The sequence below is a fragment of the Amphibalanus amphitrite genome, unplaced genomic scaffold (assembly GCF_019059575.1).
Source record: "Amphibalanus amphitrite isolate SeventyFive unplaced genomic scaffold, NRLGWU_Aamphi_draft 000108F_arrow, whole genome shotgun sequence".
Taxonomy (NCBI): Eukaryota; Metazoa; Arthropoda; class Thecostraca; order Balanomorpha; family Balanidae; genus Amphibalanus; species Amphibalanus amphitrite.
Genome location: NW_024881603.1, coordinates 429,998 through 545,908, shown reverse-complemented (window position 1 = coordinate 545,908; position 115,911 = coordinate 429,998). Strand labels below are relative to the sequence as shown.

General features: G+C 49.8%; 7 protein-coding genes across 13 annotated transcripts in view; 3 read left to right on the top strand and 4 right to left on the bottom strand.

Annotated features, from left to right (window-relative positions):
- Window positions 1-3,043: 3,043 nt before the first annotated feature.
- Window positions 3,044-11,667, bottom strand: LOC122380851 (tudor domain-containing protein 5-like). Of its 2 annotated transcripts, none has more exons than XM_043364366.1 (12): window positions 11,370-11,667; window positions 10,899-11,070; window positions 10,458-10,532; window positions 8,052-8,149; window positions 7,605-7,821; window positions 7,083-7,240; window positions 6,391-6,597; window positions 6,074-6,172; window positions 5,023-5,142; window positions 4,407-4,660; window positions 4,047-4,118; window positions 3,044-3,795 (listed from the first exon to the last, which is right to left on the bottom strand). In XM_043364366.1, the coding sequence occupies exons 1-12, from the start codon at window positions 11,541-11,543 to the stop codon at window positions 3,789-3,791; spliced, it is 1,653 nt and encodes a 550-aa protein (XP_043220301.1). In that variant the 5' UTR covers window positions 11,544-11,667; the 3' UTR covers window positions 3,044-3,788. The 2 variants fall into 2 exon arrangements, with proteins under 2 accessions (XP_043220301.1, XP_043220300.1); XM_043364365.1 differs by having other exon boundaries at window positions 3,044-3,767.
- A 9,133-nt stretch (window positions 11,668-20,800) lies between these two features.
- On the bottom strand, window positions 20,801-26,684 carry LOC122380836. The gene is made up of 5 exons (XM_043364333.1): window positions 26,652-26,684; window positions 25,360-26,175; window positions 24,027-25,064; window positions 22,993-23,903; window positions 20,801-20,822 (listed from the first exon to the last, which is right to left on the bottom strand). Exons 1-5 carry the CDS (start codon window positions 26,682-26,684, stop codon window positions 20,801-20,803), a joined length of 2,820 nt encoding a protein of 939 aa, XP_043220268.1.
- Window positions 26,685-34,956: 8,272 nt separating this feature from the next.
- LOC122380850 (tudor domain-containing protein 5-like) lies at window positions 34,957-64,784 on the bottom strand. Of its 2 annotated transcripts, none has more exons than XM_043364363.1 (14): window positions 64,491-64,784; window positions 48,630-48,746; window positions 47,694-48,027; window positions 47,223-47,394; window positions 46,305-46,379; window positions 45,764-45,861; window positions 45,316-45,532; window positions 44,786-44,943; window positions 38,027-38,233; window positions 37,721-37,819; window positions 36,816-36,935; window positions 36,097-36,350; window positions 35,738-35,809; window positions 34,957-35,462 (listed from the first exon to the last, which is right to left on the bottom strand). In XM_043364363.1, exons 2-14 carry the CDS (start codon window positions 48,737-48,739, stop codon window positions 35,348-35,350), a joined length of 2,031 nt encoding a protein of 676 aa, XP_043220298.1. In that variant the 5' UTR covers window positions 48,740-48,746; window positions 64,491-64,784; the 3' UTR covers window positions 34,957-35,347. The 2 variants fall into 2 exon arrangements, with proteins under 2 accessions (XP_043220298.1, XP_043220299.1); XM_043364364.1 differs by lacking the exon at window positions 64,491-64,784 and adding an exon at window positions 56,713-56,810.
- Window positions 64,785-65,070: 286 nt separating this feature from the next.
- On the top strand, window positions 65,071-75,464 carry LOC122380847 (transmembrane protein 268-like). 4 transcript variants are annotated; one of them, XM_043364357.1, is made up of 8 exons: window positions 65,071-65,213; window positions 65,840-66,021; window positions 66,283-66,433; window positions 66,841-66,956; window positions 67,650-67,883; window positions 68,230-68,376; window positions 69,168-69,329; window positions 74,217-75,464. In XM_043364357.1, exons 2-8 carry the CDS (start codon window positions 65,860-65,862, stop codon window positions 74,460-74,462), a joined length of 1,218 nt encoding a protein of 405 aa, XP_043220292.1. In that variant the 5' UTR covers window positions 65,071-65,213; window positions 65,840-65,859; the 3' UTR covers window positions 74,463-75,464. The 4 variants fall into 4 exon arrangements, with proteins under 4 accessions (XP_043220292.1, XP_043220290.1, XP_043220293.1 ...); XM_043364355.1 differs by lacking the exon at window positions 74,217-75,464 and adding an exon at window positions 71,122-72,652; XM_043364358.1 differs by lacking the exon at window positions 65,071-65,213 and adding an exon at window positions 65,562-65,671.
- Window positions 75,436-82,744, bottom strand: LOC122380849. Its single transcript, XM_043364361.1, has 2 exons — window positions 82,288-82,744; window positions 75,436-75,803 (listed from the first exon to the last, which is right to left on the bottom strand). Exons 1-2 carry the CDS (start codon window positions 82,397-82,399, stop codon window positions 75,598-75,600), a joined length of 318 nt encoding a protein of 105 aa, XP_043220296.1. The 5' UTR covers window positions 82,400-82,744; the 3' UTR covers window positions 75,436-75,597.
- Window positions 82,745-82,980: 236 nt separating this feature from the next.
- Window positions 82,981-91,648, top strand: LOC122380848 (iron-sulfur cluster assembly scaffold protein IscU-like). 2 transcript variants are annotated; one of them, XM_043364359.1, is made up of 6 exons: window positions 82,981-83,053; window positions 85,463-85,567; window positions 85,727-85,846; window positions 86,047-86,151; window positions 86,630-86,708; window positions 91,014-91,648. In XM_043364359.1, exons 2-6 carry the CDS (start codon window positions 85,478-85,480, stop codon window positions 91,094-91,096), a joined length of 477 nt encoding a protein of 158 aa, XP_043220294.1. In that variant the 5' UTR covers window positions 82,981-83,053; window positions 85,463-85,477; the 3' UTR covers window positions 91,097-91,648. The 2 variants fall into 2 exon arrangements, with proteins under 2 accessions (XP_043220294.1, XP_043220295.1); XM_043364360.1 differs by lacking the exon at window positions 82,981-83,053 and adding an exon at window positions 85,182-85,200.
- An 18,354-nt stretch (window positions 91,649-110,002) lies between these two features.
- LOC122380846 (beta-hydroxyaspartate dehydratase-like) overlaps window positions 110,003-115,911 on the top strand; it is a 14,669-nt gene continuing 8,760 nt past the window's right edge. The window contains exon 1 of the mRNA XM_043364354.1: window positions 110,003-110,358. Coding sequence (XP_043220289.1) covers window positions 110,179-110,358 — 180 coding nt within the window. The 5' untranslated portion in view covers window positions 110,003-110,178. The remainder of the gene's footprint in view (window positions 110,359-115,911) is intronic.

Below are 115,911 nucleotides of genomic sequence, written 5' to 3'. Positions count from 1 at the left end.
CTAGAGCGATGAAAACACGTCAGATGTATTCAGCTCGACGATACGGATCGGCTGATATGCAAGATGACCTTTTCCGGTCAGGTCATGACCTTGACCTGAGGTCAAATTTTCAAAATGAACTTTCAAGGTCAACAAATAGTTCATTCGACGCGTCTCGACGAGACGAATACGATGCTGTCAAAAGTAATGTCGTGGCTCTCTTGAATCAACAGTTATTGACGAAAAACATTTCCGTCAAAACTGCTATTTTTAGTTTTTGCCCTCTGGAGGCTAAACCGTTGACCTGAGGTCAAATCTGAGAATAATACTCAGAAAGGTCTGTAAAAGGGCTATCGAATGCGCTTTTCCGCGGCGCTGTAGCTCTATTGGTTCCCGAGTTGGCCGTTGGCAGTTTCCAAAATTGTTGAAATGAACTACATTTGACCTTTGATGACCTCTGGCGACCTGACCTTTGACCTGAACCAAAAAATGACCGAAGTGTTTCCGTCATTATTTTTTACGCTCTTTCGAATGCCGCTTACCGCGTGTCACTACGTGGCCCAGGAGCCGAGTTAGATGGGGGGTATTCCCCCCGGCCCGGCGCCCAAAGTCGCGGAGAACCGGCCCGGCGCGGGTTAAAGTGACCATCCCACCTTAACATAAGTTTTGAGTTGATAATAAATAGCCAAAATGGGGTCCCTGGCTTGCACTTACCGGTTTGAGCACTCACAAGATTGAGAGATACCTCAAATCGAAAATATCTCATTTCAAAAATGCAGCACGTCTTGGATTCAGAGGGGCTAACGCATTAGAATGCCCCCTCTGAATGTGTGATGTCAGCGCAGATCTACCGATTTTAAATCTTTAACTAAAACCATCTAAAACGTTTGGTAGCACGCGGTGGTATATGCTGCTTTGCGCGCAACAAGTCCCGCACTTTCAAATAAAGTCGCTAGGAACAGTGGAGATCCCAAAAAGTAAACAAAAATAAAAGTCTAAACTCTAGTATCTTGAAAACCGGTGAATTTTTTCGATGAGATTTGGTAGTCGTTTTCGCTCTTTCTGAACCGAGCGACATCACTTTCATGCCAATTCATTAACCCTCGCCGGCCGAGGGGGGGGGGGCGGGTGCCGCCCCCCATAGGGTTTTTCGCGATAGCTCCGAACACGCTGGCGATAGAGAGCTGAAACTTGGCATACCTGACCTTTGATCCAAGCCGGATCTTTTGACACCAACCGCATTTTTGGGTCAGGTCAGGTCACTGACCTATGACGTCATAAGTGAACCTCTGCACGGTCTTCAGATGTCGCAACTTCGCAACGCCCTCACTGCCAGAGGAGATGTCACAGGGAAATGAAACTTGCAGGATCTAGTATCCATTATAAGTCCCACAACTTGTATATCTCGGATTTTTCCTAAAGGTCATATGAGGTCAGGTCATTTTCGTGACCTCACCATCATAAGTCAATGGGGAAAAATGAAAACTGCTATTCTGGCGCCGGGAACGATCTCCAACTATCTCAAGCACACAGAATCGTGACTTGATGCACTCCTTGCAAGGTTAGATGCGACACTTTGCAATGTTGACCTTGCGTGATGTCATTTATGACGTCATCAAGGTCATTTTAGTTTTTCGTCAATAACTCTTGATCAAATTGAGCTAGCGAGTCGAGAAAGCCACCAATGGACTCAGGAAGGCCTGCCGAATCGAATGGTATGCGACATGACCTCTTTCGACCAACTTCGTGACCTTGGGGTGCTGACCTGACCTTGACCTGAGGTCAACACCCCAAGTTGACCTGACCCGGACAAAAAGTATATCATTCGACGCGCCTGGACGAGGCGAACACGATGCTGCCAAAATCGGCGCTCTGCGGCCATTTTTTTGCGAAGTTATTCACCAAAAACTGAACCGTATCTTGGGGCACTTGACCTGACCTCAGAGGTCACCGGTTGACCTAGGACCTTAAAATCGGGTACCAATCTCTGCGTCTCGTAACGGCGCACACGCTCGTTTTTTCCGCGACGCGCTAGCTCCACCAGGGGCGAAACGGCGAGGGGGGGGGTCGTACCCCCCTCGCCCGGCGCGTATGTAGAAAACCAATAGGTCCGGCGAGGGTTAGCCCTATTAGTGGCAGGCTCCTGGCTACCCCTATTGGTGGCAGGGGGGGGGGGCTGTTTACGACCCCCCCCCTGATATCTCGAGATCTAACGGGCCGATTTTCAAAATTCAAACGGCATTCGATTTCGCTCAACGTGATCTACATCTCTAAAAAATAAAAATTAAGAAATGTCAATAGGGGGGTAGAGGGGGGTAAAAACGGGCAAATTGCAGATACATTTTAGACTGTTTATCACGGCCAGGTTTCTGAACCAAGCTTAACGCAACTTTTGCCGATCGATAGAGAATGAACCAGGAATTCACATGGATCCTAAAAATATGCATTTTCAAAAATCATAGGCGGATACAGATAATTGAGATTGGGGGTACACAAAAAGTATAGTAAATAAGGTTTTTGTTGGTACTGTTTCTAAAAAGGGTGGTAATGGTCTTGTTATGTTACAATTTTCTTATGAGAGAACGACTACAATTGTATTGGTCATGCATAGGCGGTGTCAGGGCACCTATGTTGGGAGGTAAAACAACCCCCCTTTTTGGACGCCTGGATCCGCATATTATAGCAAAAACGTGTCAAAAGAGGATGCACAATAACAGCTTTGTATATGTTATCACATGATACCTTTCATTCACTGTTCGTAAAATTGGTGCATACAGTTATAATACATCAGCATCGTGATCTTCGCCCAAATGACTCGCTTCACGAATAGGACCCCCCAATTCCCAGTGCTCTGGAGCCGCCCCTGGTAAAGTTATGAACTTGAAATTTTCAGGGAATGTGCCCAATTTAGTTTTAGGAAAAGTCAGAAAATTTCAGCATCGTAGCTTCAGCGGTTTCGGAGATATTCCCGAAAAACCTGAGGGGTGGATGAAAACACCACTAATAGGGTTCACTTTTTTGAAGGTGGGAGGGTCCCTTTAATAGGTGAAATGACACAAAAGCAGGCAACTGTGAGAATTAATTTATTACATTTACCTAACACTCTGGACGAGCAGTCACAGCCGCTCCGAATAACGTACTCGGAGGAGTCATGCAAAGCAACACCTATCTGCGCACGCTGCCGGGACCGGGACTGCGCCCCGCTGCCCGGTGCCAGGTACAATGCGAGGTACAGGTACAATAAAGTGAGACCCGCGCCCGCCGCGGGTCTCACTGGGTCTGCGGGACTTATCGCGGGTCTCACTGAGGTCTGCGGGACTTATCGCGGGTCTCACGGAGGTCTGCGGGACTTATCGCATGTCTCACTGAGGTCCGTGGGACTTATCGCGAGCTGAGGTCTGCGGGACTTATCGCGGGCCTCACTGCGGTCTGCGGGACTTATCGCGGGCCTCACTGAGGTCTGCGGGACTTATCGCGGGTCTCACGGAGGTCTGCGGGACTTATCGCATGTCTCACTGAGGTCCGTGGGACTTATCGCGAGCTGAGGTCTGCGGGACGTCTTATCGCGAGCTGAGGTCTGCGAGACTTATCGCGAGCTGAGGTCTGCAGGACTCGTCGCGGGCCTCACTGAGGTCTGCGGGACTTATCGCGGGCCTCACTGCGGTCTGCGGACTTATCGCGATGCCTGCAGCCGCTGCAGCTCGGCCTCCAGGCGCAGGTGGCGCGCTCTGAGCGCCGCCCGCCGCGGACCCGCCGGCGCACCCTCGGACTGCTTGTGGGCGTCGTAACTGGAGCACAGCGCAGTGCCGTCAAACGCTGCAAACACGGGCCATTCTTAGGACAGGACATTCTTAGCCTCACGCCTACAGGCGTTCTGATTCACTTCAACGTGCTTAAGGTAAAAAAAAAAAAAACGAAAAACGGGAAATAAACATCCGAACTGACGATTCATGACTGCTTCTATGACACGACTAGACGCGAACGCTGGCCGACGATCCACCAGTTCTCAGGAGCACTGATTCAGCACCCTCTATTCGTGTGCCATCGAAAAGGTAATGAGCACGTACCACTGGATTTTCAGCGCGTTGATCTGGTCGACCAGGCCGGTGTCGCAGTGACCAGCCTCCGGCAGCTGCCGGCTGCAACACACAGTTTATCCTCTCGTAATTCGACATCCATAATAAATACAAAACTCAGAATACAACAAACCGAAATTCGTACCCAAAATACACAGTGCTTAGGAGGGAAATGACGGTTGAGAAAATGCATCAGAAGTAGCGGTGTGTTTGCCACGACACATTGCAATTATAAGAACTGTGAACATATACTATACTAAATTTGTTCCGCAACTCTATAATATGGGCCGCTGGACGCACCGTGTAATGCCTGCCACGCGGGCAGGCACAGACGGCGGCGGCGCCACTGACCTGGCCGGAGACAGGAGCTCGGCGCCCTCGGGCGGCGTCCGCACCTCCCCGTTGACAGCCGGCCGGCGGTGGTCGTCGGGCGTGCCCAGCGCCGCGTAGAGGTCGCTCAGCAGCCGAGAGTTGGGGGTGCGCAGCGTCGCCGGCGGCCAGTCGTGCTGCGGCTGAACCACCGCCGCGCCGGCCGACACCAGCTCGTCGCCGACGTGGACGTCCGTCTCACCGCGGGTGTCGCACAGCAGCAGCGCGCTGACGTACTGAGTACGGAGCATATGACACAGTTATACACAGCAGCAGCGCGCTGATGTACTGAGACGGAGCATATGACACAATTATACACAGCAGTAGCGCGCTGATATACTGAGTACGGAGCGGACAGAGCCAGTACAGTGACATTACACACTACACAGTACACAGTACACAGCAGCAGCGCGCTGACTTACTGACGGAGCGGACAGAGCCGGTACAGTGACATTACACACTACATAGTACACAGTACAAACGCAATACCCAGTACACATAACACAGTACACAGCAGCAGCGCGCTGACGTACTGAGGAGCGGACAGAACCGACAGGTATAGAGACAGTACTCTGTGGAGTGATCGGCGGCGCCTCACCTGGGACTGCTGCAGGACGGTGGCCATCAGAGGCACGCCGCCGCGCACCAGCTTATCGAAGACGGTCTGCGCCGGCCGCGACCAGATGCCGTGGGGCGGCGCCACCCGCGCCAGAGACCCCTGCCAACGGTGTACGTACATAGAGCAGATTATAACAGACCCAGCGGCGGCGCCACCCGCGCCAGAGACCCCTGCCAACGGTGTACGTACATAGAGCAGACTATAACACACCCAGGGGCGGCGCCACCCGCGCCAGAGACCCCTGCCAACGGCGCAGAGCAGATTATAACAGACCCAGGGGCGGCGCCACCCGCGCCAGAGACCCCTGCCAACGGCGCAGAGCAGATTATAACAGACCCAGCGGCGGCGCCACCCGCGCCAGAGACCCCTGCAAACGGTGTACGTACATAGAGCAGATTATAACAGACCCAGGGGCGGCGCCACCCGCGCCAGAGACCCCTGCCAACGGCGCAGAGCAGATTATAACAGACCCAGCGGCGGCGCCACCCGCGCCAGAGACCCCTGCAAACGGCGCAGAGCAGATTATAACAGACCCAGCGGCGGCGCCACCCGCGCCAGAGACCCCTGCCAACGGTGTACGTACATAGAGCAGACTATAACACACCCAGGGGCGGCGCCACCCGCGCCAGAGACCCCTGCCAACGGCGCAGAGCAGATTATAACAGACCCAGCGGCGGCGCCACCCGCGCCAGAGACCCCTGCAAACGGCGCAGAGCAGATTATAACAGACCCAGGGGCGGCGCCACCCGCGCCAGAGACCCCTGCCAACGGTGTACATAGAGCAGATTATAACAGACCCAGGGGCGGCGCTACCCGCGCCAGAGACCCCTGCCAACGACGCAGAACAACTCATAACAGACCCCTGCCAACCGCGCAAAACAAATAACGGCAGACCCCTGCGAACGGCGCAGAGCAATAGCGTCGCGAGCAGCGACAGACGCAATAGTTTCGGACATTTTACACAGAAGTCCATTCCATTGCACAAACGCATGTTTGCAGTGCAGTTTTTTTTTTGCAGAGGTTCTCTCACCTCGTGCGCCAGCGCCGGCAGTTTCATGAACTGGTCGTCCAGGGGTCGGACGGCTTCCAGCGACAGCAGCAGCCGCGCGCCCGTGTCCACTAGATACACCTGCCAGTGGGAGACGCACAGTGCACTCAGAACCACTGAGTGAACGAACAAAAACACCAACGAAATACGCAGTGCACTCCGTCACTGCAGCTGGATATTACATAGGACGTATGCCACCCATATTTTCTCAGTTCCCTACCCACCCCAATCCTTCCACTTCACCAAACAACCACCAGCCTAGAGCTACCGGCGTTACTGTCCACCGGTCCGCCGCTCACCTTCACTTGTTCGGCAGCGCGGCCGAGCAGGACGGCGCGCCTCCAGCCGGCGTGGGTGCGGGCGGCCAGCGGCCGGCCGGCCGTCCAGTGCCGCATGGCCGGCGCCCGGTGCTGTCCGCCGTACACAGCGGCCAGGGCGGCCTCCAGGCGCACCAGCTCTGCGCCGCTGCTGCCCAGACGGAAGAAAAACTCACCCGGAGAGCGGGCCTGCGCACAAAACGACACTCAAATCAACACCGATCCAAAACAATGATTGGGCAATGATTGCAATACGCACCGATATTCGGAAATACGTAGGTTGAAGATACGTCTCGGCGCACTAAGCGCACATCCAGAGACAGCTTCCAATGAAGCACCAGAATGAAGCAGCCTATATTTTCCATGTATAATGTCTTGCTCGTGTAAAAACACTAAGAAATATATAAACAACCCGAATCTTATAATGCGATGGGAGTACCGGAGATGTAACTCACGTGCGTGACGACCACCTCGAGCAGCGGGTAGCCGGTTTACTATGGTGGGAGTACCGGGGATGTAACTCACGTGCGTGACGACCACCTCGAGCAGCGGGTAGCCGTTCGGTATGGTTTACTATGGTGGGAGTACCAGAGATGTAACTCACGTCCGTGACGACCACCTCGAGCAGCGGGTAGCCGGTCTACTATGGTGGGAGTACCGGGGATGTAACTCACGTGCGTGACGACCACCTCGAGCAGCGGGTAGCCGGTCTCGGTGGCCACCTGGCGGCCCTCCTCCAGCCAGACGAGCTGCTGAATGGCGAACCGCGCAGGCGGTACGGGCGAGCGCGCGGCGTCCCCGCCCGCCGCCGACGGGACGACCCCAGTCGCATCTGAGGCACGGACCAGACAAATGGTGATTTGATGGAACCAAGTGCAGAATGACTGAAGTCAGCTTTCCTGAATAACATTTTAATGCCGTCAAAAAAAGTAAAAAAGTTCGTTCTCCAACAGAACATGAACAGCTAAGAAGCAACTAATCATCAAAATTCCCAACTTTACTAACTGGCTAAAAGTAAAAATTGAAATCAAATGAGACCATTGCGGGTTAGTGAACGTACGCGAGACACAAACAGCTTAATTAGAACTACGCGTTAAACAATGAGGACCACGAATAAAGAGGTCCTCTGAAGCGTCCGGCGACCCTCCAAAGTGTTTGGCCGTGGTGCCCTATCAGCCGCGCCTACGCCGACTGACCTGATTTGGGCGAGTGCAGTCGGCCCGTGTCGCCGGCAGCTGCAGGCCCCTGGGCGCCGCTGGCCGCGCGGGCCCGCCGCCCGCCCGGCCTCCTCACACTGACGTGCCAGTCGTCGTCGCGCTTCTCCAGGTGGAAGGGCGCGCTGAGCGAGGCCAGCGCCTCCAGCAGGCTGGTGAAGCCCTGCTGCTGGTAGTCGAGGCCGCGGCCAAACTCGCGCTGCCGACACACGGGGCGCGCCCCTCCATTCACACCGCAGCCGCAGCTCGTGGAAACCCGAGCTCGCGTATACTACTCACAGGTCAGCGACTGTGGTTCCCGAGTCCCAAGTCCCGAGTTCGACACCATGTCACGACGCGCCAGCGCACATACCTAGGTGCCACGTAGGTGGTAGACGTGAAGCAGGTACATTCTGACATCGGGACATTCACCACACGGCAGGTACTCACGTAGTACAAGTTGGGGACGTCGGACACCTTGACGCACTCGCTCTGCGCGGAAATCACCTTCACCAGCTCCTCCGAGAAGCCGCGAACAGAATCCTCGACTGAAAATTACGACATTCACGTGTCAAGGATCGGGTGGAGCGGGCGTCATGGATTCGTGCTACCGTCTCTGTGATATTACATATTCGCCAAATCAGAGCATATTTCAAAATACTAAATGGATGAAAATGGATCCACAATATCTGTCGCCAAAATTCCATCATTAACGGACAACTTTGCTCCTAGCCAATGATAAGTGTATGAATTGGATCGAACGCGGGTTGTGAGCCGGCGAGCATACGTGCGTGGTACGCGCTGTGTACTGAGCGCACCACGTGAGCACGCGCTGTGTACTGAGGGGCTGAATTGGGCTGCGCCCGCCATTTAACCCGCGCCCTGCTGGGGGGGGGGGGTGTTTGAACACCCCCCCTTGTGGTTTTTCGCGAATATCTCAAAAACGGCGGCGCGGAGCGCCGCCGTTTTTGGTACACCTCATCATACATCAATTCTACACATGTTGTGAAAATTTCAGACCAAGGTCATTCAAGGTCAGGTCACCAGGTCACTTGAAGTGACCTCACCTCATAACAAGTTTCAATGTCTGTCATAGCTACACCGAGTGACCGATCGCTTTGAAACTTTCAGCGATTGCTAAGAGCAATAGCATGTACAAAATGTATCTCTCAGAATTTTGATATCGATGACCTAAGGTCAGGTCAATTTTGCGACCTCCCCATTATAAGTCAATGGGAGAAAATTGAAATGCGCCTCTTTTGGACGAAAGACATTATAAACACTCCCAAACACTGAATTACAAGTGGTTTAGACACACTGAACATGAAAATGGTGTCCGTGACCCCTATTTATGCCCTGATGTCATCTTAGGTCACGAATGGTATCTAACAGTTTTTCACAAATAACTTTTGATAGAGGCATGCTAGAGCGATGAAAACGCCTTAGATGTGTTCAGCTCGACGATACGGATCGACTGATATGCAACATGACCCTTTCCGGTCAGGTCATGACCTTGATCTGAGGTCAAATTTTCAAGTTGACCTTTCAAGGTCAAATTATTGTTCATTCGATGCGTCTTGACGAGAGGAACACGATGCCGGTAAAAGTAAGCTCTTACAAGGCTTGGGTCAAAAGTTATTGCAGAAAAACTGTTTCCGAAAAAAATCGGCTATTTTTGCAGCTTTTGCCCCCTGCAGGCAAAACCGTGGACGTTAGGTCAAATCTGAGAGAATTATTCAGAAAGGGCGTTAATAGGGCTATCGAATGCGCTTTTCCGCGGCGCTGTAGCTCTATTGGTTCCCGAGTTATGCGTTGGCTTCTTGGAAATTGTCGACATTCGACCTGGAAATCGGCGAAATTTTGCCTTCAATGACCTCTGGTGACCTGACCTTTGACCTGACCAAAAAATTGACCGAAGTGATTTCCTCATTATTTTTGACGCTCTTTCGAACGCCGCCTTCCGCGTATCGCTACGTGGCCCAGGAGCCGAGTTAGAAGGGGGGGGTGTTCAAACACCCCCCCCCCCAGCAGGGCGTGGAAATCCAGGACCCCCAGCCGGGCGCGGGTTAAAGCACTGACATGACAAATGTACAGACGGGAGAAAGCAGTATATATGTAGCTTAAAACGCAGTACTGCTTTTCTGCACCTGTCGTGTCGTCCAGACAGGTTCGGACGGCAGAGGTCGAAAAACTGTCCATCCCTCCAACCGGTGTTGGAGCAAATGATTGACCGAATAGCTATGCAAACGGAAAATAATCGATCACCAATGATGAAACACAGAATCTTTTACTATCATGGCCATTCCTTGCATCCATGTGCAATTTCAAGCTTCAGCTAATGACCCACTGTGAGTACTTTGTAACCGACCCACGGCCTGGCTATGCCACCCTTGACTTGCTCCCAGCCCAGTTGCTTCCATCTTACTGAAGCAAATCAGTGTCAAAAAGGCTACTTTTCCCGTAATCGCGAGCGGAATTGCGCCCTTACAGCAGTTGTAGAAAGTAGCGGTTTTTTAGAGCGTGCAGTCCGTGGAATAGATGTCGCTGCGGTCCGGCAGCGACATCCAGCGACATCTACGCGCCGGACAGTAAGAACCAAGATTCTTACAGATAGTAAGAACTTGGAACTACGGGTACGTCATGACCTCTTGCACGGCCCTGTTTCAGCGCATTGTTGAAGCTGTCTGGCGCTAACGGTATTGGTGCTCAGTATTCATGGAAACTGTAGAGGAATTCAAGTTCTTGACCCGGGTTATGCAACAAATCATTTTCTTGTGGAGCAAATTTTAGATCGGTTGGAGAAAGTCGAACTGTTTTTTCGGCCTCTGTCGGACGGGGGAACAGCACTGTACTCACAGGATAGGAAGGCAGTGGCTGGCGACGCGTCCTGGGCTTCAGGTGCGGTGGACGGGGTCGCTGAGGAGCCAGCGCCTGCGAACACAGCAGAGTAGTGGGTCACAGCCCGCCGAAACGGCAGCTCAAACAGCAGTGTTTGAAAAACAGCTGACGTCTCTAAAATAGTGCGACACAATACTAACAGATGCGGTATAAAAAAACAAGTTTTGCCACGATCCCGGAAGTTGGTGTAAGTTTGATAAATAACTATGCACAATCACAGCTACATCCAAACAATGAAGCACATCTATCCCGTGTTACGGTCCTCTTAAAGCGCCTCCATGCGTTCGGTGCAATATGGCCGCAGCAGACAGCGGACTGGGCGTGTGGTCAGTCAGCGGACTGGGTGCTGCGATCAGTCAGCTGCTGTGTCAGTGGGCTGGTCCCGTCACCCGGTCTCACCTGGCGCCGGGATGGGGAACACCTTGTCGCCCGTGGGAGTCTCCTTGAGTCGGACCAGCTCCGGTATCGACTCCATCAGGCCCTTCAGCGACAAGAAGCCCAGGGTGATGTAGGCGATAGCGTGCCCGACCATTGCCAGGTGTTTCTGATTGAATTCGTCCAAGTATATTCCCTGTGCAAATTAACAATGTCATGTCACCGTCACCGCCGTGAACTAACATGCTAAAATCATACTTTCTTCTGAATGACTTTTTGATAAAATCCATCAATGGTGTCCTGAAGCATAGCCTAAATCAAATCAAAGAATCGCTACAATGAAACGAACGAAGACATGTCTCGTCGACAACAGCTACATATCGCCCATACGACAAAGTGCACCATTTGATGGACGTCCGCGCTCCACCGCCCGGCTGCACCTGCCAGCGGCGGCCGGGGGAGGCGGCCCGACCAGTCTCCAGCTGTCGAACTCACCTGTGGGTGCTCGGCCACCAGCCGGAGGATGGACTCGCGCGCCTCGACGGGCACAGAGCCGCCGGCCGGCCGCCACGGCGACTCCGACTCGGGCGGCGGGCCGACCGGCCGCGGCCCGGCCGCGCCGCGCCGCCGACCGCCGCTCGTCTTGGGCCGCCGGCTGCGCTCCACCATTTTGAGCACGTGTTGGGTGGACGAGTCGCTGTCGCCGGCAGAGTCGTGGGTCGGCCGATGCGGGAAACGTTTCAGTCACAATATTGTGTTTGCACCCTAATAATTCAACTTTTTACAAATTTATTTTCGTTTTTTTTTTACCATAAGATTGCCTGTACATTTCTAAGCCTTCACACAAGATTTGACGCGAATCGATCATAATCATCGGTAAGAAACGCAGTGCAAATATGGAACCGTCCCGCGCCGGCACAGTCTACCATTGGCCCGATTTCACCAAGTGAATATATTCCATTACGGCGGCGTACATATTCACTTTTGGCATATTATGACATATTCAGTTTCACCAAACTCCGTACAGGGATACTTATTCAAGACAAAGACAAAGTATGACTGCATAAGTCCGTCGTTATTTGGCATACTATTACATTTGAGGTACCTCTGGTACGCCGATCTGCTTTTTCAACAGCTGTTTGCCGAGTTTGCTGGCATTGAAAGCATGCTACTTTTTGTGGCATACTTTGAGAAACAGCTTGGCATACATCAATTTTTTGTATGATAATGTTACAAATTTAATGACTTCGTCGATGCAACGTATGATAAAAACATGCCACAGGCTACGCAAAAAGTTTTTGGATGTCATAATGGTTATTTCTTGCTGGATATATAGGGTATCGTGTGTCAGGGCTTATATTGAAATAAAACCCCAGAACAGCTATTTTTATAAGGCTTATCTCATCGTGGCATCACTGCGATTAAAATCACCCCATCATGCAGAAATACAACAGGGAATTCCTTTTTTCATTCGCATTCCCGATTACATTGAGTTTTCCACTAAAAAAAGGACAGTTCACATTGTATTTTGATAACACAAAAGGCCAAAAGCGTTTCAAATATTTCTCACTGTGATTATTACACCGTGCTCTTTATACAGCGTTTTACCGAAGAGGAAGTAAATAACTGGCGAGGGCGAGAGGAAGGACTGAAGTCCAGTCCAGCAACGCCTTGATTGACATGCCCAGCATGTTGCATCACAAGTCACAATGCGTTTACATTCGTTTTCATCGCCCACTTTTGCTATTTCTTTGCAGTACCCATATGCTGTCCAATGTCCATATTTTTTTGTGTGTTGTGGCCAAATGATTCAATTTATCACCGGCTTCCCGCTTCCGTTCAGGTTCAGTCTGCCGAATGATTCCGAAATATTCTCCATATTTGAAGTCGTCGGTAGACCCTTCGATAATTTAAAAACTTGATTCAAGTAATATTTCAGATAACTTGTCGGCTAGTCGGCCGTGCTCCTTGCTATCGTCACTCGTCAGTGCCCGGTAGTTAGATATAAGATAGGTGCCTCAAGTAATGCCATTTCTTGTTCGACTTTATTTATATTTGCTTTGAACCACTCCAGAATTGCGTAGAATATGTGAACAAATATTGAAGCAATATCTAATGAGAAGTAACTTGGAAGAAAAAATTAATATCAATTCAAAATCCAATAAAACCCACACACGCCAGTAACGTCAACTGTGCTGCGCGGCTTGCTGCCGATTGTTTACATTTTTGGCTTTGGAATGTCATGCTCCCAGCAAAAATCAAGAGCATTATTAGCAATATTTGTTCAGGTACTTCCTCTTGTATGATCAGCAAATTTAATTCTTACTAGAGGTACAGGTTTACGCGATAACTATATGTTTTGATTTATGTTATGCAGGGTTACTTTTACAGGAAAAGTTGAGAGGGGGAATAAAGTTCGGGGCAAAGGCGGATCCAGGGGCATCTGAAAGGGGGGTGGGCGGCAATACCATTAGGTTTTTCGTTAGGATGGAGCCCGCAGAACCTTACCTACCCCCAAATCCTATTCTTTCCTCGGGTTTCAGCCACTTTATTTTGGAAGGTTGCCAAAAAATAATTTTGCTAAAAAATATACGCACCTACCTTGGCTGTAAGGGGCGGGGGAGGTCCCAACTTGACTGCGCCCTTGCAAATGCCAATCAGTAGTATCAACCTATCAGTGGTATCAATAACTAGTAGGTATACCCCGGCCAAACATTAAGTAACGCCTTTCTAAAGAGAGAGGTTAATCCGCGCCCTGATTGGAGGTCATTTTGGCCCCCATGTGGGTTTTCTTGAAAAGCGAAAAACGGCGGCGCGCAGCGCCGCCAAATTTTTAGTACCTTACCGGGCATCAATTTGAAACCTTCGCACAAAATTTCAAGTCTTAGGTCACCTTAGGTCAGGAGTAATTGATGTCAAACTGTTCGAGCAAAAATGAGCAAAAAACATGAAATTCTTAAACGCTCACAAAAGCTACAGTTAACGAGCAATTCCAAAGTTCTTTGTGTGGTCGTGTATGTAGAGAAACGACGGCGCTACAAAACTGCAACCTCTACAACTACAAGGTGGGCAGTGATATCCGAACAAAAACTAATGAAGCACAAAACTTGAATTATTACTATTAGTATTAGTGAGCAGTGAAAGTTCCATTGGGAAAGCCGGCTGTGATGAGGTACATTTTTTTGCGCCCTGCTCTGCATGCAAAGCAGATGAACGTGAATGCTGCATAAAGAGAAAAGTCATTTATTACTCAAAGCTTTAATGCCTATGGGACAAAAATAACGTTGTTTTTCCTTCAATGATTCCGGTTTGGAGGATGGTTAAACACGGCCATTGTCATATTGGGACAAAAATTTTTACATGTCTGGCCTTGGCGTCGATGAAAAAGTGAAAATAATCGTGAATAAATGGGTCGTTTCTGAGAAAGAACACAGAATATAAAAGGGGGTCCAAAAGGGGGTCACCTTCTTTTTGCGTCAAAGGAGGGGCCATGGCCCATTGCCCCCCTCCCCCTGTATCCACCCTTGGTTCGGAGAGGTAATCCCGTCCCCCGCCGGTTTCTACGCCGACGCCTGTACCGATATGTCAGTGATTGCGAAAAGACGGAAGAGACAAGACAAGAGACGGTCCCACCGACTATCCGATCGGTATCGGGTCAAATCTGGAGTTCCTGCTGCACTGAACGTAAAATGGTTGGATGGAACCGAAAATTGAAAATTAATAATTACTAGATGGCATATTTTGCGCTATAACTGTGCGTTTTGATAGATGCGTTTGATGGGGCATTAGTTTGGGTGTGGGAACTTATGATTTTTATTTGTCTTATTTTGTCGGAGTTGGATATTTGTTTGAACGGCATGGTACGCTGGTGCTGGTTGCGGGGTGTTAGAGCCTTTCTCATGGTTTGCCTTTATCGAACTCAAACCCACCCTACCCCAGCCCCCGTTCACGAGCTTCAGAATTCCTTTACCGTGACGTCATCACGGCGCATGAATTTTCCTTCACCCATAGAAATGCATGCAAAGCATGGTGTGTTTCAGGCGGGCTAAGGAGAAATCTAAGGCCTACATGTGTTCAAAAGACGTACCACTAAGCCAATGGATTCGTCTCATTACGATAAATGGGGTTGAATCGATGGCTATAGAATCTGAATAGCGAATTGATTGAAAATGGGCTCCAAAATAAATTTGAAAGGGGGAAATTCCCCTTTCCCTCCCTAGCCGTTCAGACACGATTTGAAAGGGGGAGCGGAATTTTCGAAGGGGGGAAATTCCCCTCTTCCCCCCCTTTAAAAGTTACCCTGATGTTATGTTACGGGTGCATTTGTTTGGGTGATTGACTTGTATTTTTAGATGTATTATTTGGATAGATTTGGGTAGCTGTTTTTAATTAAACTGTAAGGGTTGGTGATAGGTGCGGGGTGTTCAAGTGTTTTGTATGTTAGGCCCTTTTTGAACTTAACCCTACCCCTACCCTACCCTACACTACCCTACCCCTACCCTACCCTACCCCTACCCTACCCTACCCTACCCCTACACTACCCTACCCTACCCTAACCTACCCTACACTACCCTACCCTACCCTACCCTACCTCTACACTACCCTACCATACCCTTCCCTACCCTACCCCTACACCACCCTACCCTACCCTACCCTAACCTACCCTACACTACCCTACCCTACCCCTATCCCTACACTTCCCTACGCTACCCTACCCTACCCTACCCTAACCTACCCTACACTACCCTACCCTACCCTACCCTACCCTACCCTACCCTACAATCCCCTACCCTACCCTACCCTACAATCCCCTACCCTACCCTACCCTACCCTACCCTACCCTACCCCTACACTACCCTACCCTACCCCTACACTATTCTACCGTACCCCTACCCTACCCTACCCTACTCTACCCTACCCTACGCTACCCTACAATCCCCTACCCTACCCTATCCTACCCTATCCTACCCTACAATCCCCTACCCTACCTTACACTACCCTAACCTACCCTACCCTTCCCTACCCTACCCCTACCCTACCCTACCCCTACCCTACCCTACCCCTACCCTACCCCTACGGCCTACACTACCCTACCCTACCCTACCCTACCCTACCATACACTGCCACCGACAATCCAAGTTTTAGCTAAATCGGCCCAGAAATGGCTGAGATATTGCAAGAACAAATTTATTGTATTTACTGGCGAATCCCCTTGGCGAGCGGTGCCTTGTGTCGGCCTTCGTTGTCAAAGGTCAATGACCTGCCGGCTCTGATGCTTTTCACTCAGTTTTGGAAGCGAACAACTGAGCCTAAAGCACGTGCGTTCTGCTCGGCGCCGGTCGCGGCCGCACCACGTGTACACCGCTGAACCCACACCCTCGAAAATTTAATACGACAATTGAGTGCACGCGTCCGACTTACAGCGAAAATTTCACCCCCGTAGCCCTTACCGTTCCCGAGCAATAGCCTGTTGCCGATTCTAGTGTAAACCCTATGGCACACCACGTGAGCACGCGCCATGGGCGCACCCCCGGCCGCATCGTGCCCAAAATTTAATACGACCTGTTGAATGACGCGACCCACGAGTGGCAAAAATTTCACCCTCCTGCGTCAATCGACGGCGCCGTAATAAGCCATTTTGGGCGTAACCCCGACGGCGGACTTTTTAGGATTTATAATATAGATAGACTAGAGGTACAGGTTTACGCGATAACTGTATGTTTTGATTTATATTATGTTACGGGTGCATTAGTTTGGGTGATTGACTTGTATTTTAAGATGTATTATTTGGATAGATTTGGGTAGCTGTTTTTAATTAAACTGTAGGGGTTGGTGATAGGTGCGGGGTGTTCAAGTGTTTTGTATGGTAGTACCCTACCCTACCCTACCCTACCCTACCCTACCCTACCCCTACCCTACCCTACCCCTACACTACCCTACCCTACCCTACCCTACTCCTACACTACCCTACCCTACCCTTCCCTACCCTACCCTTACACTACCCTACCCTACCCTACCCTACCCTACCCTACCCTTACACTACCCTACCCTACCCTACCCTACCCTACCCCTACCCTACAATCCCCTACCCTACCCTACCCTACCCTACCCGGCTACCCTACAATCCCCTACCCTACCCTACCCTACCCTACCCTACCCCTACACTACCCTACCCCTACACTACCCTACCCTACCCTACCCTACCCCTACCCTACCCTACCCTACCTACGCTAGCCTATAATCCCCTACCTTACCCTATCTTACCCTACAATCCCCTACCCTACCCTACCCTACCCTACCCTACCCTACCCTACCCTACACTTACCCTACCCTACCCTACCCTACCCTACCCTACTCCTACACTACCCTACCCTACCCTACCCTTACACTACACTACCCTACCCTACCCTACCCTACCCTACCCCACCCCCACCCTACCCTTAGTCCCTTACCCTACCCTACCCTACCCTACCCTACCCTACCCTACTCCTACACTACCCTACCCTACCCTTCCCTACCCTACCCTACCTTTACACTACCCTACCCTACCCTACCCCCACCCTACCCTACCCTTACACTACCCTACCCTACCCTACCCTACCCTACCCTTACACTACCCTACCCTACCCTACCCTACCCTACCCTACCCTACCCCTACCCTACAATCCCCTACCCTACCCTACCCTACCCTACCCTACAATCCCCTACCCAACCCTACCCTACCCTACCCTACCCATACCCTACCCTACCCTACCCTACTTTACCCTACCCTACCCTACCCTACTTTACCCTACCCTACCCTACCCTACACCCACTGCCACCGACAATCCAAGTTTCAGCTAAATCGGCCCAGAAACGGCTGAGATATTGCAAACACAAATTTATCGTATTTACTGGCAAATCCCCTTGGCGAGGGGTGCCCGGCGCCGGTATTCGTTGTCAAAGGTCAATGACCTTCCGGCTCTGATTATTTCCAGTCAGTTTTTAAGCGAACAACTGAGCCTAAAGCACGTGCCCTCTGCTCGGCGCCGGTCGCGGCCCCATCACGTGCACACCGCTGAACCCACCCCCTCAAGAATTTAATACGACAAATGAGTGCACGCGATCGACTTACAGCGAAAATTTCACCCCCGTAGCCCTTACCGTTCCCGAGCAATCGCCTGTTTTTGCCGATTCTAATGCTAACCCTATGGCGCACATGAGCACGCGCCACGGGCGCACCCCCGACCGCATCGTGCCCAAAATTTAATACGACCTGTTCATTTACGTGACCCACGAGTGGTAAAAATTTCACCATCCTGCGTCAATCGACGGCGCCGCAATAAGCCTTTTAGGGAGTAACCCCGACGGCGGCGTGGGCGTGGGCGGCGTGGGCGGACTTTTTAAGATTTATAATAGTAGACTAGAGGTACAGGTTTACGCGATAACTGTATGTTTTGATATGTATGATTAACGGATGCATTAGTTTGGGTGTAGAAACTTGCATTTTTATTGGTATGATTTTTGTAGAAGTGGGTAACTGCTTTTAATTGAACTGTCAAGTATGATGGTGATGCATGCGAGTTCTTCGAGCCCTTTGTAAGTTAAGATGTTACTGAACGCAACCCTACCCTACCCTACCCTACCCTACCCTACCCTACCCTACCCTACACTACCCTACCCTACCCTACCCTACCATACCCTACCATACCCTACCCTACCCCTACACTACACTACCCTACCCTACCCTACCCTACCTTACCACTACCCTACCCTACCTACCCTACCCTACCCTACCCTACCCTACCCTACCCTACCCTACCCTACTCCTACCCTACCCTACCCTACCCCACCCTACCTTACCCTACCCTTACCCTACCCTACCCTACCCTACTCCTACCCTACCCTACCCTACCCTACCCTACCCTACCCTACCTTTACACTACCCTACCCTACCCTACCCTACCCTACCCTACCCTTACACTACCCTACCCTACCATACCCTACCCTTACACTACCCTACCCTACCCTACCCTACTCCTACCCTACCCTACTCCTACCCTACCCTACTCCTACCCTACCCTACTCCTACACTAACCTACCCTACCCTACCCTACCATACCCTACCCTATCCTACCCTTACACTACCCTACCCTATCCTACCCTACCCTACCCTACCCTACCCTTACACTACCCTACCCTACCCTACCCTACCCTACCCTACCCTACCTAACTCTACCCTACCTAACTCCACCCTACCCTACCCTACAATCCCCTACAATCCCCTACCCTACCCTACCCTACCCTACAATCCCCTACCCAACCCTACCCTACAATCCCCTACCCTACCCTACCCTACCCTACCCTACCCTACACTACACTACCACCGACAGTCCAAGTTTCAGCTAAATCGGCCCATAAACGGCTGAGATATTGCAAAAACAAATTAATTGTTTTTACTGGCGAATCCCCTTGGCGAGCGGTGCCTGTGTCGGCCTTCGTTGGCTCTGATGCTTTTCACTCAGTTTTCTAAGCGAACAACTGAGCCTAAAGCACGTGCCTTCTGCTCGGCACCGGTCGCGGCCCCACCACGTGCACACCGCTGAACCCACACCGTCGAAAATTTAATACGACAAATGAGTGCACGCGCTCGACTTGGCGTGAAAATTTCACCCCCGTAGCCCTCACCGTTTCCGAGCAATAGCCTGTTTAATAAGTGTTTATGCCGATTCTAATGCTAACCCTATGGCGCACATGAGCACGCGCCACGGGCGCACCCCCGGCCACATCGTGCCCAAAATTTAATACGACCTGTTGAATGACGTGACCCACGAGTCGTGAAAATTTCACCCTCCTGCATGAATCGACGGCGCCGTAATAAGCCTTTTAGGGAGTAACCCCGACGGCGGCGGCGAACTTTTTAAGATTTATAATAGTAGATTAGCGTAGCTAGAATTTTTTTCCATAATATTGTATATCTGAGCATTTAAGCTCGTCGACTTTAAATGCGGAAAAATATAGTGACTGCATGTCCCCGACAAGAAAAGATATATGCATGCGCGCCGGTGGCTCTCAAAGTACGTAAAGCGGGCACGTATTGAATATATTCCTGTGGCGAAACCGAATAGTATTATTGTCGTACTTTATCGGTGTACTTTTCCAAAGTACACCAAGAATATATTCACTTGGTGAAGTGAAATCGGGCCCAGGTGGCGAGTATCGGCCGGCGCCGGCCGCCGCGCCGCCCCGGCAGGATGTTTGATTTTGCACCGCTATTACTAGAAAAGTTGTGGACCGATTTACCTATTGCTTGCACGAGAAGATTTGCAATTCGATTCTAGACAGGCATTGGAAATTTGACGTTAATATAATGAATACGGCGTCAGTTAATGGCGAAAAATAGGTGAAGTTGGCGAAATCCGCCCCCTTCCGCTGCGCGTGTACGTTGCACTTCTTGTTGCTATATCATCCAAAGTTATCGTTGGCCCACTCTAATTTTCTCAGCACGTGTGCCTTACGTGTAGTGGAAGACAATATCTAAATTTGAGCGAAATCGAAGGGTATCCATTTTTCACAAATTATATTTTAAGAAATAAATTCAAAATAAAATATATTCAAAATTTTCAAAATATGTAAAAACTGCCAAATTTTGCTAGTATAACTCCTTATGTATATGTTCCACTTTGTTTGAAATTAATAGCTTCAAAAATGTTGAAGCTATAGATCTTTCAACATTGCACTACACGTCCAATTCTGCTAAAAAGGCATAAGTTTAGCGGCTTGTATCTCTGTAGCCCGAGGGCATATGACAAAATCCTTTCACCCTCAGAGGTTTCACCCAATAGGCAATAAGCATACAAAGTTTGAACAAAATCGCAGAGGTGAGGTGACCGATTTTGGCTGTCCCGGTTGACATGGAATGCCCCAAGGAGGAAGGATGGCGACACTCAGCGGCGGCGACTGCGTCTGCTAGCGGGGAGGAGGGGCGACTGCGTCTGCTAGCGGGGAGGAGGGACCACTGCGTCTGCTAGCGGGGAGGAGGGACCACTGCGACTGCTATCGGGGAGGAGCGGCGCCGGCTGAGCGGCGTACCGCCTGAAACCGCCGAATACCTGTGCGAATCTGCGACCTGTTGTGCCTGATGAAGTCCTACCTGTTCGACAACACTGTGGAGCTCCTGCTTTACCACGTGCGTGCGTGCGTGCGTGCGTGCGTGCGTGTGTGTGTGTGTGTAATATTTATGCCTGATAGGAAACCATTATAAACCATGTCATGACATCGTATGTTCACACAGATCAATGACGTTGGAAGTGCTCATGGTGCCGTGCCAGGATGGTCTGAACGTCTGTTGTCAGCGAAGCGAACCATTGGGCTTATCGAATAAAAGCAATTCAAAACGTCAAATAATGCGAATGAGCCCACTACTCAGTTGCAACAAGACAACCAGATGAGTACTGAATAGGATGACTGCGCTTTTTTCCTAAAACTAGCGTAGAAAATAGGCAGGAAGCCATCCGGCAGCAGGCGACATGTCGGACGCCTCATCCCGCAAACATATACCGAACAGGATATTTGGCGTGGATAACCGGTCGTGCGCCCGGATGAATAATAACCCCGATCCCGGCCGCGGCGCGTGACCGAAGGACCGAGCGATGACAGAGCGCAGTGGCGCAGCCAGGGGAGGGTCAGAGGGTCAGCTGACCCCCCCCCCGAAATTTCTGCCAGGGGCTCGCGAGAGAGAGAGAGAGAGAGAGAGAGAGAGAGAGAGAGAGAGAGAGAGAGAGAGAGAGAGAGAGAGAGAGAGAGCGAGAGCGAGAGAGAGAGCGAGAGAGAGAGCAAGAGAGAGAGAGAGAGAGAGAGCGAGAGAGAGAGAGAGAGAGCGAGAGCGAGAGAGAGAGAGAGAGAGAGAGAGAGAGAGAGAGAGAGAGAGAGAGAGAGAGAGAGAGAGAGAGAGAGAGAGAGAGAGAGAGAGAGAGAGAGAGAGAGAGAGAGAGAGAGAGAGAGAGAGAGAGAGAGAGAGAGAGAGAGAGAGAGAGAGAGAGTTCCGCCCGCCGTTTTTGGTACACCTGTTCATGCATCTCTTCCACACATGTTGTGAAAATTTCAGACCCAGGGCTCTCAAGGTCAGGTCACCAGGTCAGGTCAAGTGACCTCACCTCAGAAAAAAGTTTCAATCCTCGTCAGTCGTCATAGCTACACCGACTGAACGATCGCCTTGAAACTTTCAGCGATTGATAAGGTTAACAGTATGTACAAAATGTCTATCTCGGAATTTTGATATCGATGACCTAACTAAGGTCAGGTCAATTTTGCGACCTCTCCAATATAAGTCAACGGGAGAAAATTGAAATGCGCCTCTTTTGGACGAATGATGTTCAAAACCTCTCAAACATCGGTTCATAGGTAAACATGACACATTGAGTCGGAAAAATGCACCTATGACCCCTCTGTGTTCCTGAGGTCATCTCAGGTCATGAACGGTCACCAGCAGTTTCTTGGCTGTAACTTTTGATAAAGACGTGCTAGAGCGATGAAAACACGTCAGATGTATTCAGCTGTTGTTGTTGTTGTTGTGTGTTCCCTCCAGCCGCGTCACCGCGGTATAGCCGTGCGGCTCTGGAGGTCCCTCACGGCGGCCGCCAGGGCCGCCACCTCTCCGTCGTCGCGGACGTCTTCCGGGTTCGGGAAGATCGTTCCGTACCTCCGGAGACGCCAGCCCATGAGGGCCGGGCACCGGAAGAAGAAGTGCCGGGGCGTGTCGGCCTCCTCCCGGCACACGGTGCACAGGCCCGCCGCACAGTCGGTGTCAGGGCACTGGCGGCAATCATCGGAAGGGTTCCGTCCAATCCGGTGAAGGTATTGGCGGGATCCTGACCAGTGTCCCGCGCGGAGCTGGTGGACGTCGACGGCCGACGATCTGTCCCCCGTCGCGGCCGGCGGCGGCAGCCGGTTCTCCATCAGGGTCCGGTACCAGCCCTCCGGCCAGGCGGCGATGGTGCGGTCGCGGGCCAGTCTGGCGGCCGCGCGGTGGGCGGTAGCGACGTCCACCGGGACCGCCGCCTGGGGGAGCGCGGCCGCCTCCTTGGCGATCTGGTCGGCGCGCTCGTTTCCGTCGACGCCGCAATGGGACGGCACCCACTGTAGGTGGATCCGGCGGGACAGACCGGCCAGGGCCGCTAGTTCGGTCCAGATGGCAGCTCCTAGCAGGGTCTTCTGGGACGCCGGGCCCTCTCTCAGCGTCGCGAGGGCCGACTGCGAGTCCGAGCAGATGGTGATCGGCGCGCTCGGCTGGTGCGGGTGGTCGCACAGGTGGTTCAGGGCCGCGCGGAGTGCGACCATCTCCGCCCTGAAGCTCGAGCAGAGTTGACCGGCCGGGACGCGTAGCTCGTCGGTCGCACCGTCCGGCCACTCCACAAAGGCTCCTCCTCCTCCGCTGCGGACTCCCGCATCCGCCGACCCATCCGTCCAAACCCAGCTGGCTTGCTGGGGGAGGGACGCTAGGTGTCTCTGCGCCGCCTGGTGCAGTTCGTCAGGTGGGGCGTCCCGCCGCAGCGCTCCGATGTCCAGGGAGAATGTGGCGTGTGGGCAGGCGGCCACCTCCCACGGCGGCGCGCGGGCGGGCAGCAGGGTCTCGATCGGCAGCACGATCCCAGCAGCCCGCCAGGTGTCATGCCCCACCCCGCGCCAGCCCGTCACAGTCTTCAGCCGGCTGGGCGGCCCGCCCTCCGCAACAGCCCTGAGGGGGTCGCCCTCGGGGAGCGCGTGCGCCCTGGCGAGAAGTTTCGCCGCCAGGACGTCCCGGCGAGCAGCCACCGGCATCAGCCCGGCCTCCGCCATCACAGCGTGGGCCGGGGTGGACAGCGGGCAGCCGGTGATGGTGCGGGCCGCCGCCCGCATCTCCCTCTCGAGGAGCTCCACGTGGGACTGAGGTGTCGCCGGGAGCCAGGCGGCGGCCGCGTGCAGCAGTGCTCCTCCCACGTAGCCCGACGCCACCGCGCGGAGCTGCCGCTCCTCCAGTCCCCAGCTTCGCCCCGTCAGCTTGCGGAGCTGCTAGGTCCGGGGGCGCACCCGGGAGCGGAGGCTGCGGCAGTGGGCCCCGAAGTGAAGAAGCCGGTCGAGAGTCACTCCGAGAAGCTTAAGACGGTCGGCCGCTGGGACCAGTTTCCCGTCGACTTTTATGGCGCAGTCCGCAGCGTCGGCGGCGCTCTGGGAGAGGACGAGCAGCTGGGTCTTCTCACCCGCCACCAGCATCTTGGACTGTCTTGCCCAGTGCACCAGAGCGTCCGCCGCACGCTGGGCGCGCCGCTTGGCGGTGGTGATGTCGTTTCCTGCGCACAGCGCCGCGGTGTCGTCCGCATACATGAAGGGAGACACTCCAGGGACAGACCTCAGGGAGGCGACGAGAGGCGCCGACCACAACAAGAACAAGGTCGGCGCCAAGACGCTGCCCTGGGGAAGTCCGGCCCGGTAGATGCGCTCGCTGCTGCGCGCGCCGTTGAGCTCCATGCACGCGCGGCGGTCGCGGAGGAACTGCCAGACCCACCGGACGAAGCAGCGAGGCAGACCCTGGTCCAGGAGGCGCGCACGGAGCAGGCGGTGGTCTACCGTATCGTATGCCCCGGAGAAATCGAACGCCAGGAGAACAAACTTCTGGGCAGACTGGCCATCTGGGGTGTGTAACCGGCGGGACCTTGGTCGGTTCCAGCCGTCCAGCACCTCTTGAATCAGGCGTCCAAGGTTGTCCTCGACTGAGCGCTTCTCCCTGAAGCCGACTTGCTCCGGCGGGATGATCTTGAGCTGGTCGGTGATAAAGGTGAGCCCGGCCAGGACGAGGCGCTCCATCAGCTTAGCGATGTGGCTGGTTAGCGCTATTGGGCGGTAACTGGCTATCTTGCGCTTGTCCTTCCCTGACTTGGGAATCGGGACGATTACAGCCCGCCGCCACTCCTGGGGGACCACGCCTTCAAGCCATGACAGGTTGATCAGGCGCAGTAGAGCCCCGCGGGCGATCGGTCCCAGGTGCTTTAGGTGTTCGGCCGACAGCTCGTCTGGTCCAGGAGACTTCCTCAGCTGGCAGCGCCGGAGCTGGGAAACCAGCTCCTCCATCGAGAAGGCGCCGCAGCAGCCCGTGCGGGTGTCTTCGCAGGCTGCGCAGCGACTGTGTTGTCGCGCCGTGCGCTGGGCCGCCCGATCGGGTTTGGGGTCGCTGACCTGCCGGGAGACATGTGCGTAGGTCCGGTTAAAAGCTGAGGCCTTCTGGGCATCCGTCACAAGCAGCCGGTCCCCGTCCTCCATAGCCTCGCCTGGTCGGTGGTCGTCGGGGGCGCCTTCCCACTTCTTCAGGATCTTCGCGACTTTTCCGAGACTAGCTGGCTTGTTCAGGGTGGTGCCAACGAAGTCGCGGAAGTGAGCCTGGGTGACGCGGCGCTCGACTGATGCAGCCCGGCGTTTTGCCTCGACCCAGCGGGCCTTCGAGGGGGTCGTCGCGGCGGAGCAGGCGGCGGGCCTCGCGGCGCTCCGCGATGGCTTCCCTCAGCTCCGGGTCCAGCGCCCAGGGCTTCGGGTCAGCCCGGGCACCACGGGGGATGTGGTGGACGCTGGCTTGGTGGAGGACGTTCACGAACAGGGTGGACAGCTCCTGGGTCGACAGCGAAGGCTCCGCCTCCTCGAAGGCAGCCTCACATTCGGCCTGGAACGCCGCCCAGTCCGCTTTCTTGAAGGACCACCGCGGCTTGCGGATGCAGCGGGAGCCGTGGTTGGACGTGGCGACTTGAGCGACCATTGGCAGGTGATCGCTACCGATATCGGGGCCCAGGTGCCACGTCGCCCGCCTCGCGAGGTCATCGCTGCAGGCGATCAGATCAGGCGCAGTCTGGGAGCCGTTGCGGTAGCTGACGTGGGTCTGGGTGGGTTCGCCGGAGTTCAGCGTGGTCCAGCCTACGGAGCCAAGCCACGCCGCCACTCTCGCGCCGACCGCGTCTGCCGCGTCGCAGCCGTGGTCCCACATGGGGTGGTGAGCGTTGAAGTCCCCCACCAGCAGGGTGTGGTTGTCCGCCGGAAGAGCCGAGGGATAGAAGTTGTCCATCCGTGTGTCGAGATCGGTAGCACGAATCGGAGGTCCGTAGAGGTTGATGATGGTGAGGGGGCGGTCCCCGAGGAGACGCACTCCGCATACCTCTGTAGAGTTGTCGTTAGGGTGAAGTAGGGGGCAGGTCAGGGCGGCGAACTGGAGCCCCGCGCGCAGGTAGAGCGCGACGTCGCCGCCCTTCACCACCCCTCCGCCGGCCGCGCGACCTCTTGTCCGTCGGACGACCACCGGGGGCTGAAAGCCGGGGAGTCTGGATACAGCCTTAGATGAGAATTGAGCTTCTTGAACCGCGACGATGTCCGCGTTGACCGTCGGGAGCCAGCGTTGGAGCTCTTGTAGTTTGGTACGGAGCCCCTCCGCGTTCCAACACACTATGGTGAGGCGGCTACGGCGCGTACGGTTGCGGTGATATCTTCGGTTCTTGATCCGTCTCCGGTCCAGTCCCCCCGGGGCCCGACGAGCGCCCCCTCCGTCGGCGGGGCCGGAGGGGGGCGCGGCCGGTGTACTAATCATTCAGCGGGCCGGGGCCGCGCTGCGCGCGCGGCACCCGGACGAGCCAGCAGGAGCTCTCGAGGACGGAGAGGTGGCGACGGAAGGCCGCCGTGAGGTCCCTCTCGGAGAGGGCGCGATGGAGCCCGTTTGGCGTACCGCGACCGGTTGCAGGCCGGGCGCGGCGGGCCTTGCGGCCCACACCTCCCACCGTGGCGCACAGGCGCCTGAAGGCGGGCTCCTCCAGGAGGCATGTATTCAGCTCGACGAAACGGATCGACTGATATGCAACATGGCCTTTTCCGGTCAGGTCATGACCTTGAACTGAGGTCAAATTTTCAAAATGACCTTTCAAGGTCAACAAATAGTTCATTCGACGCGTCTCGACGAGAGGAACACGATGCTGCCAAAAAATGTCGTGGCTCTCTTGAGTCAAATATCATTGACGAAAAAACATTTTCGTGAAAACTGCTATTTTTAGTTTTTGCCCTCTAGCGGCTAAACCGTCGACCTGAGGTCAAATCTGAGAATAATACTCAGAAAGGTCTGTAAAAGGGCTATCGAATGCGCTTTTCCGCGGCGCTGTAGCTCTATTGGTTCCCGAGTTAGCCGTTGGCAGTTTCCAAAATTGTTGAAATGGACTACACTAGGGTTACCCGCGTGCTCCGCAACGCGAAGAAGGGTTATTTTTGACCCGTGGGTATTGCGTTGGTCTGTGTCGATTTGGTTGGTATCCATTTCGTTCGATTGCTTTTTGACGGCCAAGCATTTTGTAATAAAACCAAAAAAAGATACATCGCATCGAGGTGCCCGTGTCGTATTATCATGCGTTCTACTTTAGAATGATTCGAAAACTGGCGTGAAGTCTTTTGATGGCCATCGATGAATTTCGCTAAAAATGACAATGTAATGGTTTGGAACATTTACATCTTTAGCCCGCGCACCGACGGGGGTCTGCGCTAGTGGTGCCAATTTCATGAAATTTCAATTCCAATTCCGATCCAATTCCAAGAAATTGCCAAGTAAATTTCCAATTTTGTCCAAAGCGGGGGCTATTCCAATTTTTAACGATTTTTGCATTTTTTGCGTAAATTTTAAAAGTGTTTAAAAGCGTTTTAAAGGCCTCCGTTTTAAAATTTTAAATTTTAAAGGCCTTGTGTTCCGATTAATTTCCAAAAAATGTTAAGAATTCCGTCCAAATTCCAAATTGGAATTGGACAAAAATTGGAATTCCAAGAAAAGAAATTCCGATTGGCACCAATAGTCTGCGCCAACTTCGCACCGACGGGGGGGGGCGGATGACCGCCCCCCCCCCCTGAGATCTCGAGAACGAAGCAAGATAGCGACAAGCGGTAAATGGCATCGGATACGCACTGCCAAGATCTACAATTTTTACAAAGGTCATTTTCAGGTCAGGTCAAAGATGACGTCACAGGGGTCGAAAAAGTCAAAATGGCGGCGCTAGATATGGAGAGAGTTTTTCTCGAATAACTTTCGAATAAGTCAAGATAGGAACAAACTAATGGCATCATCGTGATCCTCTCGTCAATCCGCATCGAATGATATATACGTTGACCTCGAAAGGTCAAGGTCAAAGGTTGACCTCAGGTCACGTGACCATCATGTATATCATTCGATGCGTCTTGACGAGCTGAACACAATGAGACCATCCACGCGTCTGTATCTTGTTCCTGTACGGAGTTATTGGCCAAAAACCTTTGGTGACCTTTGATGACGTCACATGACCTCACAGCTGCCCAAAAGCAAAACAGACCTCAAGGTAGTGAAGGTTGATCGTATATGAAGTCATATATGGTATATGGGGCCATTCCGACCCGTTTTAGTGGTAAAAACAGGGACATGGATGAGATAATAATGGATTGGTGTCTTCGCAGTTTTTGGCGACATTGAGCTCAGGCCTGCCATCTAGCGGGAGAATTGTCGTAAGTTAGGAGCAAGCCGAGTGAACGCCGCTGATTAGCATTGTGACACACGGGAGTGTGGTGTAGTAGCAGGCTTGTTGTGCAATTTTTCAAAAGGTTATGTCTTTATATGTCAGTAAAAGTGAAGAAATTAATAGATTTATGTGCAGGGTCAGTAATAAGATAAGCAGTTCCATGATATTTCCTCATTAAATCGTGAAACAGGGAGTTATTGGAGACTTCGCCAGCACGTGTCGTTTTCGCTATTTTTCACATGAGTCTTTACTTGGCCTAAATCAAACAAATTGTCCGATCAAAGAACAAAACGAACGTAAGTAGGTACTATCTATAAGTCTAATGAAAAGTTAAACGGAATTGCTAACGTCATTACCGCTCAATATGTAATTCAAGACGCTCTATGAAAAGGATCCAACCAGCGCTGCGTAGTCGATGAAATTTCAGTGACTTTGGCTCCAACTCCGATTCCGGTATTCAAATATCGACTCCGACTCCTCCGGGCAGAACTGTCGAGTGTCGATTCACAAAGACTCCGACTCTGACTCCGACTCTGCAGCCCTGGTAAGTCTGTGGAGTCGATGACTTTTCGGTGACGTTCGAGTCACACTCCGACTGGCGACTACAGCTTTTAAAAATCAACCGACTCCAAGTCGGAACAGAACCGCTGGCTCTGACTACAACTCCGCAGCCGTGGCCCAAGATAGCCGCCTAAAACAATTTTAATGTGTGATCTTCTTCGTACATACATTGTTTTGTCATTTTAAACAAGGAATGGAAAAGGGAGACGAAGCCTTCACAAACAGGGATCTCCTGTTGCGGATCAATCAGTTGCTGGAACAGAAAGGCATAAACACCACGCATCTCATTTCATCTTTTTCCTAATGACTGCACCAATGTAAGCACTGATCAATGCAGTGCGAGCATCGGTGTGACATTTGTGTACCAAGTTTGAGTGTTATCCGCCCAGCCGTTCTTGAGATGGAAGCGGCACCCCGCACGTGCGCACGTGCAGTAGCACCCCCATAGTGACACATGGAAATGCATTGGCCACTGGATGACTAACTATTGACGAAGTTTTACTGTCATGGGCCCAGCCATTGCGGAGTTACTTTATGTGGAACAATTTCGACACCCCTAAGTTGGCACGTGGCACGTGCTGTAGCATTAACTAAGATGAAGAAAATCGTTCGAAATTCGGAGAAGAAGGAATAAGCCTACCAAATATGTATGACATATTGTCAAACTGCTGTACCATTGTGAGTAAATGACCATATAAAAGGTCGTACAAGCCGATGGGACTGGGCGTTTCAATACACACCGTCTTACGCATTTTATTTTCGCAAGGGCGGATCTAGGGGGTCGTTTTGGGGGGGGTCACCAGTCGGCCGACATACCAGGTCTGGTGAATGAATTCTGACGACCGGGGGGGGGGGGGTAGGGAGCGAGTATGTCGAGATCAAAAAATGACATTTGATCTTCGTCGTTTATAAGATGAAGTTTTATCGTAAGTCACTCGGCTCAGTAGTTTTAGTTAGTGAAACCCACCTATATAGGAGCGTCGCCACGGATTTTTTACTGGGGGGGGGGGGGGAGGCGGGTCGACCGACTTAAAAACCCAGAAGTAGATATAGTTACCTCACTTTTAGCCTAATGCATTAGTAAATAGTAGCATACAGTCACGATCTCTCTTATTGACCTGTGTATGAATCGGCGGCGCGAAGCGCCGCAAAAATTTGCAAAAAAAAAGTTGTCAAAACACAGCTCTAAAACACAAATATTACAACCTTTTTAGCATGCTAGTACAAGCCGGAGTTCCTTCACAGTACACATATGAATTCCGATTCAATTTGACACGGTTGGTGTTATTACAGTCACTGTTATTTCTCTCTTATTGATTGGTGTATAAATCGGCGGCGCGAAGCGCCGAGAAAATTTGCAAAAGAATGTGTCGAAACACAGCTCCAAAACACAAATTTTACCACCCTTTTAGCATTGCAGTACAAGCCGGAGTTCCTTTACAGCACACATATGAATTCTGATTCAATTTGACACGGTTGGTTTATGTAATTACAGTCAAGATTTCGTATTGACCTGTACGTATGTACATAAATCGGCGGCGCGAAGCGCCGCGAAAAATTTGCAAAAACATTTGTCAAAACACAGAGGGGGCCTCCTCTCTACAGAGGACCACCGATCTCTACTGCGGGCCTCCTCTTTTCACAGGGCCTCTTAACTACAGAAGCTACAGGGCCTCCTCTCTACAGAGGGCTTCCTCTCTACTGAGGGTCTCTCCCTTTAAGAGGGCCTCCTTTACAGAGGGCCTCCTCTCTTCAAAGAGCCAGAGGACCTCATCTCTGCAAAGGGCCTCCTCTCTTCAGAGGGCCTCTTCTCTACAGAGGGCCTCCTTTCTTCAGAGGGCCTCTTCTCTACAGCGGGTCTCCACTCTTCAGAGGGCCTTCTGCATTCAGGCGGTCTCCTTTCCACAGAGGGCCTCCTCTCTACACAGGGCCTCCTCTCTACATAGAGCCTTCTCTCTACAGCAGGTCTCCTCTCTACAGAGGGCCTCCTCTTTAAAGGGGTCTCCTCTCTACAGGGGGCCTCCTCTCTACTGAGGGCCTCCTTTCTACAGAGGACCTCCTCTACAGAGGGCCTCCTACCTACTGAGGAGTCAGAGGGGCCCTAGCGGTCAGACACAGACACTAGCGGTTATTCACTGGAGGCCCCAGGAAGTAAGAAGGGCCCTAGCTGTCAGGCTGGTCAGAGGGCCCTGAATGTCCTGACGTGATTTTTGGGATTCCCGTGAATTTCTTTCGCCTCAGACGTGATTTTGACCTGCCAGGGCCCAGGGGCACTAAAAATAAAACAAACAAAATAAAAAATGAAAATAGGACATCACCAAAATTAAGTGACCGAAATCCGTTGAGTTTTTAATTTTGCGTACAGGTAGGGGCACCACGAATTAAATTCATGACCATCCCCTTGGAGTTTTCCTGGATCATCCCCTGGTGCTCGCACGGTTGAGACAAAAACGAGTAAGATTCTGGTCTTCACTCTTCAATACGCCTTTTCACGCAACACGATCCAGAAAAACAAAGGTATTAGCTCAGAAGTGTTTGACAGGTGATTTTGAGCATGCAAGACGGCGTCTATAGCGCATTTAGGTCTTCGGCTTTTGGGGGGGGTCAAATGACCCTCTCAGACCTTTTGGGGGGGGTCATGACCCCGTGGACCCCCCCCAGGATCCGCCAGTGTATTTTCGTTATTACCTAAAGGCTGCTTGACGTTTTTGGCTTTCAAGCATTTAATACATTTTTTTTTGTCGTCTCAGGTCCAGTAAGATTACCCCCAACTCGTGGGAATATGCAATTCAAGCCAACTAACACATCACACCCACGTGTGTCATAATGCTGAGAGATGGCGTTCACTCGGCTTGCTCCTAACTTACGATAATTCTCTCGCTAGATGGCAGGCCTGATCCCAATGTCGCGGATCCCAATGTTAATTTCCACGAGACACCAATCCAGTGTTATATCATCCATGACAGGGAGTTGATTTTTCCCCCATTGACTTATAATGGGGAGGTCGCGAAATTGACCTGACCTTAGGTCACCGATATCAAAATTCCGAGATATACAAATTGTAGCTACTAATGACCTAATAATATCCTGCGACTTTCAAAGGCCTCCGACATCTACTGTAGCTCTGGCACGGTGACAAAGTTGCAAAAAAGTGACTTGAGGTTGGGTCATTCAAAGTGACCTGGTGACCTGACCTTAAAAGGTAGGAGGTTCAAACTCGCACACCATGTGTAAAATTGATGAGGTTATAGTCATACCAAATTTCGCGGCGCGTAGCGCCGCGGTTTTCCCGCTATTCGCGAAAAACCTCAGGGGGGGGGGGCGGATATCCGCCCCCCCGTCGGTGCGAGGGTTAACCCGCGCGGGGCTGGGGGGGTAAATTTTACCCCCCCTCGCGAATTTTTGCGATATCTCAAAAACGGCGGCGCGCAGCGCCGCCAAACTTTCAGTACCTTTTCTTACATCAATTTGACACCTTCCCTGAAAATTTGAGCGAAATCCGTCGGAAAACTTTTGAGAAATTGACGTTTTAGTGACGTCATGTTCGCCATTTTCGCCTCAAAAACGGCAAAAGTTCAAACGCCGCTAACATCTTCATTTTTAAAGGAATCAAGACGTAACAAAAAAGGTTATACGTGATTTTACTTTGTCTATCAAATGGCTATCTCGGTTTTTTGAAAATTTTGGATTTTGGCCTAATTTTTTTCAAAAAACTGATTTTTTTGGGAAAATCATTATAAAATCCAAAACTTTGAGTCTATCGAAAAAACCGGAATATATGTCAGAGAAGTGGTCTATGTGCACCTACATACCAAATTTTAGAAGAATCAGTTCAAAAATGTGGGAGTTATTCAAAATTTTATGACGTCACGACACACAAATTTTTTGAAAAATGACTTTTTTGGAAGTTCTAGACCTCGTACGGAAACAACAATAGCACCATTCGATTCGCCGTGAAAAACTGCATCAGATAGACACCTTTTTAGGCCTTAACAACCAACTTCAAAATTTGACCTCACTTGACCTGACCTTGACCTGACCTCGACCTGAAATTCATCCAGAGGTGGTCCATATCACTTATTGAGTGTGCCTATTGAATTATATGAGTAAAATGACCCATAAAACATGTGTCGCACATGCCCTTTTCTATATTTTGTTTTTTGGTGACCTGACCTGACCTGACCTGACCTTGACCTTGACCTCTGAATGATATTGTATGCAACTAATATTGTCTTGGTAGCCTAAGAACACGTTTTGGGCGATCAGTCTCAGTCCATGACTCCATTCTTCGGCAACTACGGTGCAAGGCCGATACTGTAGAAACTTGCAATTTGTACCCTTGACCTGACCTTGACCTTGACCTCAAACTTTAAATTAAGTACATGTTTTTAGTAGTTCGTGATGAGAGCTTTCGATTGGCGTTTGAATTTTCCAAATCGGACCATTAGTTCGGGAGATAACAGGGGGGGTAAAATTTACCCCCCCCCCCCAGCCCCGCGCGTTCGGCTGGAGACCCCAGCCCCGCGCGGGTTAAGAATACTGCTGCTCATCATGCAAAAATGAAGAGTGAATATTGGACAGAATTAAATGCTCTATCCAATGGTACCATATTCAAATGCCAAAGGTATCAGGTTATGCAGCAAAACGCGAGTAATTAATAAAGTGGCACATCATTGACAAACACAATTTTCTCCCGAGATTTGTACCACCTTGAATTGGATCAATCAGCTTTTCACAATTTTTATATGTGAGGCGGTACATTTTTATTGCTACTAGGCGTTCTTTCGGCTCGCTCCGTCTGACGGTCACCTGAAAATAATATAAATTCCAAAATCCGTCCAAAACGTCAATTTTCCACATAAAAGTGCCCTCCCCGGTGCACGTGGCGCGTGCCATCCCCTGCACCGCACACCATTCGATAGCCCGTTCAATTATCTACACGATGCTGTTTTCCCCGTGCCGATCGGACCCCTGGTCGCCAAGATATGGCACCGGGACCGGAGCCGTGTCGGCCAAATTTAGCCGTTTTCGCCCGATTTCGCACGCCGATTTATACATGTAAAGTCTATGACGTGAATTAGCACTTTTTGAGCACGCGCCACGCGCCCCCTATCAATCCGATCGAGCCCAGACCCCCCAAAGGCACGTCGCGCATCCTTGATCTATAAGTTGTGCAAATTTCACCGCGCTAGGTGCAACGGTCTGGCCTGTAGTCCACGCAAAGCACGGCCAAGTCGGGACCTCGGTAACGGACAGACGCACCCTCCTCAAATAGTAATATAGATTTGACCTTTGATGACCTCTGGTGACCTGACCTTTGACCTGAACCAAAAAAATGACCAAAGTGTTTCCGTCATTATTTTTTACGCTCTTTCGAATGCCGCTTACCGCGTCTCGCTACGCGGCCCAGGACCCGAGTTAGATGGGGGGGGGGGTGTTCCCCCCGGCCCGGCGCGGAAGTCGCGGAGCACCGGCCCGGCGCGGGATAAAGTGACCATCCCACCTTAACATTAAGTTTTGAGTTGAGAATAGACAGCCAAAATGGGGTCCCTGGCTTGCACTTACCGGTTTGAGCACACACAAGATCGAGAAATACCTCAAATCGAAAATATCTAATTTCAAAAATGCAGCACGTCTTGGATTCAGAGGGGCTAATGCATTAGAATGCCCCCTCTGAATGTGTGACGTCAGCGCAGATCTACCGATTTTAAATCTTTTACTAAAACCATCTAAAACGTTTGGTAGCACGCGGTGGTATATGCTGCTTTGCGCGCAATAAGTCCCGCACTTTCAAATAAAGTCGCTAGAAACAGTGGAGATCCCAAAAAGTAAACAAAAATAAAAGTCTATAATATCTTGAAAACCGGTGAATATCTTTCGATGAGATTTGGTAGATATTCGTTTTCGCTCTTTCTGAACCGAGCGACATCACTTTCATGCCAATTCATTAACTTTTTTGAAGGTGGGAGGGTCCCTTTAATAGGTGAAATGACACAAAAGCAGGCAACTGTGAGAATTAATTTATTACATTTACCTAACACTCTGGAAGAGCAGTCACAGCCGCTCCGAATAACGTACTCGGAGGAGTCATGTAAAGCAACACTTATCTGCGCACGCTGCCGGGACCGGGACTGCGTCCCGCTGCCCGGCGCCAGGTACAATCGAGGGCCGCTCGGCGGCAGCCGAACGCGCCCGCCGCGCGCCTCACTGAGGTCTGCGGGACTTATCGCGGGTCTCACTGAGGTCTGCGGGACATATCGCGGGTCTCACTGAGGTCTGCGGGACTTATCGCGGGCCTCACTGAGGTCCGTGGGACTTTCGCGCGCCTCTGAGGTCTGCGGGACTTATCGCGGGCCTCACTGAGGTCTGCGGACTTATCGCGAGCTGAGGTCTGCGGTCTTATCGCGATGCCTGCAGCCGCTGCAGCTCGGCCTCCAGACGCAGGTGGCGCGCTCTGAGCGCCGCCCGCCGAGGGCCCGCCGGCGCACCCTCGAACTGCTTGTGGGCGTCGTAACTGTGGAGCACAGCGCAGTGCCGTCAAACGCTGCAAAAGCGGGCCATTCTTAGCACAAGACATTCTTAGCCTCATGCCTACAGGCGTTCTGATGCACTTCAACGTGCTTGTGGAAAAAACAACGAAAAACGGGAAATGAACATCCGAACTGACGATTCATGACTGCTTCTATGACACGGCTAGACGCGAACGCTGGCCGACGATCCACCAGTTCTCAGGAGCACTGATTCAGCACCCTCTATTCGTGTGCCATCGAAAAGGTAATGAGCACGTACCACTGGATTTTCAGCGCGTTGATCCGGTCCACCAGGCCGGTGTCGCAGTGATCCGCCTCCGGCAGCTGCCGGCTGCAACACACAGTTTATCCTTTCGTAATTCGACATCCATAATAAATACAAAACTCATAATACAACAAACCGAAATTCGTGCCCAAAATACACAGTGCTTAGGAGGGAAATGACGGTTGAGAGAATGCATCAGATAAGTGGCGGTGTGTTTGCCACGACACATTGCAATAAGAACTGTGAACATATACTTTACTAAATTTGCTCCGCAACTCTATAATATGGGCCGCTGGGCGCACCGTGTAATGCCTGCCACGCGGACAGGCACAGACGGCGGCGGCGGCACTGACCTGATCGGAGACAGGAGCTCGGCGCCCTCGGGCGGCGTCCGCACCTCCCCGTTGACGGCCGGCCGGCGGTGGTCGTCGGGCGCGCCCAGCGCCGCGTAGAGGTCGCTCAGCAGTCGAGAGTCGGGGGTGCGCAGCGTCGCCGGCGGCCAGTCGTGCTGCGGCTGAACCACCGCCGCGCCGGCCGACACCAGCTCGTCGCCGACGTGGACGTCCGTCTCACCGCGGGTGTCGCACAGCAGCAGCGCGCTGACGTACTGAGTACGGAGCGGACAGAGCCGGTACGGTGACATTGTTATACCCACTACACACCGCACACTACACAGCAGCAGCGCGCTGACGTACTGAGCACGGAGCATATGACACAGTTATACGCAGCAGCAGCGCGCTGACGTACTGACGGAGCGAACAGAGCCGGTACAGTGACAGTATACACCACACAGTACACAGCAGCAGCGCGCTGACATACTGTGCAGCGGACAGAGCCGGTACGGTGACAGTATACACTACATAGTACACAGCAGCAGCGCGCTGACATACTGAGTACGGAGCGGACAGAGCCGGTACGGTGCCAGTATACACTACATAGTACACAGTACAAACGCAATTTACCCAGTACACAGTACACAGTACACGGCAGCAGCGCGCTGACGTACGGTCGGAGCGGACAGAACCGATAGGTATAGAGATAGTACTCTGTGGAGTGATTGGCGGCGCCTCACCTGGGACTGCTGCAGGACGGTGGCCATCAGAGGCACGCCGCCGCGCACCAGCTTATCGAAGACGGCCTGCGCCGGCCGCGACCAGATGCCGTGGGGCGGCGCCACCCGCGCCAGAGACCCCTGCCAACGACGCAGAGCAGATTATAACAGACCCAGGGGCGGCGCCACCCGCGCCAGAGACCCCTGCCAACGGCGCAGAGCAGATTATAACAGACCCAGGGGCGGCGCCACCCGCGCCAGAGACCCCTGCCAACAGCGCAGAGCAGATTATAACAGACCCAGGGGCGGCGCCACCCGCGCCAGAGACCCCTGCCAACGGTGTACGTACATAGAGCAGATTATAACAGACCCAGGGGCGGCGTCACCCGCGCCAGAGACCCCTGCCAACGGCGCAGAGCAGATTATAACAGACCCAGGGGCGGCGCCACCCGCGCCAGAGACCCCTGCCAACAGCGCAGAGCAGATTATAACAGACCCAGGGGCGGCGCTACCCGCGCCAGAGACCCCTGCCAACGGCGCAGAGCAGATTATAACAGACCCAGGGGCGGCGCCACCCGCGCCAGAGACCCCTGCCAACGGCGCAGAGCAGATTATAACAGACCCAGGGGCGGCGCCACCCGCGCCAGAGACCCCTGCCAACGGCGCAGAGCAGATTATAACAGACCCAGGGGCGGCGCCACCCGCGCCAGAGACCCCTGCCAACGACACGCAAAGCAAATCATAACAGACCTCTGCCAACCGCGCACAACAAATAACGGCAGACCCCTGCGAACGGCGCAGAGCAATAGTGTCGCGACTGCGAGCAGCGACAGACGCAGCCGATTCGGACATTTTACACAGACGTCCATTCCATTGCACAAACGCTTGTTTGCCCTGCAGTTTTGTTTTTGCAGAGGTTTTCTCACCTCGTGCGCCAGCGCCGGCAGTTTCATGAACTGGTCGTCCAGGGGTCGGACGGCTTCCAGCGACAGCAGCAGCCGCGCGCCCGTGTCCACTAGATACACCTGCCAGTGGGAGACGCACAGTGCACTCAGAACCACTGAGTGAACGAACAAAAAACACGAACGAAATATGCACTCCGTCACTGCAGTTGGCTATAATTACATATGCCACCCATATTTTCTCAGTCCCCTACCCACCCCAATCCTCCTACTTCACCAACAACCACCAACCTAGAGCTACCGGCAACTGTCCACTGGTCCGCCGCTCACCTTCACTTGTTCGGCGGCGCGGCCGAGCAGGACGGCGCGCCTCCAGCCGGCGTGGGTGCTGGCGGCCAGCGGCCGGCCGGCCGTCCAGTGCCGCATGGCCGGCGCCCGGTGCTGTCCGCCGTACGCAGCGGCCAGGGCGGCCTCCAGGCGCACCAGCTCTGCGCCGCTGCTGCCCAGACGGAAGAAAAACTCACCCGGAGAGCGGGCCTGCGCAGAAAACGACACTCAAATCAACACCGATCCTAAACAATGATTGGTCAATGATTGCAATACGCACCGATATCCGGAAATGCGTAGCTTGAGGATACGACTCGGCGCACTAAGCAGTAAGCACACATCCAGAGCCAGCTTCCAATGAAGCACCAGAATGGAGCAACCTATATTTTCCATGTATAATGTCTTGCTCGTGTAAAAGCACTGAAAATATATTAACAACCCGAATCTTATAATGCGATGGGGGTACCGGGCGTGTAACTCACGTCCGTGACAACCACCTCGATAAGCGGGTAGCCGGTCTACTATGGTGGAAGTACCGGGTGTGTAACTCACGTGCGTGACGACCACCTCGAGCAGCGGGTAGCCATTGGGTATGGACGAAGTGTCATTTCTAATCTTCCTCAGGTAAATGATAGTAATTCGTATTCGTTTCGGGCTACACTGAGGTAAAAAATTGTTAAAAACCAAATATTTTGGCTTTATTGAGTAGCCTTGTTCACTGGTTTGAAATATGAAATACAAAAAGACGATACAAATGTGATGACATGCGAAACAGGTTCGTGCTATCAATGATCTGTGACTTCCTTTTTTTTACACTGTGCATACGCTGAAACAACCATACAGTTCAAATCATCACACATCGTTATGACAGTCGTAATAAGATATTATGCATCGTCTGATTCGTATCATCGTCGAAAGTCGGAATCGTATAAGCGCCAGACGGTCTCTTATAAAAATGCATTAAAACCTGTACTTTGGCTATCATGCAAAGACAAGAAAGAGTATCTAGATACTTTTGAGATGCAAAAAAAAAACAACAACTATGGTTCCCCATTTTCTCTATAAAACTAACACATGTCAACACAAAGCAACGTCCCAAATCGGGCTAATGGTAGCTTTGCCCACCCCCCTATTCATTGCTGACTTGTGTATCTTTATCTCTAGAGCTTCCCGAATCGTTCTTCTTTTCCAGTTCCGTTCAATGGCCAAGGTTGTAGCTTTTCGCGGGTCCAAATCTCTAGCACATGAGAAGGCGTGTTGTGCTGTAGCCGATGTGTCCGTGCGACCATGTCTTATATCAGCCACATGTTCTTTCAGCTTCGTAAGGCCGCGTTCCCACTACGACCGTTGAACATCGTAAATTGCAAGAACGGGAGCAAACGGACGAGATCGTTGATCTAGAGACTTTTCTAAAAAAGTTGAACACTTCCCTAGATCTGGTATACGGGGCTTGATGGGGAAACATCGTGAGACATCGGCAAACGGCTTGGACAAAGCCAGTTGAGAGGAGCGATGATGAAGGAGGGATCGGCACAATAAGCTATTGTAAAAATAATGTTCAGAATTTAGGTAGTTGATGTGGTAAAAGATTCCATGCAACTGAATGAATGATAAAATTAGAAAACCTTTTAAATTTATTAGCGTGTTAAAAGTACGCAAGCATTAGAAAATATATCAACAAAGCCAGCGAAAAGCATTCACAGCTATGATAACGACAATCTATTGACTTTTGAAGCGAAAATGTGTGCAGTTGATATAACTCATTGTGGTTTTGCTGTGAATACCTTCGGGAAGCGGTAACCGATAAATTGCAAGTTCCGATGATTTCCTATCAGTTTATTATGGCAATCCTCGATAAAACATTTCGCAAGTTGAAGCAGGCTGCAATACAACTGAATTTGTCGACACAGGTTCAGCGATTTAGGTATACGAGTAGGGGAAGGAGGGTGAATTGCGCCACCTTAAGGAAAAACGCTAATTGTAAGAAAACCGCTGGAGATATAAGCATGCATTGGTGACAATTTCAAAGAGGAACTCATTGGCTACGATTTAAGAGCCTCCCGATCAATTAATAATGTTTCGTTTGCTTCTGACAGCTGTTTTTTCAGAAACATGTAAAAGGGCGCATTTGCCAACAACTGCTGTAAATTGCGCCAGGGGGATGGCGCAATTAGAACCCAATTGCGCCCTATACTTTAACATGGCTAAGCGAATGAGACGGAATGCATTCACCCTGGCAGTCTAATGTCATTGCGGCTTACTGTAACATTAATAATGTTATTCACGCTGGTTAAATAATAAATGTAGGTGTAAATCGCAATGTTTTTTGCCCAGGTAGATAACTTTACATGTGTTCGTACGCTTGTAAAAGTGCAACGAAAACGTTTACTGTAACCGACTAGATATATGTGAACGTATGCGCCTATACGGTTACATTTTCAATCGTTTCTCTCAAAATTAATAATTTTTATTATTTCGACAGCTTTATGACATCAGTTTTTACTTTTTTATCATAGCTGTCACCTCTCACGCCTGAGTCCATGTTGAAAATATCGTATTTTGTCAATTACACCACAAGTTCGTAGCCTAATGGCAGCTGCATTATAAGTTTGACGAGAGAAATAATTTGCGGACTGACGACAGCGGGTTGCTCCCCTGCCTGACATTAAACCCTTCTTTATTGCAATCAATTAATGATGCATTCATGCTGTCGTGATATACAATAGCTACACCATTATTCTATTTGCGCCCCCTGGCGCAATTGCCATGGGCGCAATTAAAATTGAGGTACTTTTTAATAAAAGCGAGGAAGTTATCATACAGATGTTGAAGGAAGTTAACTGTTTTAGTGAAACATAATGAAAAAAGGGTTTTTCTTTTTAAATATCACTCTGAAAATCACACAAATATCACACATTTTTATAGCCAATGGTCAAAATACTGCAAAAAAGCTAAGAAAACGCCGTAACATCTTTGATGGCGTAATGAGCCTTGCTGATTGGCTTCATGGGGGAGCTTGGGCCATAAAAGGAACTATCCAGTGGGGGAAATAATGTTTTCGAACACAAAATTCAAAACATGCTATTGAATCCGTGGGAATGTTGGTGGACGCAATTGGTTAGGAGGGCGCAATACACCCACTTTCCCCTACCTACAAGTACCTATACGGAGCAGGCATTCAGCTTACAGCAGTGCCACAGCTCATGTCACCATCGTCATGTGACTACGCCATCTCGTCAGGCCATGCTAGAACTGTATAAAGGCAATTATAATATCAACTGAACAGACGAGAAGCACTTATGAGTTTAGCAAGGAAACTGACGCCGTGTGCTCAATGAAGGTAAGCGAGTGTATTCGAGCACAGTTCACAGCAGATGGTGGCAACTGTCAACGTTTGTCTGACAGCTCTGCAGTGTGGCGTGGCATCACAATGCAGCGGTCTTCCAGAGGAGAGCTTGGCCTAAGCGTTTGAGGTCCCAGGCCTATCTATCTGAATCTACGATGCAACTCTTGGTAGCTGGCGCGCAACCGGATCTGTCTCCGAGATTCTGAGTTGCGGAGCGGTGCTACGAAAAGAGGGAGATCAGAAGTGCAAGTCGCACCTGTTGTGACTTAGCGAGGATCATTCGCTCAAGAGTCGCATGCGATGTGCATAACAAGGCCAGACAGCCCAATGACAATCACATGCTTCGCATGTGGTAGTCCCAATCACATGGCGCGATCCAGATGGCCTTGATCCAGAAGACACTGTGATTTGTTTGAGCCTTGAATGAGGCCCTCAGTGACGATCCGACGGCGGAAGCTGCGTGTCTTGAACGAGGAGTGGTCGGTCGCTTGAGGTCATAAGTGAGCGACGACGCCGGTGGCCACGATGGTCAGAAACTCTGCCTTTAGTTTCACAAGAGCAAGTGCTGCTGCGGCATGTATCGCTGTCAGATGATGTAAATAAACGTTTGTTATTTGCGCCGCATTTGCAGTGGCATGAAATCATTTGTAGGATTCTTATTTCCAGGCGCTGATGGTAGGTAAAAGAATACATTGAACTAGACCTACGGTAAATCTGCCGAAAAGTTAAGTTATTCATCGCCACTTAGCGCTCGCCTTATACATCTATGTATATAATTATAGTTATGTAGCTTTTATCCGCAAAAATACACCACCTTTCATGCCTTGCTGCTTGTCTTCTCACTTTGAATATCAAGAAACTTCCCAAAAATGGCTTCCTGCTCTATGCACTGCCTAAAAATGCTTATTAGTGTCATTTAATATCTGCACAAACCTTCAAGAACGTTCAAAAAGTTGAACACTGTTCAACTTTTTGGCGACCTCACCAACCAACCAACATGGGGAGCAAACTTTCAAAATCTTACAAATGCCTCCACCCGAAAACACGTGTCAAATACCCGGTTCCCACCACCACCGGCAGAGATCGTAAAAATGCATGCTGTGATTTTGCCGATCTTGCCGGTTTTCTCCCGTTATTTTACTTTACGATGTTGAACGGCCGTAGTGGGAACGCGGCTTAAGCTTGGGACGTCCACTTTCTCCGACATAAGACTCCCCGCAATCACATTTAATCTGATAGATGACACCCTTTTGCATTTCTGGATCCGTCTTGTCTTTTACTTGAACTAGATGTATGCGTCAGCAGGGACAGTGCACAGGGTCTTCGAACCGCTGTTTACAGGAAACCAACGGCAAGTGACACTTACATAAGAAACAACTCAAATCACGCGTCAGCAGTGAAGGTTGGAGTCATCAGAAACCTCGCCAGGAGAGCAGAGAAAATATCTAGCACCAAAGAAGCGGAAGCGAAAGAAAAGGAGCATTTAGGGAAAGTGTTCAAGCAGCACGGATACCCAAATCATGTGATTAAAAAGGAATTAGCGCAGAAGAAAGCAAATAGGACAGATACACATGAAGAAACAAGCCGAACAACGTACATTTCTTTACCTTACGTGCAAGGACTGAGCGAGCCCATAGCAAGACTTTTACGTCAACACAACATCAAAACAGGGCACAAATCTAGAACGCTTCGAGATCATCTAGTTCAAGTAAAAGACAAGACGGATCCAGAAATGCAAAAGGGTGTCATCTATCAGATTAAATGTGATTGCGGGGAGTCTTATGTCGGAGTAAGTGGACGTCCCAAGCTTACGAGGCTGAAAGAACATGTGGCTGATATAAGACATGGTCGCACGGACACATCGGCTACAGCACAACACGCCTTCTCATGTGCTAGAGATTTGGACCCGCGAAAAGCTACAACCTTGGCCATTGAACGGAACTGGAAAAGAAGAACGATTCGGGAAGCTCTAGAGATAAAGATACACAAGTCAGCAATGAATAGGGGGTGGGCAAAGCTACCATTAGCCCGATTTGGGACGTTGCTTTGTGTTGACATGTGTTAGTTTTATAGAGAAAATGGGGAACCATAGTTGTTTTTTTTTTGCATCTCAAAAGTATCTAGATACTCTTTCTTGTCTTTGCATGATAGCCAAAGTACAGGTTTTAATGCATTTTTATAAGAGACCGTCTGGCGCTTTTACGATTCCGACTTTCGACGATGATACGAATCAGACGATGTATAATATCTTATTACGACTGTCATAACGATGTGTGATGATTTGAACTGTATGGTTGTTTCAGCGTATGCACAGTGTAAAAAAAAAGGAAGTCACAGATCATTGATAGCATCATAGCACGAACCTGTTTCGCATGTCATCACATTTGTATCGTCTTTTTGTATTTCATATTTCAAACCAGTGAACAAGGCTACTCAATAAAGCCGAAATATTTGGTTTTTAACAATTTTTTACCTCAGTGTAGCCCGAAACGAATACGAATTACTACCATTGGGTATGGTTACGAGCGAGCGAGCGCAGCGAGCGAAGCGAAGTCTTTTCAATATAACGGAAAAAATATCAGTATGAGCGGCCCGAACCGGCCTGTAACGCTTTTGAGAGGCTTATATCTCAGCAACCGCAGGACCGATTGGCCTGCGGTCTTTTTTGTTGGGTAGCCCCATCCCTTCTACCCCGTAACTGATTACTTTTGATACATCTCAGTGACCGTCGTGGCACGTGCCACGTGAAAAGTCAAGGGTGTTCAAGCTGTTTTGCAAAAGTAGTGATTTTGAGAGGCTCATATCTCAGCAGCCGCTAGGGCGATTGTCTTGCGGTAATTTTTGTAGGGTAGCTGCATCCCTTCTACCAAAAATAGGATACTCTCGATGCATGTGGGTCATCCCCAGTGCACGTGCATAATACAACAATAAGAGGTGTCAAATATGTTCCCATTTTTATAACTCAGTAATTACTTCGGCGATTTCGCTGAAACTTGGCATACAGGTAGGCACCCACCAGGCAATGCATTCCCATGTGTTGCGGTTAGGGTGCTACTGCACGTGCGCACGTGCAGGGGGCGTTTCCAGATCTCGAGAACGGCTGGGCCGATTGTGCTCAAATTTGGTACACGGCTGGGGACCGGTTAGTAGGGTGCCGTGCAAAAGTCAGTTTGGACCCCGTTTGCACGTGCGCACGTGCAGAATGCCGCTTCCAGATCTCAGGAACGGCTGGGCCGATTGCGTTCAAATTTGGCACACCGCTAGCGACCGTTTAGAAGGGTGCTTTGCACAAGCCCCGTTGGAAGTACCCTCTCGCCATTCCGCACGTGCAGGGCTCACTATCTCGCTCGCTCGTTCTTCGCCCAAAAGGCGTTTTACTGGTTTACTATGGTGGGAGTACCGGGGATGTAACTCACGTGCGTGACGACCACCTCCAGCAGCGGGTAGCCGGTCTCGGTGGCCACCTGGCGGCCCTCCTCCAGCCAGACGAGCTGCTGAATGGCGAACCGCGCCGGCGGCACGGGCGAGCGCGCGGCGTCCCCGCCCGCCGCCGCCGGGATGACCCCAGCCGCATCTGAGGCACGGACCAGACAAATGGTGATTTGATGGAATCAGGTGCAGACTGACTGAAGTCAGCTTTCCTGAATAACATTCTTATGCCGTCGAAAAAAAGAAGCAAAAACAAAAGTTCGTTCTCCAACAGCACTTGAACAGCTAAGTAGCATATCATTATCCAAATTTCCAACTTTACTAACTGGCTGAAAGTAAGGACTGAAATCAAATGAGACCATCGCGGTTTAGTGAACGTACGCGAGAAACAAACAGCTTAGTTAGAACTGCGCGTTAAACAATGAGGAACACGAATAAAGAGGTCCTCTGAAGCGCCCGCCGACCCTCCAAAGTGTTTGGCCGTGGTGCCCTATCAGCCGCGCCTACACCGACTGACCTGATTTGGGCGAGTGCAGTCGGCCCGTGTCGCCGGCAGCTGCAGGCCCCTGGGCGCCGCTGGCCGCGCGGGCCCGCCGCCCGCCCGGCCTCCTCACACTGACGTGCCAGTCGTCGTCGCGCTTCTCCAGGTGGAAGGGCGCGCCGAGCGAGGCCAGTGCCTCCAGCAGGCTGGTGAAGCCCTGCTGCTGGTAGTCGAGGCCGCGGCCAAACTCGCGCTGCCGACACACGGGGCGCGCCCGTCCAGTCACACCGCAGCCGCAGCTCGTGGAAACCCGAGCTCGCGGATACTACTCACACCAGCGACTGTGGCTCCCGGGTCCCAAGTCCCGAGTTCGACACCAGTCACGACGCGCCAGCGCACATACCTAGGTGCCACGTAGTTAGGTCGTAGATGTGAAACAGGTGCATTCTGACAGGGGGACATTCACCACACGGCAGGTACTCACGTAGTACAGGTTGGGGACGTCGGACACCTTGACGCACTCGCTCTGTGCGGAAATCACCTTCACCAGCTCCTCCGAGAAGCCGCGGACAGAATCCTCGACTGAAAATTACGACATTCACGTGTCAAGGATCAGGTGGAGTGGGCGTCATGGATTCGTGCTACCGTCTCTGTGATATTATATATTCGCCAAATCAGAGCATATTTCAAAATACTAAATGGATGAAAATGGATCCACATTTGTCGCCAAAATTCCATCATTAACGGACAACTTTGCTCCTAGCCAATGATAAGTGTATGAATCGGACTGAACGCGGGTTGCGAGCCGGCGAGCATGCGTGCGTGGTACGCGCTGTGTACCGAGTGCATCATGTGATATCGGCTGAAGTGTGCTGCACCCGCCATTTGAAGCACTCTGCAGACATGAAAAATGTACAGATGGGAGAAAGCAGTAGGTATATGCATAGTTTAAAAAGCAGTACTGCTTTTCTGCACCTGTCGTGTCGTCCAGACGGGTTTGGACGGGGGAACAGCACTGTACTCACAGGATAGGAAGGCAGTGGCTGGCGACGCGTCCTGGGCTTCAGCTGCGGTGGACGGGGTCGCTGAGGAGCCAGCGCCTGCGAACACAGCAGAGTAGTGGGTCACAGCCCGCCGAAACGGCAGCTCAAACTGCAGTGTTTGAGAAACAGCTGACGTCTCTAAAATAGTGCGACACAATAACCCGGTTTACATAGCATATTTGACGAGGCTCTAGCTCGTTTAATTGCCGATAATTTCGATGCATTGGTCTACAAATATTTAGAGGGGATCATTTTGTAAATTGTTAAGCACCATTGTCATCTTTTGCAACATCACGGACAGAGATATAAGCTTGCAACAAACCCTATGTAAACCGGGTTAATACTAACAGATGCGGCATAAAAAAAACAACTTTTGCCACGAACAAGGAAATTGGAGTAAGTTTAATGGTATACTTTTCAGAGTCTCAAGAGTAAATGTATTTTTTATTTAAATGATGGCAAATATTTCGATAATATATAAAAAACAAAAAATATATAATAATATAAAATATAATAATATATAATATAATATAATATATAATATATAATAAATAAAAAATAAAAAATACATTTACTCTTGAGACTCTGAAAAGTATACCATTAACTTATCAACCTGAGTAAAAGATAAAATGACTTTAAAGTCCCACTTGGTGTAAGTTTGATAAATAACTATGCACAATCACAGCTAAATCCAAACAATGAAGCACATCTATCCCGTGTTACGGTCCTCTTAAAGCGCCTCCATGCATTCGGTGTAATATGGCCGCAGCAGACTGCGATCGGTCAGTGGCCTAGGTGCTGAGATCAGTCAGTGGACTGGGCGTGTGATCAGTCAGTGGACTGGGTGCTGCGATCAGTCAGCTGCTGTGTCAGTGGGCTGGTCCCCTCACCCGGTCTCACCTGGCGCCGGGATGGGGAACACCTTGTCGCCGGTGGGAGTCTCCTTGAGTCGGACCAGCTCTGGTATCGACTCCATCAGGCCCTTCAGCGAGAAGAAGCCCAGGGTGATGTAGGCGATAGCGTGCCCGACCATTGCCAGGTGTTTCTGATTGAATTCGTCCAAGTATATTCCCTGTGCAAATTAACAATGTCATGTCACCGTCACCGCCGTGAACTAACATGCTAAAATCATACTTTCTTCTGAATGACTTTTTGAGAAAATCCATCAATGATGTCCTGAAGCATAGCCTAAATCAAATCAAAGAATCGCTACAATGAAACGAACGAAGACATGTCTCGTCGGCAACAGCTACATATCGCCCATACGACAAAGTGCACCATTTGATGGACGTCCGCGCTCCACCGCCCGGCTGCACCTGCCAGCGGCGGCCGGGGGAGGCGGCCCGACCAGTCTCCAGCTGTCGAACTCACCTGTGGGTGCTCGGCCACCAGCCGGAGGATCGACTCGCGCGCCTCGACGGGCACAGAGCCGCCGGCCGGCCGCCACGGCGACTCCGACTCGGGCGGCGGGCCGACCGGCCGCGGCCCGGCCGTGCCGCGCCGCCGACCGCCGCTCGTCTTGGGCCGCCGGCTGCGCTCCACCATTTTGAGCACGTGTTGGGTGGACGAGTCGCAGACGGGCCGGAGGTGCAGCTGTCCGCCGGGCAGCCGCTCGCAGCGGCACACGTCGGTGGCGTCGAGCAGCAGCTCCTCCGGCGAGAAGTAGCCCAGCCGCCGGTACGGGATCGACGTGTTGGTCAGCTCCCTGCACACCGACGGCGCATACGGACGGTTAGCACACCGACGGCGCGCGGTCAGCACACAGCACGGACGGCCCGGGTCAGTGGTCAGCACACAGCACGGACGGGCCGGTCAGCACACGCCACACAGCACGGACGGCCTGGTCAGCACACAGCACGGACGGCCCGGGTCAGCACACAGCACGGACGGGCCGGTCAGCACACAGCACGGACGGGCCGGTCAGCACACAGCACGGACGGCCCGGGTCAGCACACAGCACGGACGGCCCGGGTCAGCTATTGACGAAAACCACAGACGGACAGGCCCGGTCAGTCCCAACAGGATCACAAAATGCACCAGTCAAAGTTCAAGCGGCAGCAAGTGGCGTGAATACGTTTTAGCACTCACTGTATGTTGTACCTACTTAATAGTGACCGGTAAATGCAAAATGACCTCGCTGCATTTACGTTCATCATGCTTGACGGGAATAGAACAAGTGTTAGGTACGATGAAGGGACGCAGCATTAAGTTCTAGCTTAAGCGAGCCATTAAGGCTGGCAAGGTAGAAAAATGAATATCTCCAAAACACGACATATTTCCAAGAAGCTAACAAAACAAGTTCCTCACCTATACACCTTCAAAAATTTTTCGAGGGGCATGCCTCCTGATTCTGTGATAAGCACAGACCTCACATCCTTCTTAACCTTCTGGAGAAGTTCTCTTCCGTGGGAGTCCATTTGAGAGCTGCAGGAACGATGGAACGATGATCAGAAGAGAAATTCTCAAGTCAGCAGCCGCCATGGCACAATTACCTTAGACTCACAGCATGTCTAACATAAAAATATTGTCTGAGGCAAAATGACGGTAGTGGGAGATGAAGGTTATGCAATGCATGCGAGGCTGTGAGCACCATATTTTTAGGAGGAGCACCGAGCAGGTGTTTTTTCGTGAACAGCTCACAAAAAAGCGATGGAACACGACAAAACGGTACCCTCGAAGTCGAGCTTATCAATGTTTAGATGCCCAAAACATTTCATGATGACTCAAACAACCGTCGACTTCTGAACTCTTTCTCGAGATCACGTCCGGCCATAAAGTACCTATAGCTTCCAAGTTCCAAAGTTACAGCAGGTTCCGATATTCCACACATTTGGGCAGTACACTTCGCCATGAAATACACACCTCGCCCAATGACAAAGAACTTTAACCCTCGCACGTGCCCATTTTGCCAGCCGCGAACGGAGGGGGAGGGGGGAGGGTGCGTTGGAACCTCTTTTTGCCGTTCGGCCCCTGATCAAGCTAGAGCTTCGCGGACTAACACGAGCGTGATACCCGTGACGAGACTGAAGCCGATGATATCCCATTGGCCTAGGTCATTGGCTGACCTTCCAGGTCAGGTCAAAGGTCAGGAAAAGCGGGACCTGTCAGAACTTCATATACCTGGTGAAGTTGATGTTTTTTTTTGTATCAAGAATTTCATGTTAGTTTTGATCACAGCTCATGTCTTTATGCATTTAGGCCAGGTCGGGTCAGGTCAGGTCAAGTCAACCAGTAACTGTCCTGTCACTCGTCAGGTAGGTAATATACATACCTATAATAGAGTAGATGTCAACCACCACTGACATTATGAAGGCACCAAAATACTTCATCGTGAAGCCATTTTCACTTTTTTGAGTTATGCATGTTTTAACCCTCGCCCGTATAGGGGGGGGGGGGTCGAACGGACCCCCCATGGTTTTTCGCAAATAACTCGCGTAAAAATCGGCCGATCGCGACGAAACTTTCAGTACCCTCGCGTTCATCAATTTTACACCTACCCTGAAAATTTCATGACCCTGACCCAAATGACCTTTGACCTGTGACCTACTTTTCGAGACCATGTTTGGCCGGAATCGCGATTCGGCGTATGTCGGCTCGCATTAGCCGCGCGTTTGCAGTCTTTTCGTGGTTTCAAGCGTTCAAACATGTGATATGATGTTGCCCCATGCATTAGGTTGGGTGTCAAGAGTTTTTCATGTTTCTACTTTCTAGACCAGTTTTTGGAACTGAATTCGAATTTCGCAACCATATAAACATTTACGAAGTAGTTTTGGTGCCTTCGTAACATGTTACGAAGCTGTTAGAGGCGGTTGCCACCTACTACGAATACCCTTACTGGTTGACCTGACCTGACCTGACCTGACCCGACCTGGCCCAAATGCATGAAGACATCATCTGTGATCAAAACTAACATGATATTCGTGATCAGCACCCCGAAAAACCCCATAGCAGCCACACTTTACGACGTTCTAACAGGTCCCGATTTTCCCGACTTTTGGGTCATTGACCTGACCTGCAAGGTCAACCAATGACCTAGGACCTTAAAATTGGGTATCATCGGCTTTCTCTCGTCACGGGCAACACGCTCGTTTTTTCCGCGAAGCTCTAGCTCGATCAGGGGCGAAACGGCAAGGGGGGGGGGTCCAACGGACCCCCCCCCCCCCTTATACGTTCGCGGCTGGAAAAACAGCAATACGGGCGAGGGTTAAAGGGACAGTATCATCGAAAAAAATCCATGTATGGAGCTGATTTTTTTTTTTACTAGCATTTCTGATTTTTCTGAATCAGAAAAACATAGTTTGAGGACCGAACTCGGTGAAAAATATTTTTTCATGAGCGAGTCATTTTCATGAGCGAACCACCACTACAAGCATGGCCGCCACTTTGGAAGCCTGCGAAATTACTACAGAACTGGCGCAGATAATACATTATTGACGCTACGCTTACGCGGCCGCTCTTCTGATTGAGTTGTCGTTAGGGAAAGGCAGCATCATACATATAAGTCATACATTGGAGGGAGATTGTGATTCAAGCTGGAGGAATTCCTTTGTTGAGCCGCTGGAATCCGAAGGAAACAGCGGAAATTGCCTACGACTATTTAATGAATTTAACGGTGATGAATAAGTGCGAAAAACGTTTTGGCTTTATAAAATTTGATGAAATGACCAGGGTAAAAGTTTTATTACTGGCGGTCAATTCAAAACGGCGCAAACATTTAAACAGTGAAGATAGTGAAGCACGATTCAAAGTGTAGTACACCTTTCGTACTTTGAGTGGCGATAGCGGGATAACGGTGTGGAGCTTCGAGGATCGGTCTTCAGTTCCCGGACCAGAAAGGTGGGGCCTATGCAATGTCAAATTTCATCAAAATGGTGATACTGTCCCTTTAAGCAAGTTTTTGGAGCTGATTTTTAATTTCAAATTGAGCAATCTTCAAATGGCTGCTCAATTTAAAATTCAAAATCAGCTCCAAAAACTAGCTTAAAACATGCATAACTCAAAAAAGTGAAATAAGGTCATCAAAGGTCAATGACCTGACTGCATCTTCAGGCTTCACGTGACCTTGACACCCACCATAAAAGTAAAGCATGGAACCAACATCATTTCACATGTTTGAACATTTAAAACCACGAAAGACTGCAAACACGCTGATGTGAGCTGACTACGCCAAACTGGAATTCCGGCCAAACATGATCTCAAGAAAAAGGCCACATGTCATTTGGGGTCAGAGTCATGTCATAAGTGTTTTGCAAAATAACATTCAAGAAAGGATGCTGCAATGTGATGTATAATTTATTCAATAACAGGAATTAAAGCAAGTGACAAAATACGTTCAAAGTTCTTGTAAGATAAATTTCATCCTGAAACACAAAAATGACAAGTCAGAGTAACTAAACCCTTCACAAGGACCAACATGTTATATGTTTAAAGCAGACACATTTTGATAAAATCAGCAACGCAATAGTAGGAAATAAAATAAATTCTCACTTCATTGCAGCCAAGATTATAAATATCAGTCAAACAATGACACGATTTGTGTGCAAGCCCGACAATAAAATTTGAAATGTTTAACTCTCGTGCCTAAGCAGGAGAGTGACCGTTGCTTAGAATATAGGCTCTCGCAATAATACATGTAATTGCATACACTCCCCCCGCGAAAGACAGCTGGTCACTTTGCATCCGCTGCTCGGAGGGGTGGTCATTCTTCGTTGCCCTCGTTTCTCGTGTCGTCGGCTTCTTGCAAAAGCACCAGTCGATGTACGGACCGTTTTACGATAACGTCCGGGCTACCGTAATACTGTGACGATTTGCCCGTTTGCACCTTATATCGTATAGTCACGTCCCTGACCTTTCCGTCGCTATTTGCTTCGGTGTCCATTACTTCGGCTAACTTCCATTGTCCTCGAAGAGCGTTCGTGTCTTGTACTAGTACTATATCGCCAGGTCTTAAATTCCGTTCCTTCACATGCCATTTCTGTCTAACAACTAATGTGAAAAAGTAATCGCTCTGCCACTTCTTCCAAAACGAAGTTACTGCTCTCTGTATCGCTGTCATTCTCTGACTAAAACTGCCTGTTTGCTGCCATGGACCTTGGGGAACAGCAATGCCTGTTCTTCCCAAAATGAGATCATTTGGGCACAAGTACGTGCCTAGCTTTGGGTCTGCTCCCGGCTTATGCCCTATGGGTCTTTCATTCAACAAATTTGCAGCTTCAAACAGCACTGTTTGTAGTTCTCCTACAGTGAAAATCGTATCTCCAACAGCCAGAACCAAAGCCTTTTTCACGAGCCTGATCAGCGACTCGCTGCAGCCGTTTTGCCATGGTGCATCGGCTGATGTGTTGAAAGTCCATTCAAGGCCTTTGTGGACACCATATTGCGCAATATCAGGCCAGCTGAGGTTACTTGCAACATCTCTGAGTTCTCTGTTTGCTGCCATTAACTGAGAACCCTTGTCTGAATGAATGGACGCCGGGTATCCTCGAATAGTCACAAATCTACGGAAAGTCACCAAAAAATCCTTTGTAGCGTAGCCATCTACGACATCCAAATATACTGCTCTACTTGCCAAACAGTTAAATATGACTCCATACGCCTTCGCTGTGCTTCGTTTTTTGATCGTATCTCTGATAACAAATGGTCCAAACAGATCCAGGGCTGTATGGTAGAACGGTGGAGAAGGTTGCAATCTTTCCGGTTTCACTTCTCCCATCAGTTGAGTCTGTAGCTTCTTTTCGAATTTCCGGCAAATCACACACTTTGCTTTCACCTGCTTGATGAGCTTGCGTGCTCCTGGAACCCAAAATTTGCTTTGAACCTTCGCGAATGTAGCATCAACTCCGGCATGATCCAGGCAGTGCACGTGTCTTATATAAAGATGCGTAAATCTGTGATTGGACGGCAGCAATATGAATTGATCTTGGTTCCAATTTTCTTTTAACCACTTCGATATCCTTTGTCCCACGACGATTACTCCGAAGCTGTTCATACTTGGGCCTAGTCTGTTGAACCGCATTTGCCAATCACTCTGTAGAAACGTGCTTTGTGCATCTTTGATCCATATAATCTCTGCCTCTGACAAGGTGTTCACTGTCGGCAACTTCCCCATAACTCGCAGTGACCTTTCTGTTAGTAGGCCTAAAATGCGCGCGGTAACGCGGAGTAATTTGGTGAAGTTGTTGAATTTGTCCAGATTAATGACCTTTGCAATTTTGCAGTGCTCCCTTATTGGCTCTATGCTTGCTATATGGATTCCTATTCTGTCTGGTAGTTCTTGGTCTTTCACTGACTGAGAAATGGGCCATTCGTGAATTGGCTGTTGAAGAAAATGCGGTCCTTGTTGCCATATAGATGCAGGTCCGAGTTCGTTCGGATGCCGTGGCCTTGTCACCATATCTGCGGGATTCTCTTCAGATGACGTCCACCACCATTCTCTTGGATCCGACTTATTTTGTATCTCGGCAATCTTCGTTGCAACAAAAGTGCCGAAGCCGTATGATTCCTTTTGGATTTGGGCTTGAACAATGGTAGAGTCAACTATGTGTATTACTTTGTCGAACTTATAGTCCATTTCGTTCTGGATACTTTCTCGCAATCGACATCCCAATAATGCTCCACATAACTCTAGGCGAGGAATACTAAGTTGCCTTGTTGGAGCTATTCTGTTCTTAGCTGCAATAAGCCGCGCTTGGTAATTTCCTGTCCCTAGCAGCCACTGTGCATAGGCGCAAGCCCCATAAGCGTGCATGCTTGCATCTGAGAATATGACCAGTGTTGGATCGCCAATCGATTCTATCGGTTTCACACACCTGGCGAAAGAGACACTGTGAAGCATCATCAAATGTTCAAAAAAGGATCTCCATTCCGCTCGATTTTCCTCAGGCAAAGGGTCGTCCCATCCAAGTTCCTCAACAAGTGGTTTGGAGACAAGTTTCCGGAGAAGCAGTTTTGCATTTAGTGTCACTGGCGCGATGAGACCCAAAGGGTCATAGATACGCGCCGTCTGACTTAGGAGCATTCTTCGGGTTACTATGAGAGGAAAAACGGACTCTATGTTTGCCTCCGTCATGTCAGGACCGGTCGCAACATTTTTGTATTTCGGAGAAAAATTAATCTGAACGTTAAATAGGAACTCATCGCTTCTTGGTGACCAACAAACACCGAGAATCTTCTCCATATCAGCGCTCACGAGTCTTAATTTTGATTGCAGTTCGATAGTGTGTTCTCCAGATATTATCCAATATTTTATTTTGAAACCACCTTGGTCTAAAATATACTGAACGCTATCTGCTAAAACAACGGCGTCCTCAACGAAAGGTACAGACTGGATCAAATCATCGACGTAACTGTTTCTTGTTATCATTTTTACCGCTGCTTCGTGGCTGTCTTGATTCATCTCCGCAATAGTTCTTAGGGCCACCATAGAAATGGCGCCGCTAGGACGATCACCAAAAGCGACCGCCAGCAAAACATAATGAGAAGGATCTTTTCTGGTGTCCAGGTCACGCCATAAGAATCGATGGACGTGCTGATCCATTTCGGACAGTTGTATAGTATTGAACATCTTGCTTATATCTGCCACCAATCCCTCTTTCTCTTGACGAAATCGGAGCAAGATACCAAAAAGGTTATTGATGACATCAGGACCTTTAGCCCAATAATCATTTAGTACATGACCCATAAACGATGCTGAAGAGTTAAATACAATTCGCAGTGGAGTAGAGGATGAAGTTGGCTTTATAATTTCATGATGCTGAATATAATGCACTGGTCCCTCGTATTTGTCCATCTCTTCCCTAGTTAATTTTCTTGCTATTCCTCTTTTTACCATGTCTTGCATTTGCTCATTGTATGCCTCGGCGTGTTGTTTTCCCATTTTCATTAGTCGTCGTTCCGTGTATTTCAATTTTGCCTGAGCAGCTGCTATGTTATTGGGAAGATCTGCTGGATTCCTTATCCACGGGTAATGTGCTGTAAATTTCTTTCGTTCTGGATCGAATGTAAGGCCTTGCTTGATCTGTGCCAATTCCCTTTCTTCTTGCAAATTGTAATTGCCATTTCCATGAGCACATTTTCCACATTTGCATCCCCCACATTTCGGCGTACAGCTTGTCCCAAGGTTGTCTACGGTGAAATACTCATCTAGTTTCCTTTTTAAATCTGTTACAGTGTCCGCAGATATAGCATTGATGTTGTACATGGTCGTTCCACTGGAGATTTTAACTTGTTTTACACTGCCAGTTCCATGGTCGTGAGTGCCATGGTATCCGCGAATGCAGTATCCGAACTGGTTTTTCATAAGTTGGAGATTTCCTATAGTCTCAATTACCTGTGGCAGTATTGCGCAACAGTCAATGCCAATCAGCATATCCACTGCACCATAAGGTCTGACAATATCTTCGATGCTGACCTGGGAGAACAGCGGCGCATAACATGACATATTGACGTGCTTTAAACCAGATGTGATTTCCTCGATTCCGTACGCAAATATTTCCCATAACTTCCCACGAGCATCAGTTAACGGAACGCGATACCTTTTACTTCTGATGGTTTCGTTCTGATTGCCAACCTTTGTTATCGTTAAATCAATGGAAGTTCCTTTGAGGTTGGCTGAAGCCGCAGCTTTATGAGTGATAAGTGATATATTGGCTCCCGAATCCCATAGGACCGATAACCTTTTGTCATTGCAGGATACCTCACTGACAGCCAGCAAAGCCTCTTGTGTTGCGTTACATGCGTAGATTCCTGGATTGCTTGAGCTAGCAGGCACAGTGCGTTCCAAATGAAGACAAGGGTGGTGCCGTTTCCCGCAAACTTGTCCGGATGACTTCAGTTTGTCGCATTGATTCGCGATACAACAGGAAGCTGCAATGTGTCCTGGTTGCAAGCAGTTAAAACATGCTCCTTGTTGACGCAAGATCCGCAGTTTCTCCTCATGAATCAAATTTAGAAAGGCGTTACATTTGTAAATCGAGTGCGAATCGGTTTTATGATACCAACAATTGATATTCATATCACTTATTTTCGTTCGCTCCTTATCTTTGTTGCGCTGTTCAGTTTTCAACAACCCGCCCATGCGATCAGCAATGTTCTGAACATAATTATAAACTTGCGTCACGTCCATTTGGGCCTCATCGCTGGTGAAAATATGATTGTTATTGTCCCTTTGTATGCTATCAGAAATCTTGCTAGCCTGGTTAATTTTCCTTGGATACGATTGACCTCGAATATCACTATCCATATACTCAATTACCCGTTTTTCTTGCAATAAATAAGACAAAAGATTTTGAAATGTAGAGCCTTGCGTAGCGTCCAATTTTTCTCGTTTATCTAGTTTTGTCACCCATTCTCGTTTTTGCGTTCTCGGCATTAGTCTTTCAATCATAGTTACCATTGTCGTTGTGTCCATTTCTTGTGAGAGTCCTAATCTGTTAAGTTCCAACCAACTTCGTTCAATAACGTCGACCATATGTATAAAACTGATATTGTCCCCTTCTGATACCGGCTTCAGTCTCTTTATGTCGAATAAAATAGCGTCAACGACCTTTCTTGGCTCACCAAATTTGGCATCTAACCTATTAAACATCTCATCGTAATTATTTTCTACGCCTCCGATAACTTGTAACGCTTCGCCGGATAAACATTGCCGTAATGCGAAAGGGTCTTTCCCGTATTGCCTAACGATCAGTCTTTGAAAATCTTGCTTGAAACTTGAGTACTGACGAAGATTTCCAGAAAATTGTGGAGTGTCTAGCGGCCTCACTCGCAGTTCTGATTGTGCTTGATTTTCCTTTGCTGCTCTCAATGCAAATTCAGCTCTTATTTTATCCATTTCGCGTTCAATTTCCATCATGTAGTTGTCACATTCTTCCAACATTTTCGATATCAAATGGTGTGGACCAGTTTCGTTGATTGCTGAGTTAACGAGCTCATTGCATCGTTCAATATGGCCGAATGCGTCTTTAACATCAACATATTTTTCTTGTATCGCTAAGAAAGGTCGATCACCTTCAATCATTTCAAAGAAACCTATAGTTTTTCTAGTAAACTTCCTTTTCGCATTTGTTCGAGCTTGTTTCGCAGTTCGTATTTCGTTCGTTCCATCTTGTGCATCGTGTTCTTGGTACTTGCTCATGATCGAAAGTAAATGATTATTATGACAGCAATATAAAGTGTTCAAACTGAGTTAACAGCTGCTCAACTAACTAAAATCAATTCAAATTCAAGATCAAGATCAACAAAGGTAACGTTATTTGTATGCTATGAAGATGAAATGTTTTGCAAAATAACATTCAAGAAAGGATGCTGCAATGTGATGTATAATTTATTCAATAACAGGAATTAAAGCAAGTGACAAAATACGTTCAAAGTTCTTGTAAGATAAATTTCATCCTGAAACACAAAAATGACAAGTCAGAGTAACTAAACCCTTCACAAGGACCAACATGTTATATGTTTAAAGCAGACACATTTTGATAAAATCAGCAACGCAATAGTAGGAAATAAAATAAATTCTCACTTCATTGCAGCCAAGATTATAAATATCAGTCAAACAATGACACGATTTGTGTGCAAGCCCGACAATAAAATTTGAAATGTTTAACTCTCGTGCCTAAGCAGGAGAGTGACCGTTGCTTAGAATATAGGCTCTCGCAATAATACATGTAATTGCATACAATAAGGTCATTTGGGTCAGAGTCATGAAATTATTATGGCTCCATTTAGTCACTATCACATACAGAACCATTAGACACGCTCCGCTTATAGCACGCAATGCTAAATGGCGCCTATGCCCTCGCCGTCGGGGGTGGTCGGAAAATCGGCAGTGCCCCGGCCCCTATCCAGGAATACCCAATCCATAATACTCTCTTAGCAGACGTCGCCCTTGCTGCCATATCTACGTCTCACGTGCGCCGCAATTGTCTTTTCACAGTTAAATATTTTTTTAAATAAATTTGGTCCGAACCTTTTGAATGGAGGGATTCACAATCACAAGGACAGAGCCCGCGCTAACCGAAGCTTGTTGCGTTGGCCCTGCCCTCTACCTTCCGATCGCGCAATTCCTTGTCTATGGCAGAATTTTAGAGTCCGAAGTTTAGCGTACGCACAAAGCCGCGCACGGCCGGTCCCCTCACTGACTTCGACTGGCTACGGTCTGCCACCAACCGCAACCATACCCGCCAGGAGGCTCATAAACATCGAGCCCCGTCGCGCTTCGAACCCGGACTATTGTAACCAGGAACGTGTGCTCTCACCACGCGGAGTCCGACGCTCTACCGACTGAGCTACGGGACCGGCTGAATATATAACAAATATGCAACAAACATATATGAATTGATAAAACTAAACATAATCTAACCTGACCTAACCCTACCTAAAACCTACCAACCTACAAAGTACAACCCACAGCCTACAACCTACAACCTACAACTTATAACCTACTGTGATAAACCGCCCCAATACTGTCGAATGTGGTGCTCTCACTAATATTCGTTGTTTCTGTTTCGTCCTCAGGTACACACTCATGTCAGTCGAATTTAGTTGAATAAAACCATTGTATTCATACTATACCTAACTTTTGGTACCACAATTTATTCAACTAAATTCATGACAAGACATGGAGAGGATTGCCAGACCAGACAAGTTCGACGTCCCTCCAAACGATCCTCAAGCTCACAAGAAATGGAAGCACTGGCTCCGAGGATTTAAGTACTTCTTGACGACTATCGAATGTCACAATCCGGACAAGCTCGAGCTACTCTTTCTCCATATCGGACCAGAAGCCGTGGACGTGATTCAAGACTGTCAGACGTACAATGCAGCCTTGAAGCAACTCGGCCCTGCATATTTAAAGACGCCAAACGAAATCTATGCGCGGCACCTGCTGTCAACGAGGCACCAAAAGCCAGAAGAAAACATCGACGAGTTCCCTCTAGCTTTGAACAGCCTGGAGGGTGACTGTAACTTCGCCGCCGTCACAGCCATAGAGCATCGCGCGGCATTCGTCCGCGATGCCTTTATCAGGAGCCTGAGAAACGCCAGTATGAGAACCAGACTACTGGAAAAACCAGACTCTGACCCTAGACCAAGCGGTCCAACAAGCGCGGTCACTGAAGCAAGCCGCACGAAACGCGGAATCCTACCTGTCCCCGACGGTACGGGTCGATCCGGTCGCAGCCTCCGCCGCATCTCCAACTGCACACGCTTCCGTAGCTGCAGCCTCGCAACCTCCGTGTTTCTTCTGCGGACTAAAACGCCACCCACGAGCAGCCTGTCCTGCAAGAAACTCAACCTGTGGGAAGTGCGGCAAATCCGGACATTGGCAGAAGGTGTGCCGCTCCAAGTCGGAAGTGGCTAACGCGTCGGCCGTACAGGAGAGTACGAGTTCTACCCCCGAAGAACCTCACCAGCCGGAGTCCTCGCCCACGCTCGCAGCCTCAAACTCTGCCGCCGCTACTCACGCGCCAGCAACAGTGAGCGCGAGAGTCAACGGGCGTCAGGTTACAGCTCTCATTGACACCTGGGGAGGTCAGACAACTTCATCAGCGCAAAGCTCGTCCCCGCACTCGGCATGAGGGTGCTGCCACGATCGTCTTAAGTCTCCGTGGCATCATCCAGTCTCTCAACACAGGTGCGAGGATACTGCGTGTCAACCGTGACCGTTGACGATCGGGAGTACCAGGAGGTCGAACTGTCCATCCTCCCCGATCTCTGCACGGACGTCATCCTCGGCATGCCGTTCCTCCGAAGACACGAGGATGTAACCCTGCCTGGAGCTCGATGGCGACGAACCCGAGCACAATATCTCCAATCTCGCGCAGATGAAAGTCAGTCAGGCGGCATCCCCGAGGCTCTTCAGCAACCTCACCCCCGACTGCCATCCCATCGCGACCAGAGCGCGACACTTCAGCCACGTGGACGAGAAGTTCATCGAGAACGAAGTTCAGCGTTTGCTAAACGAGGGCGTCATCGAGCCAAGTCGATCACCCTGGCGTGCCCAAGTTGTCGTCACACACACGGAGAACAAGAAGAAAAGGATGGTCGTTGACTGCTCTAAAACTATCAACAGATTTACTGAACTGGACGCGTATCCTCTGCCGAACATCGGCGAACTCGTCAACAAGGTCGGGAAAACAGCTTCTTCAGCGTCCTCGACCTCTTCAGCGCCTACTACCAAATCGAGATCGTCGCATCTGAGGGACCCTTCACAGCGTTCCAAGCGGCAAGAAAGCTGTACCAATTCAAGCGAATCCCCATGGAGGTGACAAACGGCACAGCCGCCTTCCAGCGCGTCATGAATGACATCATCGCGGCCAACAACCTAAAGGAGCTTATCTGGACGACCTGAACATCTGCGGCCAGACGAGGGAAGAGCACGATGAGAACCTCCGGCGCCTCTGAGAGGTTGCTGATGCGCTCCACCTCACGCTGAACAGAAGCAAGTGCAAGATCGGCCTGGAGACGGTGAATATCCTCGGGTATTCAATCCAGCGAGGCCAGCTGAGACCGAACCCCGAACGACTGCGTCCACTTCAAGAGCTGCCGGAACCCCGCGACAAAAAGTCTCTGCAACGGTTCATTGGCCTGTTGTTCGTTATATGGCTTTTCGATTTCTGCCTACTCATGTCTTTCACACAGCGGGGGAAAATGTGATAAACCGCCCATTACTGTCGAATGTGGTGCTCGCACTAATATTTGTTGTTTCTGTTTCATCCTCAGGTACACACTCTGACTCATCAGTCGAAGTTAGTTGAATAAAACCATTGTATTCATACTATAACTTTTGGTACCACACAGCTACATAACTAGATATGGCAGCAAGGGCGACGTCTGCTAAGAGGATACCGATTACGAATTGGGGTTTTTGGGCGCCCGGACTACAGTGGTCATTGGTGCCTACTGCCTACACCAGCTTCAAGAATGCAAAATAAGATTATAAAAAGTGCCAAAATTTGTGTTGCGATCTCCAAATAAGTGCCCTCGGGAGTCGGGAGTCGGGCGGCAGGTCCCCTCTTCCTAAAGCCCACACCCCACCCAGTCTGCAAAGTATGGCTCGGAGGTCGACAAGGCGCACCGGCCCAAGTTCAAAATCCGCACCAATTCTTCAAACAGAGCCGGAAAATCCGCACCAAAGCCGGCTGAGAGTACGAAAAATCCGCACCGAACCCACGTAAGTGACCAGTTGAAAGCCGCACTGACCCCAATTATTAACATGACTTATGAGCCACAAGCCTGCCGTTTGAGTAGTATGGAAACGAAACGAGAAATACGCACTACAAAACTAGTTCACAAAAAGAATGTCACGCAAATGCAAGAGACCTATCCGGTACCCGCCCCCGGCCAGTAGCGGAGGAACACCTTCGATTAAGGGGGGCACTGCCAACTTTTGGTCCCATTCTTTCCATGTAACGCCCATAGGGCTAATGTTAACCCTCGCCCGTATTGGTGTTTTTCCAGCCGCGAACGTATTAGGGGGGGGGGGGGGGTCCGTTGGACACCCCCCCCCCCCCTTGTCGTTTCGCCCCTGATCGAGCTAGAGCTTCGCGGAAAAAACGAACGTGTTGCCCGTCACGAGAGGAAGCCGATGATACCCAATTTCAAGGTCCTAGGTCATCGGTTGACCTTCTAGGTCAGGTCAATGACCCAAAAGTCGGGAAAATCGGGACCTGTTAGAAAGTCGTAAAGAGTGGCTGCTATGAGGTTTTTCGGGGTGCTGATCACGAATATCATGTTAGTTTTGATCACAGATGATGTCTTTATGCATTTAGGCCAGGTCGGGTCAGGTCAGGTCAACCAGTAAGGGTATTCGTAGTAGGTGGCAACCGCCTCTGACAGCTTCGTAACATGTTACGAAGGTGCCAAAACTACTTCGTAAATGTCCATATGGTTGCTAAATGCGAATTCACCTCCAAAAACTGGCCTAGAAACATGTAAAACTCGAAAAAGTGAACCGAGGTCATCAAAGGTCAATTACCTGACCTGACCTTCCGGTGACCTTGACACGCACCCTAATGCATGGGAGCAACATCATATCCCATGTTTGAACGCTTAAAACCACGAAAAGACTGCAAACGCGCGGCTAATGCGAGCCGACATACGTCGAATCGCGATTCCGGCCAAACATGGTCTCGAAAAGTAGGTCACAGGTCAAAGGTCATTAAGGTCAGGGTCATGAAAATTTCTGGGTAGGTGTAGAATTGATTAACGCGAGTGTACTGAAAGTTTCGTCGCGATCGGCCGTTTTTTTACGCGAGTTATTCGCGAAAACCGAGGGGGGTCCGTTCGCCCCCCCCCCCTATACGGGCGAGGATTAAAATGCCAAAATCAAAGGGGGGCACAGCCCCGGTGCCCTCCCCGTTCCGCCGTCTATGCCCCTAGCGATTCATCCAGGGTGATTATTGTGCGATGTACCATGGCTACCCTACTGCCGGTGTCGACTCTTGTGTCGACACTGCCATTTAGCTAAACGGCTTGACATATTGTGAAGGTCCCAGTTACAAAAAATAGAAATATGAATGGCAAAAAGTGGGCCCATTGCATGCATGCAATTTTCGGCATCATTAGCTGTATCGAACAAAAAATCTGACAGGCAAGTGATTCACAGCGGATTTGACAACTTAGCTGCGGCAAAAAGGTGGTCCTCAAGGCCTGCTATCAGCCATGCGCAGCTCGCAGTACCTACCACCGAACGACAACGCCAACACATGAGCCGAGCGCATCTCGTTCACGAATGCTGCAGAGTGCAGAATGCAACAAACTCAGCTTCTTTCAACGTAACCTATTGGCTGCGTCGCACGTAGGTATAGTCGACTACAGAATGATGTTCCACTCCTCAGAAGCTATCAGTTAACCGGAGCGGTAAGTTGTGCCGTTTATCACGCAATTAAGCGTGTCGATTATGAGCATCGGGACAAAGCTATAATTTGTGAACTCAGTCCGTGTGATGCGGCACAGCCTACCACTCCAGGCAAATAATTGCCTGTGAAAAGTGGAACATCATTCTGTAGTCGACTATACCCGATAAATAGTTCGCATTTGACTACTTGAAGCGGCTAGGGCCGCCTAGGTGGTGATTTTCTGACCCTCCCATCGGCCGTATTAATCTTTAATCCCTCTCATCGGCCGTGCTCATCTCTCTCACTCTACCGCCTGCGCCTCACGGAGCTGAGCGGTGCGGCCGGTGCATTTCGTGTTGCAACAGTGCAGAGTGCGAACTTGGGGGCGACCCACGACCCACGTGATTGATGGCAGGCCGTTCTGACCACCTCACACTCATTTAGACCCTAGAGCACACTGAATTACGTGATGTCGAAGCTTTAACAATGTTTTTTTTTACGTGCCTCTGGCCTCATCTATCTCGTCTGGACTGTCATTTCTGTCACTAAGCCAAATCCGCACCACACTGCACCAAATCCACACCAGCCTAAAGGCCTGGCTACACTATGCGTTTTCTGCGTGTTTTTTGTGAGTTTGCGTGATTTGCATAATATCGTTCTAGAAAGTTATTACTAATAAAACTTCTTTAATATCTATTTGTAAGTTACTAGAACTTTTAATTTTTAAATTAATTAAAAGTTTATATGAAAAAATAACAAAACGTAATGTCGTTTCTTTCTAGAACGATATTACGCAAATCACGCAAACTTGCAGAAAACACACGCAGAAAACGCATAGTGTAGCCAGGCAGGCCTTAACAAGCCCGCACCAACAAGATCTCATCGAAATTGCCATACTTTGCAGACTGGCGCCCCACCCTCTGCAAGCGAGGGTTTAACAATCCACTGGGAGGGTTTTCAGCATGAGAATGGTGCAGCCCAAGCACTCTTTAGTAACTTGCCATTATTTGGCATATCCTGAATTCTTTAATGCTAGAAAGAAGTCAGCAGAGGGCTCATGACACACAGGCCGAGGCTGGTGGTTCGTAGACATTCTGGTTATCAGGTGTCCCGGTCCCAGGCCACAGGAAAATGAAAAAATAGTACAAACTATGCATATAATAAACATGTTTTTGATACACACTGCTAGGATCATATTCAAACATAAAAAGGCTATAAAATAGGCTTGAAATGCTAGCCATAACGCAGTTGTAACAATTGCAGCGCAGCTGCAGTAAGCATTTAGGATCAGTTTCTCTCAAGACAACACCCGAGTGACACAAAGAACACTTACTTTGAAAATCCAATATGGATAATGCTTTTTTTTACAAAAATTCAAAAGCTGTTCTCTCCTCTCAATCTCTTATAACCACACTTTCAAAAATCCAAGCCACACTTCAATTTTTTGTACCAAGCTTTTGTTTTGTTTGGCAGTGGTTATAATGCGATATCTTGGGAAAATATTCAATAAACTCTCGACAAGACGCTTTAAGTCTCAAGGCACTGAAATGCAACCAATTGTTCCTCAGATTGGTGACGGTCACCTTAGTCAAAGGACTATTACGTGTGCTTCAATCTCGTTGTACACAGCTGTGAACGACATCTCTCTGACTCCCATAACGACACTGAACTTTGCTGAATTTAGGGCACTTTATATAAACACTTGAACCATAAATCCATTTAACCATAGAAAAATAGACATAATTGATTTAAAAATTAAAATTTGTTCCAACGTATCTTAAAAAAAGAAAAGCGAAAGCAAGAGGCCCGGGCCGGCCCATAAATGTAGCAAAAAAAATATGAGAATTTTTTGTTATTTTTAAAGACTTTTATGGCTTTTCTTATCATGTCTCTAGCAATCTTGCCTGTCCGTGCACTTGACCGTTCTACAAAAAAAAATTACGTTAGTCTGCGCGTGTGGTAATAATCTGTGGCAATAAGCAATTGCCACATATTTTTAATAAATAACTTATTGCCACAAGTTGTTTTTATCAGATGCTGAGCGCAAAATTGTTTGGTAGGTACCGTGCCTTTTACAAATGGGAGCTCAGGGGAGGGGTTTCATCTCATGTGTACATTGAGCTTTGCACTGCACTACCGTAGTTTCGTGCAACTTTGACCACCAAGGGCAACTTTGGCCCACTCCAAAAACGAATTTCTTTTTGCTGTAACGTTTAACACTCAAGGGAAAGTAAGACGGTCAGGGACCAGGGTAGGCTTCCCTTAACCATTTACTTTTGCCCCACTTTCCCTTAATCGCAATAAGTTACAGCAAAATAACTTCGTTTTCCAGAAGTGGGCCAAAGTTGCCCTTGGTGCTCAAAGTTGCACGGAACAATAACCTTGCACCACTGTCACAGGGGTCACAGGCTGATGCCACTTGGGTTCATGTTGAGGTGTGGCCGTCTCTATGACTGTGGTGTGGCCCCCAGCGCCACATAGCAAATCCATCCTGTGCAGTGCACAAACAGATAGGTAGGAATTGTAAAAAATGTGATAAGTTTGAAGTGTGGTGGCCTTGTAACTGAAAACTTTGGTTAACATGTATTTAGAGGCTGTGAGTGTTGTGCCATTAACCCAGTGTTCAACGTTAACACTTAACTATGATTTTGAAGGAGTCATTACCCCAGTTCTCCTTTCCAGATTAAATCAGAACCCTGATCATGTCAGAAGATAAGTTACCAGAATCTGAGCAGAAGAAGTGGGTTCAGTTTGATGAGGAGGCAGGTGGTACATCAGAAAGGCCAGAAAATGGAAATGCTCCAGCCACCATTGATGTCCAGAATGAAACATTAGAAGCAGCAGAAGATCCCAGCAACATAAGAGTGGGTTCCTCTTCTCTGGTTGTCTGCCTGTGCCCTGTTCAGCCTTGTGTAATGTCACTGTTTAGTTTACTGTCAATGCTTGAGGTTCTTGTGGCCTATAGGTAATCTGCGCCAGTTTGCAGTGTTCTGTGTGCCAGGTTGCACCATGCCACACTCCAAAGTACCATCAGCCATCCAGGTAGTACAGTACAGCCATACATAGCACTGGGTGGTGTGCCCACACACCACGTGTGACCGTGACGGCCGCCCCATTGTTGTCAGGTAAATGTGCCCAGTCCGGCGCCGGTGGACCGCAGTCCGGCCAGGAACGGCGTGCGCCCGGAGCCGGCGCTCACCACCTCGGCGGCGCTGCAGGACGTGTCGCTGGCCGACCAGCCGGCGCCCGCGGCCGGCGGGGTGCGGCAGGGATTCGGTAAGTGCCACCCTACCACCGCGGCGAGGTGCGGCGGGGCTTCGGTGAGTGCCACTGCCACCCTACCACCGCGGCGGTTGCTGCGTGGCTTCGGTGAGTGCCACTGACCGGGACCTGCGCCATCCTGCCATTGGTGGGGTATATCAGGGACTCATTGAGCAAATGCTGGCCAAGCATCATCTAGTCTCAACTCTCAACAGCGTGGTAATGTGGCGTCAGTCTCAGTACATCAAGGACGGATCCAGCTATCGCTTACTGCCGTGGGGACGAAAGTGGCTTTTAACGAGCACTACTAACGCGCGTACACGCCCACCGCTAGTTTGCGGGGTGTTCCTGTTCATTGTTCATCCAGCGCTCAAAGCACGTAGGAAGAATGATGACTTCACGATTATGGTGTTTTTTTTCAGAGAATGGTGACGTCATAGTGACGCTGCTGCCTCTGAACTCGACCCTGCCGTGGATCACACCGGCTCAGTTCCGACCGGAGCTGGTACCCGAGGAACTCATGGCCCAGGGACTCACGGTAAGATGGACCCGGAAACTTATCCCCAGCCTTGATTCTGCTCCCTCATCTCAGCAGTTCTCTCTGCGGTCTGTCCCTCTGTTTTACCTGTCGACGTACGTACATCACCTCTAAATATCTCGGCCCGTTATCTGTCCGGAGTTGACGGTGGAGTATCCCGGCCGCGGTCCTCCCCTAGTCTGACCTTCCGTTCTCCTGTCCTCTCGTCCTCCTCTCGGCAGATGACGGCGGCGTACCCCGGCCGCGGTCCTCTGACCTCCCCCCGCCCTCCCCTCTGACCTCCTCTCGCCCTCCCGTCCTCCCTCTGACCTCCTCCCGCCCTCCCTCTGACCTCCTCCCGTCCTCTCTGACCTCCTCCCGCCCTCCCGCCTCCCTCTGACCTCCTCCTGCCCTCCTCCCGCCCTCCCTCTGACTTCCTCCCGCCCTCCTCCCGCCCTCCCTCTGACTTCCTCCCGCCCTCCCTCTGACTTCCTCCCGCCCTCCTCCCGCCCTCCCTCTGACCCCCTCCCGCCCTCCCTCTGACCTCCTCCCGTCCTCCCTCTGACCACCTCCCACCCTTTCTCTGACCTCCTCCCGTCCTCCCTCTGACCACCTCCCACCCTTTCTCTGACCTCCTCCCTCTGACCTCCCCCCGCCCTCCCTCTGACCTCCTCCCGCCCTCCCTCTGACCTCCTCCCGTCCTCCTCTCGACAGCTGACGGTGGAGGAGTACGTCCAGGGCATGGAGCTGCTGGTCAACGACGTCCGCTTCAACGCCTACAACATCTGCTACAAGCGCATCCTGGTGGGCTGGATCCTGATGGGGTTCGTGGTGCTGATCGCCATCCTGTTCGCCGTCAACCCGGGCATCGAGCTGTTCGGCTGCGGCGTCATCTGGCTCATCGTCAACGCCGTCGCCATCTTCGTCTGCATGTGGATCAAAATCAAGGTCGGTGGGCGCGCCCGCAGTCGCTGGCTGGTCGGGGTGGGAGGTGGGACGGGGCGCGGTACCGTAGCGGCATGCGGTGGGCGCTGGGACCAGGGCTCGGTAGCCAGCTGTGTCCATTCCGTGGGAAGGAGCCGGGTGGCCGACCGCCGCGTCTCTCGTGCCGAGCGAATTTGGCCCGAGTGGTTTCATGTTCATGTGGTGCATTAATTCCCAGAGGCGAGCAATAGAAGCAATCGTTTCCATAGGGGCGGGATAGGGTGGGTGTGTCGGTGTCAGTACGGGCGATGGTCCCTTTGGACCCTTTTCCGTCACCCTCTGAGCCGGGACCGTTCCCAACCGTACGCAGCTGAACCGGGAGCTGGAGCGCTGCGTGGCGCTGGTGAACCGCGTCTTCAGCAAACACAACATCCTGGTGGGCGTGGACGACAGGGGTCGGCTCTCCTGCCACAAGGTCAACCTCTGCTTCATCTACTTCAAAACGCACGACTGCGTGGTGAGTGCCGGGCGGGCGGGCCGCCGGGGGTGGGCGGGGTCGGCCGAACTTGGTGTAGTGTTTGCGCAGGGTCAGCCTAAGGCGCAGGGATGGTTTGTCGTGGTCGTTTACCCTCGGGTGTCACATTTGGATGGCTAAGCGCGCTGTTGTGTCCTTGACGTGCTGTCCGTAATTGAGTACCTCTGTCTGGATGGGTCGTTTTTGCCCTTGTCCTTCAGTTGCGTTGCCGTGTTCAGTCGTATCGATGCTATCATGTCGCGTGCACTGTTTGCCTGCTGTGTCATGGTTGGATTATGTTAAACAGCGTATGGGAATTGTGTTTACTTTGCTGGAGGATACTGAATCACGACGGCAAAAATCGCCGTATCCGTGACTGACGCCGTTCTATCCGTGACTGACGCCGTTCTGTCCGTGATTGACGCCGCTCTGTCCGCGACTAGCTCTGCTCTATCCGTGATTAACGCCGCTCTGTCCGTGAGTAGCTCTGCTCTATCCGTGATTGACGCCGCTCTGTGTTCTCCTTTGTCCATGACTGACACCGGCACCGCTGTATCCGTTATTGACACCGGCGTGTGACCGTGACTGACGCCGCTGTATCCGTGACTGACGCCGCTGTATCCGTGACTGACGCCGCTGTATCCGTGACTGACGCCGCTGTATCCGTGACTGACGCCGCTGTATCCGTGACTGACGCTGCTGTATCCGTGACTGACGCCGCTGTATCCGTGACTGACGCCGGCCGCGTGCCGCTTCGATTGACGCCGGCCATGTTGCGCTCTGTCCTTGAGCAGAAGACGCTCCAGGAGGTGGTGGACCGGGAGGACGCGGCTGGGTCGGCGGCCGACGACGCCGAGGCGCGCGCCCGCTCCCTGCGCGTCCAGCAGAGGATGGACATCGACGACTCGGATATTATCATCACGGGCAGCCAGACGACGCGTCTGTCTCGCAAACAGGTGGGTCTGCTGCACCGGCCACCCGCCGCTGTACGGGGGGCTGTGGGACCCTGCCCCCCCCCCCCTGCGGCACGGATCCTGCCCCCCCCCCCACACACACACACGCACACACACTGCGGCACGGAACTCGTCCGCCGCCCCCGACTGCCGGTCCGACACGAAGGGACGGGGACCCGGCTCTGTAAGATACGGACGCCACCTCCCTGCGGGCTGCACGGGACGGGGCCGTGAAACCGCTGTACTAACGGCCCCGCACTACCGCTCTGTAAACCCTACGGAACTTACCGAGTCTGCGACGGCCGGCCGCGCTGAGCCCTCAACGCCTGGTCGGCTCCACCGGCGTGTGGAATAGCACGTACTGCGCTCATTGTGTGGGAGTTAACGACAGCACGCTGCCAGCTGAATGAACTGTGCAGCCTAGACAATGGCCTCACTCGCCAGACCATAGAACCTTTGTGGCCCTCTTCCACCAATTGAATCACCACGGCACAGTTGATAGAACCCTAGTGTATGTAGATACTTCGTGGGCACCATTAATGCCCACCCATTAGCCCGCTTGTAAAGATTTGTTTTCTCGCCGCCACTCTCCAGTATTTATCATTTCATTTCATTTGTTCTCGTGTAACCGACTCGAGCCCCGATGCAGACGCTATTGCCCTAACTACATACAGCTGCAGCAGGGCAGGTGCAGGTGCGACCCGTGCTGGACATGCAATATGCACGCTGGGTGCACCGTCAGATAGCATGTGGCATTGTCCCGCGCCAGACCTTTCCTGGCCGGTTCCCGACACTTGAGTCATGCGTTCTAGGAAAACGCGGGCGTGTCATGTGCTCGACGCCCGACCGACAGGTGCCTCCGGTTCTGACTGCGGATTGAGTCTGTGCGGTCGGCTGATGCAGTCGGCCAGCCGTCAGCTGATAAACGTCAGCTGACCGTCCAATGTCCAGCTGGCCTCTGTCCGCAGTCGCAGGCCTCGTCCCGTCCGGTCAGCTAGAAGCTGTCTGGATTCTGTTGGCGTCGCAGGCCTCTGGTCCACTAATTCGTCATTTGACTGAGAGGAAATGCTCCCTGCCTATTGTAAATCGCGATAGCTCGAATATTACTAGTGCGGTCGACGTCAAACTCAACGTGCTTTCTTTTACGTCGATTTTACATCCCAATTATTTTACCTGATGTGTACTCATGCTCAATTTCGACATTTGACTCGATCTCAACCCTCCACGTTACCTAAAAATTCACATTTTAGAATGCCTTAGGCTAGTTTCGGTGAGCCACTGCCACCTCGTTACGATGCTGAGTTTCGGTGGCAATATTGGGATCAGTCAGTTACGTTCAGCTGAAAAATCAATCAAACGCGAGTGAAACCCCAAGCCACACAGGCCAGGCCGCGCTCTGCTGAACCAGTGGCGTCAATCATAAATGGTTGACCACTGTGGCGTACTTTTCCCGTCGTGACACCGGCTTCTCTGCCGATGAACGGCTGTCACGTGTCTGACGTGGACGTTATGCCGTTTACTCCGTAGTGAGTTGTATGTAGCATGCAGTTGCAATGTTTAGCCCATGCTCCTTTACTGCATGCCTAGCAGTTGACACGCTTCCGTGTTGCGTCTGTGTCGGCTGGGGCGTGCGTTTCCCGTAGTGGCCGCACGCCGGTAGACTGCGGTGTCCGTCCGTGGCCGCGCCGGGGCCCGTGTGTCGTCCGTGAGTCTGTGCGTGTGCCGGCGGCGGCGGGCGGCGGCGGCCGGTGGCGGCGGCGGCTGAGCGAGCGGCTCCGGCCGGCCTCTGTTGCAGGAGCGCGCCCGGCGGCTGCTGCTGCGCTACTCTCAGCGCTGGGCCAAGGACTACCTGCGCAAACGGCTCGACTGGACGGTGGACATGAACGAGCGTCTGGAGGCGGGCGCCGGCGCGTGCTCGCCGCGCCACCTGGCCACCGCCCGCTGCCCGTGCCAGTACATCGAGGACCACCTCAGCTGGAAGCCGCAGAAGCGGCCCAAGGACCGCTGCTGCGGCTTCCAGCTGCCCGAGAGCTGCGCGGCGCTGCTGTGCTGAGCTCGGACGGACAGACGGCGCGCGGGACGGCCGGTCGCGCAGACCGGCGGCGGCGGGCCGGACACTCACTGACGCAACGACGAATTATACGACTTTATTCCATCCTCGGTACATTCCATGAGGCGGCCTTTTGGCGCATCTTGCTTGTCTGCGGAGCAGACCATGAACGGTTTTGAATGCTTTGCTTGGATGTTTTATTTGTTGACCGTGTTGGCGTTTCGGTCACCGAGTGTTTTTATTCTTTTTTTTTTTTTTTTTTTTGAGTGTTTTTATTCGGTTGACCTGAGCCCCTGCGTGTTAGCACCATTTGGTGTGTCCTGTGAGTATCAATGTGTGGGTCTGGCCGGGTAGGTTCCGCTCTACCAGCTATTTTTATTATAAATATTTAGCATGAGCAGTTATTGTGAATGATTGCTCACTTTATTTTAAGTGGCACTGCGAAGTTTATATAGCGTTTATTCCAAGGTGCCTTGGACGGTGTATAGGTGGGATGGGGTGGGGGCAGAGTAAGATAGATCTGTAAGCAGTCACCGGAGCGCCGCCGCCTAACGCGGCCGGTGATCGGCGGGGGGGGGGGGGGTGTGCCCGACTTCGCCCTGTGTTCGCTGATCGGCAGCTTTCGGTACGATGCCGTCCATTCGCCGTTGTGTCACTGGCTTTATGTTCCGCATTCGCGTGTGTAATGTTTAAGTTTATTTAGAGCGGAAGTTTTTATCTGGCAATAATAGCTATGGCAAACATGGGGAACCGGCTCTGCCGCTCGGCGGCCGCTGGTTAACTGTACGATCTGGGTGCTCTGTGATCGGACTCTGTGTCGAGGCGTTGAGGCGTCGGGTTGTGTTTTGGAGCGGCGGACTGTCCGGGACCCAGGTAGTGGGCACTGCGCAGTCGGAGGGTAGTTATCAGCTGCTGATGGTGGGGGCCTGCGGTCCCTGTCGGGTCGGGTCCCAGCCGCCAGCCTTTCTGGTGTCCGCTCCCAGCTGCTGGCGTTTCGGCTCTGCGGCCCAACCTGCTGACCGCTGGGGTCCGCGGCCTCTCAGCCGCCCGGACAGGGTGTTTTTGTATGTTTCCGACAGTGCCGTGTCAACTGCCCCGGGCTGCCTGTCCGACCAGCGCCGCGCAGCCGGCCGCCGGTGACTGGGCCTCGCACGGGCCTGTGGGAGAGTGGCGTGGGTCTCCTCTCGCATAATATACCATTTGCATATCCTAACCCTGGTGGGGAGGGAGTATGTTTCTCGTTTGGGGCGGCTCCCTGAATACAGCTCTACTAACAGCTTCGCTGTCTCTCGTATCGTAGCAAAATCAATTGCAGCGTAATATAAAGACGTGCGTAGTACGCCGCTCCTTTGCAGGTTGGCCCTGCGTATTCACAAGCTGGCGCCTGTCTGACATTTCTAGCGGTAATGCGATGCGAGCTCGGCCGTCGCCAGGCGCGGCTTGGTTCCCCGTGTAACTGGGCGGCGTGCCCGGCGAGTGAGGTGCATTTGATGAGCCTCCGGGATGTATCGCGGTAATCGGGCCCGGCACCGTCCCGTGACACCTGCCTGCGTCACAGGGGGCGGTGACGTCAGCGGTGACGACGGCGTGCGCCGGTCACGAGAGGCGGCACGGGCACCCCGGGCGGTGTTTCACTGGACGCTGCTACCTCGCTGCTATCGCATTTGCGATTTCGCGAGCTGACGTCACAGCTTGTGGTAATGTTGAAGATACGAGTTTGTTGATGTCTCCATGGAAACCCAATTTGACACAAGAGTGGTAGCAGCGCGCTGGTAGCGGCCGTGAAACAGGGCTCTGGTCGACACGGTGGCTGGTGACACCTTGTAGCCAAACCGCAACAGCCTATTGTGGCGGACTCGGTACCAGTCTGGGCACTTGCTCATTGTGTCACCATTTCAAGTCGGGGCATATCAGCAGCCTGATCTCACTCACTGGGGCAATAAGCAGGGGCAAAAGTGCAGCTGGTTATGCTCAACAACCCCAATGTCTCACACAGTTTACATGTAACTAATAGACATGCGCTCTAATGTGATTCTTAAAGATCATACTCGAGCCAAGGCCGTGTAATTGCTCAATGTTTGCTGGCGTGGTCAACGGGAAGCACGTCCACCGTCCCTTGCCGTTCCCCAGTGTGCCTGTTCAGTGTTCCGCTGAGAAATTGCCGCACTGTTGTCCCGTGTTCGTGCGATGTGTCCGTCCTATCGTTCGCCACTGGAGAACGGCGAGATTCTCCGAGTGTTCGTCCTATTTGTTCCCCAATTCTTGCCGCCAGCCCGAGCCTAAAGCGGACCGGGTATGTCCTGTTTGACGCCCCAGTGGCCGAGTCTGTGCTAATTGTCCCACCAGTGGGCGAGTCTGTCCTGTTTGTCCCCCCCCCCCCCCCCCCAGTGACCGGATACGTCCTGTCTGTTCCACAGTGATTGAGTCTGTCTTGTTTGTCCCCACAGTGATCGAGTCTGTCCTGTTTGTTCCACAGTGACCGAGTCTGTCCTCTTTGTGTCCTCTCAGGCCGAGTATGTCCTGTTTGTTTCTGCAGTGACCAGGTCTGTCCCGTTTGTTTCCCCAGTGACCGGCTCTGTCCTGTTTCGTACTATGTGACCGAGTATCTACTGTTTGTCCCCTCAGTGACCCAAATCCGCTTTTTCCAGTGACCAAGTCTGTCCTGTTTGTTCCAGTGGCTGAGTCTTTACTGACCCCCCCCCCCCCCCCCAGTGACCGGGTCAGTCCCGTTTGTCCCCCCCCCCCAGTGACCGGGTCTGTCCCCCAGTGACCGGGTCTGTCCCGTTGGTCCCCTCAGTGACCGCCGCTCCCCAGTGACGGAGCCCCTGGCTGTCCGACAGCACCGCGCCACGCTGCTGCTGCTGCGCTACTCGCAGCGCTGGGTCAAGTTCCACTCGCGCGGCCACCTCAGTCTGACCATCAACCCGCTGGAGGTGTCGCCGGGCGGGCCGGCGCTGCCGCCGCGCCACTGGAACGGCGGACGCTGCCCCTGCCAGTTCATAGAGGAGCATCTCGCCTACAAACTCAAAGGTACCTGCTGCGAGCGCATGGGACAGATCTGCGGACCCGACTTCGGCTTTGAGTAGGTGTCGGCGGCGGCGGCGGCTGCCCGGTGACTGTGGCGACACCTGTCCAGCCGGGGGCCGCGGGAGCCAGGCTGGGTGCGCCCGGCGCCTCGGCACCCCAGCGGGGACCGCGGGGCACCCGGCTGGGGTGCACCAGGCTCCCGGAAACCCCTCTCGCCGTGCGGTCAGCGCCCAGCAGTGCGCTCCGTCGGGAATTCAAATGCACAAGGGCACACTCGGCTAGCCTGCTAGCTACTTTTTGAATGTTTTCCAAAAAGAGGCGCTCGTAGAGGCCAAAGTAGTTTTATATGGGAGTGGGGTGATACTATTGTTACGAGTACTTTCTGATGCAACAAATAATCTGCTTATGGATCTGAAGGTCGAGGTGAACTCTACTAAAATTGTTAACACCCATTCTATGTAGGGCTGAGCTGCTTGTTTGCGTCGTTAGAATCCGATTTTCTCTCGGACAATCGTTACCCTTGTGCACTGACGCCCCCTTTTCGCCCCAGTTTTGGGACAGTGAAGACCAGGAGGTAATGGTTCATGGTATGTTACGGTTGCACCTGTCTTCTGTCTAGACACGCATGGGCTGGCCGTGCCGATAGCACTGGGATGCCTTTGGGCGACCTGCATGCACCCGGCGCCGGATATTGCCGCCGCTATTTTCTATGTAGTTTTATGATAAGCACTTGCACCAATTTTGCTGCAATCACGAGAATTTATTTTTAAATCACCCTTGTTAGTTTTATTTTGAGTTTTTATACGTAAGTGCCTGTTTTATCGTGTGTGTGACGTCATCACCGAATGACCGGTGTGAAGGTGTGAAGGTGAGGTGATGTTCAGGTCACGTGACTAGTTCATGTCGTGGGATCCATTCCGTGTAAATCGAGGCGGCGGCAGCTCTGTGGTTCCGTCAGGTGTCTCAAGTGATATTTCAGCCGTCCAAATGTGCCCAGAGTCCGTCCAACAAGAGGCTCTTGTAACACTGATGTAAAAAAATATACACGATATATTATGTTTGTAAGCGTTCTGTTGCTGTGAATTGCGGTTGATGGGCGAGGTGATGGGCCCCTGGCAGCCACTGCCTGGGGGCCCGTCTGGCGGGCTGGGGCGCCTACCCTTCTGTCGGCTGGCGGTGCGCGGCTGGTGACGTTCAGCGCTCGCCGGCCGCCGCGTGGCCGCGCGCGTCACTGACGAGCAGCGCCAGCCGCGCCCGCTCGCGCTGCAGCAGCTCCAGCTGCGCGGTCACGTGGCGCGCGCCGTGCCGCAGCTTGTCGCACGTGCTCAGCAGCCGGTGCGCCTGCAGGAAGACGGCCTCGGCGCCGGGCGCCTCGCCGCCGCGCGCCGACGCCAGCTTGTCTGTGGACATGGTGGAGTGCTGAGCTGTGGCGGCAGCGGCACTGACGACCAACACCAGAGCGCAGTGCTTATTAGAACAATAGAACATGCTATGCCATATATTGCTCAAGTGAGATGTCAAACAATGCTCTTAGTTTCTAAATCATGTGTACAAATTTGCAAATAGCCTGAAAGGAAACATGATTAACATTTGTGATTTGAGACAATTCATCGTAACATTGTGGATTGAAGGTTCAGCCAGTAGCGGCGGAACACCTTCAATTGAGGGGGGCACTGCCGACTTTTGGTCCCATTCTTTCCATGCAACGTCCATAGGGCTAATGTTAAAATGCCAAAATCAAGGGGGCACGGTGCCCTCCCCGTTCCACCGCCTCAGTAGGCGGAACTATGGTCATGAGTACCCAAATATAGGAACGTTCCCATTTGTGGGAACGGAGTTCCCAAATATGGGAACGGGCGTTCCCATTTATGAGAACGGAAGGCAATTTTTCGGCCGTTCTCCCACTAAAACTCAAAAGTGCATCACGTCTCAAAAAAGTGCACGCTGATTTAAGTATCTACTAAATCTCCATAAAGTTATCTTTAATCTGACCGTGGAACAAGGAAATTGACCGTGGAATGATATTTTTAATGATTTTTTGAAAATGACAGAATGGTGGAAATATGGGTTATACGACATTTAACATGCAATTTTAAGGAAAATGAAGCATTTTTTTTAAGTTTGAGGTAAAGTATAATAATTTTCGCCTGGTTATGAACTTTCATACTATCGACACCAGATGCTGACAAATGCAAGCGAAGACGCGGACGGTCCCGAGGTAATATTGTTGACTTTTGTGTCGGGGCGGACGACCGCGTGGAACGTGAGTGAATTTACCGAGCTACTGTTGTAAACTCAGTTTAAGCGGTTGAAAATTATCCAGCTGTATTTTATCATCCCGGAAAGACATATTTTATTTGGATGCTAGCTGTTTAGAGTTGTTTTATAAGGAGCGTCATGAGCGTGGTTTTTGTCTTCCGTGTTTCTAAGCGTGATCGTTTCAGTGTTGCCGCGGCCAGATTTTACAGCGTACCAGGATCGCATCCAAATCGTACCAGATTGGCTGTTTTTGGCTGCGTACCGTACCAGATCGTAGTAGGTCAAATTGTTATTAATTCAGTACTTAAAAATAGCCAAAATTTCGGTATGTTCATGCCAGTAAGTAATTTATGACTCATTTGACCCAGAAGTTCGACCCATTCGTCTCCCCGCGTCGCCCCTTGAACATACATAGGCGGCGGAACGGGGAGGGCACCGGGGCACCGTGCCCCCCTTTGATTTTGGCATTTTAACATTAGCCCTATGGGCGTTGCATGGAAAGAATGGGACCAAAAGTCGGCAGTGCCCGACTTTTGGGAGGGTGTTCCGCCGCTACTGCCCTTGAAAGGCAGAAAGGCGCTCTTCTGAAAGCTCCCGAGCTGTACCTATACCTACTTAAAATTGGCCTAAAAATAGATAAATCGAAATCCTGCCTTCGAGGGGGGGGGGGCACTCCAGTTGAGACTGGCGATTGCACCCAGGATCCTAGCTTGCACCCAGGATCCTAGCTTGCACCCAGAATCCGAAAATTCCCACAGTAATATGCCAGTGAGAATGGAAAATTATTTGCTGGGTGTCATTTAGTTTTCCAACGAAATCGCACAATTTTGGGACAGTGATTTTCAAACTAGCCTCTTTCCTTAGCCCTTCGACCGTCGACAGAACTCACATTTCACTGTTCACAACAGTGGCGGCGGAAGCGGGGGGGCAGCGGGGGCACGGCGCCCCCCCATCTTCCAGGGTGGGGGGGCAAACATATCTTTTTGCCCCCCCCCCAAAAATTGTTATCGACGAAGTACCACAATACTTCCATACTACCTACGTCAGGAACATATGCCAGTTTGGCTGAGTACCTTTTTATTAACCCGCGCCGTGCTGGGGGGGGGGCGTTTTTACGCCCCCCCCCCCCCCTCAGGTTTTTCGCGAATATCTCAAAAACGGCGGCGCGCAGCGCCGCCGTTTTTGGTACACGTGTTCCTACATCATTTCCGCACATGTTGTGAAAATTTCAGACCTAGGCCGTTCAAGGTCAGGTCACCAGGTCACGTCAAGTGACCTTACCTCAGAAAAAGTTCAAAGGCTCGCTATAGCTACACCGACTGAACGATCACTTTGAAACTTTCAGCGATTGATATGAGTAACAGTATGTATAAAATGTATATCTCGGATTTTTGATATCTGTGACCTAAGGTCAGGTCAATTTTGCGACCTCTCCATTATAAGTCAATGGGAGAAAATTGAAATGCGCCTCTTTTGGACGAATATCGTTCAAAACGCTCTCAAACATCGGTTCATAGGTAAACATGACACACTGAATAGGAAAAATGCACCTGTGACCCCTCTGTGTGCCCCTGAGGTCATCTCAGGTCATGAACGGTCGCCAGCAGTTTTTTGGCTATAACTTTTGATAGAGACGTGCTAGAGCGGTGAAAACACGTCAGATGTGTTCAGCTCGACGATACGGATCGACTGATATGCAACATGACTCTTTTCGGTCAGGTCATGACCTTGACCTGAGGTCAAATTTTCAAAATGACCTTTCAAGGTCAACAAATAGTTCATTCGACGCGTCTCGACGAGAGGAACACGATGCTGGCAAAAGTAATGTCATGGCGCTTATGAGTCAAAAGTTATTGACGAAAAAACGTTTTTCGTAAAAACGGCTATTTTTGGAGTTTTTGCCCTCTGGAGGCTAAACCGTTGACCTGAGGTCAAATCTGAGAACATTACTCAGAAAGGTCTGTAAAAGGGCTATCGAATGCGCTTTTCCGCGGCGCTGTAGCTCTATCGGTTCCCGAGATAGCCGTTGGCAGTTTCCAAAATGTTGAAATAGTCAACATTTTACCTTTGGTGACCTCTGGTGACCTGACCTTTGACCTGACCCAAAAAATGACCGAAGTGTTTTCGTCCTTATTTTTGACGCTCTTTCGATTGCCGCTTACCGCGTGTCGCTACGTGGCCCAGGAGCCGAGTTAGACGGGGGGCGTGAAAACGCCCCCCCCCCCCCCCAGCACTCGGCGGAAAGTTCAGGCCACCAGCACGGCGCGGGTTAAGTTGATATAGCGAGTAACTTGGATTGATAATAGCCGTTTTCACGACGGGCTATCCGGCGAGCTAGTCCGTGACGGACTATTTCCACCAAACGCCCTCCACACATAGGGGAGACCCGGGAGGTATGGGCCGGTTTTGTGAAAAGGCAATTTTCTTCCAGTGGGCAGTGGCTAGACCCGGTTTTTCACTTTGTGTACGTGAAATTGCCTTTCGCCTGCAACGTGTGCCTGATATTATGCATCTGGGATCAACTATTTTGTCTCAAGATAACTTTCAATAAATCATGTGCTTTTTCGATCCATCAAAATACACCGGGAGGTATGGGCCATGGCCCGGGAGGTATGGGCCGGTGCCATGTTTCATATTCTTTTCTCGACAATTAGAAGAATACTCGTGGCTGGTATCTACCTTGATCTCTCTAGAGCCCAGGAACCGCATAAGCGGCCAACAGCTTACTTTATGGAGTTCACTTGGGCCCATATGTATTTTGGTAAAATCAATCATACACCATCATATAAGATCAATAATATTTTTCTGTTCGAATGAAATTTGAAGTTAAATTTTCGACCCTGCGCGACAAAAATAAAACTTATTGACGGGCTCATTCCATGAAAGCATCTTTTCATTTATTTAGGATCAACGGGGGTCGGTGGCCCGAACCTCCCGGCTAGGACGCCAGCATGTGCGTACATCTCAGCTCATAATCTTGCAAGAAAGCTTCATATTGTCTATCCAGTCATAATTTCCATGCTCTAAACGTTATGTTAGCGATGGTCTGACATAAAAAACGAGCCTGGCTCAAATTTATTACGAATTTTCTGTATTTACCGTATTTTACTCGGAGAGGGGAAAAACGCTTTATCACCGCTCATTGCCAAAGAAGACTGAGGAAGATTTTGAAAATCGCGTGGGCTGTATAATGAAATGGCTGCTAACAGTTAACGCCGTCAAATGTGAAAAAATACGCAACACTTCTTCAAAACTGCGATGGCCCATACCTCCAGGGGGCCCATACCTCCCGGGTCTCCCCTAATGCTCAGAAATCAAGCAGAGCTATCTACGAGCTACCGGTAACCGAAGTCTGGAAGAGTAGGACGGAACGCGAGTGGCCCGGCAGGCGGCACGGACGTCACGAAAGTGCGTCTGAGCGTGCCACAGGCCTTTCCCCGCGACTCTGCCAGACGCCAGCCGGCATAGGCGCGTGAGCCGGGGGGCAGCATGGGGGCAGCCTGCCCCCACAACTCTGGGGCCGTGGGGGTCTCTGCCCCCGCAAAGTTTCAAAGGGCCAGGAACCGTCGGGGCAGCTTGTCCTCCCCATATTAGCGGCCGAGGGCCTCAAAGAAAAGCTGAATGGAAGACAATACCTATTTAAGTAAAAAAATCCCCCTCTGTACGGGGACCCGCAGTTGCTATTGTACACGAACCCCAACTCTAGCCGTCTGTCCTGTCCAGTAACAACCGATAACATTGATATCGACTGCCGGTCCCTGCACAAGAGCAGCTGAGGTTTTCTGTGCGTGCCCTCTGACAGCTTATCGTTGTTCCCTGTGAGGGTGCTGGGACAATTTACTCAGGGTCGCTGTACAGTAGCAACTGCGGGTCCCCGTACCTGACTTGACAGCTCATGTGTGGAAGCTTTAAACGTTTATTCCAGGTTACCAAAAAGGTAGTTTCTTGACTCAGATGAGACTAATTATCTCACTTATTTGCAAATGTTTTATTTTTTTATTTTTGTTGTAAAGGCCAAGAGGTGAAAAATAAGTGGCCTAAAACCGGTGAGAAAACTAGATTTGGGGGTACCCTAGGTTCCGGGAAGGATCAGGTGTGCCCCCCCATCCCAAAATACCTTCCGCCGCCACTGGTTCACAATACAACTACAATTCCCAACCATTGGTTATTGGTATCTCAGCTTACGAGCCGTACCACAAATCGCTGCATTTGGGCCCGGTCAATTCCCAGCTCACGACACAACCTCTTATAAGTTATATTGCCTTGGACGAACAACTGCCTCAGCCTGTAGCCAGCGGACCGTCCTTGGCAGCCGGTGTGGCGCGCGAATTTTCCACTTGTTTACTAGCACACAACAGGAATTTAGGTATCAATAATTCCGAATCCGATGCATGAGACATTATGATAAGAAAGTTAGAAACACCATCCCTCCTGACTAAAATAATTTTTTTAGATCGAAAGAAATATTAAAATACCAAAAAAAATGCATTTCGGCGAAAAAGTACCAGATTTCGTTTAGGCGTACCTCCGTACCAGAAAGGTCGAAAAAGTACCAGATCTGGTACTATAGTACCAGGACGGCAACACTGGATCGTTTTGGGGGAATTTCTCTTATATAGCTCGCTCTGTGTGGCTTATTTATAATTTTTATGCTGATTTCGATAATTCCTCGTGCCCATCCTACCAGGCCTTTTGCCACTTACACTCATCAAGAAAGGAAAAAACTAGATTTTCATTGGGACTAGGTGTTTTGAGGGTGTAACATATTCAGCGTTCCCATTTTTGGATACTTCCTTGTACTCGTCAACTATCGGTGATAAACAGACAGGTGCTTGACATGTCTCCACCCTCAGCGCGGACGGTGGATATAGGTATGGAAGACCTTGTTGAACATCGCTGAGCGTTGTGAATTACGTAATCCTGCAGAGGGGGGCGTGCCCGCTGCGAGATCGACGGGAATAAAAGCGCAGAAGACCGGGCGAAACATGCGACGGTCTTGCCGGAAAGGTCATCTGATGATTGTTGCGTTAACAATAATTTGCGGCGTTGGACGTGATGCGTGTTAATGAAAAGAGCCCCTGAAAGGCGTCGGTGAAATCGTTCCCAATTTTGGGTACGCCGTTCCCATAATAAGGAACGCTTGCAGCGCCAGTGTACGAGAGCGTTCCCAAATTTGGGCTCGCGGCCCGGATGATGGACTGCTTTAGAAATAGGGGAACGATTTGAAACTACGATGGGCCTTACAATATCAAACTCTTTCCCAACAATATTGAGACAAATATCAGGCGGTTCACGATCGTTTTATATTTTTTGGACGTCATTTAACGGTTCTTTTTCTTGTTTTAAATAATGCCTACATGGCGTTCCCATATTTGGGTTTATCGTTCCCAAACATGGGAACGAAAATGCGTTCCCGAAAATGGGTACGCTTGACCATAGTTCCGCCTACTGGCCTATGGGTTCAGCCTGTCACCATGCACCCACATTGAGTGGTTTGGTGAGTTGTCACGTCCATCCCCCTAGCACGTCTGCAAAACGTATTCAGCTCTTGACAATCCATATCAGGGCTGGTTTCTTTTCAGTTTTCAACATTTCAAAATCTTTCAAGGAGCAATGATGACTCACCTGCCAGGTCTGTGAATACAATGTCATCTGTGGGAGCATTTTTGACATCATCATGTACTTCTTCATCAGTCGGTAATTCTGGTAAAGTAATATCAATATCCAGCTTCTTCATGTTGACTTAACCCACACCGCTGTGTGAAGAAAATTGCTGGAAAACAGTTATAGCTGATGAACGGAGGCCGAAAGCAAGGTATATGCACTATATATGGCATTGGTATATGCCCAGCCCAGCCGAATTATAACGCTAAGTTGGTAGACCACACCAAGGTATATAAAAATAAAAACACTTGATAGATACATCGATTATGACGTCATTATGCTTTAATCTTTGAAAATAGAAGATCAACACGGCATTGAATGACAAAAAAAAAACATTAAGCAATGCATAAAATTGTGTGCATAAAAAGCAATTGTTCATAGCTCTGTTGTCGTTAGTGACGATGGTCTTTTGCGGGGCGGACGTCATCATAAAATTACGTAATGATTATGTATAGTAATACAAATGCAGCGCAGTAAAGTGCTGTTTAGTCGCTGAACTCTATAATGTGTTTACCCCGCGTTCGATGTCTCTCGGACGACGAAGATTCTACGCCGTCCGGCCAATCACGCTCCATAACCGCAGCCAAGCCCCCACTAACCTTGGACGGGATTGGCCAGACGACGTAGAATCTTCGTCGTCCGAGAGACATCGAACGCGGGGTTAGTGTTGAGCCGTATCATTCTCAGTTCAAGTCGTTGTTCAAGTTACGGAGCTAAGCCGTATCGAGTATGTTGGCTGTTGCCTGTTATATTGATATTTAGATTTATTTGAATTTTATTGCATAATTCATGTTTTATTGTACTATTTTGACAGCATTTCGTAATTGTCATTATTGCAAAGGAGGATGAAAGGGATCCAGGTCGTCTCCGTGCTTGAAATGTTAAATTGCGGTGATAGCGGTTTGCGTTATGTAATGCATGTATATGGTAGCCAGGTATTCATGGCTCTGCATTTTACCTGGGCCCTATTTCACCGGTGATAGCAGCACGGAACTATCAAATTGCGCGAGCTTACGTAATGTGATGAGGTCACACTAATGACGTTTCGTGTAATCCTTGAGCTGCGTTTGGAACAGAGTTGCTGTCTCGTTGAATGTGTTTGATACATTTGTTTGAGTTGTTTGAGTGCACGGCCGTGAAGACGTTAGCAGCAATATTTGGTGACATCACACAGATTGACGGCGTCATGGTTGATGTTTCCATGGAAACCCAATTTGACGCGTGTAATAGCAGCACGCTGCCATTTCATTTTGTGAGCTGACGTCACACATCTGGTAGTGTTGGAGGAGATGGAATACTGCACTTTTTTGCAAATGTTTCCTTTTTTGCTGAAAAAGTCAAGGGATGAAAAGTAAGTGGCCTAAACCCTGTGAGAAAACTAGATTTGGGTGTACCCTAGGTTGATCTCTATTATGGTGTGCCCCCTCCCCCCAGTTTGAAACTAGTTCCCACGCCCCTGATCCGTCCCCTAGTCAAAAATCAGTGGTGACGCCCCTGATTTTAATTAACTCGCCGCCACAGGCCATTGTGTGTCCTTCGACGGCACAAGGGGGTTGGTACGACCCCCCTCGCGTTTGGCCCCTGATCGAGCTAGAGCTTCGCGGAAAAACGAGCGTGCTGCCCGTCACGAGAGGAAGCCGATGATACCCAAATTTAAGGTCCAAGGTCATCGGGTGACATTCCAGGTCAGGTCAATGACCCAAAAATCGGGAAAATCGGGACCTGTCAGAATGTCGTAAAGTGTGGCTGCCATGGGGTTTTCCGGGGTGCTGATTACGAATATCGTGTTAGTTGTGGTCAGAGATGATGTCTTTAAGCATTTAGACCAGGTCGGGTCAGGTCAGGGCCCTGTTTCACCGGTGATAGCAGCACGCTGCTATTACACGTGTCAAATTGGTTTTCCATGGAAGCATCAACAAACCATGACGTCGTCAATCTGTGTGATGTCATCAAATATTGCCGCTGACATCTTCACGGCCGTGCAATCAAACAAATGTATCAAACACATTCGACGAGACAGCAACTCTGTTCCAAACGCAGCTATGAAAAAGCTCACGGATTACAAGAAATGTAATTAGTGTGACATCATCACATTATGCCAGCTCGCGCAATTTGATAGCAGCGTGCTGCTAGCACCGGTGAAACAGGGCCCTGATCAACCGGTAGGGGTCGTGACGGGTATTCGTAGTACGTGTCAACCGCCTCTGACAGCTTCGTAACATGTTACGAACTACGAAGGCACCAAAACTACTTCGTAAATGTTAATGGTTGCTAAATTCGAAATCAGCTCCAAAAACTAGCCTAGAAACATGTAAAACTCGAAAAGTGAACCGAGGTCACCAAAGGTCAATGACCTGACCTGACCTTCAGGTGACCTTGACATCCACCCTAATGCATGGGCGCAACATCAAATGACATGTTTGAACGTTTGAAGCCACGAAAAGCTTGCAAATGCGCGGCTAATGCGAGCCGACATACGCCGAATCGCGATTCCGGCCAAACATGGTCTCGGAAAGTAGGTCACAGGTCAAAGGTCATTTGGGTCAGGGTCATGAAATTTTCAGGGTTTGTGTAGAATTGATCAATGCGACGGTACTGAAAGTTTCGTCGCGATTGGCCGCTTTTTACGCGAGTTATTCGCGAAAAAACCTTAGGGGGGTTGCATCAACCCCCGTCCCTGTGCCAGCGAGTAGAAGCAATTTTGGGACTTGAAAAAGTTGAATTTGACCCCCTGATCATGTCGGGGAGAGGAAGACTCAGAAGTCAGAGGTGGTGGAGGTAGAACATGGCGAGATTCGAAAGCATAGGTCCGAAAACCCCGGAGAAGTTGACGCAGCGTGGATATGTGAGCCAGGGATGTCAGTTGGATGTAAGGTGAAATTTATAAAGGAAGACAGCAAGTCTGGTTTGTGATTACTGTGATCTCTATTTTGCACTGATTGTGTCAACCTGTCTGACAAGCAAATGCAATATGAGATTATCTCAGCTGTACCGGCTGTACCTGGAACATACTGAAGGCAATGATCCAATCCAGTAGTTTTCCACATGGGATGGAAATGAATTCACAGCATGTTGTTAACATTTTCTCGATTTTATTGCTTAGTGTTAAAGTTGTGCGCTGGTCTGCTACTTGCAGGTGTGAACTGTCATCATGGCCCTTACGAATCTGCGTTCCATATGCCGAAGCCTTCCATCACTGGCGCCACAGCTCTCAGTTCTCACCGCCCAGTATCATGCCAAGGTAGGTACAGCTAGCTGAACTCTGCCCCTTGGCCCCACAAACACCTAAGTTTGAAGGATTAAGTCATTCGTATCATGTAGATGACTCGACGTTATGTGATTCAGGGTTCCGAGTATCTAGTCCTGGGCCCATCGCTGACACGGTGACTATCACTGGCAGGTGATCGACCATTACGAGAACCCACGCAACGTCGGCTCCCTGGATAAGGGGGACAAGAGCGTCGGCACGGGCCTGGTGGGCGCGCCCGCCTGTGGCGACGTCATGAAGCTGCAGATCAAGGTAAGTAGCTATCCCATCGGGTTCTCTTCTCCCTCCCTCGCCCTCTCCCTACTTCCCTCCCTCACTCCCCTCTCTTCCTGCATTCCCTCCCCCCCCCCCATCCACCCCTTGAAATGATCAATAATTAATATCGTTCAGCACAGTTGTTGCTACTTATTTTGCTTTGCGCTAGTTAATTGGTCCCATTTACTTTCCGTCAGGTTGACGAGAACGGTAAAATCGTGGACGCCAAGTTCAAGACGTTCGGCTGCGGCTCTGCCATCGCTTCCAGCTCGCTCGCCACCGAATGGATCAAGGGCAAATCGGTACGCTGCGCGTCGTGTGCCCCCGGTCGCCCAAACTGTCAGTGTTTGATGAAATCCATTGGTGATAACTGATAACTGATATTTGATGAGATGGTTTTTCCAGTTTGCGATCGTTTTCGTTGGACTTGGACACACATGGTCGTGCTTTGTAGCGGTGTTTGGCGGTCGGCCGCTCCGCAGATTCTAAGTGTCCCTGGGGTTCCTTCTTAGTATGCCATTACATTGAGGCAATATGTCTCCATTCATGTGTCCAGTGTCACATGCAAGCTCTTGGTCAAGTCCTCACGTTTCCTCGGTGACAGACACGCTCGCGTGGTGTTTGGTCCGTCACTCACTTTCGTGTCCTGTGGGCGGCTGTCTCCTGGTGTTCGACGGTTGCTCGGCGGTTAGAGAGCCTTGGCCCGGCCCGGCTCCGAGCCGCCTCTGACCCCCGCCCCGGTCTTGGCTCCCCTCTCTGACCTTCACCTCTGTTTCGCAGCTCCAGGACGCCGGCAAACTGAAGAACACAGACATCGCTAAGGAGCTGTGCCTGCCGCCCGTCAAACTGCACTGCTCCAGTGAGTGTGGCGGAGTCACCGACTGCTGCATTGGCCATTGACTGTGTGTGGGGGAGTTCATGAACACTAAAGGGAATAGTTCACTTTCCCGAAATTAGTTTTTTTGCAATTGATTGATTATTTTTTGCCCAAAATGATCAGCGAAGAAAATCAAACATTTTTATAAATGATAATATTTTCTATATTTTAATATAGGAAGAACAGTATATTCCATATAAAATATTGTCTGACGCGGAAGCATTATTACGCGTTAACCAATCATATTGCGTGGCACAAACCAATTGGCTGTAAGCAGCATGCTAGTTGGCTGACGATGACGTGGCCGCATTCCTCAGCAAGGCACTCTTTTTCGGAACGAGAAATGGAATATCTTCGTCTAAGGTGATCGTTGGGCCGTAAAAGCTTCTGATTTGTGCTAGTCTCAGCTCAAGCTACAAAACTGCTATTCAAGTTCAAAACGTTTAAAGTGAACTATTTCCTTTAAACTTGGTGTAATTCAAATGTAGCCTTAGGCCTCCGCAAAAATCGTCTGTTTGACTGGTGCTCATGAATGAAGACTGACAGTCGATTCGCTGAAGGATTCTTGCAACGTAAAATTACCTATCCGGGCTGATTGATCAATATCGGGTTTGCTTTCGGGTTTGAGCATAATCGGAAATGATTTTTATGCATGAAAGTGAATAAAGGTTTATTATTCCGGGCCGTTTGCCGCCATAACTATTGCCGGGGTCTATTATTGTGGGCTGTCAGTCGAAGTCGTGATGACGTGATTTTGGGTCAAACCTAAAACAGACTTACAGGGTGTCCCATAAGTTCGTTCTCACATTATGTTTGCATGTGAAACAGAGTACATTGCGTTTTGGTATATTTATGACCCCTCAATGTGCTCCCCATTTAATAGGCAAACACATGAATACATGCTGCGGCATGCCAACCGGCATGTTTGGCTGCATAGCAGGCTTAAAGTTAACCCAGACTAACTTGACATGCGCCGTGAGCTCCTCGAGGCTGGAACAGCGCTACGCTTCGACGAGCCTCAACTTTAGTATAACCAACAAATTTTTATGAAATTTTGATCCGATGAGGTGCCTGGCATGTGATCTTGCCACAAACGCCTGTCACAGTCTCCTTGCACCGCTTTTAAGCTTTGCTTATGCACTGTCTTGCCTGAAGATGGGCCTACGACCTCCCGGATGCCATTTTCTCCTCTATAAATGTGTTCATACTCGCGGTTCGAGTTCAGCTTGAGGGCTGAAATTCCTCCTAGATGTTCTTGGAAAAGCATTCTGCTTCCCAAAACTGTTTCTGGGTTGCCACTTATAACTTGATCAACTCCAGAACGCCCATAACCCCACAACACAGTGACCCTGGCCTTTTGCATAGGAACATAACGGGACGAAATGAAGGCCTCCTCCTTCGCCCTTATGGGGTTGTTTTCGGGTTTGGACGGGTGTTTCATCTCGAACGTGGACTAGTTAGTCCAGATGACCTGGTTGGTCATCAGCCCTCTAGTTTTGTTTAGCCTCAGGCATAACGAAACTCATGTTTAGCCATTTTAAGACGTTTTTGACTGTTTTGTGCCCTCCGGTAAGCAAAGCTTAAGTCACCTTGAGTTATGTACCCCGAAAGAACACTCTTAGACGGCTGGTAATCCATCCTGAAAAGTCTGTTTATCAACTTTCTAACCCTTTGACCTTTTTGATGGCCACTTTGGCGCCACACAGTTTTGGCCACTTGGCTCATTCCTGAGGGCTGGCTAGAAAGAGGATAAACTTGCAGTGATTGACTCCCAACAAATCATCGGCGTCACTTGCTGACTGTGCGTCCAGTTAGCGATGGATATTGGCTACAGACTGGTAGGCCTTAAAGGAAGGGTGCCACCTTCCGAAATTTTTGTTCTATGAATCTATTTTACTTATTTGAATTTTTAGACGTGGTTAGCGCGTCCACAATATACAAAAAACCGAAACATTGCATTTAATACATTGGCCAAAAAAAAGATCGTTGTTTATATCACCACTACAACTCAAGGTCGTTTGATGTGGCAGCTAGCAGGGGGTGTCGAAGTCTAGTAGGAAAATCTGGCAAATTCCCTGCGTGACGTCACGTCGGGACTGACCGACGGCACTTTGCACTGAAGGATACGGCGGATTGGCTATTTTTGAAAAATGATTAAAAATACTTATGTGCTGTTATGACACATAAAACGCTTATCAGCATGTTCCTCATCATGTGGTAAAGCCATATCCGTGGTCGAAAATAGCTGAGCCCCTCCCAATTTCCAACCACCGACCTCATAAGCAAAGGATGTAAGCGTAATCCTTAAGGGCGACTTTCCAATACATATCCGTACATATGCGTCCTTATGGAAATCGGTAGTGTGGCGATTGGCGACGCGCGCGACATCTGTGTGGCGACCAAGTGGCGACTGTGGCGACACCTGGTGGCTGCTTTTCTGCTGTATGTAGGCATTGGGGTTTTGCCAGATATGGTTCCTACTGCTACACAACTATGTTGACCCAATACTAGAAAGTTATTTTGCCAGTAAAAGGCAAGCAAATTGAAAGTCAATTTATAAAATTGCTTATAAATGATAACGAGAAAATAATAAAGAAGTTTTGATTGAATAGTTATCAAAATACCCAACCGGTAAACTATATTCTGGTAGATTTAGTAGAAATTAGTCCGTGCAACCTTGTATTTAGGGCCTTGGCAGCTAGGACGGCTGGCATATCCTGTTGTCATGGCAACATATCATTCTGCCATTTGCATTGATGGCGCAACTGAGACAAAAAGATGAACAAATGAAAAGGAAGAAGATAACATGATTTGAACTAAAGGTTTCATCAAAAGAACATCAGAAAGAACATCAGAAAAGAACATCAAATAAGTCGAGTAAAGGTTTTTCCTTTACAATGCTTAAGAGATCTATGGAACCCTTCACCCTTCATGCAACTTACTAGAAAAACTTCCCAATTAAAATTTTAAAACTTAAGTGTATACCATAAAGAAAAAAATATACCCTTTCAAAATGATAAAACATGCTTCAAAAGTATAACTTTTATACATACCTTTGCTGATTTCATGTTTTATAAAATACGACGAGGAAATAGTGCTGAAGATTTTTGCCTGCCCGAATGCTGGCAGCAAAACTGGCAAATGATAACTTCACGTGCGGATTCAATGCTGACCGTCTCGAGCATAGGTAAGTGAAGCCGGTTTTTAGGTTCATGTGAGGCTAATCTTGTAAAAACTGCGTTGTGTCCAAAAGGTGGCACCCTTCCTTTAATCACCCTCAATCGTCACGAATGGTCACGTGCTGACTAAATACTGAGACGTACCCGTATCGGAGACCTCTATGTTGCGGCGTTAGCCGTCTCTGTAGGAAGCGGGCTCTATAGCAAAAACTATTTTGTCTACAGAAATTAGCTACTGTGGAGCATATTTCTACCAGCCATGGCAACCATGTAAGCTCAGTTACGAACCAATTTCAGCGTGCCTTTAAGCAAGAAAGCCTAAAAACGTAAAATTTAGGTGAGAACGAACTTATGGGACACCCTGTATTTTAGTAATCGCAGCTGTGGGAAATCATCAAAAACATATGATGATGAATGATGATAGCAGGCCACACTCATAAAGTCATGAAGCTACGTTTTCGAACGATTTCAATTGCGCTCATTATTCGTGGTCTGTTATTAGCGAATACCGAGCGTCTGCATAGTGATTGGTTATAACATTTGCCGACCGCGGCTATCGCGGCGCTCTCCCGGTGGCGCGGCTGTGCTGCCGCCGACTGTGTGAGGAGCCTGTGATGGGTACCCCAGCCAGCCCGGCCTCGGTCTCTCCTCCCTTTCCCTCTGTTCCTCTGCCTCCCCTCTGTTTCCCCCTGTTTCCCACTGTTGTTCCCTCTACCGCCTCCTGTGCCTCTCTGTTCCCTCAGGTTTCCTTCTGTTCCCTCTGCCTCCCCACTGACCGTGCCGCCTCCCTGCGTGCCTCCCCTCTGCTCCCTCTGCCTCCCCACTGACCGTGCCGCCCCCCTCTGTTCCCTCTACCTCCCCACTGACCGTGCCGCCTCCCTGCGTGCCTCCCCTCTGCTCCCTCTGCCTCCCCACTGACCGTGCCGCCCCCCCCCCCCTCTGTTCCCTCTACCTCCCCACTGACCGTGCCGCCTCCCTGCGTGCCTCCCCTCTGTTCCCTCTACCTCCCCACTGACCGTGCCGCCTCCCCTCCTCTACCTCCCCACTGACCGTGCCGCCTCCCCTCTGTTCCCTCTGCCTCCCCACTGACCGTACCCCCTCCCTGCAGTGCTGGCAGAGGACGCCATCAAGGCAGCGCTCAACGACTACCAGGTGAAGCAGTCGTCACTGAGCGGCAGCCAGGCCGACTAGCACGGCCGCCGGACCCGCACCAAGCCAGTAGTCACAGCAGTGTGGGGCGGCGCCGGGCGGTGGCAGGCGCACCCATCACCCACTGACCGACCCGCGCCGGGCGGCGGGCGGTGGCAGGCGCACCCATCACCCACCCACCGACCCGCGCCGGGCGGCGGGCGGCGGGCGGTGGCAGGCGCACCCATCACCCACCCACTGACCGACCCGCGGCGGGCGGCGGGCGGCGGGCGGTGTGGCCGGCAGCAGCGGGCCGGCCACTCCCACGGACTGTTGGCGCGCGCTACCTAGTGCCGATTGTGTCACAGCAGCTGCAATCTCGATGATCAGGTAGAACGATGATGCCCGCGGGTGCCGATGGCCTATCCGGCCCTGGCGCCCCAGAACCCAGGCTGCGTCACGGCAGGACGGCGCTCACTGCTGCGTACTGTCATTTTTAGCTGTGGTACCTGTGTGATAGGACACTATGCGCTTTGCAACGTTAAATAGTGTCTTTTTTGTGGCGATTGTGCTTCTTAGAGTCGAATCCAGAAAATATATATCTTACGAACCCGCTCCTGTTTGTCATAGCCATACTGGAGAGCCGTCGCTATCAGTTAACCTCATTGGTCGTTGTGAATAAGTTCAGGTTACATATCGGGCTAACAGTATGTTAGTTCGTAGTGGGCTGGTGGCCTCCACGTGACCGGTTGTGGTGGCCGTGATACCAACCTTGAATGAAAAAAGCACTGGAGGATTGCGGCCGTTTGTGGTTTTCTCGCTGATAATCCCGCAGTAGTGGATTTTCTGGCGTCTCCCGGCCGTCTGCGCTGCGCAAATTACCGGGAACTGATGCGGTAGTACCCCGGAGTCGGCAGAAAGTGACGTCGGATATGCGCGCATTTGTTTGCCGATCATCTTTCGAAGAAAACGTCCTGGCGCAATGTTTCAATGGCTGCTAAACTGGCGGCGCAATGGGGCCGGCTGGCCGCTGGTGTGCGCGCAGCGTACTGCTCCCGCTGGCGCCGTCTGAGCTAATATCAGCGTCGCTGCACTGCGGGGATTCTGCTCACCCTAGCACGGATTTATTCCCTTCCCCTCCCTCCCTCCCTCCCATCCCTTCCCCATCGCTTCTTAAATGAGCTCCGTGCAGAGTCGCCTCCGTGGCACATAATGCATTGCAAGTGCGTGGACGCGTTATTTTATCATTAGAGTTCCTGCGTGTTTTGTCAAAAAGATCAATTTAAGAAATACATCCGCCACCAGACATGTGCATGGATCCGAGTGATGGATCTATGATCTCAGTGGATCTCGAAGCAAAGTACAGGTTGGGATCTATGATCCCACCAGATCCGGCGTGAAAAATACATCTTGGATCTATGATCTCATATGATCTGACGATAAATTAAGAACATGGATCTATGATCTGAGTGGATCCCACCATGCACCACATTTGAAACCATGTTTTATAGGGTTTCTATGCCAATAAATGCCACAAAACTATGGATTATGACGCGCGATCACATAAAATCACTAAAACAGTATGTTTGTGAGTTGAAACAAGCGTTTTGGGGGGGATATATGTGTTGACAAAAAATAAGCGAGGATCTATGATCTCACTGGATCTCAAGCAAAAAATGAGACTCGGATCTGTGATCCCTACGGATCTCTCGATAAATTACAGAGCTGGATCTATGATCCCGTCGGATCCGAGATCAGGATCCGTGGGATCAGATCCCAGATCCATTTTCTCGGATCCATGCACATGTCTGTCCGCCACACCCTCTTTTGCGGCCGCGGCCAAGTGGGCAGACTCTCCACATTTGTAAGCATTTCGGCTGGATGTCGGAATGCCGCCAGTCGCCGCCGTCATGCGTCCATTCTGATTTACTTATCGAGCCAGCTCATGCCAAGGGGTTTTCATTTCGGGACTTCCCATGTACAGGGTGTCCCATAAGTTCGTTTTCACCTAAAATTTTCTTTTAGAGGCTCTCTTATTTAAAGCTACGCTGAATTTAGTTTGTAACTGAGCTTATGGGGTTGCCATGGCATCTTCGAGTATGCTCCGTGGTAACTACATAGTTCGTCTAGACTTTTTTTTTTTTGCTAGAGTTCACTTTCTGTGGAGACGGTTGACGTCGCAACATAGAGGTCTCGATACGGGTACGTCTCGGTATTTAGTCCGCACGTGGGCCATTCGCGACGATTGAGGGTGATTGAGGCCATCCAGTCTGTAGCCAATGTCCATCGCTAACTGGACGCACAGTCAGCAAGTGACGCCGATGATTTGTCGGGAGTCAATCCCGGCAAGTTCATATGCTCTTTTTGTCAGCTCTGCAGGAGTGAGCCATGTCGCCAAAACTATGTGGCGCCAAAGTGGCCGTCAAAAAGGTCTTAGCATTAGAAAGTTGGTAAGCAGGCTTTTCACGATGGATTAGGTACCAGATGTCTAAAAGAGTATTATTTCGGGGTACGTAACTAACGGTCACTGGGCTTAATGCTTAACGGAGGACGCAAAACAGTCGAAAATTTCATAACCCTCGCCCGTATTGGTGTTTTTCCAGCCGGGAACTTATAAGGGGGAGGGTCCGTTGACCCCCTCCCCCTTGCCGTTTCGCCCCGGATTGAGCTAGCTTCGCGGAAAAAACGAGGGTGTTCCCCATGACGAGAGGAAGCCGATGATACCCAATTTTAAGGTCCAAGGTCATTGGTTGACCTTTCAGGTCAGGTCAATGACCCTGAAGTCGGGAAAATCGGGACCTGTTTGAACGTCATAAAGTGTGGCTGCTGTGGTTTTTTTCGGGGTGCTAATCACGAATATCATGTTAGTTTTGATCACAGATGATGTCTTCATGCATTTAGGCCAGGTCAGGTCAAGTCATCCAGTAGGGGTCCTGCCGAGTATTCGTAGTAGGTGTCAACCGCCTCTGACAGCTTCGTAACATGTTACGAAGACACCAAAACTAAAAAATAAAATGTTCATATTAGTAAATGTTCATATGGTTGCTAAATTCGAATTCAGCTCCAACAACTAGCTCAGAAACATGTAAAACCCGAAACAGTGAACCGAGGTCATCAAAGGTCAATGACCTGACCTGACCTTCAGATGACTGACCTTGACACCCACCCTACCTAATGCATGGGGGCAACATTATATCACATGTTTGAACGCTTGAAACCACGAAAAGACTGCAAAAGCGCGGCTAATGCGAGCCGACATACGCCGAATCGCGATTCCGGCCAAACATAGTCTCGAAATGTAGGTCACAGGTCAAAGGTCATTTGGGTCAGGGTCATGAAATTTTCAGGGTAGGTGTAAAATTGATCAACTCGAGGGTACTGAAAGTTTCGTCGCGATCGGCCGCTTTTTACGCGAGTTATTCGCGAAAAACCGAGGGAGGTCCGTTTGACCCCCTCCCCCCTATACGGGCGAGGGTTAGGGTTACACAGACCCCACTGGGGTCTGTGTATAACACGGCCTACAGGGGGGGGGGGCGGCTATTCATAGCCCCCCTCCTAACTCCGAAACTACTGGGCCGATCGTCAAATTTCAAACGGTATCTGATACCTAGCCCCGGAAAAAACTGTCGAGCGAAACCTAATTTCATTGACCTCGAGGTCACCGATGATGTCACAGGTCAGGTCAAAGTAAAAATTATCGATATTTAGCTTGTTCTCATTTTGGGCTCTGGCTGCCGTCTTACAAGTCATATCAGGCTGATTTTTGGTTTACACACTCGTGAACAGTTGCTTTAGTTACACTGAAGGTATTAAACTTGTAGGTACTTTGATTTTTAGGTCAGGGTCAGGTCATCATAGGTCACGGAAATCTTATGTCATAAGTCGGTCACGTGACACATGTTTTATGGTCCATTTAGGCCATATATTTCGAATTCGGTGTCGCCTGTGTCATGTGAGGCCATTTGCATCAGAATATAGCTGAGGTCAGGTCACTTTCAGGTCAAAAAAGGTCAAATTTTAAAGTTGAAATTTTTCAACAAAAACCATCGGATGCCGTTTTAGCTCAGGAACACGATGGTGCTATTTATATTGGTGTACGATGTCAAATTCGTGCAGAAAAATTGATTTGAAAAAATTAAAATTGTGAAATTTTTGGTATAATGCGTATAACTTGGCCATTTTTTGAAGATAGGTATCTGGCTAAAACTTGCTAGAGTAAGTCATAAGCATGTGGTCTATCATACCTATATATTCCGGTTTTTTTCGAGAACCCGAAAAGTTTTTGAAAAAAGACAAAAATACAAATTTTGAATTAAAATATATATATTCAACATTTTGAAAATTCGAGATAGAATTTTGATAGCGCAGTCCATTCTGAGTCCTCTCATGCAAAGATATTGGATATATCTCAAAAACTGAGCTCTCGGGAGCGATTCCCGTGGTTCAATGTTTTGCGTCGAAATCGGCCGAACATGACGTCACTCTGACGTCATTTTCGGCCGATCTATGATAGATGCGAAGTCCAAATTTTGACACAAGGTGTCAAATTGATGCAGCCGAAGGTACTGAAAGTTTTGCGGCGATACGTCAAGCGGTTAAGATGTCATTGCAGAAAAACGGGAGGGGGGCTATGAATAGCCCCCCCCCCCCCTCAGTGGGGCGCGGGTTAGCCCTCGCCGGCACAGGGGGGGGTTGATGCAACCCCCCCCCCCTAAGGTTTTTCGCGAATAACTCGCGTAAAAAGCGGCCGATCGCGACGAAACTTTCAGTACCCTCGCATTGATCAATTTTACACGTTCCCTGAAAACTTCATGACCCTGACCCCAATGACCTTTGACCTGTGACCTCTTTTCCGTGACCATGTTTGGCCGAAATCGCGATTCGGCGTATGTCGGCTCGCATTAGCCGCGCGTTTGCAAGCTTTTCGTGGTTTCAAACGTTCAAACATGTGATTTGATGTTGCTCCCATGCATTAGGGTGGGTGTTAAGGTCACCTGAAGGTCAGGTCAGATCATTGACCTTTGGTGACCTCGGGTGACCTCGGTTCACTTTTTCGAGTTTTACATGTTTCTAGGCTAGTTTTTGGAGCTGAATTCGAATTTAGCAACCATTTGAACATTTACGAAGTAGTTTTGGTGCCTTCGTAACATGTTACGAAGCTGCCAGAGGCGGTTGACACGTATTACGAATACCCGTCACAACCCCTACCGGTTGACCTGACCTGACCTGACCCGACCTGGTCTAAATGCTTAAAAACATCATCTCTGATCAAAACTAGCACGATATTCGTGATCAGCACCCCGAGGGGTGTTCACGGGCACCGCACACTGCTGCGTGCGGTGTGTGCGGTCGCGGTGCGTCCAGCAGGCGTGGGGGTAGGGGATGGGTAGGCGGCTCTGACGTCACGGCTGCGTGCGGTGGACGGTCCGCTGTGGCCAGTCCCGACCGGCCACAGCGATCGCTGTGTGCGGTGACGGAAGGATGACGTAGGGACGCAGTGGGCGGAGCTTGGAGGCTGTGTGCGGTCCGACCGCACACAGGGCCCGTGAACAGCCCTCCGGAAAACCACATAGCAGCCACACTTCACGACTTTCTAACAGGTCCCGATTTTCCCGGTTTTCGGGTCATTGACCTGACCTGGAAGGTCACCCGATGACCTAGGACCTTAAAATTGGGTATCATCGGCTTCCTCTCGTGACGGGCAACACGCTCGATTTTTCCGCGAAGCTCTAGCTCGATCAGGGGCCAAACGCGAGGGGGGGGGTCGTACCAACCCCCTCCTTGTGCCGTCGAAGGACGCAAAATGGCCTGTGCCGGCGAGGGTTAAGAAATAGTAGGAAATTGGCCATAAAACATGCATCGCACCGTGCATCGCACAACCTTAGTAAAGTTGGGTTCATGTGCTGACCCTCGGTGACCTGACCTGTGACCTGAACTTGTACTACCAGTGACCTCTAATAGCAACATATGTATGTACTAGGCAACTGACGTCCTATCGCTGATTTTCGACAAAATGCGTTAAGGAGGCCCATGAATGGCGAAACATTTTATATTTGACCTGACCTGTGACGTCATCGATGACCTTCGTCCATAGGCGTAATGTTAAAATTATGCCGTTTGGGGGGGGGGGGGGGCAAATGCCCATTTTGCCCCCCCCCCCCCTGGATCCGCCACTGGAGGTCAATGAAATTTGGTTTCTCTTCATAAATTTGACAGGGCTATCGAATGCCGTTTTAATTTTACGGATCCGTTCAGTATGCTTCGGAGATACGGGAGGTGGGGCAAAAAATGCCCCCCCCCCCACCGCCACTATTTCCGGCCTCTCCACGCAACTCGTTGTCCAGACATAAATATGCCCACCGCGCGGAAGGTGGCCGGGAGGCCTACCGCCTGCCGGGTTAACCCTCGCCGGACGTATTGGTTTTCTACATACGCGCTGGCCGAGGGGGGGGGGGCGGGTCTGACCCCCCCTCGCCGTTTCGCCCTTGGTGGAGCTAGCGCGTCGCGGGAAAAAAACGAGCGTGTGCGCCGTTACGTGACGCAGAGATTGGTACCCGATTTTAAGGTCCTAGGTCAACCGGTGACCTCTGAGGTCAGGTCAAGTGCCCCAACCTACGGTTCAGTTTTTGGTGAATAACTTCGCAAAAAAACGGCCGCAGAGCGCCGATTTTGGCAGTATCGTGTTCGCTTTGCTCAGGCGCGTCGGATGTTATACTTTTTGCTTGGGTCTGGTCAACTTAGGTGTTGACCTCAGGTCAAGGTCAGGTCAGCGCCCCCAGGTCACGAAGCTGGTCGAAAGAGGTCATGTCGCATATCACTCGATTCGGCAGGTCTTCCTGAGTCCATTGGTGGCTTTCCCGACTCGCTAGCTCAATTTGATCGGGAGTTATTGACGAAAAACGAATATGACCTTGATGACGTCATAAATGACGTCACGCAAGGTAAACATTGCAAAAGTGACGCATCTAACCTTGCAAGGAGTGCACCAAATCACGATTCTGTTTGCTTAAGATAGTTGGAGATCGTTCCCAGCGCCAGAATAGCTATTTTCATTTTTCCCCATTGACTTATAATAATGAGGTCACGAAAATGGCCTGACCTCATATGACCTTAAGAAAAAATCCGAGATATACAAGTTGTGAGACTCGTAATGGATAGTAGATCTTGCAAGTTGAAGTTTAATTTCAATGTGATAGCTCCTCTGGCAGTGAGGGCGTTGCGAAGTTGCGACATCTGAAGACCGTGTAGAGGTTCACTTATGACGTCATAGGCCAGTGACCTGACCTGACCCGAAAATGCGGTTGATGTCAAAAGATCCGGCTGGAATCAAAGGTTAGGTATGCCAAGTTTCAGCTCTCTATCGCCAGCGTGTTCGGAGCTATCGCGAAAAAAAACTATGGGGGCGGCACCCGCCTCCCCCCCCACCCCTCAGCCGGCGAGGGTTAATAGATATTTTTATTATAAATTTAGTCCGAACTACTCCGAACCTTTTGAATGGAGGGAATCACAAGGACAAAGTCCCCACTAAGCACAGCTTGTTGCGTTGGCCCTGCCCTCCATCCTCGGATCTCGTAATTCCTGTCTACGACAGAATTTAGAGTCCCCTTTCTCGATGTTCACGTAGGTATGTTTTTACTGGTTTAACCTACTGCCATAGCTAATAAGGTATTGTTTGGCGGTGCGACATGGATCTTCCGCAGCGCATAACGTTTTCCGATACCTAAGGATAACTTATGATTATACTGGCACGGACGGCATTTGCTGTGCGGTAGCTACGTCACCCGTGAATAGGATAGCCACTGCGGGTTTTCTGCATTGCACACTTCTTGAAGTCCCTAATTCCGGTATATGGGTTACGGGTAACCCGAAACGCACTATTGTAGGTACTAGGTACATATACGTAAGCTGTGGAGCTTAGAACTATCGGCTGGTTCACGAGCGATTATGCGAGGGATTCCTGGTTTCGGAGATACTCGTATGCGGTCTGCGGCTGTAGCGACCGGTTAGATTATAGGTGCTCGGGTAAATTCCGCCGTCTGTCCGCCGGCGGGCCGCACGGCTGAGTGTGGGAAAAATCGACCAGCGGCGCACAGCAGCTACGAGCTATAAGGGACATCCCTGGCGGTAATGACGTCACTTCTCGGCTTCATCCATAGATCTCGCTGAAAATATCCCAAGATCCTCACCTCAAAACCTGTTTCTCAATGCTCATTGCATCACAGGGAAATAACGAGACTAAGTAGGTATTTGTGATGGGAAGTGGAGCCATATTCACAAAAGCAATATTTAAAGTTCAATTTTTCAAAGCATGAATTTATTACGATTTACGACTTAGGTATCACTTAAATTTTGGTTTTTTTCAAAAAAAAAAGCCGGAATATACATACATATGCTTATGACAGTCTGTGACAAATCTAACGCTGACAAAACTTCAGATAAATCCGAAATAGGGGAAAGTGGCGTATGACGGGCACCTTAACTTTGGGGTCATTTTTCGGCCGGTTAGAAACATCATACAAACGGGAAACTGAGTGAAAACCTTTTTTAAACATTTTACTTCTATTTGCCAGACGATGAAACTTAGACCTGATTCAACAAATAAACTGCAGCTATTTTTGCAAAACCTTGCAAAAACCCGTCTTACCCCACCCCCTGGGGTAAGACGGTCACATGGGTAGGGCAAGACGGCCAGCTTCTTTCACCGACCAGCACAGCTCGCAACAAATGCCCGAGATTAGCCGCATTGATACAGTCGTTCGTTGGTCTCAAGTGCTTCGGAAATGGCAGTATACGAGATTCGTGCAGAAGGCGTATGCTCGTATATAGGCCCTATAGTTCAGAAGCCATGTAGAACTGTTTTTCACATTTATTATTCGAGAATAAACTGTGCCGAAGGAATATTGCTAGCATGTCTGTGAGTATCGGAATCGAACATATTCTTTTTAGAAATCAGTGGCGGCGGAAGGTATTCTAGGATAGGGGTGCAAACGGTATTGAAGCGCCCCTTCCCGCTAGGCGCCCCTTACCATATACACGGTTGTACTAGGTCGTTCAATAAGTAAGGTAAAATGTACCATAGTTCATTTATATGAGGAATTCAAGCAAAATCCAATATGCCATCTGAATCTTTGAACAATTTTCTACACAGCCTTCGAGACTGTTTTTGGGAGTTTGGCTCATTGTCCGAACACGGTCGGTGTGAAAACATTGATGCAGCAGAGTTCCGTTCTAAAAATCCCCGGTTTGTCACGCGAGCCAAAATTCACCTCAAAATGAGTGAGTTGACCCTGATGACGCTACAGCCATTAGCAATGCTTGCTGGTGAACAGCTGGTACGATTTCAACAAGAACACAGCAGTGTTAGAGACAAAGTTCTAGAGCAGGTAGACTTGTGCTCGCGGGGTCTCTGGACTTGGCACAATCTGTAAAGTCGGGGAGCTGATTATGGAGACTCGAATGCCGAAGCATCTGTGTGACTGCTTTCATTAACCCGCGCCCTGTTGGGGGGGGGGGGTGTTTGAACACCCACCTTGTGGTTTTTCGCAAATTTCTCAAAAACGGCGGCGCGGAGCCCCGCCGTTTTTGGTACACCTTATCGTACATTAATTCTACACATGTTGTGAAAATTTCAGATCAAGGTCATCAAAGGTCAGGTCACCAGGTCACTCGAAGTGACCTCACCTCATAAAAAGTTTCAATGTCTGTCATAGCTACACCGAGTGACCGATCGCTTTGAAACTTTCAGCGATTGCTAAGAGCAATAGCATGTACAAAATGTATATCTCAGAATTTTGATATCGATGACCTAAGGTCAGGTCAATTTTGCGACCTCACCACTAAAGTCAATGGGAGAAAATTGAAATGCGCCTCTTTTGGACGAAAGACATTATAAACACTCCCAAACACTGAATTACAAGTGGTTTAGACACACTGAACATGAAAATGGTGTCTGTGACCCCTGTTTATGCCCTGAGGTCATCTTAGGTCACGAATGGTATCTAACAGTTTTTCGCAAATAACTTTTGATAGAGGCATGCTAGAGCGATGAAAACGCCTTAGATGTGTTCAGCTCGACGATACGGATCGACTGATATGCAACATGACCCTTTCCGGTCAGGCCATGACCTTGACCTGAGGTCAAATTTTCAAGTTGACCTTTCAAGGTCAAGTTATAGTTCATTCGATGCGTCGTGACAAGAGGAACACGATGCCGGTAAAAGTAAGCTCGTACAATGCTTGGGTCAAAAGTTATTGCAGAAAAACTGTTTCCGAAAAAATCGGCTATTTTTGCAGTTTTTGCCCCCTGCAGGCAAAACAGTTGACGTTAGGCCAAATCTGAGAGAATTACTCAGAAAGGGCGTTAATAGGGCTATCGAATGCGCTTTTCTGCGGCGCTGTTGCTCTATTGGTTCCCGAGTTATGCGTTGGCTTCTTGGAAATTTTCGACATTCGACCTGGAAATCGGCGAAATTTTGCCTTCAATGACCTCTGGTGACTTGACCTTTGACCTGACCAAAAATTGACCGAAGTGATTTCCTCAATATTTTTGACGCTCTTTCGAACGCCGCCTTCCGCATATCGCTACGTGGCCCAGGAGCCGAGTTAGAAGGGGGGTGTTCAAACACCCCCCCAGCAGGGCGTGGAAATCCAGGACCCCCAGCCGGGCGCGGGTTAACAGGGTGAAGTGTTATGTCGGAACAGTTCTAGGCATCATCAGATATACTTGATATTTACAAGGTCATCACGAGGTTAATAAAGCCAAAGAGCTCACTGAACAACAGAAGGACGCCCAGCGAGACATCAGTGTGGGATCGGCTTTGCTTTAGCAGTACAGGAAAGCTGAAGTACAGCCGTGATCTGGCGCCGTCCCACTTGAACCTGTTTGGATCACCGGAATCTTAACTGACCAGGCAATCAATAAAATAATCAAGACATGGCTTTGGAATAGCAATAAGGAGTTTTCCCAGCAGGATTTCAACGCCGGGTGGAGTGCTGGGATAAGCGCGTGCGCCTGAACGGTGATTGGATGTAGGTGCCAGTTCCGAAGGCTTGGGAGGCTGTCCGAAGAGACCTGCTAACAAATGCTTATAGCCAATTTGTAGACGACATTTCAATGAACATATGCTGCTAGTTTTGTGTCGTTGCATCAAATGTGGACTGAAAAACGTGCGATTTTACCTTACTTATTGAACGACCTAGTAGTAACACAAACAGTGAAGAGACGTTTGACAATGTGTTGTACCTACCTGTTAACACGTTCAGAATTACAGTTTTTATGTAACGAGAAATAGCTAGGTACATTCCATAGCGTAAATGTAACCTTCATAATGTTCGTTTAGAAACAACCTCATCACCATATCATAAGATTCTCCGAATAAGGCATATCGAAAAGAGTTCCACGGTTCCAATACCTTCTAGTTACTGGCCACTGCTAACGTGAAGTGAATAGGCTGAGGTTTATGGTGGGAGTAGCAGGTTTGTGACGCCCCAGTGAAATAAATGCCGCCTTTCAACACCGATAGGAGCCCGAAATGAATGAATACAGGCAATCAACGCTGGTAGGTGTCCCAGCGAAAAGAATGCATCTATTACCACCCAGAGGTGCCCCCATTTCAAACTTATACGACGGCGACGCCTCCACACCGATAGGGGCACATCCCAGGGGAACGGAATAAATGCCGCCCCCTCATTGCCGGGCGCCCCAGGAGAATGAATGTTACACATCAACACCAATATGCCTCCCAGTGAAATGAATTATGAATGTCGCCTTTCGACGCCGGTAGGCGCCCCAGACACCAGTGGATTTACTGCCGCCTTAAAAAACCGATAGGCGCCTCAGTGAAGCGAATGCCGGCCTATACCACCGATAAGCGCCCCGGATGAATATGTATTTGTAAATACCACCCGTCAACGCCGCTAGGCGCCTCAGTGAAATTAATGCCGCCCCAATCTCCGATAGGCGCCCCAGGTGATACATGTCGCCCATCAACACCAACGGGCGTCCCATTGAAATGAATACCGCCCTTCAACACTGGCAGACGCCCCAGTGGAATGAATGCCGCCCCACAATGCCGATGGCCGTCCCTGCACTGGAAAATTAGTTTCGCCCCTATACAGGCGCCCATAGAAGTTTGCAGAGTGCTATTCCTGGTCATAATCATCTCCCCAGTAAAAAAAAAAAACGCAAAATACGCCCTAGCACTAGGGGTGTAACCGCCCATACGGACAGTGCAATTTTACAGGCCCCAATCTCGGACCTTCCTTAACATTCATATGTTGTAAACGGCAAACCGCCCCCGATAAATGTTACACAAACTAATTTCCTCTCGCATATCGGCCATCAGGCGCCTCTTTTTGTCGCATGGAGCCTGCAACGCTATAAGCCCTCATATGTTCGTGTTGGCGTTCAGAGGCTATCGCCTTCAAAGACGTCTCCATAAATGTTTCTTTTTCGTCCCACACACACAGGCGCCCCTCTTTCGCATGCAGGCGCCCCTCTTTCGCATGCAGGCGCCCCTCTTCCGCATGGCGCGCTTCTCGAGTGGCTGCGCCCTCCTAGCCTTTATCGCCTGGCAAGATTATATTCGACAGGGTCGGCAGCATCTGCCTTTGTTTCAGATAAGGATGCCCTCCACTCTTCAGCATATCAAAAGATACTTTTCCCACGTCATTGCCACCCTCTTCGTGTCACAAGTGCCTTTATCAGTTGCGGTGTCGCACTGCTCAGCTTTATGGCTGCCGCACCTCTTAACTTCCTGCCTCCTCCACAGATTTTCGAGGCGCCCCTTTCCATAGCTTTAGGGTGCAGCTGCCCCCCTTGCCCCCCTGCTTCCGCCGCCACTGTTAGAAATGCTTCTTTTTTTCCTACAGCAACATAAATATTTTCACCATTACAGACCCATTGGATTCATAGTTGCCCGTCTTACCCCAAACTCAATGTCAGAAGTTCAGCACGATTTTTATCTGTGGACAATTTGATGCAGACAAAGCAAATCCGCGGTAAATGAACACTGGTGGCATATGAGTGTACCACAAGTGATTGCAAGCTTTTAACTCTATAGTGCTGCACACAAAAGCTTGCACAATACATTATGGATGTTTTCAATGAAATGAGTGTTTTAAAGAAATCAAAATAAAAGATTATCGACTGAACACAAATTCACCAGACTTCAATGGTAGTGTGTAGTGGGAAAGGCAATTCTGGTCCTAATTTTTCTCGCTCGTAGCGCTATTGGTTTGATCTGCAGAAGGGGTGCCCGTCTTACCTATCCTGACCGTCTTACCCCACTTTCCCCTATCTAAAAATTGAACTACAAACATAGTATTTTACCTGTCATCTTTGCGCCCAATGATGACGCAATTATTTGCAATGCCATTTTCGTACAAGTAATTTTAGGCCCTTCAGCAAAATAGTGGTTGGTTAGCCGATGTGTGTTTTTTTTTTAGTAATTATTCGGTTAGCATTTTGAACACTTTGATTTTTTCTTCCTTTGAACATAGCTAAACATTATCTGCGTTCAAACATGCATTTTCGAAGGTATCAAAAGATAAGATTCCGAAACTCTTTGCAATGCATTTCCCAGAACGACAAACTCAGTTTCCTCCGTCGCGTTGGTAAACCCGCGCCTAGGGGAGGTGTTCCCCTGCGGTTTTTTCGCAAAGCCACCGTCTTTGCCACACATTGTCATACATCTTTTCGGCATATGTTGTGAAAATTTAAGACCAAGATCACTTGAGGTCAGGTTACCAGGTCACGTCAAGTGAACTCGCCTCAGACAACGTTCCAATGCTGGTGATAGCTATACCGAAGGGACGGATCACTTTGAAATTTTCAGCAATGCATAAGGACAATAGCATGTATAAAATGTAGGACTAGGAATTTTGATATCGATGACTTAAGGTCAGGTCAAATTTGCGCCCACTCCATTACCTTCCTAAGTCAATGTATGTGATAAAATTGACAGGCGCCTCTTTTGGACGAGTCATTTTAAACACTTAATGACACCGAGTTGAGTAAAATGGACACACTGAAGGTGAAACTGGCACCTGTGACCCCTTCTTATGTCCCTGAGGTCACCTCAGGTCATGAAAGGTAAAGTATACTTTACCTTACCTACGATGTAACAGTTTTTCGCTACTAACTTTTGACATGCTAGGGCAATGAGAACACATCATGTGTTCAACTTGACGATACGGATCGACTGATTTGCAGCACGACCTTTCCGGTCGGGTCATGACCTTGACCAGAGGTCAAATTTCGAAGTTGACCTTTCAAAGTCAAATCATAAGTCATTCGACGCGTCTTGACGAGAAGAACACACACGGTGTCGGTAATATAAGCTCATGCAAGATTTGATTCGAAAGTTATTTTTGAAAAAAAAAGTTTCCGCAAAAATTGTCTAATTTGGCAGTGTTTTGTCCCCCATGGAGGCTAAGCCGTTGACTTTAGGTCAAATTTCAGGACAGTTTACAGGAAGAACGTTAAGAGAGAGAGAGAGAGAGAGAGAGAGAGAGAGAGAGAGAGAGAGAGAGAGAGAGAGAGAGAGAGAGAGAGAGAGAGAGAGAGAGAGAGAGAGTGAGAGAGTGAGAGAGAGAGAGAGTGAGAGTGAGAGTGAGAGTGAGAGTGAGAGTGAGAGTGAGAGTGAGAGTGAGAGTGAGAGTGAGAGTGAGAGTGAGAGTGAGAGTGAGAGTGAGAGTGAGAGTGAGAGTGAGAGTGAGAGTGAGAGTGAGAGTGAGAGTGAGAGTGAGAGTGAGAGTGAGAGTGAGAGTGAGAGTGAGAGTGAGAGTGAGAGTGAGAGTGAGAGTGAGAGTGAGAGTGAGAGTGAGAGTGAGAGTGAGAGTGAGAGTGAGAGTGAGAGTGAGAGTGAGAGTGAGAGTGAGAGTGAGAGAGAGAGAGAGAGAGAGAGAGAGAGAGAGAGAGAGAGAGAGAGAGAGAGAGAGAGAGAGAGAGAGAGAGAGAGAGATCCCTTTATTGGCAGACTCTGGGTCCATAAGAAGTAACACACAATGATGATGACGTGACAATCATATGATGATGACGGTATGAAGATGACATGGGTACATGACCAACATCAGCAGCGATCAACAACCACACAATGCTGCAGTCCACACTTTACGCATTGGAGATGTGTGGGCGATATCACTGTAATAGGGGAGAGTGGGGTGGGTTGTATCAGTTTTTACTCCGAGACCCATAACATCGTAACTATCCGTGATAAACTCATTATTTCCATACTATCTCCTTCCTTGATTCTTCTGCTTTTTTGTGCCAAGTAACTTTTCGGCTACCTCTACCAGTTTTTCTTCTACAGTCTGCCGAACAGAACAATGTTTTTGATACAACCTGCCCCATGGCTTGGGTGAGTTGTATCACATGGTGGGGTAATTTGTATCACTAGGTATTTCACGTTTCAGGGGGTGTGCTTGCTACTGGTTTTGAGCATAACAACAACATTAAATGAGGTTGATACAATGTATATGCTCAAAGGCTTCACTTTTATTCGACCAAACTTAGGTCAATGCAATCCGAACGAAACATCGAAACGAACGAAACATCAACAGACTAGACGCAAAAGTGGCCCGTTAAGAGCAAAGAAGCCAACACATTGTGCCAAAATGGAACGAATATTGACTAGCTACCTACAAACGCGAGCCAGGGCTTAGCTTTCGCGATCAAAAGCAACATACCCATACATACATACATGTTACAACATACCCCACCCGGCTCTGATACAACATGTACCTCGCCGCCATCTTGGAAAAACATCCTCGTGCTCAAAAACAGCGGACAGCTGGAGAAATCCATTTTCACTCACGCAGCCTTAGAACCTACCCTCACCACCGCTACGGAGATCTTTCAAACTCGTGCACATCTAAATGTCCAAAACACACATTTTCTTGCAACTTATTTTTTTAGAATGACATTAAAAAAACATAAAATCGGCTCTCACCTCGAGACGCGTCCACCCAGCCACACGACAGAACAGGGAAAGATGGCGCCCGGAAAACCTCGTCGGCTGGTCGTGTCACGAGCGCCATCAATTGGATAAGTTTCGCACAATTCGCCCTGATACAACTTGGACATGATACAACTCTCCCCGCTCTCCCCTACAGTGTAGACATTATTCGGTTTTCTGACTTTTTCAAACGCGACATGAAATTCCACACAGCTCTGCGGTAGGCCGCATCAAAGCCATCTATGTGTTCTTGCGCAAACATTCCAGAGGCACTACAATATTTAGGGTAGCCTAAAAACATTCTAGCAGCGTTATTGAAACACACTTTAAATTTCCGAAGAACCGCTGCATGAAACGAGTGCCATAAATGCATGTAGCTGATGTTAGAACAATATGCATTGTACAAATACTTTTTAACCGAATATGTACATAAAGCGAATTTACGACTCAATGAATTGGCACGACAACACAGTGATCGGTACTGATGACAAATCTCGACATTGTCCACTTTGGTTCGTGTGCTCGAAATGTGGAATCCAAGATACTTATATTCGTCGACATATGAAAGCACACTATTGCACAATGATATCTCAGGGAGTGATAGATTTGGAAGACTCACGGGAAGCATGGCCATGCAGACTGTCTTTTTAGTATTGAATAGAATGTCATGATCTTTCGCATACTCGGAGCAAATGTTCAGCAATTTTTGAAGCCCAAAAGGCGTAGGCGAAAGAATGACCATATCATCTGCATAATAGAGATGGTTGAGACTACCTAGATAATGGCACCCCACGCCACTTTGGCCGAGAAGAGTCGATAAACCATCCGTATATGCATTAAACAAATAAGGTGAGAGAATGCCGCCTTGCCTAACGCCATTTGACACGGAAAAAACCATCAGATAATGCCTTACCCCATCGAACATGAAAACGCTGCGACCTATACCACGAACTGAGTAATTTCACTAAATTTGAATCCATCCCCTTATCAAGTAATTTGTCAAACAATGTCCAGTGATTTACACGATCGAACGCCTTTCGTGCGTCCAGAAAACATATGAATACAGGGCTATCATTTCGTAGGAAATAATCAGAGATCTCTTTAAGCGCATATATAGCCATGTCTGTAGAGTGTTTTTCTTTAAAACCAAATTGATGGCATCCTGTGCTAAGATATGAGGAACATCTGCTCAAAAAGACCCTTTCTAAAACTTTCGAGCTCGCGCTTGCAACTGCTATTGGGCGGTAGTTATCTTTTGCGGACAAGCTCGAAGTCTTGTCCTTCACAATTGGCGTAAGAACAACATTTGTAAGCTTATCTGGCAAATGCATATGCTTGGCGATCATAGTAAAGCATAATGACAAATGTGTCGCGACTGCATTGCCGCCAAATTTAAAATGTTCTGCATAAAGAAAATCATTCCCACTTGAACGACCTGATGACAGTTCTCCGATAGAGTCAATCACTTCCCTGACAGTAAAAGGCTGAAAGGTATCGCCAGCTGTCGAAAGTTTGTCCTCCACAACTTCTCTCTTATCAGTGTTATTCACACTATTTAAAATTTCCGAGAAATGATCTCTCCACATACTGGCAATGTTCTCCTCCCCAGAGATACCGTCAATTGATGGAGCAAGAGGTGGGCTGCTGTTCAGCTTGTTCACCTCTTTCCAGAACCCTGAAATATTATGTGGGTTCGCAACAAGCTTATCAGCCAGAGCTTTTGCCCTTAGCTCCTTCTCGTTCCTCAAAGTGCTAAGTGTCTTAAGAGTGCTATCATCTGCGCTTTTCGGCGGCGCCGTAGCCCGTAGCTCTACCCGTTTCCGAGTTATGTGCCGATTTGTTTAAAATTGTCAACGCTGGACCTAAGAATTGGCAAATTTCGAACTTTGATGACCTAGTGACCTGACCTTTGACCTGACCTAGAAAGTGACCGAAAAAGCCCCGTCATTATTTTGACTCTTTCGAACGCCGCCCATAGCGTGTCGCTACGTGGCCCAGGAGCATAGGCGGCGGAAGGGGGGGGGGACCGGGGCATCGCGCCCCCCTTGATTTTGCCATTTTAACATTGGCCCTATGGGCGTTGCATGGAAAGAATGGGACAAAAAGTCGGCAGTGCTCCATCCCCCCCCCCGTAATTGAAGGTGTTCCACCGCTATACTGCCCAGGAGCCGAGTTAGAAGGGGGTTCAAACACCCAGCAGGGCATGCAAAATCCAGGACCCCCAGTGGGGCGTGGATTAAGAAAGGTTCGGTTGTTATGGTCAAAGTAACTGCTCTGAGCGTTACACTAATTTTTCAGCCTTATTAGGGCTCGATTGTCTGGATGTTTCATCGACACTACCCACACGTTAGCCGTTGCGGGCGGGGTGAAGGATGGGTCGTGCTCGAGCACCCTCAAAACCAGGACCACCGTGTTGAAGCCAGTCGCAATGGACGATTCAAAGTCGACATTGCTTGTTTAATACCAATGTCATGTCCTTAGCTTGTTAGTCGAAAAGTGATACGCCTCTTCTCCGCTCCGCTGCAGGTCAAGTACCGTGCATGCTGATTCGGATAGGTAGCTATTACCCTAATCAGGCCAGATGGCCCAGCACGGGCTGGAACCCTATGAAGGTCATGGGGTCCGTGCGAACCCCATGAGCATACCGTGCCCTCCGGCGCGGTGTGAGGTCCTCCCAGACGAGGAGGTCGATATGGGCCGTCTGAGACTGGCAGAAAGAGGGTCCTCTGAGATCGGCATGAGGACCATGCAGGGACCATGAGGACCATCCGAACCCTCACAGACCGAGGAATCTCGTAGGGCGGATGCTATCGCTCCTTTATTCTGTGGTGGAGCTGAAACGGGTAATCCAAACGGTGCACCTCAATTCGTGTTATTAGAATACGCTGATAAATGTTCAGATGAAATAAAAACGGCATATTCATAACCCATTTTAAAGTTTCTTGATCCCCACAGTCGAAGTCGACTTAAAAAAACCGAATACAGAGCTAGTTAACGAAAATCCCTCGAACCCGCAGCCCTGTAAAATTGCGATATGTAATTCGCCGCCGCTGGGTGCGGTGACGACCCTGCTGTGCCCGGTCGGCTGTAGTGTATAAAGTCACGGCGCGGTCACGGAGCCGCACCAGTCCGCCGCCGACGTCGGCCCGGTGTGCTCCATCGATCTCTGCTGCAGTCCGCGGCGCCGCCATGACCGAGCTGAGCGTGCACGAGGTGCGCGCCGCCCAGCTGAGGATCCAGCCGCACGTGCACCGCACGCCCGTCATCACGTGCCGCCACCTGGACCGGCTCACCGGCCGCCAGCTCTTCTTCAAGGCGGAAAACCTCCAGAAGACAGGATCCTTCAAAGCTAGGGGTGCATGTAATGCCGTGAGTAGTTTGGCTAAATCACGGCTGACTCGGGTTTCTCAACTGGCACTTGAATGGGTACATTACAAAAAACAGTTAAATCAGGAAGTTTTCCCTTTATTTCAGAATCAATGGGCCCAATTTTCAAAAAAAAAAAATCCAACAATGCTTGAGATCCTCGGAAAAATGTGAAGGGAAACCTGACTTGGCGGACCGCAAGTTTAGTAAGAAGGTCACAGGTCACTAGCAAACCAAACACCACTTTATAATCCTCAATTCGGTAAGTTGAGAAAGGTACGCTGGTTTAACCCGCGCCCCGTTGGGCTCTGCCGAGCAACTCTGTTGGGGGGGGGGGGGGCAATTTGCCCCTCCCCTAAGATCTCGAGAACCACGCAACCTAGCGACAAGCGGCAAACGGTGTTGGATAGCCCTATCAGGGAACTGCCTTGTGACCCAATTTTATTGACCTACGTCAAACCGATGACGTCACAGGTCAGCTCAAAGGTCGAATTTTCACCGTTTACAGGCATTTCAAGAAATGCGTTGTAAAATCGAGTAAAATGCATTTCATTGAAAATCATCGATGGGGAAATGTTTTTCAAACACATATTTTGCTATTTGAGGTCACTGATACCAGGTCCGGTCACAGAGGTCAGGTCACTGGGGGGTCACAATATGAAAGTGTCGTGTGATGCATGTTTTATGGTCCATTTTACATGACAAATGCGATTATGTGGGTCAGGCAGCCTTTGGGGCCAGCTTAGGTCACGTTTTGGTCAAGGTCAGGTCAAGGTCAGGTCAAATTAGGTCAAATTTCAAAGTTGATATTTTTGCATAAAATGGGTATCGAATCGATGCGGCACGTCACGGTGTGTTCAATGGTGGTCTTTGTTTTGCCCTACGTGGTCTAGAATCGCTAAAAATTGAGTTAAAAAATTTGACGTCATCATTTTTGAACAGTTTTTTTTTTCGCTATAACTTGGCCAAAAAACGAGATATCGATCTAAAATTTGGAATGTATATAGAAAAGCGCAGGGACTATCACATATATTACGTGTTTTTCGAAATTCGGATTTTTTTTGTTGTTTTTTTAGTTTTTCTTTAAAAAATCCATTTTTTTGAATTTTTGGGGGTCAAAAACGCAAAATTTTGAAAATCCGAGATGGTAGTTTTGTAGCGCCACTTTTTGTATACTAGACCATATAAGGAACTTTGAAATTGCTTGATAACTGTAGATTTGGTGAGCGTTTCAAGATTGCATGTTTTTTGCTCATTTTTGCTCGAACATGACCTCAGTTTGACCTCAATAACTCCTGACCTAAGGTGACCTAAGACTTGAAATTTGGTGTGAATGTGTCAAATTGATGCCCGGGAAGGTACTAAAAATTTAACGGCGCTGCGCGCCGCCGTTTTCTTGCTATTCAGGAAAAACCACAGGGGGGGGGGGCAAATTGCCCCGCCCCCCAACGGGGCGAGGGTTAAATAAACCCAGAAAAAAAGAAGAATTGACGTCGAAAAATACATTTTAGAAAATACAATGCCAAATGTTTCAATGTCATATAAACCGAAAGATGGACAACTGCTTACCAAAAAGTCACTCCGCCTACTGCCCGAGGCCCCGCCCCGAGCCCCACAGGATGACATGGATGACAGCGCTGTAAGTTTTCAGATTTCTGAGAAATTGCGATCACGAAGGTGAGGATTTCATGAAGTTACCTCTCCTAACCTATATTTCACTTGACACACGTTTTATGGTCCAGGTAGTCATATGATTTGAAAAAAAATGCCATCCAAAGCCATTTTTAGTTGGCTAAAGCATAAGGTCAGGACATAGTTCAGATAAAAAGATAATTTTGTGGCCGTAATTTTTAACCCGCGCACCGACGGGGCGGGTGGGGTTGACGCGGTTAACCGTCCCCTTCCCCCTGAGGGTTTTCATGGATAGCGGAAAAACCGCGGCGCCAAATTTGGCATGAGTTTTCCCTCATCAATTTTGTACATGGTGTGCAAGTTTGGACCTCCTACCTTTCAATGTCAGGTCACCAGGTAACTTGGAATGACCTAACCTCAAATCACTGCAATTTTGATATCGATGACCTAAGGTAAGGCCAATTTCTTGATCTCCCCATACTGGCCCAATATACCATGAATGACTTCATACGATCAACTTTGACTACCTTGAGGCTCTTTTTGCTCTTGGGCAGCTGTAAGGTCATGTGACGTCATTGAGGGTCACCAAAGGGTGTTGCTAATAATAACTCCTTACAGAAATGAGATACAGCCGCGCAGATTGTCTCATTGTGTTCAGCTCGTCAAGGCGCATCAAATGATATACATGATGACGTCGGTCCTCGAGGTCACGTTTTGACCTTGACCTTTCGAACTCAACACATATATGATTGTTACGGAGCGAGCGAAGCGAGCGTAGTCTTTCCTTAGATTAACGGAAATTTCTGAGTATGAGCGGCCGGCCGGCCGGCCGGCCGGCCGTGGTCACGCTTTTGCGAGGCTTATATCTCAGCAACCACTTGACCGATTTACGCGCGGTAATTTTTGTAGGGTAGCTTCATTCCTTCTACCAAGTATTGGACTATTGCCGATGCATGTGGGTGACCCCTTATGCACGTGCCACGTGCAAAACGAAGTGGTGTCACTTTTGTAATTGTTGCAATATCTCGGTAACTACTTGGCCGATTGCGCTGAAAGTTGGCATGTAGGTAGGCACCCATTAGGCAATGCATATCCATGTGCCAGAGTTGGGGTGCTGCTGCACGTGCGCACGTGCAGGGGTCGATTCCAAATCTCGAGAACGGCTGGACTGATGGCGCTCAAATTTGGCACATGGTTAGGGACCGGTTAGTAGGGTGCAGTACAAAAGTCAGTTGGGACCCATTTTGCACGTGCGCACGTGCAGGGTGCCGATTCCAGATCTCGAGAACGGCTGGGCCGATTGTGCTCAAATTTGGCACATCGCTAGAGACCGGTTAGTAGGCTGCCGTGCACAAGTCAGCTGGAGGTACCCCCTCGAAATTTCGCACGTGCAAGGCTCACCCTCTCGCTCGCTCCGTTAGTCGCCCATAAGGCGTTATACTGGTATGTATGTATCGATGCGGATTGACGAGAGGTTCACAATGTGCCATTAGTTTGTTCCTAGCCTGGCTACTTCGAAAGTTATTCGAGAAAAACTCTCCTCATATCTAGCGCCGCCATTTTGACTTTTTGACCCCTGTGACGTCATCTTTGACCTAACCTGAAAATGACCTCAGTAAAAATTGTAGACCTTGGCCGTGCGTACCCTATATGCCGGTTACCGCTTGTCTCTAGCTTGCTTCGTTTTTGATATCTCAGGGGGGGGGGGGGGCGATCAACCGCCCCCCCGTCGGTTCTAAGTTGGCGCAGACCCCCGTCGGTGAGCGGGTTAACTCTCGCCCATATTGGTGTTTTGTCATCCGCGAACGTATAGGGAAGGGCAGGGGGGGGGGTCCGTTGGACCCCCTTGCCGTTTGGCCCCTGATCGAACTAGAACTTCGCGTAAAAAGGAGCGTGCTTTCCGTGACGAGAAGAAGCGGATGCTACTCAATTTTAATCTCCTAGGTCATTGGTTGACCTTCCAGTTCAGGTCAATGACCCAAAAGTCGGGAAAATCAGGACCTGTTAGAACGTCGTAAATTGTGGCTGCTATTGAGTTTTTCGGGTGCTGAATGTGCTGATCACGAATACCGTGTTAGTTTTGATCACCATGTCTTCATGCGTTTAAGCTTTGGGCCAGGTCGGGTCAGGTCAGGCCAGGTCAACCAGTAGGGGTCCTGCCAGCCGTATTCGTATTACGTGTCAACCGCCTCTGACAGCCTCGTTACATGTGACGAAGGCACCAAAACTACTTCGAAAATGTTCAAATAGCTGTTAAAAATGGTAGGTATATTAAACGATTAGAATTCAGCTAAAAAAACTAGCCTAGAAACACGAAAAACTCGAAAAAGTGAATTGAGTTCATCAAAGGTCAATGACCTGACCTGACTTTCAGGTGACCATGACACCCACCCTCATGCGTGGGACCAACATCATACCACATGTTTGAACGCTTGAAACCACGAAAAGACTGCAAGCGCGCGGCTAATGCGAACCGACATACACACGCTGAATCGCGATTCCGGCCAAACATGGTCTCCAAAAATAAGTCACAGGTCAAAGGTCATTGAGGTCAGGTTCATGAAAGTTTAATGGTAGGTGTAAAATTGATTAACTCGAAGGTACTATAATTTTCGTCGCGATCAATGACCGCTTTTTACGCGTGTTATGTGTGAAAAACCGAGGGTCTCCGTTCGACTCCCCTCTCCTAAACGGGCGAGGGTTAAAGTCATGCTGTCCATACTCGCATGAAAATAAGTAAAAACCATAAAAAAAATAAGTTTACTTCGCCGTTTTCTTTCGCGTTAATCTCTAATTTACTGTGCACACACCATTCTAATAAGATGAGAATAATGTGGTCGCGACAAAGCGATGTTTTGCTGACCGGCCAGTCAGGCCAATCAGCATCACAAGTGGTACGTGTACTGGTCGGCCGCTGACGAGGCAATTAATTCGTCATCGGCTGAGCGACTGTCGGCATCGATTGCCATCGACGAGCACTGTGGCAATTCATGTCTGCCTACATGCCGCGGATGGCCAGTGCCTGCAAAACGTGGCGTTTGTAATTTGCTGTCTACCGGAACGTAGTGACATAACCCAGCGAGCGTTCTTGATGTGCATCGCATACCATGTCTCTCTTTCTCTCTTTCTCTTTCTCTTTCTCTTTCTCTCTCTCTCTCTCTCTCTCTCTCTCTCTCTCTCTCTCTCTCTCTCTCTCTCTCTCTCTCTCTCTCTCTCTCTCTCTCTCTCTCTCTCTCTCTCTCTCTCTCTCTCTCTCTCTCTCTCTCTCTCTCTCTCTCTCTCTCCGAACTGACAGACGACAGATTCAGTAAATGTTGACGTCACCAAAAGGAACTATTAAGCCTAGCACAGCCCATAAGACCGTGTCACATGCAGGATTACATCACGAAGAGCTTCTAACACCGACCGAATGTCATTTGGGCTGGCCCTGGGCCCTGAGTTGGCTTTATTGGATGATGCGTACCTATGGGCCTAAAACAGGCACGAACGTTTCGACTTACCAGCGAATAGCAATGGCGTCCTATGTACATATAAATATATAAAAATATATGCTTCTATGCGTATAAAAATGCATGGTGATACAAGATAAAATTAGATACAAGCTTACTACCTTTTGCCTTGCAATGGGTGATACCATTTACAAGTGCTACAAGTGGCATTACAAGTGGCACTTGTAATGCTGACTGGCCGGTCAGTCCGTGGGTTCGGCCACTGCGGGGACAAAGGACGTCTGAGCCCTTCAACCAAAATGTTATAGGGACATTCTATCCATTTTTCTTTCTATAACCCATGCATTTTTTTTTTTGTTAAATAATTAAATTAAAGAACTAAAAACAATAACTTAACTGAAGTTTTTTTTTGTTCTAGCGTGCGCCAATTTAAAAAAGGAAGTTTACTAAAGAAAATTAAAGGAGGTAGGACGTA

Coding starts and splice junctions, on each gene's coding strand:
- LOC122380836 (XM_043364333.1), bottom strand. CDS start 26,684: ATGCCTCCTGGAGGAGCCCGCCTTCAGGCGCCT. Junction 26,176..26,651: donor GAGCCCGCCTTCAGGCGCCT/GTGCGCCACGGT, acceptor CCCGGCTTTCAG/CCCCCGGTGGTCGTCCGACG. Junction 23,904..24,026: donor CTGCGGACTGCGCCATAAAA/GTCGACGGGAAA, acceptor CCCCGGACCTAG/CAGCTCCGCAAGCTGACGGG.
- LOC122380850 (XM_043364363.1), bottom strand. CDS start 48,739: ATGGACTCCCACGGAAGAGAACTTCTCCAGAAGGTTAAGAAGGATGTG. Junction 47,395..47,693: donor TGGTGGCCGAGCACCCACAG/GTGAGTTCGACA, acceptor TAATTTGCACAG/GGAATATACTTGGACGAATT. Junction 44,944..45,315: donor ACTGCACTCGCCCAAATCAG/GTCAGTCGGTGT, acceptor TCCGTGCCTCAG/ATGCGGCTGGGGTCATCCCG.
- LOC122380848 (XM_043364359.1), top strand. CDS start 85,478: ATGGCCCTTACGAATCTGCGTTCCATATGCCGAAGCCTTCCATCACTG. Junction 85,847..86,046: donor TCATGAAGCTGCAGATCAAG/GTAAGTAGCTAT, acceptor ACTTTCCGTCAG/GTTGACGAGAACGGTAAAAT. Junction 86,709..91,013: donor CGTCAAACTGCACTGCTCCA/GTGAGTGTGGCG, acceptor CCCTCCCTGCAG/TGCTGGCAGAGGACGCCATC.
- LOC122380851 (XM_043364365.1), bottom strand. CDS start 11,543: ATGGTGGAGCGCAGCCGGCGGCCCAAGACGAGCGGCGGTCGGCGGCGC. Junction 8,150..10,457: donor AGCCACTGCCTTCCTATCCT/GTGAGTACAGTG, acceptor CGTAATTTTCAG/TCGAGGATTCTGTTCGCGGC. Junction 7,822..8,051: donor ACGTCCCCAACTTGTACTAC/GTGAGTACCTGC, acceptor GTGTGTCGGCAG/CGCGAGTTTGGCCGCGGCCT.
- LOC122380847 (XM_043364355.1), top strand. CDS start 65,860: ATGTCAGAAGATAAGTTACCAGAATCTGAGCAGAAGAAGTGGGTTCAG. Junction 66,957..67,649: donor TCATGGCCCAGGGACTCACG/GTAAGATGGACC, acceptor TCCTCTCGACAG/CTGACGGTGGAGGAGTACGT. Junction 69,330..71,121: donor CGCGTCTGTCTCGCAAACAG/GTGGGTCTGCTG, acceptor CCTCTGTTGCAG/GAGCGCGCCCGGCGGCTGCT.
- LOC122380849 (XM_043364361.1), bottom strand. CDS start 82,399: ATGAAGAAGCTGGATATTGATATTACTTTACCAGAATTACCGACTGAT. Junction 75,804..82,287: donor TGTATTCACAGACCTGGCAG/GTGAGTCATCAT, acceptor CCATGTCCACAG/ACAAGCTGGCGTCGGCGCGC.